The following is a 144,179-nucleotide window of genomic DNA, read 5'->3' on the forward strand; positions in this document are numbered from 1 at the left end:
CAATATGGGAGAAATCTGCTCTCTCTTTCTAGTCCCTGTCAGTACTCTAGCTGCAGCATTTTGGATCAGCTGAAGGCTTTTCAGGGAGCTTTTAGGACAGACTGATTAATTACAACAATCCAGCCTAGAAGTAGTAAATGCATAAATTAGCTTTTCAGCATCACTCTGAGACAGGATGTTTCTAATTTTAGAAAAATTGCGCAAATGCAAAGAAGCAGTCATACATTTGTTTAATATGTACATTGAAGGACGTATCCTGGTCAAAAATGACTCCAAGATTTCTCACAGTGTTACTGGACTTGACCAAGATTTGATGGGCTGATCACAAGAACCTCAGTTTTATCTTTATTTAGAAGAAGGAAATTAGAGGTCATCCAGGCCTTTTATGTCTTTAATAAATTCCTGCAGTTTAAGTGATGTGTGTCATCTGGCTTCATGGATAGATAAAGCTGGGTATCATCTGCATAACAATGAAAATGTATGCAATGCTTTTTAATAATACTGCCTAAGGGAAGCATGCATAGTGTAAATAAAATTAGTTCTAGCACAGAACCCTGTGGAACTCCATAATTCACCTTAGTGTGTGACAAGATAATTTACTTCACTGGGAGCAGAGTTTAGCTACTCTGTATGTAGCTCTGAATGTAGCTACTCTGCTACTGTTGGCACACAGCACTGAAAAGCATAATAATGAAGGAATTATATCCTTAAACTTAGATACAGCGCTTTCAGAAAGACTTCTACTGTAATAATATGTATTCCCCACAGCTGTGTAATCCATTAAAGTAAATGTTATTAAGAAATAATCAGACAGGAGGGGGCTTTCAGGGAATACTGTTAAGTTTTCAGTTTCTATGCCATATGTCAGTACTAGAAAAATGAAAATCCTTCTAAACAAATCACACTCAAATGTAATCAGACATACACTCACTGGTCACTTTATTAGGGACACCTTGTTAGCTCAGTTTGCTGTTTCTGGCTGACAGGAGTCAGTTGGTGTGGTCTTTTGCAGCTGTAGCCCATCTGCTTCAAGGTTTGACACGTTGTGCCTTCAGAGATGCTCCTGGGTTGTAACGAGTGGTTATTTTGAGTTCATGTTAACTTCCTATCAACTTGAAGCAGCCTGACCATTCACCTCTGATTTCTGGTATCAACAAAACATTTTTACCCAGAGAACTGCCGCTCACTGGATATTTTCCTCTTTTTCAGACTGTTCTCTGTAAACTCTAGAGATGGGTGTGTGGAGAAATCCCGGGAGATCAGCAGTTTCTGAAACACTCAGACCAGCCGGTTTGGCACCTACAGCCATGCCACTTTCAAAGTCACCTAAATCACCTTTCTTCCCCATTCTGATGCTCAGTTTGAACTTCAGCAGGTCGCCTTGATCATGTTTACATCCCCTTGCCTAAATGCGTTGAGTTGCTGCCATGTGATTGGCTGATCACATATTTGTGTTAACGAGCAGTTGAACAGGTGTACCCAATAAAGTGAGAGCTGAATGTGTTAGATGGGTTGTACACTTGTCATATTTTTGCCTACTTTTGAAGATATTTGTACTTAAATATTTTATATATTATCTAGCTTAGAAATAATTATCACTTGCTGCCTCAATGTGAACTCCAAACCTGTTTGACTGAACTTTTCAGCAAACTGACTGAGGTTAATGAGTGCCACATCTTATCCATCTAGCTTTAAAACATCAACTGCAAAGTGGGAAAAACAACCCCTTTCATACGGTGGCACAAAGTCATAAGGAAACTGCTCTTTCAAGTGGTTCATTTGACGCCGCTCTGACTTGGCTCAGGTGTGCCCTGCTATTGTTGTGGAGTGTCTCAAGATCAGTTAGCTGTTGCCAAAGAAAATATTAACTGCCGATAACATAATTAATCTGTGGTTTAATTTCAACTTGAACTTTTCATTCTTCTCGACTTTGTTTGAGCCAAACTAAACAGATAAAAACAACTTCATTTTAATGTCAACTTTAAGTTTCCTAAATGGTTTATAGAAGATAATTTCTCGGTGTAAAAATGTTTTATCTATTACATCAGCTTTAAGGAGATGCGATATGCGACATTGTCTCTGGCTTTGTGTTTGAGATAAAATTGTCTACCTTCGAAATCATGCTCTTTATCCTTCACGGGTTTTCCTTATGTACTTTCCCCTTTGTGTTTGCATGCACTTGCATTGATATGTTTGTTTACTCATGTCTGTGTGTGAGGCTGCTTTAATGCAGAGTGCGTTAGCGTTGGCTGGGTGTTTCATGTGGTGCATAATGAGATAAAGCCCACTCCGTGCAGTCTGCTGTCTGGCCTTTTATCTGAGCTACAGATTAGCGCAGGTGATTTCATTCCTGTGGAGGTTCAGCGGGGGTTGGCTCTGAGCACTAACACGACATCGTGACGATCAGAGTTGGAGAGACGGGCCAAGACTGACCAGAAAAAGAGCAAAAATTCTCCTTCTTGGAAATGTCAAGCTCCTTTTGACACCTGTAGATTTCTCAGATTATTTTTAAGCTGTGTAGTTTGTGTTGTTTTTTTTCCTTTCAACTTTAAAAAAATGAGGGTAAAATCTGTGCTCAACACCTGTGTTGTGTACTGCTGGAAAATGCTGCACCCACATTGCTTCCACAGTAAAATGACTGGAGCAATGTGGTCACACAGCACTGTGCACTGTTAAAATTACATTTAGCTCCGATTTTCACCCATGACTGTTCAACAAGGCTGAGAGATGAATCTGTGTCTCTCAACATAACCAAACACACTACATGGCACATGTCTATGTGTTTGTGTGTCTGCACATAGAGGGATTTTTCTTGACCACTTCATGTGCGTTTTTGTCATTAAAGTGGATTAGGATGTAGTTACCACGCGTTGCATAAGACCCATCTAACCCTTGAGCTACTTACCGTAGCTTCACTCTCTCAGGACGAATGGCGGCATCCGCCACAGGACTGATTGGTTTTATCACTTTGATTGATTATTGGTATTGTTTTAAACACATTATATTGTACAAAAATTTACAATATAAAGCAAAGTTATTTTACATTTCTTGCAAGATCTCTTATATAGTGTCGTGCTACACATCTACAGTTGTGGTCAGAAGTTTGCATCCACTCATCATGGGCATGAATGTCATGGTAATTTGGGCTTTTAATGATTTCTTTGAACTGTTCTTTATCCAGGGTGGAATGACTGCATGTATCTTTAATGACTTTTAAAAACAAGAATTGGGTGCACAAGTCTGAATTTCATTAGGATTTTCTCTAATCCACATAGGGTCAAAAGTATACATATAGGCTCAAATATATACATACACCTCCACTAATATTTGTCCCTTAGCAAGTTGAACCTTGACCAGAGGCTTTTGGTAGCCATCAACAGGCTTCTGGCATAATTCCAGTTGGATATTTGATCACTCTTCTCTGCAGAATTGGTAGAGTTCATTTAAATTGACTGGTTTCCTGGCACAGATCCAGCTTTTAAGTGTACTCCACAAATTTTCAATGTGGTTTAGGTCAGGGCTTTGGGGAGGTCATTGCAGAAGCTTAATGTTAGTCTGCTTGATCCATTCTAAAAACCACTTCTGATGTGTGTTTAGGATTATTGTCCTGTTGGAATGTCCAGTTGTGTCCAAGTTCCAACTATCTGGCTGGTGAGCTGAGGTGAAGTAGAAAAATTTGGAGATATTTCTCCTTCTTCATTATTCCATCAACTTTGTGCAAAACAAACAAAACAGCCCCAGAGCATGATGCTACCACCACCATGCTTGACAGTTGGTGCAGTGTTCTTAGGTTTGAAAGCCTCACCTTTACTCAACAAACAGACCTCTTGTCATTGTGGCCAAATAGCTCAGTCTTTGTCTCATCTGACCATGAAAGCATTTGGCTCGTCCATGTGGACAACTGCATATTTCAGTTGAGCTCGAAGGTGTTGATTTGAAGCAGGGGTTTCTGTCTTGGTTGGCACCCTCTCAGTCCATTGCGATATAAATCACGCTTCACTGTGGACAATGACACTGATGTTCCAGCAGTTTCTAATTCATGGCAGGCTTGAGCCTTGGTGGTTCCTGGGTTGTTCCTGAACATCGTAACCAATTTCCTCTCATCTGAGGGTGACAGTTTGGGCCTTCTTCCAGACTTTGGCAAAGTGTCAACACACCCAAATAACTTGTACTTACATACGATTGTTTAACTTGATGATCGTGGAATCTGCAGTTGTTTAGAAATGGGTCTAAGAGACCTTCCCAACTTGTGATAATCTACAAGTCTCCTTTTTAGATCTTTACTGATTTTCTGGGACTGTCTCATTATTCTGAGTTTTGGTCAAGCAAATCCTTTTAAAGCTGGCAAAGAGAAACTACCAGTTGTAGTCCATCATCATCAGCAACGGGAAGTTTATAGGCCTTGGTCTTGTTAAGTTAAACTTGTGTACCCAATTCTTGTTATCTGTATGCTGTACAATGGCTCCACCCTGGAAAAAGAACAGCTCTGACAACAACTGTACATGATCAGAGCACTGATGTTAAATGTTTTACTGTATTAATGTGGTGTGTTTTCTTGTGTGTGTGTGTGTGTGTGTGTGTGTGTGTGTGTGTGTGTGTGTGTGTGTGTGTGTGTGTGTGTGTGTGTGTGTGTGTGTGTGTGTGTGCTGGACAACTTCTTACTTATCTTGTATGCACATGTGCTTTGTGAGTGAAAGACATGAGCCATAGCTCATTAGAACAGCAGTAAGTCAGTTAAGGTCGAGGTAGAAATCGTGCATACGTGTCTCTGCGTGTGGATGTTTGTGTATTGCACTGCCTGTTTTTAGTGATGAAGACACACACACACACACACACACACACACACACACACACACACACACACACACGGCAAGTTTTTCCTTAAACTTGCAAATTAGACATAGTCTCTCTGATAAGCTGATTTAGTATAAAGTAGTAATATAACAGTAAATAATAACTATTTGGGATACTTGTTACATATTTGGATTTTTTCTCACAACTAAAACATGTTAGTCATCTCCTCCTCATATCCATCGGCCCCAGTAGCCCCGCGTCTCATTGGCTTAGAGGCCAGCCAATCAGCTGCAAGTTCAACCTTCTGGGGGATGGCCATTCAAATTGTGTGGCTGGGTGTTCTTGAGGGCCGGCTTTTACTTGGAGACCCTTGTCACACACATCTACCAGTCACAACAGTCAGGACTTCAAAGGCAGCAAGAGGCTGTTGGTGAGAAGTGTGAGTGACAGGAATACAGAGGCAGGGGACAATGAGGGGAGCTGAGAGTGTGATACAGCAGAGGAAAGGGCAGTAGATAGAGACAAAGTTTGAAGCCAAATAAAGAGAAAGTGACAAACAGTGCAGTGACAGATACAGACCACAAAAGCTGTTGAGCAGAAGGACAGGACAGATCAAGAGAGGGAGGAGGAGGCAGAAAGGAGCAGACGTCCCTGGGAAGAACATTTTCTCCTCTTCGGAGCATGGTGACAGAGTGCACATGGATTTAGTCGACCTCTACCTCCCAGAGTGTTTCACCTACCACTCTGACACAGAGTAAGTACTGCCTCCTGCCAGAATGACTCCACAGAACCCAAAGGGTGTCCTCTCAAATTGTACAAGTGCAGATGAAGCCAACATTGTCTTCATGTCGCACTGACTGACAGCTTCTTCATCATACTGACTGAGCAGGACATGACGGGACATTATTTCTGTGTATTTGAAATATTACTCAAATAATTGTTGCATAATAGAAGTGGTCTGTGACAGTCTGTATTGCAGAGGGTGACAGGAAACAATAGGGCTTGCTGTGGTGCAGCATCACCACTGTTTACTCCACCTTTAATGAAAAGGAAGTTGCTTGTGTTGCTACAGTATTTGCTCATCTTGTCGTGCCAATTTACATTGTTCTTTTCAGAGGAATACACATGAGCGCACACACACACAAAGCCTTATCCTTGCCAGCTTATCTTCTTTTGACATGATGTCGTGTAAATATTTGAGTTTAACTACATGTTAATTGTGGCCTGGAGTACTTTTCAGCTCTTGCTGTTCAGCAGTTTAAACAGTTTCATTTACGTTTATGTGGCTTGGTTACGTTCAGATCAAACTTTCGTGAGTGCGAAGGTTTGTTTGCAATGATCACAGTAGTCATTGTTCTCTCTGTGTTTGTTGATAGTGACGGTAAGCAGGTAAGGCCAGGTTAGAGGTAAATAGTGCCGGTGTGGGAGAATGGCCTGTGTCATCCGAGGCTGGTGAAAATCCTCCACAGCAGGCATGCTGATGAGAACAATGTAAATGAATATCTGGGGAAAGAGTGGACAAAGCAGCTGTTTGATTGTGTTTGCTTTTTTTTTTTTTTTTTTTTTTTTCTGATTGCCTATTGTTGCTGTAATCATAAAAAAAAAATGTTCATTATCATCATGGCTGTGGCGTAATCGACCTGGTGTTTTGGAGATTTATAGTAAGATTCCTCAAGAGAGAGAGTGAGAAGACGGGCAGACGTGAGCGGACAGTTTGCCTGATTGTTTGTGACACAAGCAACAGGATAAAGAACAGGAGAAAAGGTGATGGAGGTCAAAGAGGATCCCCATGTATGGCACGCTATCCATGTTTTCTGCAGGCCCAAGCTCCAGCCACAGGCACCGCATCTCTGTGCTTCATCCAAAGCCTGACTAAGGCTCTTACGGCTGCTTGGGGTGCCTCTGATCCCTGCTCATCTCTGGCTCATTAGTAATAAAAACAGTACTGAGACCCCACTGACCTCAATTGCTCTTCCTAAGTATTGGAGCTAAAAGGTTGGTCAACAGGCCCTTGAAGTTTTTTTTTTGTGTGATATTAAACTGAGACTTCCTTTCCTCCAAGGCTTTGAAATTTGTCTGTTTTTGCTCCATTTTCTTAGTGTATTGTGGTCAGTTTTCTAGATTTTCTTCCCTCCCTATTTTCCTCTTACTCTCCCTACCTCCATCATCCAGTGGGTCATTGTCTGCATTATGACTCTGCTCCTTTTGAAAGAAAGTGCCCCCCCCTCCCCTTTCCTTTCCTTTTGACACCCCCTCAGGTTAATGAGCCTCGGGACTGCCCCTTTCTCTCCGTCCCGCTCCGCTTTTTCACACTCCCTCTATCTGTCTGCCTCCCTTGTAATTTCCTCCTGCCTCTTGTCGCCTTCTCTGGCTTTTTGTCTTCTTGTTTGTTGTTGCCAAGATGCAGTTAGAGTTGTTTTGGATACTGGTATGATGACTTTGAATACCCCCACCCCCCCACCCCGCATATACACGCACTGATTTATCCCTGCTGCACTGGACTGTAGAAGCTGCACCAACCGTCTTTTGATGGGCTTTTATGTGGAGTTGTAGATTAGTAATCTGTCAGAGTGAATATCACATCACATCTGATCACCCTGCTCTAATGCAATTTCATTATGAAAGCAAAATGCCTACAACCCCCCCTTTCCCCCCTCCTCCCTGTGATGCATTATAATGGGAGAGCGCAAAGTATATCTCACTCTGTACCTGTCAGAGACTCGACACAGCAATATGGACACCTGTGATGGATAGCCATTGAGACTACCAGTGAGTCATTTTAAAAGGAAACTGAAATCTATTCACCGTGCTGCTATTATAGTCTTTGAAGTGGAGTGGAGAGGGTGGAGCTGTAGTGGTGGGGAGTATAGGAGCAAAATGGTATCACAGGGACAAAATGAAACATTTAAGGCACCTCAGTCAACATTATTTTGTTGTTTAAAAAAAAAAAAAAGCACTTTTCACTGTGTGCACTGTGGAAAGTAGTGCAGTGAAAATTCTTCGACTCTGCAACACTGTGCGACATCGTTTCCATCTGTAGATGGCTGTGCAAAAGCACCAGCAACCAGAGCTCAGAGGAGACTAAATATTAGATTTATATCTGCTAGAAGACGTGAGAAACAGGATCTCAAATGAATGGTAATGTTACTCGGATATGTAAATAGGCAAAAGTTGCCATGCCGCAAGAGTATTTGTGTAAGTTGCCAAAAAATTATTAATCGATCCAAAAAAAAAAAAAATTCTAAAGAGAAGGCAACCTAGTTTAAAAACTCAGCCTCAGTTTTTGGTGCTTGAAAGTTTATGATACTGCTGCTTTCGATGTGTTCCATCCGTACCAAAGACGTTCTGAGCTTTAATAGCCAACCAGTCGCTGTGATAACACTGCTACAGTTGTTTGGTTTTCCTGTAGAGACCTCGGCTCTCTTGCTGTTCGTATCCGTGTATGTCTTTGTGGGCTTGTAGAGGGGTCAGTAGCGCGTGGCCATGGTTTACTCAGTGGGTGGTTAAAAGCAGCCAGTCTTTTTGCCTATCAAATAAGTTGTGATTGGGAAACTGCTGATTTACATGGCAGGAAACAGGCTGACTTGGACAGCAGCCTCAACAGGCCATGAGAAGAGTGGGAGAGACGTATGGATGGTGTGTTTCTCTGCATGTGGAAAGAAATACAGCAGTTTTTTTTTTTTTTTTTTTTAAGTTGGGCCTGGCGACAAAGTGCTGCATGTGAGTATGTGTTGGGGTGTTTATGAAAACACATGCTTTGAAAATGTGTCTATAAGTATGTGTGCCAGGAGGTTTAGTGTGTTCCCGATCGCAGGAATCTGAAGTGTATGCAGAGAAGACTGTCTAAGCTTTTTTTTTTTACATCCATGCATGAAAGTCTGACACCACAATGTAAGCGGGCATGTGTGTGAGTGCGGATCACATGCCTGTGAGCCTACTGTACACCTCAGCTGGTTTCAGATGTTTTTTTCTCCTTGGCTTGGTGACAGAGAGTCTGTTGTGGTCACATCCTAATCCAGTAATAGAGCCATGATACACACTTTAACATTCAGGCCTAGGAGATGATTTATTTCAAGCTTTTATTATATAAGTAATAATGGAAAGTTTTTTTTTTTCTAAATAACTTTATTTTACATTTACCTAATGATTGGTTTCTAACAAAAACTGTACCCCCCACCCCACTCACCAGAGGGAAAGTTGAGCATATTTGAATTGAACTTTTGGATTGATGGTGTGGATGATTGCTGGTTTGGCTATTTTCCTAGGTTTGCTTACGCAAGCTCTTCTTTGAAAACAAAGCAGTGTAATGGACAGCAGCTTTGCATATGGGGGAAATCACAAACGGCTGGTTTCGCTAACACTCAGTCGGCTAGATGGATGGATGGATGGACGGATGGATAGCTGTGGAAACTGGGATGTGGAGGTTGTTGAAGCGTTGTGGATTTGTGGAATTAAAAAAAGAATATATTCAGCAGAAATTGTGGCCTTTCCAGTCCTTGTTTTTTAAACCTCTTAGCCGACAACTACACACCTGTGTTTGTGAAGAGATGTGAACCCATAAATTAGTGGTCTGGAGCATATTCATTACATGATTACTATCTGTGTAGATGATGCCTGAACTAATAAAACTAATATAAAAGTAATCAAAGCCCACAGACCTGAAGGTCAACTACATATATTAATATTAATAGCAATACCAGTGTGACTCATTAAATAAAGATGACCTCAAATTCTCCATCATAAATATGCATTAAAATAAGATGCATGCACACCCATCTTATGTATTAAATTTCCTCTTCTCTCTTTTTTTTTTTTCCAGGCATCTGGACAGGATGTCAGTGAGGGGCTTGGACCCCACCTGCCCCTCCTCTATAAAGCGTGAACCTTCCAGCCCTAGCCCCAGCTCTCAGGGTGATGTCAGCCCAGCTCAGCCCAGTCCTGGAAGCTCTTCCTCAGACACAAACTCCAGCTATGGTCCTCTCACCAAAGGCCACAATCACAGTAATGGACAGGACTCACCAGGCCTCTTTGGTCACACAACAGGGTTGGCCAATAATGGAGGAATAAATAGGTTGGTATATGTGTCATATTGTCCTTTATTTTATCTGTTTTACTCTGTTCCTATATGGGTACATTCCCTTTATTTTTCCTCTTCCTTTCTCTCTCTGCCACCTCTTTCCAGGAGGTTTGGTGACGAAGAAGGCCAAGTCAAGTGCGAATTCATGCTGGGCTCAGTAGCCAAACGGCTGTGTCTGGTGTGTGGTGACGTAGCCTCCGGCTACCACTATGGCGTGGCCTCTTGTGAAGCTTGCAAGGCCTTCTTCAAGAGGACCATCCAGGGTGAGAAAGACACTGTATATAAAACACATTCACAAACATGCTCGGTTTCAGCAACCGAGTTTGTTGAGATTAGCATGGCTGATAATGCCTCCCTGCATCATGTAAACTTGTTTTAGGAGCAACAAGGTGTAGATGGTCCCTGAGCATTTGTTTTGGTAAAAACAAGCCCTGATCAGTTAACTCATAGCTTCCGCCTTCAAAACTGCAGAAAGGCTTTAAATAAAGATCTGTTTGCAAGCAGCTGATGTGCGGTTATACTTAGATCACTGTGTGTATAGTCAACATGTCTGAGTTTGGGTTTAAAGCTTGAGGTGTGTGTGCAATTGCTTCAGCCCTGAAGGAAGTTAGCAAGGAGAGCCCGCAGCACGCAGTGTGTGTGTGTTTTAAAGGGATTGTCCTGGAGCTTGTCGCCTCCTGGCCTGAGTCAGGAACCTGGCAGGTTTAGGCCTCTGGAAGTTGGCCACTGTAGATGGGTTCAAAGGTCAAGCTTCAGTGGCTATCGCATCAGACAAGGAGATCTGGCTTATCAGATACTTCCTATCTCTGATCAAGGGTGGCAGCTGAAAGCACCCGCAACTGGCAGAAAGCCATCAGGCTTAACATACACCTCTGACTGCCAGTTAGTGTGGGGAACATGCATGGGCTGTTTTTTTCTTTTGTTTTGTTTTTGGTGGGGTGGGGGTGGGGGGTTATATCTTAATGCATGTACTGTGAGAGAAACTGCCACAAACTGATTGAAATCAGGGTCAGTTATCAGGGTAATCGGGGTCAGTTAGAGGCTGAGACCACAAATACAGTCTAAAGAGAGACTCAGCTGCATTGCTGCAAACGTAGAATGTGGTGTATTGTAGACTGAATACTAAAACCTTAAAGTCAGGATATCTCAGGTTTGAACATTTCTTTTTAAACTCTGTTTCTCACAAGTCCCTCAGTTTAGACCCTTAACAGATGTCTGTGAGGTTTGCTGTGTGATCTCAACATTTTCTCAAACATAACATTCGAGGAGGTGACAATGAGTAATACTGGATTGCTGCTTCATTGTCTGCAAAGCAATTACTAAGATTTTTTTCCACCTTCTCCCTCGTTCTCCTCCAGGTAACATCGAATACAGCTGCCCTGCATCCAATGAATGTGAAATCACCAAGAGAAGAAGGAAGTCTTGCCAGGCTTGTCGATTTGTGAAATGCCTGGCAGTGGGCATGTTGAGAGAAGGTCAGCTATACACTAAAAAAAAATCCCTTTCCGACTTGTGTCAAAACCTTACTTGAGCTGCCTTTTTTCTGGGATCGATCAGACGGTGGACTTGGCAGAAGTTCAAATCTCATTTTTCAGACAGTTGAGAGGGAGTGTGAAAGCTAACACAAGCCTGACTACGGTTACTTTGTAGTACATACCTCTAAACAATAACCAGGTAAACCTTTGACAGTATGCATTATAATTGTGTAAACCCAAGTGAAACCTAAAACTTCTGACAGTTAAACCTCAAGTGCTCTGTTCCTGCTGTGATGTGCGTGCATGTAGGTAATTTGTATGTGTGGTAAACACAAGTTTGAACAATGCAGAGCTGTGTCTTTGAGAGGGAGGAGAAAGCTAATAACTGCTCATCTGTGTCAGCCTTTGCTTCACAACTCTTCCTCCAAACTAGTCCACACAAGCCACGCCTATACAAACTGGACATGTGCCAGTGTGTATAGGTGTGTGAGCAGTGCTGCAGCAGCTGTTAAGATAACAGAGAGCGCTGTGAGCTGAATCAAAAGTGAAATGGAAGAGAGTTTAAGGGCAAATTAAACTGGAATGGGATAAGTTACCTACTAAACTAAGCCGGCTGTTTTGTAATTGTCAATAAAGTTTTGCCACTTTCTGCATCAGAATCATAGGCTCTGTGCTCCCTGATCCTGAGCACTTTAAAGTGTATTTGTACTTAAGGTCAAATAAATACTACATACACCAAATAGATTTAGCTTTCATATTCCTAGATTTTCTATAGCTATGATCCACGTTGCAAAATTTCATCACAAATACTCAGAAAATTGAGATGACAGTGGTGAATACATTCCAGAGATAATCTGTGACAGTGGTCAGGTGTTCCTTTAGTGTGACTGTGTGCCTGTGTGGTGACATATTATCCAGATTTAGAAGTGACTCAAAGAGGAAAACATTAGCGACCTCCTACTGTACTTGCCACTTGCTGCCTTCTGCGTACGTCCACGAGAAGATAGTGAAGAGAGGGGAGAGGTGATAAAACGCGTGAGTGGGTGGGTGGCTGCTGAAATCTGACTCACGAGGGAGAGTAAATAGAATTATTAAGCATTTAATTTTACATTGCAACATCTTGACTGATCCCCAGAAAACTCATTCTATGGATTTGACCACCCAGGCTCTAACAAAAAAACAAAAACAAAAAAACTCACCATGCTGCTATATGAGCTACACAACATGCCGTTAGGAAGCCTCATAGCAAATCTATTACCTTTTGTTTTTTTCTTTAGTAAAGGTTTTGCTACTTCTGAAACAGCACTGCAGAAGTTCTGGTTTGAGTGCATCTCTATATTGATTTTACCACATTGTTTTTTGTTTTTATTTATTTAAAATGTATTTTTTTCTTCCTTAAGAGCGATTTAACAGACAAGCACATTTAAGGGATGCATTATTGAACATGTCACAAATGTAGGTTAAGAAAATAAAAAAGGGAAACGTAACTGGCTGTTAAATAGGGCAGGAAAAAAAAAAAAACAAACATGTCTGATACTGGTAATAGAGACAATAGAATTGAATAGTAACTTTCTCTGTTTGCACAAAAATCCCAAATTTAGTGAGTGTGGGTGGGTAGTGGTCGGTCATTTCATGTTAAGAGTGATTAGCCATCTACCATTCAGAGATGCTCTCAGTGGAGTTTGATCCAGAGGGAGCTGAGCACCTTTAACAGCGATTTGAACGTATCTCTCTATTAGCCCATAGTGCAGTGGTTAACACATTCGCCTAACAAGTTTGAGGCCGTGAGAAAACACAAAATCCCTCGGAGGGTTGTGATAGGAAGGGCATCCTGCATTAAAAATCTGTGCCAAATGTGTGGCTCCATCTGCTGTGAATGAGGGAGTACCTGAAAGGAGCTTCTTCTGTCCTGTAACTAACTTACAGCATCTCACAAATTTTAAGACCCAAACTGTCCATCATATACATTCTTTAAGCACCTATAACGCAGACATTGTAGCCCGTGTGCTGACAGATTATCATAATTTTAGGTAGCCTCTCTTTTGGTTTCTCTTCCAAGCAAAGTCTGACTGTCAGATTTGTCAACTTCTCAGATGTCTCCAGTTACTTTTGTAGGTCTAATGCTACCAAGACCAATGGAAACAATGGTTAAAAATCATGAAAATATGACCCAGGTTGCAATAAAGGGGAATGACCCTTTAATGCCACCTATTCGTCTCTAAGCACACAGCAGCATCTGCTCACTGCAGGTGTGCCTGTAAGTTATGGATACGCAGAATAATAGCATCTTTACACGTGTTTGTGTTTAAACATGTCAGTCAGCAGCCACATTTATGCTCACGCCACTGTGTGTTCTCGTGAGCCAGAGTGTGTCTGCCCTTCTTCTAAATTAGCTGCTTTTAATAGGCTGGGGTGGACGGGTGGTGGTGGTGGGGCATCGACAGCATCCCAGTCTGCCGCTCAGCCCCCTCCTCTTTGCTTTCCCTCCTCCCTCGTAAATTCCTCCAGATGCCTTGTGGGACTCCTGGACCTCCGTGAAATGCGAACTGCCCCTCATAACTCTCGTCGTAAGCGCCCTCGTAATGCGCTTCATCGTGTATCGTAATGCCGCTCTTCCCTGGGGAGGCCGTAGTAAAGCCACAGACGGAGGAGCTGTGAGGTTTAATGGGGGAGAGTCAGAGCCATATTAAAAACACAGCTAAAAGACATATAGACCTCAGGCAGGATTTGATTAAGCCCTGTTTAGTGCCCATTTCCACAGTCGCTGGGGCTTCTTAGAGCACTTAAAAATGTGTATGTTTGAAAAAAAAATGTGAACAATATTTCAAACATGCACTTCATAATGCAGAAATTCTGTGTTTTTATGGTTTAACAGTTTATGAGTCTAAGAAATATGGGCAGTGGGGCAACAATTCCCTGACTAGCTCCCTCTTTTTTTGGTTTGTCTTCCTGTGTAATCTCCACTTCCTGCCGGTTGGAGTTACCTTTTCTTAGGGGTGTTAATCATGCAGTATTAATCAGCGTTCTGAGAAAAGCATCGGGACAGAGGAAAGGTAATGCCACAGTGGTGTTAGGAGCTGTCATGTATACGTTTGTGGCAATATCTGAGGAGTGTGGATTTGTTTATACTAAATACTAGACCACGCTAACCTGGATCAGTCTGGATCAGAGGCTGGATTTCTCTGTTCTGCAACCACCTGTATGCAGGCAGCATTTTAGGAACCTGTAAAGCCTCTTATGTGGAAGTCCATATGCCTTCAGATGAAGATGGTGTGATGAAAGAGGCAAAAAATAAATATGACTGTGTGTGTGTTTATCAAACTGAGATGGGCTGTTCAGAGGAACAGGAAGGAGGTGTGCGTGTATATCTGTTTTGTTATCCACCAAAGCTATTCTTGGCCTTCTGGTTGTCAGCACATTCCACTGTGAAAAGTTACACTCAGCTCCGGTGTGTGTTGTAGCTGTCGCATACGAGTGCAAACAAATATGCCTGCGGGAAGCCTGCTTTTCTGACATATCAAGCCACCAAAAAGTGTTCGAGTTGATTGGATGTTTGCCAACAGTGTTAAATCTAATGAGAACGCGCAGTAAAGCACCCACATCCTCTTCCAGCTAATCCATACTTGCCTCTTATGACATCATCAGCAGGTCAGGGGGCATTAGGTTTAAACTGCCAATCTCTCCTTTAATACCCTGCTCGTCTTCTCTAGCTGTACCTCCATCAGTCTTCACTCATCTTGAATGTTAGCAGACGTGTGATCTAAAATCTACTGTCATAATTGTTCTGCATTCATCTTGATACGATGTTTCCTTTCTGCGCTTGTCAAGAACAATCAAAGTATAACCATAGACTCTACAGTACCAGTCAAAAGTTTGGATGTAGCTACCTAGTGTCCCCTTGATTACCACATTTGGTTTCACATGCTAAGCTGGTGATGGCTATAGGCTCAGCTCAGGTGATATCACAGTGGCTACGTCCATCTTTTATATACAGTCTGCAAGTATGACTACTAGATTCTGGACTTGATTGATTGAATCCAGTTGGATGCCATTTTTGTCGCACCTACAAGTTATTTACATATTACAACTGTTTTAGATCAGTTGATGCTGCAAATTTAGACTTCTTTGTAGTACTTAAAGAGCTTTTGCACAAATCGCTTGACAATGAAGAGCGACAAAATGCAACAAGACAGTCCATTTAACGTGATAATGTAGATAACTGGATATGGATACATTGGTTCAAACGGTCGAGCTAAAGCCCTTCAAAATGCTTAGATCACAAGGACTTTTCCATGAAGCTATATATTTTTCCAAATAAGCAACAATTAAACAAACACACCCTTGGCTATTGTTTAACAATTGTTAAAAACAGTTTTAAAAAAATAAAGCACTTCAGCAGGACTGTCTGGGTGTGTCTGGATTAGATTTGATTGACAGCAGCTTGTTAAAGGAAAAAGGCTGGGAACCCAACACCAACTTTTGATTTTAATGCAAATATTATTGAATTCTGATTGGTCCCAAAGCAGTGAGCAAAACTCAGATGCACAAATGGCTTCTTTGAAATATCTATAACTAATATGTTTGCTGAGAATATTATATACAAATAAAGGTTTGTGACTCATGTAATGAGGCTGACTGATTAATAGGTGCTGTGTAATATAGAGTGTTATAATGTGATCTCTTAGGTGATGAGTACATATTGATTTTGTGTCTGTGTCAAATGACTCCACTTTTATTAAATATAGAAATAAACACATGCGGTATGATAATTGTTAATATCCTGTTGGCTACAGCGAAGGTTACAGGGCGGACTGTTATGCACGATCCTCTCCTCCATCTCACCTTCATCTCTCTTCACGCTACATTAACTTATAAAGTAGAATTTCTATAAATTATATGGAATTATATGTTAAAGTAAATCACACCTATAAAATAGCTCTACAAACCATTGATATGGAACTGATAAAACCCCAAAACACATCTTGCATGTCTGACTAAGAAAATCTTATTTGATGTTCTTAATGTTGATGTAAGCGCTCCATAAATATCTGCATAAGTAAGAGTAAGTACAGCCGGCTGCAGGCTCAAAGGCGTGGGGTATTACTGTGAGGTGTCAAGTGGGCAAATACCCTTGGTGTGTCTCTTACTGATGCCAGTACCATTATGTATCTATTCAGGGCCACTATGGCTATTTACACCATGTAGACCGAGTAACCCAACACCACTACTGAAGTGTTCCTGAGTCACGTTCACCTCACTGGATGCATGCATCGTCTTCGCACAGGCACATGAGTGTGAATCCAATCAGCTTCCCCTCGTCAAACTGCCCCCTTTGGACACACACACACACACACACACACACACACACACACACACACACACACACACACACACACACACACACACACACACACACACAAATGCACACTTAAATCCCCATCGTCATGGTGACGGGGTTATTGCCACAGTGCTTGTTAAGATGAGCAGTTGTCACCAGCTGCTCTAAAGTTGTTGAGTGTCATGTTACAGGATGCATGCTGCGGTGCCAGCATTAGACTTACCCACTCCATTCTCCTTGAGATGTCAGTATATTCTGCTCGGTGATTGGCCAACTTCCTGATGGTTTACTGGGTTTGACATAAGTCTTTTCCTGATAACCCAACTTTATTTATTTAGTCATTGGGAAAACCTTTTATTTGTTGTCATATATCATCCACTGGTTTCTGAGCTGCTGGTTTAAAGTCTGAAATTTCAGCACTGATGCTGTTGCAAATCTGTTTTCTTTTTGGAACCAAAATTATCAATAACTTGGAGAAGAGGGTCAACAAATGTTAGCAAGTTTGATAAGTAAGGTGCATTGCAGACATATACTTGACAATTAGTGCTAAGTAACATACAGTTGTGGTCAGAGGTTTACATCCACTCATCACGGGCACAAATGTCATGGTAATTTTGAGTTTTTAATGATTTCTTTGAACAGTTCCTTTTCCAGGGTGGAATGATTGTACAGTGTGTATCTTTAATGACTTTAAAAAACAAGAATTGGGTGCACAAGTCTGAATTTATTTTGCATTTTCTCTGATCCACACAGAGCCAAATGTATACATGCACCCACACTAATATTTGGTTAAATGTCCCTTAGCAAGTTGCATCTCAACCAGATGCTTTTGGTAGCCATCAACAGGCTTCTGGCATAATTCTGGCTGGCTAGTTGACCACTCTTCTTGGCAGAATTGGTAGAGTTCATTCAAATTGGTTGGTTTCCTGTCATGAACCGAGCTTTGAAGCATAGTCCACAAATTTTGAATAGGCTTGAGAGTTTTACATCAACATGGATTGAGAGGGTGTTGCTTCAAAATCAACACCTTCAAGCTCAACTGAAATTTGGAGCTGCCCACACAGGCACACAAATGCCTTCTAGAGAAAGGTTTCATGGTCGGATGAGACAAAGATTAAGCTATTTGGCCACAATGACAAGGGGTATGTTAGGCCTTCAAACCTAAGAGCACTGTACCAGCAGCCAAGCACAGTGGTGGTAGCATCATGCTCTGGGGTTGATTTACTGCCTGTGGCACTGCTACATTGCACAAAGTGGATGGAATAATGAAGGAGGAAGATGACCTTCAAATTTTTCAGCTTCACCTCAGCTCAACAGCCAGACGGTTGAAACTTGGAAACAACCAATCTGCCAAGAAGAGTGGTCAAATATTTAGCCAGAATTATGCTAAGTATAAAACTGTCTGGTCCAGGTGCAGCTTTCTAAGGTAGATTTAACCAAATATTAGTCAAGGTATGTGTTTTTTAAAGACATTAAAGATGTATGCTGTACAATCATTCCACTCTGGAAAAAAACAGTTCAAAGAAATCATTAAAAGCCCCAAATTACCATGACATTCCTGCCCATGATGAGTGGATGTAAACGTCCAACCACAATTGTGCAGATGAAATTCTTGAATGATCTGTTCAAATAACTGACTACACAACAAAACATATCATTTGTCAGCTAACTAAACACAGTTGTGCCTCCACTTAGCTGAGCTGAAGCCTAGCAGATACTTAGCAGCTATCTGTGTCATCTACATGCCTTCAAAACATTAATTCAAATGAGGATTTTTTTCAAACACGATTAATGTGAGTCAAAATGAAAGGAAATTTTCCACGAGTGTGCATTAGCATAATTAAAGTATGCTTCTATATTTAAAAGGACTCGTCTATATTTACAGTGTAACTCTCAGTTTTTCTGAGCATTGAATTGGCCAAGATTTTACGCCGGATGCCCTTTGTGATGCAACCCTCCCTATTTATCCGGGCTTGTGACTGGTACTGGCTTGTGGCTATGCTAAACATTAATATCCTGTGTTTGTGTTGATGTAGGTGTGCGTCTGGACCGGGTCCGAGGTGGCAGACAAAAGTACAAGAGGAGAATAGATGCGGAGAACAGCCCATATCTGCACCCTCAGAACACCTTGCCACAGAAGAAATCATGTAAGTGTACAAATAAAACTTTATAATAACTGATCCTGTGTTAACGGAGTCATTTCTTACAGATATGAAAGAGCCAAAACAGTCAACTGCAGCATATTCATGGATAGTGACTTGCAAATACATAACAATGACAGCACAGAGTACAAGTTTTACAATTTTACTGCTGTTTGTGTGCACTGCCGTCATCTTGAGTTGTTAAGTTGCTGCAGTGGGGCTGCTCTGACTTCCTGAGTTGGAAGTCTGATTTGGGGGTGGGGTGGGGGTATTGGCAAAAACAGTCAATATAAATGTGAGCAGCCCAAATGTATGTCTGAAAACTAAAGAAAACTACACCACCTTTAACTTCAAAAGTACATTTTTTTTTATCCAATATTAATAAACTTCAACTCATTTTAGTCTCTGTAGGTGGTGTGGTGGAGAACAAGGTTGTATCTCTGCTGCTGGTCGCCGAGCCAGAGGCCATCTTCGCCATGCCGGATCCCACAGTACCCGAGAGCGACATCAAGGCTCTGACCACTCTGTGTGACCTGGCTGACAGAGAATTGGTGGTCAACATTGGCTGGGCCAAGCACATCCCAGGTATGATTCCGGCAGGTCCCACCTGCCTCACTCGCTCTCCTCGCACAAGCCACCGCACACATTAGCTCCATTAAGTCTCTAATCAGATCAGTGGAGGGATTGTTCTGACTTGTAGCGGCCAAGACACTCACGGGAAGCCCAGAGGAGGGAGGTAATGTTGGCTCGGCTGTGTGTTATCTGTCCATCATCCTCCTGTGTGTGTGTGTGTGTGTGTGCGCGTGCCGTGCCCTTGCTGACCAAAGTGCGCTCCTAATATATCAGCCAGATGAGCCACGGCCACCTGGAAGTTTTAATTCATTTCCTGGGCCGCAGGCGTTTCCCTGTGCAGTCTGAATTATGGAAATCCTCCTGGCACTTGGAGCACACTTAGCTTCTCCTCTGACAGAGGAACAGCAGAAGGATGTCCGGAGCTTTTTTTTTCTTTGAATAAAAAGGTGGAGAGCAGAGGGGAAGTGCATTCTGACAGCTTAGTGGGATTAATACAGCTTTGTTGATGGTTGTAATCATGTGCAGCAGAGGTATGCAGAGTGGATCTGCTTTTGATATTACAGGTTTAGACCCAGGAATGATAAAAGCACCGTGATTCACAAGCACTTTACACCCTTTGGGTGGTTGTTTTGGGCAACCCTCAGATATAAGATGCTCCAAACTGGTGAAATGAATTCTCTTAATGCTGCAGTGTCTTCAAGACTGGGATACTTTTATTAACAGAGTGTGTGCACACAGGCTTAGATTGGTGCTGAAGTAAAAATGGAATAACTGTGGAAAACAGGAATGGCATTTTAGGCTTTATTTTCATTACTGACTCATTTATCTGTTAATTTCTGTTTAATCATTTAGTCATTCAATTCATGTATCAGACATTAAAGCTGATATCTTCAAAATTCAATCACCAGTCCAAAATACAAAGATGTTCCATTTGCGATCAAACAGAGAAAGTGGCAGTCGCTTAAATAGCATTTTGCTTGTAAAAATTGCTGCCTGTTATATTTTGGTATTGACTGATTAACAACTGTTTAGAAAGTACTGGATGGCTGCCATTCATTAGAAATCCATGCGCTGCAGTGAAAACACATTTAAACTTTACTATAAATTATAGTGGTGATCCTAACATTTGTGTGTGTGTGTGTGTGGGGGGGGGGGGGGGGGGGGGGGGGGTCAAAGTGTCAAAGTCAGTGATGAAGTGTGTGAAGTTTGATGGGTCTACTTTGAACAGTCTGCATCTACGGTGTGAATTTGAACATCCCAGGTCACATCGTTCTCGAGTTATTGCTTCACAAGATTTTCAGAAAATGTAACCTCTGACCTTTACCTTCAGGTCAAGGTCAGTGAGACTCAAACTCATCGCAGATTTCTAGTAGATGCATCTATGGTGTGAATTTGAACATCTTAGGTCACATTTTTCCCAAGTTATGGCTAACATTAAAGTTTTTGTGGAACCGCCGCAGACACTGACGTCGCCGACGCCAAAGCGGTGACGATATCTTGAACTTTTCTTCGAAACAGCTGAGCTAAAAAGGAAAACTGCAGGGTATCTGAATCATTATTTACATCAGCTCCAGCAGGATAGAGGTCTTATCATCTGTCTTGATTCCACTTCCATCCAGTCTTCTCATCATTTCTTTTCGTTCTTTCGCTGCTTTATCCACACTCAAAACATCACCAGGGAAACACCTGGCCTTTTTTTTGTTGATGCCTCGTCTCTGAAATGCTTACAAAACAAACAAAGCGGGTGCACGTGCACCTCTCTCACCTACGTTCGCCTCCATATTTGCGCCTACATAGTGAACATGAAGCAACCATTTGAGTCAGTGTTGGTGTTTGGTGTCCATCATCAGCGTTTCCATTGCCCCCCCCCCCCCCCCCCCCCCCCCCCCACACACACACCACACTTCTCACCTCCCAGGGCTGCTACTGTCTGCTTTTCTCCCATTGTCATTGGCTCTTTATTGTCAAGACAGATGGGAGTCTGAGTGATGGGTGTATTTGTAGCCCTTTGCCAGTGGAAGGTTTAGTGGGAGAGTGGAGCAGCGGTGCACACGCAGCAGATACCCACCTGGGGGGCGGGGGAGCTTTGATTTCAATCAAATGTCAAGCACATTTTATTCAAACTTCTGAAATGTCACAAAAAAAATGCAATAAAATTATTTAAACACCCATAGCGTCAGATGACATTCAATATATATTTTTTAACATTTCATATCAAATACGTGAGATACAGGGGTGCAGTATTCATTATTAACATTTCACTGAATTCAGACTCATCATACCAGCAATGAGACCTGTTAGCCTGGCTCAGTCACAACATCATTTAGAATTTCTAAGTGAGAATAAAATAAGTTACTGCTTGAGTCCCTAACTGGACACCATGGTGTTATCAAAAAAAAACATTGTCCCTTTAGTGATCAGCCTTCTCAATTTAACAAAAATATAATAGACAGACAGTGGTGGAAAAATAAGAGTGAGAAAGAGGATGAAGATAAAGATGAGATTTGCCAGAGAGGACATGACAGACATCTCAAGATAAAAACAAACACAAAAAGAAGAGACAGGACAACAATATCTAAGGAATAAGTTGAGGAGGTAAAAGCTAGAAAGACAGCTCAGCCTACAAGAAAGAAAGAGAAAATGTACACTGAAGAGTCACATGCACTGAGAATATGGGTATTTAAAAAAAGACTGGCCTTTCCTGGCAGCGTAATGGCCGTGTCACATCAGCTCTGGGTGAGTGGCAGGACACACAGCCCCCACTGTTGAGAGAATCGGGGTCCTGGGCAAAGTGGCCCGGGCCATCTGAGTTCTTTGCCCAGGGGGAGGTGAGTGTGATGTGGCTACTGTCCTGGCTGCTCTCCCCTCCTCCGTGTCTGCTCTTATCAGGCAGATTGACAGTGATGCAATCTGAAGTCTGAGAGCCGGACCGGCAGATGAGCTGGCTAAAGACCAACTGCCCTCTTTGTTTTTGGCCTTTTTGAGTCCATAATGCAAGTTGGCTGTCAAACAAATGTGCTTTAAGGGTGACTGTGGTGTGACTATCCATGTGCTGTTGTTGATATGATCCAAACACTCGCAAGATTTTTCTCCTCCTTGTTGCCCTCAGTAAACCTTCGCCTGGTCCATTTAATGCATGATCTTTTCTTTTTATTGATGGTTTAACTTTACCTCAAAATCTATCAATATTTTGCTCAAGATTTCATCATACAAGCTCAAACACAAACTCACGCAGGTCTCTCTTCCTGATCGATGATCCTGCGCCGGCATACTGTTCCCTATCGGCCTATAAAATTGTGCACAGACAGCTTTTCCAATCAATCAGGGAGCGATAGAGGGGGAAATGGGTGCCACTGACATCCCTGCGGTGATTGTAAAGAGCAGTGGATCCTGATAACAATCACCAATGGTGTCAAAAATACAAACACCACCCCCTCCTCGCCTTGGTCTGTAAAGTCATTCGTTTAATTACAGTAAATGTGCGCAAGTGTGTGTGTGTGTGCATGTAGGTTTATGCGGGGGCTGGGAGTGGGTTTAATCATACTCCTGTGGGGTGTAATTGTCAATCAAAGCAGGTATGTCCTGCAGAGAGTAATTAGATTCACTACCTATTCACTCCCTCTGTCCTTTGCAGTGCCCTTTCCTGTGTGGCCTTCCCGTGTGTAAAATAATTCTGCTACATGCAAATTCTCTATTATCACTTGCATTAATATGCATGGATAACCACATTTATGCTAAGCTAAGCTTTACAGCAAGTCAGTCCAGAATGCGAGCAAGCGAGAGAATTTTTCACGAGAAAGCTAAATGAGGTATTAGCTTTGTCAAAGTATAACAATGTGTCATCAGCATACAACAATATATAATAAACATGGCACTCTAATGATGTGGGCAAGAGAATGATAAGGTGACATTGGTATAATGCCATTGGTGTTAATCATTGCAGGCTTATTATGTAATAATTGAATTATTTTAATGAAATTGGAACCCACTTGAAAACGTCGCAAGAACTCTCATAAGAAGCCTAATCCCACTGTAGCCTATTAAAGTGTTTTTGTGCATCAAGGGTCAACACGGCACAGCACAGGGAAGCATTTTCTTTGACAGTAACAACAGGGAGTAGATGGTGAACGTTACGTTAAACGGATGCCTGCAGTGCTTTTTTAGCTCTTATTTACCACTCCAAAGAGCTTTATAGTACAAGCCACATTCACCATTTTCACACACGCATTCATACAGTGATGTATTCTGTGCATGCAGGTCTTTATTTAACACACGCACATACACACTCACAGACTGTTGATGCATCAGCAATTTGGTGTTTAAGATTATTCCCATCACGAGGACTGGTGGAGCTGGAGATTCAACCAGTGACTTGCTTTACCCTCCAAGCGAAAGCAACAGTCAGTGTTATCAGATACAAGTCATTGTTTTCATGAAACTGGTCTAATTTTGTAATGGCCAAGATCTGTCCATTCAGGACAGATAATGATCTGTAATTGCTGCATTTAGTGATGGGATTTAAGTTATATTTGAGTTGAGGAATCTATCACATTTTCAAAGTCATGTGGAAAGTCCGAATTTAAATTGTGGTTAAAGATCAGCATGGATAATAAAAGGAAATCGTGACCTAAATGATCCAAGGGAGTACTTCGGTGGCTGCCTTCCCAAAAAAAAACTGGGGGACCAGGCAGGACAAAAGTGTAAAAACTGGGGATCCTGTATGTGCCACCTAATAGCATCTATTAGACACTTTCTGCCTGTCAGTTTATGAAGCTGGTTTATTCATGAAATATTTCTATTATAAGTCTCAAGCACCATCCAATGAGGTTATTTAAGCAGACTTTTGAAAGTTCCCTTTATTGTATGGGCCTTGTAAGACTGTAAACTGACATCTTGGGAATCTTTCTGTATTCATTTTTTTCTTTCAGGCTTCCCTTCACTCTCTCTGGCAGACCAGATGAGTCTGCTGCAGAGCGGCTGGATGGAGATTTTGATTCTTCGAGTGGTGTTCCGCTCGCTGGCCTTGGAGGACAAATTGGTGTATGCTGAGGATTACATCATGGATGAGGAGCAGTCGAAGTTAGCTGGGCTGCTTGACCTCAACAATGCCATCCTGCAGCTGGTGAAGAAATACAAAACCATGGGGCTAGAGAAGGAAGAGTTTGTCGTACTCAAAGCTATTGCACTTGCTAACTCAGGTATGAACCTTGTTATTACAAAGATTTGTAATGTATTTGTACATTTGTTGTATTTCTTTTCACTCCCTGCACTTTGTTTTCGCAATAAAACCATTCAATTTCTTATTCTTCAAATATCACTTTGGTCTCTCCTTATAGACTCCATGCATATTGAAGACTCAGAGGCAGTTCAGAGGCTCCAGGACGTCCTTCACGGAGCCCTGCAGGACTATGAAACCACCCACCACCCAGAGGATCCTCGGCGAGCGGGCAAAATGATCATGACCCTCCCTCTTCTCCGTCAGACAGCTGCTCGTGCCATCCAGCACTTCTGCAGCATCAAACAGGACGGCCGTGTGCCTATGCACAAACTCTTCCTCGAACTTCTGGAGGCTAAAGCCTGACCTGAACACAGACAGCCATTAGCTTCGTCCTGCAGGGGTTAGCATGTGAGGAAGTGAAGGATAACAGGTGATCATAGGGGTTTCACGCCATGTTTTTGTCCATATCAGCTCGCATTTGACAGTAAAGTCTCGAATTTGCAAGTGGCGGGAACATTTTTAAAGCCACACTCCTCCTCCTACCAATGACAGATTAAATGAAAGCGGAAAAGAAAGCTGTAAAAGTGGCATTCTGTGTCGCAGTGACAAGGCTGTTGTCGTCTTCGCTATTTGTAACACCGAGTTAAACGTGCTGACCTGCTTCAAAGGATGAAGACAGATGGACAGGTGGCGTTAAAAGCAGAAGAGTCGCCTTCTAGAGATATCTACAGTTACATGCCAAACTTAGAGCTTCTTTTCTCAACAGACCACATGATACTTGAAAATCCTCGTGGATTACTTTATTCATCATGAAGCCTGTAAAATCTGCATTCTTGTGCATTTAGAGAACCTGTTATGATTTGGGTTTGTTTGCCCTTTTTTGTATGAAAATGGTATATGTGTCCTAAGAGGTACTAGAGTAAGTCTTGCCAAAGAGTAGAGACTCATATTATTGAATAATACCAGCAAATATCCACAATAATAGGATGTGGCCTATAAGGCATTCACGTAAACCTTCATCCCTGCTCTGTGGTTTATTGCAAAAATATCTTATATATATTCACTACTTTCATACATCAGTGACTAAACGGAAGCGATTAAACGATCAGCACCTAATACAACAGGAACTGGCATCTGGAGTTTAGTAGAACTTTTCAGGGAAAGAGTATATCATGATGCAACTGAAGTGATATTTATTTAAAAAGTGGATCTGCTCTTTTGTTTTTCTTTTACTAAATATGGCATTAATGAGCAATTGCAGTGAATAATATTTTTTTTTTTAAGATTTTTAAATGATATCATTGTAATATAATTTTTTTACCAGCTTCTCTGCTACAGCACTGATATCTATACCATATCATTAAAAATGAAAGACAACATGATTAACAGTGGAGTCTGTACTTGAAGATCATAATGTTGTAGAGCTGTGTAGACCCGTAGATATAACTATGTAAAAAAAAAAAAAAAAATGGCTGCCATACTGTATAATCTGGAATAGGGAGGCGCTCGATGTCTTTTCTATGATAGACGTCTGTGTAGGATAAAATTTGTGCACTACTTTTCCTTTTAGCCATAAAGTTTGGGGAAACTGGTGATGGCACTCTGCTAATCTGTTAGTGTGTTTCGTGTGAAGAGTAGTTTTTCTGTCTTTTTCTGCACATGTTTAAATGAAGGGATTAAACTAGGGAAGGAATCTCAGTACATGAAATACAACATCCAAGTCCTTGTTTAACTCAAGGTACTGTGACACTAATAATGTGTATGTTTTTTTTTGTTGTTGTTTTTTTTGTGGTGAGAAAAAAAACAGATGTAGCAGCAAAATGACAGTTTAAATGTATGTCATGTATGACTTGCTGTATGTACATCATGTCTTACGCCAACAGATAATGTCTAAAGATGCAATTAAGCTTTGTTTGGATGAGCTGTGCTGTGCTATTTCATTCTCAGGTGGATTTTTTTGGGCAATAAAGATGATCCCCTTAATGCAAAAGCTCATATTATCCAAGTGTTCCCTTCTTCCTCAATAAAGCGAAGAGGGGTTTGAAACAAATTCATTAAGAGCTGGTAAGTGGGTGCATTCTATTCCACGCAGTCTGACAATGGACTGTCATTTTCAAGCTAGGCCCATTATGGCACATTTAGGCCATCTGAGCCCAGTTGGATAGAGATTTATAATTAACAGCCATAATGTAATGAAGTCTAACAGTGGCCCCGGAGAGTGCTGGTCATCAGCTGCCTGTTGAGACTGACAGAAGCAGAGGCATTCGACTCATTGCTTCATCATACTGTGATCTTTAGAAAAACAACCTCCCTCGCAATGAAGGTTTTTTTTTTTTTTAATTTTGCAATACAGTTTCCATTATTTAGTATTTAATGCAGCAGAAAAATGTTTTGCTAAATTTACATTGTAGTGTATTATATTCTCCTCGCAAAGTATCTTTGCTAGTTGTGTGATGGGCAAATCCACAGCTACACAAATGAAATACACTCACTGCCTATTAACACAAATATCTAGTTAGCTACATGGCAGCAACTCAGTGGCTTTAGGTATGCTGACTTAATCAAGATGATTAAATGATCAGCACCTAATTAATTCACACAAGCATCAGAATCAGGAAGAAAGGTGATTTAAAGGTACAGTCAGCTTTTGTGTGTGTGTGTGTGTGTGTGTGTGTGTGTGTGTGTGTGTGTGTGTGTGTGTGTGTGTGTGTGTGTGTGTGTGTGTGTGTGTGTGTGTGTGTGTGTGTGTAATTACATCTGATGCTTTATTATGAACTTAGAATTAATCCATTAAAAATAAATAGGAGCGGGCCCACTATCTTAAATATAGTGGCTGAGACTGTGTTTTATGAATGTAACTAGATATATGTAGATATATGTAATATGCTAAAGGTGGAGGAGAAGAGAACTTGTAGGCATTCCCATGCCATGGAGGCAAATTCTCATTTATGTTTGCACCTTCAGACTCAAGATATGAAGGATCATATGTTTTATCATCTAAGAAGGGGTCCACCAACGCCACAAATATCTCAATAAAACCTCATCCTCTTCCTCCTCACCTCAAGCCTCATCTTCTGAACGGAAGTCAGTCTAACACATGAAAACGTGCATAAACATGCTTTTTTTATTTCCAGTATTGTTGCAGTTACTTATTGTCAGCAGATTAGACGTGTGACCCGCCCGTCCCCGGACAGCTGACAACAAAGCCAGCTAAAAAAAACAACAACAGCTGGTAATAAGCTAACATTGTGTCAGCTAATGTTAGGTTCGAGTGTCCTAAAAATCCCACTTTCCCTCTGATAAAGAGTTTGATTACATTCTCACATCATATGAGAATGTTAGAGCCACGCCACAGACAGTTTCACTAACAGCAGCAAAAGCAGCCGTGCTTACTGAGAGAAAAGTTCCGGATATCCTTAACAGCTGACCTCAGTATCACTGTTATTGAACAAAAGTGGGTTTCAATGACTCACTGACCTGCAACGGACTTCTGTCACAAAGTTTTACAGGGTCCTCCAGAGTGAATAGATGTGGATGCCCGGCATATTGACAGCTGAGGTAAACAGCAGACTGACAGCCAACGCTCACTACAGATGAACAGCGGCCAGAGCTGTTTGTTCATCATAGCGAGGCTTGTGCACTTGAATTTGGAGGGGTGAGAAATTAGAACTCAGGTGAATCCAATCTGCTATCTACTGACATCTAGTGGTGAGATTTTACACACTGTACCTTTAAGTGATTTTGAATGTGACACAGTTTTTGATGCCAGACTGGCTGGTATGTATATTTCACAAATTGCTGATCTGATGCAATTTTCCCACACAACATAATCCCATCAGAGGTTAGAGGAGAATGGCTAGACTGCTTTGAGTTGATAGGAAAGCAACAGCAACGTGAATAACCACCCGTTACGACCAAGGTATGCAGAAGTGCATCTCTAAACACACAACACACCGAACCCTGAAGCAGTGCTCCAGCAGCAGAAGACCACTCTGGGTGCCACTGTTGTCAGCGAAAAACAGGAAACTGAGGTTACAGTTAGCACTGGCTCACCAAAATTGGACAGTAGACAACTGGAGAAATGTTGCCTGGTCAGATGAGTCTCAATTTCTGTTGTGACTTTTGGATGGTAGGCTCAGAATTTGATGTAAACAACACCAACGCACTGATCCATCCAGTCTTTCATCAGCAGTTCAGGCCACTGCTGGTGGTGCAGTGGTGTGGGGGGATATGTTCTTGGACTTTTCTTGGACTCTTCTGACAGCTGCTTCCAGCAGGATAACATGGCATGTCACAAGTTCAAATCATCTCAAACTGGTTTCTTGAACATGACAATGAGTTCACTGTACTCAAATGGCCTCCACAGTCACCAGATCTCAATCCAATAGAGCACCTTTGAGATGCGGTAGAACGGGAGATTTGCATCAAGGATATGCTACCTATAAATCTGCAGCGGCTCTGTGATGCTATAGTGCGAATATGGACCAAAATCACCGAGGAGTATTTCTAGCACTTTGTTGAATTTACGTCCTGAAGAAGTTCTGAAGGCAAAAGGGGGTCCAACACAGTACTAGTAAGGTCTACCTAATAAGGTGTCCAGTGAGTGTAAAGATTACATCAGAATGAGGAGAGGAGAGGAAAGGAGAGGAGAGGAGAGGAGAGGAGAGGAGAGGAGAGGAGAGGAGAGGAGAGGAGAGGAGAGGAGAGGAGAGGAGAGGAGAGGAGAGGAGAGGAGAGGAGAGGAGAGGAGAGGAGAGGAGAGGAGAGGAGAGGAGAGGAGAGGAGAGGAGAGGAGAGGAGAGGAGGAAACAAAGGGAAATGTGTGAGGAGGAGGCAATGCTAAAACTGAAGAATAAAGATGGATGAACTGAAAGACAAATCAGAATCCAAGTGAACCCATTTGTCCTTTCCCCCTCCCTGTCTGTCAGCAGAAGCCAAATAATCTCCTCATTTATGTGGGGTTAAAACCTACAGAGCACACAGAGGGATTTGCAACAAGCTGGAGATTTTTCACCACATCAGCCGTCAGTAAGTGAGTTAGTGATCTTGAGTGATATATCCCTGTATGTCCCTCTTCTTAAATGAGTTAGTATGTGTCTAGTGGTCGTGTCGCCCAGACATGCTGATGATGGATGAGGCCCTAAGGAGATGGGCTGTAAAAAAGGGCTGATTCTGGCACTCAAGGGTGAGATCACTTCCTCAATAAAAAAGCATTGTCCCGAATCATCACAGCAAGTTATGAATGCTGATTAGGGTATTAGACGAAAGAGAGCTCCTCTGTAAAAATAAATCAAATGAGCTGCGAGTTAATGCAGAGGCCCCTCTGATACAGAGCTATGATGTCTACAACTGGGGGCCAGTGGCTACAGATTCAAAGACGGCGATAAATAAGGAATAATTATTCTAAGTCCCTCATTGTTGGATTACAGGCAATGTCTTGCACTCAACTAACCCTGCAAAAGTTCCCCTTAATAGGTGCTCTGTAATGGCCACAGGGAGGCATAATTTTTAAGGCGTTATTGTCTTTAAAAAGAAAAATATTCACAGAGCGTAATCATCATGGTTTCTTAACAACAAGCTAAAGATAAAACGAGTTTCTGTGCCCTCATAAAAATGATAGAATTATCCAAAGGTCATTCAAAGAGCTTTATTTTTTTAATGGATGTTGAAACTTTTTATAGGATAGACAGTCGTGACAAGGACGCTGAGATATCTGAGGTACGACTGATGTAAAATGCAAATGTTTCACGATACACCTGTTACACACTAGGAAACGTGGCAGTGAGTTTTTCTGCAAACCCTCTTATTGTGAAAAAAATATTCTTTAAAGATTGTTAAAACATATTTTGCAATCTATAGAATGCTTGTTTTAAAAGGCGGGAAATTATATTTCTACAAATACGTGTGACTTGAAGATCTTTAAAATTATTACCTGTAAATTTCGCAGGCTTCCATCAGACTTCACCACCTCCACATCTGCTCCACCACAGCAGATGAACAACTCAAAAGTTAAAGGTCACTTGAAGACTTTGTACAGCAGGGCTTTCAGCCTATTGTCTATAAGTAAATGGGAGCGTTTAGTTGAACTTTAAATGTATTATTATTATTGAGCAAACATCTATGTGAGGAGATGTACAGCTGTTTCAAAGCTCACCATGACTGCAGTGCACTAAAAAACAAAAACTGTGACTTGGAGCACTGCAGAGGTGCTTGCAAAGTAGGTTCCCTCGCTGCCACTGTTCACTCAGTAAAGGACAAAGCCAGCAGCAGCTGCCTTGCGCCATCATGTGGTCACACAGCGTATTGCAAAAGACGCTACTGACTGAACGTCCCAGTTCTTAGAAAAATTGGAACTTATATTTCTGTATTTTCCCTGTATTTGCCCTCAAAAATGTTTTGGCTCAACAAAACTGTAATAAATGCATCCGTCCATCTTCTTCCACTCATCCAATCACGGGTTGCACATGGGATGAAGCCTATCCCAGCTGTCACGGGTGAGAGGCAGGGTGCAAGGACAGGTCGCCTATCTGTCACAAGGCTAGCACAAAGATGCAATCATTCACACTTCAGCCAATTTAGATTCACTAATTAGCCAAACACGCATCTCTTTGGACTGTGCCAGCAATAACATGATTATGCATGAAATTCAGTTAAGCTATATAACACAGACTCATTGGTTTAACTAGATGCTGACCAATCACGCACCAAAGGCCCCTTATGAGCCAGGAAGTCCATGTTATCATTTAAATCCCTCACCAGCAAAACAGCAACAACAAAAGCTACTTTCTTCTGTGTAATCTAAGTAGAATTATTGGAGTAAAGCGCATACAGTGAAAACTGGAGCAGCAATATTACAGCTTTATTTTTAGATGTGTCTTTTTTGGTCGCTAAATATGGCTTAAGATATTTGGCCATTTGCAGGAAAACCTTTAACAATAAAGAAAAAGAGAATTTTCTCCCAGAAAGTTTTAACTTGAAGCGCTTCGCTGCAGTGGGTAACGTGGCACAACATTCATTTAGACTTGGAGTGGCTTTGAAATAAAATAGCACAGTAACTTGCAAGAACACTCGTGACAAATGTTCTCTCTGGTGTCCCAGCTTCATCCTCTGCAAATTTGTTACACTGTAATCTGTAGTGTTCATCCTGCATAGTTGCACAATAGTTCCTCAGTTGGAACTAGTCAGGTTTTTGTTTATTATTACAAAGATAACTTTTCAAAGTGTGACAGTTTATCAGCTAATAGATTGCATGTGAGATTTACAGGTGAGATCTATAAGAAAGACAGTACACTGGAGGATCAGAGGGGTGATATGCTAATATGCCTCTTCAGGTGAGCTGAAACCAGACACCTGACTGTTACCATGGCACTGCTGAAGAAAAGCAAAGGTTGATGGGAGTTGGAGAGGGACAGGCATGCAGTTTTTTTTCCCCAAGGCTTCTTGATCTCTGATATGAGATGTTCTTTCTTCCTTCTGTTGTCTAGGAATGATTTGAAAGACATGGATGTAATATTAAGTCCCGAGTCCTGAAGGGAGCCAGTCAGCAAGTAAAAGTATCAGATGTAAAATATTGATGGGTCGACAGTGGTGATCCTAAACGCCTGGCAGGTCTTTGCCCTTCTGATCGATGCATCGCACAGCGAGGGGCTGTCAGCACCCCCGCCACAGGCCGAACAACGGACATCAGCACTGGTGAGTCCCACTTCTCCCACACAGCAACTTTTTCCACCAACACCTTCATCCTTTTTCACCTGCTGTCAGTTTGCAGTATGAATGTCTGCAGCATCTCGGACAGAAACCGGCTGCTACTGAATGTTGGAACATGATGGAAAATAGCATCAACTAGAAGAAATATTATAGTCATTGTACAGCCCCTGTTTGCCTTCAGGGGCCTACCTACAGTGTAGACTGTATAATCCACCAATATCCACTCACAGTCACGGACTCTATTAAAGTATAAATGGAATGAAAGTGTGGCGTGTGGCGCTTTCTCTGAAGGTTAGAAACTAGGCCACGAAAGCAAGTATGTCTCCAGTTACAGTGTTATCTCTTCCTTGGTAGGCCTCTGATCATCTTTCTTTCTCTTAGTGTTGATTTTTGGCATGCATGCCTCAGATCTAAACCCTACAAAGCTACAACTGTGCACGCTATAGAAACCAATAGCATCAGTTATAAGAACAGGGGGAAAAAAAGGACTCTGTCTGCAAATTATTATGTAAATCATACTAGAAAATGCCTTAAATTGATATTTTTACAGTAGAACCTTTCACTTTATCATCATTCTTGTTTGTATATTTGGACCAAATCTAAATAAATAAATAAATAAAAACTCCCAGAAAGGCAGACCTCATGCAACTACGTATGATCACATCCTACCAGGGCTAACAGACTGACGAAACAGAACAGCTCTGTGGGATATTAATACATACATGTAATTATTCTAGATTCACCAAGCCCCACTCCTCTTGGAGGAGGAGGAGGAGGAGGAGGAGGTGAGAGGGCAGAGGGAGGCCAAGAGGAGAAGCCAGTTGTCCGGGAACTGTGGTTCATTGTGGTGATGGCAGGCATCGCCCTGCTGCTGCTGGCCTTCGTGTTAACTTTTGTGCTTCATAAGGTAAGAGGCAGCACTTGTGTTACTGCATGGTAGCAGACCTGTGACGATGAGTTCACTAACTGCTCTTTAGCAATAAAACAAAAGTGTATATTGGAACAGCAGCAAACGGGTTACACTTGGTTAAATTGGCATACACGGTAGTTGAGTGGGATGATCATTTCAACCACAAGATAGCAGCAAAAACAAGACTAACTGTGAAAAAAATTCCCCTTCCCTCTCTTCATCCTCGCCCAGGCCCTGAACAAACCTCCATTCAGCAGAGAGAGACCTCCACTGGTGGCCCTACCCATGCAGAAGAGGAGCCCAATGGCTGTCTACCCACCCAGCAACTCCGTTTTGGTGAAGGGAGATTTACTCTGCTTTCTTATTTCACTATTCAGTATTTTACTTACATTTTACTTGCACAGCAATAAAAAGCATAGAGGTATCAATAACACTGACACTGGCAAAGTTGTACTTAAGTGTCCCAGTAACCCATGACTACTGATTGCAGCTACTTAACTACTTTCTGCTGATCTCGCATTCGCAAGGGGTCTCCACAGCATGACACTCATCACATAGCCTATTTACATATTATCCAATATGGTCATATATACTATACTATACCACTGTTATGTCCCGTGGGTCTAACAATACAGCACACAGCCATAACACCATACAATATCTATACAATGAGATACGGTCCTAAACAATATAATACAATATAATACAGTACTACTGTCCTACTATACACACACACACACACACACACACACACAACTACTACTACTACAACTACTATCTACTATACTCACACTACTATATACGTCCTTTTGCTTCCCCCTAATTAGTAAGTATGTGTCTGTATGCATGTTGAACTGTTATGTATGAATGTTAAACATGATGCATCTTTTTAAGTACTGGGTACAAAAATGGTTTTACAATATAATTTATCATGAAAGCCTGCTTAATACAATGAAAACTGGCACAGCACCCTTTTACAGCATTTTTAGCCTCCCTACTGAGTAAATTCTCATTCTCACCTCATTTACATACATGGTACAAGTTCATTTTAAATATAGAGAAAACTGAATTTGTGGCAGCATAAACCTTGGTTAACTGTAAGAATGCCATTTTATCTGAGTTATTACCAACCTACACCGGTCAAGTTTAGTTGATGGGTAACTGAAGATTTTTCTTAGCATTTCTTTTTAGAAGTTTGGCTGCATAAATCTTTTATTACTAGTTTATTAAATGTGGTTATTGTGTTATAAGTTACAATGTATCTAACAGATGACTTAGAAAGCAAGGAAGGATTACTAGTGTTTATTTGTAGCCCATAAAATACATTTATTACATTACTCCCTAAAGTCTCACCCACTTTTTTTTTTTTTAGTTTGACACCGTGCCTGACACAACAGGCTTCTCCAACAGTGTAACACTCAAGGGCTTCACCATGAAGATGGAGGTAAAAGCAAACGTCTAATCTACATATACACATTCTTTTTATTGTACATGTGAGTAATATTTAGCTGTTTTTGTGTCTTTCCAGGAAGTGCTGGAAGCCAAATGCGAGCCCATTGATGAGGACCCTCCACAGGGGGAACTGGGCATCCTCAGCGTGAACTCCCTGAGGCGCAGCGCCAGCCAGGTGATGGATGGGAAGTCGCTCACTGGAGACGACGAAGCGTGGGACCCAAACATTTCAGGCCATGACAGTGGGATGGTGAGAGATCCCAAAAACGTATGCTGAACCTGTTTAAACTGAAAAGCACTTAAAGCCTTTCAATAGAGTCACATTACAGAGATTTACAACAGGATATGCGGCTAATTTGGCCTTAACCTATGAGCTTGTTTCTCACTTTGGTTTTTTTTTTTACATTTGTCCACTGAACTGGAGGCATTTAAAAACTCACAGTAGAGACAGGCTTACTTAATAAAGAAAAAAACACGTCGAAATTTGAGATCTTTCATTTAATCACCTCTATTCTCCCTTACAGTTTATGGATGATGAAGAATTTGTTGAGACCATCAAAGGCTTCAGCACTGTGAGGAAGGAGCACACCATGTTCACTGACACTAACCTGTGAGCCAACGACAGGGACAGCAGCCCTGCGGGTTTTAACATCCTGAACAACCACCTTTTTTTAAGAACAAGAACACTGGAAAAACTCTGTGATGGGAGGGGAAGGGAAGCGTAATGTTTCTGACATTTAAACATAAGTGGACATTATTAGAGTGGAAGGAGGAAGCAGCTGCTCGTGTGGAGGAAAAATGAAATGTTTCAAAGGACAATTTTCCCTCTAGAGATCACTTGTTTTCTGCAAGATGTAACCTTTTCGTTTTCTGAGGCACAAACGTTTCCCAACCACTGTAAAACTACTGAATTCATGTTCGTGTGTATTGGATGCTCTGTCCGCAAATCTGTTATGAGCTTGCACAGCTGACTGGGAACAACCAACATCTTTTGCCAAAATCCATGCCGGATTTCCTTCTTGAATGAATTGTTTAATTCTTTTCATTGTTTCATCTGACGGCTCTCTTGTTGGGCACACCCTTCCTTTCGGTCAGCCGGGTGCAGCAGCTTGTTAAGGTTTGCAGAAAGTTGCAAATTTAGGTTTGTACAAGTATTTGTTTTGGAAATGCAAATTACAAAGTTATTCCACATGTTTTTCCTGTTCTTGATATGTAAAAAAGAATTAAATATGTCTGAGGTACGTTTTATGAAGCCACAATGTTTCGCTATTAAACAGTGGCATATGTGATTTGTTTGTTGCAAAGTATTAATAACATAATAATTATGTGACCTTGACTTTTGACCTTGACCTTCAGGAGTTGATAATGTCTTGATATGGACAGTAATCATGTTTCATCTAAATCCTTCAAATCATTTCTGAGATCTGAAGTGGGCATAAAAAAAACTTAAAAAACAAAGATTTAACCATATGACTTTGACCCCAGTGACCCCATACACAATCTCAACCTCGCTTTGGTTGTAAGCCATCAACCCATGAAGTTTGCTAAATGCAGGCAGAATGGTTCTTAAGTTATTGTGTGGACGCTTCAATGGACGCCGCCCGGACATACATTTGGTCCAAATATTCTCTGAAACTTAAACTAATCTGAGCTTGGTGGTCAGAGGTCACTTATAAGCCCAGAATTTATACACTAGTCCTGATGAAATTTCACATACATGTTTAACGACATAAAATGGCGAAACGATGACACTTTATACCTCACAGGCCAAGCCTGGAAACACATAGAAGTAACCTGCAGCCTCACTGCTTGGTGGCACAGGGAAAACAAACGTGAAGAGGTAATTCTAGTTTTTATTTTAAATGAGTTTCAATGCAATGTGGGCACAAAACACTTGTACCATTACAGTCAATAATATGGTTACAAAACAAACATTTACATAATAAATTAATATATTGCAGTACCACGTGAGACAGTAAACATAAAACCCCAAACCGGGGAGTTATATTGCATTAAAAGTAAAAGAGGAGTTTGTTAAATGTACAAAGATTTTCAGGAATTTACAAAGGCAGCCTCTTATTTCATTGCTTCTTGTACATGTATAAATATAAATCTCTAAATTGTAGTTAAACTGATATGTCTGCTAAGAAAGCCAGATGAGGGGCTCTGGCCTGAGACGAGATCCTTTAGTGACCCCTGTGCTGACTGCCATTTCATTATAAATCAGTGTTTTATTTACACAAATACCATTACAAACTAGTTTAATTTAATCAGATTATGATAAAATCGATGGATGTTTTAAGTATTTTACTCCCTCTGATATTTCTGATTTCTAATAGTTAAACTCTTCACAGGTTTTGTCTGCATTTTCTTGCTTGTCCCTTTAGTCTAATATCCATACGCTCCTAAAAAATTCTTAATCATAAGAAATGTGTTTGCAACAGTAAAGTGCATGCAGCACATGCTAGGTTGCAAATGGTTTTGTAGCTGGCTAAATTAGAAACAAGTTACATGTAAATAGTATAATACAGCACTAAAAGCGCTACTACAAGCGTTTGACTTCCTTTAAAAAATAAATGGACCCCTTATGTTTAAGCAACCGTTTGTGCAATCTTCCCCAACATTCATCATCTTCATCACTCCCCGTTTCGAGAGCGAGGCTTTCGATTCTTACCCAGTAATAGTAAAGTCCTTTCTCAAGAGCATCTCCTCACCAGACGTTAACCACAGCTATGCTATCGTCAGAAGACCCCCTACAAAAAGCAGATGCTACTGCAGCCTCTACGGATGTCTTTACTGCGCTACACCTACTGCTATGACTACAGAGCGTACTATATGATTCTGAGCATATTTAGTCAAGTGGCTACTATAAACATGAGAACATGTCTGAAAGACAGAAGTCCAGCCAAGCTGAAAGTCTAGCTGCTAAAAACCACTCAGGAATGTCAGTAACTTTCGGAAGAAGATTTTAAACTACTAACACCGATGATCGTACCTGAGAGCTAGGCTACACCTGATCTGACAGTGCGTGGGTGCACCCGTAGCAGCTGGTGTTTCGAACGTTAGCGTGCCAACTTGCTGGAGAAATGGTTGGTTTTAGAGGGGCACTCCTGCGATTACGTAGTGCACTTCTGTAAAGACTTGCAAGAGATGCCCCGACTTTTAGTCCTAGTATAGCTTCGACCCCCCGCCGCCGCCCCCGCCCCCACCTGCAGATTTTCCCAAGCCCGGGACGAGATACCCTTGATGACATTGTGTTAAAGCTTCTCCAGAGCTGCTGATAACACATCACGCAACAGTTTTGCTGGTTGATTCATGATGCACAAACTGATGGCAATGTAAACTCAGTGGAGTGCCCGTTAAAGGTGGTTTCAATTTTCACACTCACAGTGACTAACGTGGGAAATCAATACATAACTGCATGATAACACCTCCTGTTAACAGCTTTGTTCACCTCAGCTGTTTTCTAAGCTTCGCCTTGCACTAATCTACTGAGGCCTACTCTGCGGTGCATCACCACATGATCGGCTCACTGACAGAGTAAAAGTGCTAGCACTAAAATTTAACTGCTAAAGATGTAAGATACAGATAAAAACCTACAACTACTTATAGACGCGTAACGACACAATTACCAAATCTGACTTAATGTGAACTACAACATCTAGCTAACACACAATCAGACAGACTGGTTTGCACTAATGCTTAACGTTAACACACGATGTATCTGCTGACTCATGAAATGGGGGAAGTGATGCCATTGTTGGGGATGGGGGGGGTGGGTCACCACTCGAGGGCTCAGAGGTCAATAGACAGCATTTACAAAATTATTACAAAGTCCTTAATCTCACTAAAAAACATCCCCTTATCCAAAAATATGCTTTACATGTTTGATCATCCAGCTACGACTTTCCACTTTTTCGTCCTTTAAAAAAAAAAAAAAGTTCCCCAAGCTGTGCAATTTCTCTAATCATATACAAAATATTTCCTCTTAACATTCAGTTAACAGCTAATATCGAGCATGAACCCCAAACCAACATGCAACAACATAAGCACTTACAGGTTTGCATTTTTAAATTAAAGGGTTTGCTCCTTGATCCTCAGCAAGCAGTTTTCAACCTTAAGACGTCATGTGCAACCATCAACAGATGCCATTAATGCAATGGATTCCTTACAGGAACAAAACAAAAACAAACAAACAAACAAACAAACAGGACCTTATCACATGACTTGCCTGGCACTTTGAGATTCACAGATTCTGCCCAGATTTGTTTTTCCTGTCAGGCATGAACTACACAGAAACACGAATTTACAAAAAAAACCAGATTGGACTGCATTTCCCCCTCACACAGGCCTGATGACGGTGCCCACAGGCTACACCTTGTCAGAAATCCCCCTGGCAAATCAGGAAGTGGGGTGTTCAGACTAATACTGATTACTGGCATCTATAGACAAGTTATCATGCAGTCAGAATATGCAGGGATGTAGTACTCAAGCATTAAAAAGTTAAAAGGTTACAATGAAATATACAAGTCAAGGAGAGTTAAAATCTAAGGGACACCAGAGTTTAAAAAAAAAAGAAAAAAGTACCACAAGGAAAGAAAGTCTATGATAGGAAACTGGGGCCACTGTGTGGGTACCAGAACCCTCTTCTGATGGCCCAGTGGAAGGTTCTGGAAACGGGCGTCTCGCCTTTGACTTTACGTGGGGCAGAGAACTGTGGAGACAAGAGCAGAAAAGCTGGTGATAGATGTCGCTTTGAGATTTACACATTACACATAACATTATTATAAGAGCAACTACAACACGGATGCGGTGAGAGAAGAGGAAACACTGATTACAGGTGAGAAGCACATATGTGAGCATGGAGCTACCACTATAAGCTCTCAGTAAAGACAAATTATGGGTACGCTTGTGTGTTTCAGGGGAAGTGTAGTGCAGCCCCACAAGCACTACACAGCAGGATAGGCACTGTAGCCAAGAGGGAGTGAGGGGAAGGCTGCTGCTCTTCTGGGTAAAAGTAAGGTTACTGCGCACACAGAGAGGGGAAGAAAGAGCGTTTGGCAAGGCTAAGAAGAAAAACGCTGAAGGTGAATAATCTGTGGTAACCTCACAAACCTCAGTTTCCACTGCTCTCATACCAGAGCTACCCCAAAGGACAATGCAGCACAGGTGAAAGACAAAGGAGGTACAGGTCAACAGTCAAGGGTGGCAAGACAAGCATTTCTCTCCTCCTTTAGTTAACCTTTGCACAACTGTTTACTTTTTTGCAGGCTCAGCTTCCCTAAAAACAAAGAAGGGAACTGTGTGCTTCCCCCTTTCAAGCGACAGAGTGAGGATGTCTGAATGTCAAGCAGAACCTGCACAATAAAGTCACTTGACTGTGAGAAATATATAAAAATATCACTTTTTTTTTTTTTTTTTGCTCAGCTTTTCAGTCACTAAGAATCAGAAATAAAGTCTTAGAGCTTACCTTTGAGAATGTAATCTGTTAGAAGCGCAGGTACCTTCTCACTGTCATCCCTCATGGCATGGAGGACTACAATATAGGCAGCAGGTTGTTACATTTTTGAAAACAACACAAAACTGACGGGTCGGCCACAATCAAGCGGTAAAAGAAAACTTTACACCCCGTTTCACAAGATGATAAAGTTGTGGAAACAATCATTAAAAACTAGCATATGACAGACTTAATATTCTGCCAGTAATGCACAGCTTTTGGCTCTTTGACTGCGGCTGACCCCGTAACAAACCTAGGCCGATAATTGTTTCGTCACCGAGGCTCAGTTCAAGCACGAGTCTCTGTGTGGACACTCACTCTTTGTGAGGATCTGGAGATCTTCTACAGACGGGGGGCCCGTTTTCTTCTCATAAGGGATCACCGTGGTCAGGTACTGGAAAGAAAATAAATCATGTCAGATACAAAAACAACTACAGGAACACTGTTATCCTTTTAATGTTTAAATGGGGGCCAAAAAATAAATAAGAAAAATTAATTATGACATCTGTGAGTGCCATGCAGATAACATAAACTAAGGTAAATGTTTGTCTGCTGGTTCCAGTCTTGCAGCAGCCTGTCAGGGAAAATGTTTACTGCTGTGGAGTTAAAAAAAAAAAAAAAAAAAAAAAAGAAGAGGTACAGGAAACAACAAAAGCTGCGAGATAAAAATGAACGATGACTGAGACATGCACTGCTGAAAAAAATTCAAAAGAGAAAAGTAAGAATGATGTAAGTGAAGGAAAAAAGAATAAAAAAAAAAACAACAGCAAGAAGCCAAATTAAAATGAACAGCAATGTTGGTAGCTGCAGAAAAGGAAACAAATATGCTCGTGGAATAAAAGGGGGGCAGTGAATTTTATCTGCAGTGGAAAGAAAGAGCGGGGGCACCTGTTTGTCCCCTCCTGTGTTGCCAAAAGTTTGACGGAGGCCATTTTGAATGACATTGGAGAGTCCCTCCAGAGTGAGGAGCTACAAGAAGCGAGAGGAAGACAGAAGCAGCGATAAGAAGCGATAAGAAGGATTTTGCATCAACGCAGAGAGAAGAAGAGAGCTTGACAGAACCCTCGGTGCTGTTATGATAGATTCTCAGACATGCAAACTTGTCTGTCAGGTCATGCACCCCTCCTCATAATCTGAACACGCATATAACTCCTACCAAAATCATGCATACAAGGTATGTGGTTTGTTTTTTCCACGCCATGTGATCACACGACTCACCGTGCCAGGTATGTGCGTGCTGACCGTCCTCTGGCCGTTGGGCCCCGTCGTAGTTGTGCTTCGGATTTTCTTCTTCTTTCGCAGCAGCTCGCGGTGCTCCTTCTGTCTGTTCTGCACGTCAATGAGCAGCGAGATGAAGCTGTTCTTCACCTGTGTGCATGCAGAGAAAAAAATCAGATTTATTATGATCACATTACCCTTTACTTTTCTCGTAACAGAAATCCTGCATGCTTTAAGAAAAGAAATGTGACAGGATCATGACGGTGATAAGTCACGCTAAAAATAAAGCTGCCACATGTAACTGTTCTTTAATATTAGGCTTCTTTATCTCAAAAAGCACTACTGTGCTATTCTGACAGTTTGTCATTGTTGAGCTTAAATGTCATTGCCTTGCTGTGGTGGAAATCAAAGTACCTCCTTTTCGTAGTCCAGCTCATCTCGCAGAGCCAGAGCCTGGATCAGCTCCTCGCTGTAGCGACGAATGGCCGCCTCCACTTCCTCCAGAGTCTCAGTCAGCTCTGACACAGACATCTGACGCAGCCCTGAGGACCATGTGAAGATATGAGCGAGGAGGAGAGCAAAGATAATGTACAGAAGTTTGTGTGAAACTTGGTGGAGCTGACGGGTGTTCACAGTGAACATAAGTTAACAAAATCTTTAAATTTTAACTGTTAATGACTTCAGTGCTATTATAAGATGAACATCACATGACCCAACAGCTGTGTAAAAATTAGATTACAAGTATCTACTGTACAAGTGGACACCTTCTTTAAAATGAGACAAAAGGTCATTGTCCCATTAAAGGTGTAATATGCAGCAGTGTTCGAGCATGCTGCGAGAACAAACCAGCTCTCACTAAAGAGAACTGAGAAGTTAGATGTTATTTTGGCATTGTTTTGACAAAGGTTAAGTTATAAATCCCAAAATAAACACAGACACACCTCCACACAAATATGAGACCAGGTGCCACAATGTGTGTGTGTGAATGCAACCGAAGCACATGCTCCAACCTGCCCACTGTGGCCTCGCTGCACTTGGTCAAACAGAAACACGGGGTGCTTTTCATTATGCTAACTTACGCGTCTTCACACTTTTTTATTTTTAAAGATGCAGCCTCAAGAAGACGAGACGCGAGGGTGCTTCTGGAGGTGCTGATGGCAAGATACTGTACATAAATGCGACACTTCTAGATGTGATCACATGTGGCGCAGTTTGACACCACTCACGACTGATGCCGTGGAGCCAATTATTTCTCATTTAGAAGATTTGCCTCCTCCGTTTTTGTGTCTCTTCCTTGAATGTCTCGCTCATCCTCGCCGGGAAAAGCCGAGACCCGAGGAGGAGATCCAAATAGGGAAGTCAGCTTAAGGAAAAGAACCGTCAGATGCAGCTTTTTATACTTCCACGACACAGAGAGCAGAGAGTGACACAGCGACGGTGATGTAACCGGGTTGCAACATTCTTATAGACTCCTGCCCACATGCTGATTTTAGCTGAGGGCTACACACCCCAAAGCTTTGAGCCCGAAAGATCCTGAAAGCCATGAAATATCACACCTCCACATAGTTCTAGTGGGTCATAAGTGGTTACAGATTATAATTTGCTGTTTTTGAGTTAATATACTGTTTGTTTGGGAAAACACGGTCATTTCACATTTATGTTTATGCTTTTAATCACACATAATTTCAACCTACACAAAATCTTTTAAATCTTAAGCACATTTAATGCAAAGAAAGGAGAAATGCAACATCTCATGTAGCTTTACTTATTTTTATCCCTTCAAATTACAGAAAATGTTTAAATATTGCAGACATACATTGTGACACTCATTAGTCGTAGTTTCCAATGTGTAAAAACAAAATAAAATAAACATTCTGCAGGTAGCGTATGCAAATACCTGAAACTAAATGATTTTCTGTGTACATTCTACCCCAGTGCAGCCACAGAACTGTGCTCAGGCCAGATAGATGCTTGTAATTACATAACATTTTGGGGCAACACATTTGCTGTCTGTCTGCATTTGTTACACATTACGTAAGAATGTTATCACACGAGTGCATGTGCACCGCCATTTCTTCACGCCCTGGACACCAACATCAAACTGTTCTGTATTTAAAGCTTTATGTCGTCACGCGTTATGTTCACGCAGTGATACTCACGGTCCTCGTAGCTGGTGTTGGAGCCGGAGCGTTTCATGGTGTGAAGGTCTTGAGAGAGCATAGACAGGTCGGACTGTGAAGGACTCTCATCGTCCTCGGGGTCTGGAGACTCCTGCATCATCTCCTCTATCTCCTCAATCACCTGCACAAAAAGCAGACATCGTTTTCCTGTAAAATCATCTAAAACTTAGTGCTGGCAAGGCACTGACTCAAACGCCAGGGTTAATGTAATCATCTGAGTCGTCATGTCTAATAAGACGGGAGCTGCAGTGTATTTATGTGAGGCACAATAAAACTACAAGCAGGCGCAGGAATTAAAAGTCTGCTGGAAGCTGCTACACCATTAAACCCTCAGAGATAGAATACTTTCAAATACTTCATCTACAATATAAGAAACAGTTATTTGTTTTAACAACGTTCCCACAACATTTGTGTACATTTATCCCCCAAACCACAACTAATGTTATGCTAAAGGCTTCACACATTTTCATACAGAAAACATTAAGGTCATGATTATTCATCATGATTTCAGTGACAAAAATGCTTTTACCGTACTGTCATGTAAACACAATACTGCTTTCACATCCATGCTGTGCTACATTCCTGTTGATGTACAATTATTTGCAGCAAAATAAAACTGCTCCTCCTTATTCCCATAAACTCTGTGTATCGTAGTAGAAAAACATTAGAAAAATAACTGCGCGAGGTGCAGTGTGTTGATCATTTCCCCAAATCCATTGTTACTCAACATCTACTGAGCACTCATCTTTAGCCAAATGCAACTGTGTTGGTGATTTGAGTGCGTATTTGTGAGTTGGATGGCTGTGTCGACCCCTGCACTGCGTTTCTTTGCCTTCATGTAGTAACTATACTGCAGGTACTGGTGTGTTTTCAGGTGGTTGAATAAGTTAGTTGTTGCATATGATTTGCTCTGGGTTAACATCACTTGAGCTAAATCCAAACTATTTCCAAACAATAGGTGATGATCCGCTTCTAGAAACAAGCTCCTCGCCTTCTGCTGTGCCAGACATTTGATTTCTGATTCAACAGTCTGTTATCTGTCATATGTCCATATTTTAACTTGTGTTACTCATTCAGACTGCATCCAGGCGCGGTGCAGGGAACAGCCGTGACCGGCACATACAGGTTTGACATCCGGCAGCGAGTTAGGGAGCGCTTGACTTGCTTTTGCTTTGTGTTCTACAGGCGGAGAACACTTTTTCAGTATCTGTTGATCGTGTTCGTTTAAGTGTAGGAAACCAAAATTGTAATTGAGATTCAAATTTGATTAACTGTGCAGCTCTAGTGTAAATATGTAAAAAGCTTATCTAACGTGTTACAGTCTTCTCAGGTATAGAACACAAAGTTCAACATGGTAAGAAATCATGACAAAAGATGACACAAGGTCAAAACAGGATAAGATGCAAACGATGCGAGTGAAGTATCACTCCTGGTGGAGTACTACAATATTCAACAACAAAAAAGAAAAAAGAAAAATCAAAGTGAGATCAGAGTTTCATTAAATTGTCAAAACAAAACACTGATTGGGTTACCTGCTCAGCGGTGAAAAGTGGCTCGTCGTTGATGCAGGAGACGATGATCGAGTGCATGTCCATCTGTTCCCTCAGCTCCTCGTCGTCTGACAGATCTAATGACTGGTTATCCAACTTCTGTCCCCACAGGGAAGGAAGCAAGGGCAGAGATTGAGAGACAGAGAGGAAACTTGGATGAAACAACAAACAGGTGGTTAAGTAGATTGAAGGCAGAGGTTCAAACTGATTACCGATCTGAGGCTCCGCTTTTATACAGGCACCATTTCCAAAATGGGTTTTTGGAAATGTGTATTTACTGTGTGCTTTAGACACTGGACAACATCACATATTATTGGACTGTGTGTGCCTTTGCAGTACCTCGTGTTCAGTGAGGTTGAGGGTCGGCAGGTGTAAGGAGCGAGTGTGAGATGTCTTCCAGTCCACCGGCATCACATTGCCATAGTTATCTGTCAGAGCGTTCCAAACCCTGGAGCAAAGACACAAGCATCCACGGCACAGTTAGGACTGGATATTATGAGAAATAAAGTAAAGCTGCAAGCAAAAGACAGAAGATGGATGAAAAGCAGTTTTATGTGTAGAAAGGACCGACAGGCCTTCTTCTCTTTTTCCTGTGACACAGCATTACTCGGCATGTCTTGTGTCCTGTTCTCTGACCACCCCCTCACCACTTCACCACGTTCCTGCTGCTGAATCACTCTCACTGAAGCCACTGATAAATTCAGCAGCTCTGTAATAAACATGTCATTTGCCCAGAGTTTGCAGAAATGTGACGCCAACAGTGTAACCATAAAGGTCTATGAACTTTCTCACAATCGTCTCCAACTAATTTCGGATTTTTATTTATTTTTTAATCATGAGAGCTCTTTCTGAGTTTGTGAATAATACCGGGTGATTTGGAAAGAGCGTTACAGTGACACCACCAGACTGTTTACAATACTGTGCAGCACGCAAGTTGGCAGACAACTTAGCAGAGACGAACAGATGGTGGTGCAGAGTCTGTTCAACATAAGTTACTGTTAAACACAAACCCAAAATTGTGTGTAAAAACATATTTGTTGACAGACTGATAACAGACTTCATGGATCTTGTGGAATGGAATAAAGGTTAGATTCAATTAGATAAACATTACAGGAAACTACTTTCATCTGGTCCCACAGGCCTTTTGCACGTTTTTGAAACTCTATGACAGAAAATCGAATCAGTTCAGGATTTAAAACTCCAGTGTGCGTGCAGGAGGACCGGTTTTTTTTTTCCCTTCTCCCGGCTCTGACTGCGCAATCAGAGAGAGGATGGATGCTGTGAACCCATGTGTCAGAGTGGCTCTGCATTGTCATACCCTCTTGCTCACCCTCAAAAACACACACACACACAAATAAATGTTTATATAACATGCACATTTCTCCCTGAAGTGCTCATGCACAGCTTGGGAAGCGTGGGGCTGTTGGGTTGTTCTAAATAGGGCAAAGGCTGGCAAGGAACTATTTTTTGTGCCTCAAGCACCGACACTGTCTCTGCCACGTGAGCGCTTGCCAAAATGCACCATGAGCTTCAGTTTCAGCCAGTGCATTTGCATTTAAAAACAAGCCTGGTCGCTTTTTCTATTTAAATTTCGGATTCAATCCTGTGCCAATTTGTCTGGATTACTTCATGAATATATGTATGCACGTGTATGCATGGGTGCACATATAATCCACAAAGCCTTTTTTTTAAAACACATAATTTGATTTCTCTCTGCCCACTCTATTTCAAGCACATACACATTTACTCTCTGCCATCCCGTAGTTCGTCTTAGGTATGATATCGCTGGAGAACTCGTTAAGCGTCTGGGCACGTCCTGCAAAAGTGCAGCCATCCAGAAAAGACTCTCACTGAGTCTGGCACTGCTCTTTAGGCTTCACTAGGCTGACGTCCAATTATTATGTTCCCTGCTTCCTGTTTCTTTACCTATAACTATAAACGTTTTACTTCTCTCTGTCAGGCCAACATCCCTACAGTATTTCATCGATCATTAAGTGAGACAGACCGCTACTTCTTTTTGCGGCGACAAGCTCTCTGATATGCATTACTGTCTCTGTGTTGCATTGAAGTTTTTTGTTTGTTTTTTTTAAAAGAAAAAAGTAAAAATAATCCTATGAAAGTTACTCCCTAGCCGGCATTGGGCTGGTAATCATATCTCTCCAGGACAATGTGTGATGGTCGCTCTTCCCCTCAGCCCTCTCTGTGATTTGGGAAGCTGGATCTGGTGTACCACGGCCGCTCTATGAACTTCCATCACTATCAGCGAACTGTTTTGGCTAGGAGCTGGCATCTGGCTCCACAATGCCCTGACCCTCTCGTCTCCATCTGCATCCCCTCCTGCCCCCCCCCCCCCCCCCCCCCCCCCCCCCCAACCATATTGCTATCCTGGCTTTAAATGTGCAAATATGCTTTGCTAAGGTGTTTTTTTGGACCCTGGTATGGTGCTCATCTTGAGCACCGTACCAGATGACTTTTTTTTAAACCTAACTACCCCATGATGTGTGTTTGTTTCCTTTTTCTGGGGACTGATTGTAGCGACGGCGCCAGTGAAAAACGGCAGCGGCTGCGGACACCCATCTCCCCTATGTTAGTCTTGTCTGTTCTTCTCTGGATGGCTGTTCCGAACGCAATTTCGTTATATTATGATGGAATATCGTTATATAGCTTATTGTATAATGATTAATTTTGTTGTATGTATAATGACAATAAAGTTCTATTCTATTCTATTCTCTGAATGAGGCATAGTTCACACACCCACCATTCTTTCCCGAGAACAGCAGACATCATTCGTCTTTATTTATAAGGAGGAGGATCTGTGCAATCTGCACTTCCAAGATACCCTCCTTAGTTTTTACATGTAATGTCAATAACTTTTGGATAAGTTGTTCGCAGGGGTTCACTAACTTTTCCAGCCTGAACTGTGTGCCATTACTCTGTGTGTCTGATGAAGACAGGTGAAGTACACCTGTATGTATGTTACCAGTTTAGTCTGACTCTAAGATAAGATAAGGATAACTGTAAAGTATGCATGGATAACTTCTGTTCTGATTAGCCATCAAAAGCTTTCGAACATTGTGTGCTTGCATCTTACAGCGCCACAATGTTGAAATATTAGTTACAAAAAGGGAGAAGAAGAGTGACTCATGCAGCCAAGACAGCTTAGTAGTTAAAGCGACAACAGCACTAGCTGCAGGGTTGACGTGACTTGCTGCTTTGAATTAATAGCTTGTTTTAATGTAAATGTTGCCTGTGAGGTACAACATAAACTTAGGACTTCCGTGTGAGATAAAAATAAATAAATAAAAAAGAACCGGTGACCATGAGATCACCCACTGGTTTCTGGGCACCCATTTTGAATCCTTAAGTTTGATATTCTGGAACCATTTAGGGGAAATCTGAGGACATTATACACATCCAAAAGCAACTTGTCAAACACAAGACAGCCAAAGGCATCGATTTCAATCTGAGCAGAACCCCAATTTACAAAAATGCACACGATCCAGTACAAAATTAGACTTCTAACAAGCAAGTGAGGCATAAACTCATTTGGAAAGTGTTTACTCTGCTACTAAATCAGGTCATTAGCAGGTTGGTTTTCCTGTCTTACTTTTTGTGCTGCTGCCCATCAGAAAGAATACAGGTTTAAGGCAGGCGTTCACCAGCTTGACTTTTCAACCTGGCTATATACAGTCCACGGTAAGACCAGACGCTGAAGGAGTAAACTTTAAGTTTCAATTACTGGGGATGCATTTGAGAAATTCTGGCTTGATACCCAATTGTGAGCACTTCCACCAGCAAATCCTGATAAGCGATGATCAGTGAAGAAAGCTGACATCAGGGCTGCTCTAAAAATGTATGAATACATGTTTCTGTAAGCATTAAGGGGAAACATCACGAGATGCAAAAGTAGAAACTCTCGTTTCGTGAGCAAAGTGATTTGAAAACAGGAGGAGACAGAGCCTTTGCACAAGGGTCAACAACCGTTCACTTACTCCCAATGTAGGATCAGTGGTTTTATAGCCAATATCAAGCAGTCTAGCATTAAGTCCAACACTGTTAACGTGGCATGTGCACGTCCTCCACACACACGAAATCTCGATTCCTTCCTTCGACACCCCAAAATAAGTTTATATATTGTATTTATCGTTTGTAAAATGTTATTCTTTCGTGAATACTAATTTAACGAGTCAAACGCTGACAGATAACAGGTGCAGCACGTTTAGTTACGCGTATTCGTACGTGTATTCTGGTTAAACATTGCATAGCACTGATTGAAGCTAGCTAACATTCCCTTAGTGCTTAATGTCAGTGTAAGGTTAGCCCCGAGAAGCTAAAGTGGCTAGCTAGCTGGGAGATGAAAAGTTAGAGCTAAGAATAAAAACCCGCATAAAAATCACACTCACTCGTCGTCTTTCAAGTAATTATCCTCTGTGATAGGTTTAATGGGAGCTATGTTTTCCGTCGTAGTGTTGTAGTTTCGGAAACACACTGTCAGCTTCTCGTCGAAGTCGTGGACAAGGTCCTCCATCGACTTGAAGCTGCAGATCTCCCCAGAGAAACTGTTGTCCAGATCCGAGAAATCGTCTAGGCCCGACGAATCGCCCACGTTTGAGTTCAGCTTGTCCAGCGGGTCGACCGAGTCCGAGGACGGCTTGAATTCGTTAAAGTCCTGCCAGTCCTCATCGAAATGGGCTAACGGCGCCGCCATGACTGCCGTGAATTCTCGGTTCAGACAGAACCGTCGATGCTCTACTTTCGGCTTCGACGCTCGACCAGACTAGAAAGACAACCAGAGGAGACCCAGAGGAGAGGCGGAGGGGGTGGGCCGAGCGGGGTGACGTCTGTCTGGACGCTCCTCCCTTTTCTGTTGGAGCAAAACAAAGAGCCGGAGGGAGCCCTTGCTGTGGCTCCTCCGGCTACATAAAATCGTTAGTGACCCCATAATCTTTCATCCCATGTGCAATAAAATCAAAAGCAATCCTAATTTTACGAAATTTCTCAACGTGGAAAAAATAAGCACGTTTTTAATTCATATATGTATATTTTAGAAGCCCCTTTTCTTTCTTTATTTTTTTTAAAGTTCTGAGTTAAACAGTGACTATGCACGTACTTGAAAATTTCAGTGCTATATTAAATATACCTGCAGGTGGCGAAAGGGCCCAATGCTGCAGACTTTTGAGGGTCCAAACTGTAAATATTCAAGTATCATGTGTGGAAGCATACTTAAGCCACTGTGGTGGAAATAAGTTTCCACAATTATGAAAGGATTGTTTCAATATAGACCTGATATTCCAATTTCAAATTCAAAAGTGCTTTATTGACATGACAGTCTCTAAAACAATATTGCCAAAGCATCAAAATACAATTCAGTGAAGTATCACAATTTATTTAATGAAAAATGAGTTTATTTATTAATGAAAGTCATCTTTTTCATAATTGCAGCTTATTGTTGGAAATTTTTTAATGATTCTTTTTTTAATCAGAGCTTGTCAAGAATGCCTAACAGGTAAGAGCCTGTCTGCATTTCAGCGGCTATGGTGATAGTAATTTCCAGAAATAATAATTTTTATTTGCAGTTAAATGCTGATGCATTGCATTGTACATAAAATATTCTTGTATGAATCCATTGACTGTGTACTTAGTACTACTAACCAAAATAGTAAGCTTTGTATTGAAGTGTATGGCTAACAACAAGGCAGAGTTAAAATAACTTGTTTTTTCTTTTGGCAATTATTCTAAGCTCTCCTAATGCTGACATCAAAGGCAGCCTCGCCCCAGAAAGTCTGACCCTAAAAACTGCTTTCAAGACATTTCGAAATCACTGAAGGCAAATAAAACGAAACCCTGTTTCTAAAAAGTTGGAATGCCTTGCAAAATGTAACTACATTAAAAAAAAAATGGTTGCAATGATTGGAACAGCACTGAATTGCTAGATTTCACTGAAAATAGTACAAAGAAAACAAATATTAAAATATTCAAAAATAAACATTTTAATGGATGCTCATTTTAAATTTGATAGCAAAATTTATTGGGGGAGGGGGCTCATGATTAATAAGGTTAATAAGCAAGGGGTCAGTAACATGACTGGTCTAAAAAGAGGAAGGAGGCCATCCAGTTTATTAGTGCACAGTTCAAAAGCCAGCAACTGCCTTGATGTATGAGGGTGTAAAAAGAAGAGAGGCTGCATTAGTGCACATGGCATGGGAAGCTGCATGCTCCTGAAGACAGCATTGATACTTACTGATATATACACATATTTGGAGAAATACGCTGCCATCCCGGCTGTGTTTTATTTTATGTTTTTATAGAAGGGCTTGATTATTTCAGCAGGACACCGGCACATATTGCCCTGAACTGTTCAGCAGATGAAAACCTTTAACATTTAATGTTGTCTTTGCACTATCAAATTATTTGCAAATCCTTGCGTTCTGTTTATTTTGACAGTGTATGCAGCATGCCAACTCTTTTGGAAACAGAGTTTTATAATTCTGACAAAAACCATCAACCTTTGCAAATCCTTTGCCACATGAGTGATTTTGGGGTTGGGTTTTCTGGGTATCCCACACAGGTGCCTGAAACTTGGGCCCACAGTTTCCTGCCCCACCAAACTCTGATGGACCATTCTTTTTGTTTTTTTCAAAACCCTGAATGCTTTATTGAAAATATGCATACATAACACTTTCCCTACACAACAATACAAAACAGTACAATCACTTTTGTAAATAACACATCGAACGCAAATCCACACATTTCCCCTTCCCGCCCTAGCCCAAGGAACTTAGAGATGCTACTGTAAGCCCTTAGTATACCCCACCCACCAACGCCATACCTCTGAGAAATAAGACATAGTTAAATCAGAAACAAGTCCCTTGGTAAACTCAGACAAAAGAACAGAGTAGACACCAGGTTGCATACAGACATAGCGTTTGCCACCAGCAGGTGAATGATGGGCTTTACTGAAACTCTTATTTGGGTTCTTGGTGTGTATCGTTTGTCTCAAGTCTTCTGAAACGATGCAGGGCGTGGAAGAGGAGTCCATTCTGTGGTCTAGGAGTCAAGAAAGAAGTTTCCAATGTGCGCATATCAGATCAACACATACACATACCTACAGAAAACACCACTGTGCGCCTCAAGTAATTTGGCTTTGATACGGGTCAGAGAAGTAGCAACTGCCAATCTACAATGGCACACCAAGAGAGATAATCGGTCAGTTACACAGACATGCGATAAAATAGATTTTCACATGAAGGAAACTCTTTAAAGGCGAGGGGTGGATAGTTCAAACCTGATTTGATTGTTGGTAACACTTCCTAAGACTCTTCCCACTCCTAGTGGCATGAGTGTTACTGTGCATATTTTTATTATTATTTTTTTTTTTGTGATAATAGTGGTAGATAAAATGCAACTGAATACAAATGAACAAAAGATATATTTAAAACATAGGAGGGGGTTATAAAGATTACAAAAAGAAAAATGAGGACTCCAAATGTCTGGTTATACTTTAATATCATACAGAGAAAGATCAACCAAAAAAATGATATATGAACCAAAAAAAAAAAAAAAATTAAGTAACAAAAAAGTTCAATAAAAACAGACAGAAAAGCACTGTTCTGAAACATTTCACTGTCTATCAGTCTGTAGCAAATAGTCATTACATACCCTTAAAACGGGAGGAGGAAAGCTTTGAATGGCGCACTGACCACTGAATAACTTGGCTGGAGAGCGGGGGGAAGGGGGGTTTAATACCCTCAAGATGAGGCTGCTACGCCTTTTGAAAGTGAGGGATAGTTTTCAAAGTCTAAAAGATAAGTCACTGCTTTTGGATGCATAGAGGCATGTAAGGGCTCAATTCCTTTAGCAATCTCCTATTAGATTTTAAGTCTTCACCAATGTAACGTTTTACGCCATTTGACTAGCAAATGTGGCAACCATAAGGTTAGGAACTTCATGGATTTATGCCATTGCTCTATGTGCAAGAGAGCAGAAAGACTACTCAAAGTGCAGCAGGGGTGCCATACATAGTGAAGGTTTCTGTGCAACTGTATAGACAGGAAGGCAGTTCGTGTGTGTTTTCAGGATTGCAACGACACTCCCTAAACTGTGCGCTCGAAGCGTGGATCTGGTTATTGGTGCCTCTCCTCTCTAGGGCTGTCCTAACTACACGTCCAATAATTACAATCATCAACTTCTCATAAGAAATGACTGTTTGCTAATAACACTTTACAGCTTGAGAAACATGCCTCTCTCAAATTGCTTGTGAATTTTAATTTCCCTCCCCCACCCCACCAACAGAAAGCAGATGCCACTAGTTCAGTGTTGTTTAAATGCCATGTGGTAAGGAGGGGGGGAAAAATTCTATATGTAAAAATTAAAGCCCCAGATTAAAAGAAAAAAACAAAACAACTTTCTTTTACAAAATGGCTCTAAAGTATTCTTTGTTCCACAGATAGAGGTCCCTATGGGGCTTTGGATAACGCAGAATTGGTTTTAAAATCCTCTTTACAATTTTACCGTGGGATTAGGAGAATAGAAGAGGGGGCGAGAATTGTCTGCTGGTGCGAATTGAACACACATACCAAAAAAAAAAAAAAAAACAACAAAAAAAAAAAAAACGCGCCAATTAACTCTGCACCCAGTAACGTCAGCTCTCATACTAATGTGTGCATGCATAATCGCTCGCTCGCTCGCTCACCCACGCTCACACGCACGCACTCTCACACACGGGAACACACACACACAGAGGAGGAACAGCAGTCACTGACGTGCATGTAAAGTTGCACTTTTCACATCTGAAAGCATGTCTCTTCAGAAAGGTCAAAGTGTACGTCTTGATAGTGGAAACGCCACCATATCGACAATGAATGACCCCCTTGCAGCTGATATGTGACCTGTGAAATCCTCTGTCCTCCTCTTAGGCAGATGTAATGGAGTTGTGCGGTAGCTAGCTCGACAAAGGATGGCGGGTGGGGGTGGTGGACTGTCAGCTGGAAACATAAGAGCAACTGTCCTTTAGCAGTTAAATTAAGGAATAAAAAGGTTTTATTTTTCCTAATGTTGAGAAACAAAAAGTTGAATCTTCACGCTAAAGCTTTCCAAGGGCACTACTCGCTAAGATTCACCTCTTAAATGAGAATAAACCCTATGACTATCATAAAAAACTCCAACATTTAGCATAGCCTTTTTTGTGTCAGCTGGTCGGTCAATGTTTTCATGGGGGATTTTCAGCCTTTGTCCAAAAGATTGAACGTTAAGAATATAGCAAGAAAGAAGGGGAGAGGAAAACATACATACAGAATAATTGCTATATCCCCCCTATGCACCATCCTCCCCCAGCAAGACCCCACCCCAAGTCCATGGAGACATTATACATGTAATGTGAAAGACAGACAGGCACACAGATGTAGTCCAGTGAGTAGACGGCTGATCTGCCGTGTCTGTCTGGAGGCATCACAGGGACTCGATGTGCTCCAAGCTCCAGGTGGAGGTGGGTTTCCTGGGAAACTTGTGAGGACCTGGCATGGCTGGTGACCACGTTAGAGAAATGGAGGAAGAAGGGTTTGCTTGGAAGAGGAGAACAGCCATTACAGCTCTCCAGTGGAGTATCCCGCTGGGTGCTGACTCGCTTATCAGGCCTCTAGGTCAGAATCGGATTTTGGATGAAGACCGGTTTTTGGTCTTCAACACCCGCTATTTTTTCTAGGCCAGTCAGGAGACACAATTTTCTCTTCTGTTTTCTCTTTTTTGTTGGTTATTCTTCTCTTGCAATATGTGGATGCTGGGTTTTCTTCGCCCATGAACATTTTGTTTTACTGTGGGTTTCTTGGTTTGTTGTTAGACACATATCTTCTGCTCCATTAGTGACCATCAACTGTCCATGTGACTGGAGTTTTCTGAGTAGGGGGGGAAAAAAAATAAATACAGTAGTTGAAAGTAGTGATCTGAGGGGAATCAAGATGTATTTAAGTACAAATCAACAAGAGACAAAAACTGAAACTATTTTTTCTGTTGTCATTTTACAATCAACAGTTACAACTACCGTTGAGTCCGTCTGCCTCTTGTGATTCGAGGAAGGGTGCAGGACCCCAGATGCGTACTGTGCCATCATCTGAGGCAGAAGCCATGAGGCTTGGGATGGCTGGGTTCCAGCTCACACAGTTAACGGTGCGTGTGTGGCCTGTGAGCTCAGCAATAGGAAGTTCACCACGCCGATGCCAGATGTATACTTTGTGGTCTGTGGAGATGGATGAAGAAGGCAACAAAACAGGTGGAAGAAACAGGTTTAGAATTTGAGGGAAAATACTGGGGATTTAGAAAGTTTAGAGAAACTGTGTGAAAGGAAATAACATTTCACAAAATATACAAGAAAATATAAGTTAAAGGAGCAGGGGAAAGATAATCAGCAAAGGATTTGGGTGGCTGGGAATTGGCTGCTCAGGGTTTTAAGCCCATAGTGGATGCCATCCTAACAAGTCGTTCATGTTAATTTGTTCAAATTAGTCAGTACCCCAATGGTGATCAGCAGCAATGCTGTGCTATACAAATTAAGGAAAGAAATGGCTCTGCATCAGAACACACTACCCTGAAAGAAGACTCATACTGGAGGATCCTCTACTGTATATGTCCTACTAAATGCAGTCAAAACATGGCCAGCACAGAAAGACTGATGACTTCCAGGCAGTTCACGGAACAAGTTTAAAAATACAGTATATTAGGCGCCAGGGTGGCTCAGTGGATGAGCAGGTGACCATGTATGTCGCGTGGTGGTGCAGGCGACCCAGGTTTATGGTCCAGCCTGTGGCCATTTACTGCGTATCTTCACCCATCTCTCTCTCCACTGTACACTATCGAATAAAGCCACAAAAGGTCCAAAAAACAAAACAATACAAAAAAACCCCCAAAACACTATATTGCCTAAAGCAGTGAATGTCAACTGGTGGCCCATAGGCCACATCTGGCCCACCAGAGCTTTCCATCCGGCCCCCTGAATAGTAGTGCCACAGGTACTATGTGCCAATCAATCACGTCGTGTCATAACCTGTTAAATACCCTTCTCTGACTAGTCTGAATTATCAAAAGCCTCCAACCGCCACTTTCCATTGCCCATAAAAGCCTCCGTGTCCCTAGAACCAATCAGAATGCAAGATAGGACCATGTGACTTCAAGTATTTTCAGCACTGCGCTGCACTGAGGAGCCAGCTTTTGTTGGTGGTGATCATATCGTAAACACAGTTGAAGGTGAGTCTAGCGTTGTTTTGAGTCGAAAAAATGTTTGGTGATCAAACTTGTCTAACTAAAGGAAGGAAATGTGATTTCTGTTGGTGAACCTGCGGAAGGTTTGTTACTGGCTGCTGAGCTTACTCCCTGGCCTGCACGGGGAGTAAGGTATTGAAATTTCCTCACTACTAAATATTCCACAGTCAACTGTATAATGACAGAGTGGGGTCAGCGGATGCTGAGGCACATAGTTCGCAAAAGTTGCCAACTTTCTGCAGAATCAATCGCTACAGACCTCCAAACTTAAATGCGCACACACTAGTGCACAAAACAAGGTCCATAAAGACATGGATGAGCAAGTTTGTTATGGAAGAACTTGACTAGCCTCAACCTCAACCTGATAGAACACCTTTGGGATGAATTACAGCGGAGACTGCGAGCCAGGCCTTCTTGTCCAATATCATTCCCATAAACACACTCCTAAACCTTGTGGAAAGCCTTCCCAGAAGAGTTGAAGCTGTTAAAGCTGCAAAGGGTGGGCCAACATCCTATTAAACTCTATGGATTAAGAATGGGATGGCACTCAAGTTCATGTATGTGTGTGAAGGCAGACGAGCGAATACTTTTGACAATATAGTGTATGTATTAGCACTACAGTTTGCTACAGAGAACAGTGATGCATTTATTCCTGCTAACATTCTGCAGCATTCTGACTGTACCTTCACTACCACTGGCAATGAAGTCTTCGTTGTGTCCTCCAAAGCAGGAGTGGATTGTGTAGAAGCCTTGGGTAACACCTTGGTACTTCCTTACCAGCACCCGGTCCTGAAGGTCCCACAGGTGCACTCCCTACAAAAAGTTATAGACAAGGAGCCTGTAATTACTGAAGCACCCTGTATACTGTTTATCAAAACAAAGCAGCCATGCATTTTACATGGACATAAACTGATGCTGCTAAGAGCCGGGACTGGTCAGAGGCTTACCTGAGTTGCTACATTTAACAAAGCTAATCTTCCATTCTTTGAAACTGTAAAAGACATGATAGGGTGGTCCTCCTGAACTCTGTAAAGGACATGCGAACAAGACACAACCCATCAAGGCACTGTGATGTATAAAGCAGCTGATAACATGATAATCTTGAGCAAATACAAAATACAGCTCTAGAGTTCCTAAAATTCAGGAAGAATCTGTTGTTGTATTCAGCTGTTTTAAAGTGAAACTATAGCTATAACAGGAGCTCTGTTCAGCATCAGAAAAGATCAACTCCAACATGTACCAACATTAGATTTATTTCATCTGGCTTAACCCCTCGAGATGTAACATATTTTTTGAGTGGTCAACTGCTCATATTAATGACAAAAATGAATATAGATATACAACAGCACTGACACATACATGTTTCTGTCCGTAAGGTCCTCAAAGTTGTACCCCCGGATACGCTGGTGGGTGTCTGAGGCCAGCACTGTCCTGCCATCATTCAGGCACCACAGGCACTGCACTCTCACGCCCTCCCAGGAGTCTAACAAGTTGCCATCCAGGTCCTGACAACACAAACAGCAGGTAAGTGAAAACACTGGAAGAGCACAGCATGACAACTTTAGATAACAGAACCTTTTGGATGCTCTTTCAACAATTTATCATCCACCTGCTTAGTCACAAAACACACACAGGCATAAACAGATACAGACCAGCTGTAAAACACACATTCTTATGGGTTCACCAGTTTGGCTAGGGAAAAAAAAAAAAAAATCACCACACTGAAAGAGTCCATGATGACTTGGTCATCCCAGTCATCAATAGCTACTACACACCCACTTCCCTTTTCTTTTTCCCTCTTCCTCTGCAAACCATTATTGAACATATGCCAGGAATTCATTACTGATTAAAAGAAGCAACATCAAGATAAGACATGCTTTATTTATCACAAAATTAATTTGTTACAGCAGTCAAAAATTATGCTAAACATAAATAAGTCTTTACAGCTATTTTGTTATATTTTTCTAAGTCTTTATTTATTATAACTGTGCATTAAAGATGGTGTGTGTGTGTGTGTCAATCAACTTACACACTGATAAAATTGTCCCCTTTGTCCTCCAGTGACAAAGCGTTTACCGTCAGGGTTCCAGGCCACACTGGTCAGACTGTCTTCATGGGACTGGGACATTTTGGTCCGCAGCTCCCCCGTCTGGTGAAGAAGGGGGATTGACAGACAGAGTGGAAATCAAGAGTAGAGAAAATGGGGGAAGGGAGACAGCAAGAATAAATATTAAGCAAGAGTGGGGGAGGGATGAGTAACAGGAAAGGAAACAGAAGGAGTCAGTGAAGCGCAGCGGTCACTGAGTACACAGAGCGCACTACAGTGTATCCGAGGAAAGTTACCTCTCTCTCAATCACATTTCCTCATTTTGAGTAAGATTTTGAGATTCACCTATATATGCTTTTCTACACAGTTTTACAATCATGTTCTCTGCTGTTTGAAGAGGTAATATAGCATTAAAGTCAAGAACTGAGGAGTCTGAAGTCGTTGTGCACCAACCTTACCTGAACATTCCAGAGCCAGAGCTCAGAGCAGTCATCTGGTCCACAGGCGATCAGGTAGGTGTCATCGGGACTCCATGCTAGGTATGAAACTCCATATGCATGACCCTCCAGGGTTCGCAGTAGCTTCAGCTGGTGGCTCTCCTATACAAAGACAAAATGAGTATAAAGAAAAACAGACACATTACGGATTGGACACTCATTTGTTGCAATAAAAAAAAAAAAAAAAAAGTCAAAAAGGTTTTTAAGACTGAGCCAAATTAAAAAAAACCTGGAAGAAAATACATTTCTGTGAATGAAGTGACTTGTGGTGCTGTGACGTCCCTTATACTTCTAGAAAGGTATGCTGACCTAGCAAATAAAAAGGTCACAACCACCGCAGGGAAAATTTAGCTGTGGATCAAATCGTAAAAATAAGATAAGTGTATGATATTCATATTTTTAAACACTCACCGGGTCCACTTGCCAAATTATGACAGTAGTGTCTTTGGAGCCAGTGGCCAGCTTGGTGCCATCATTTGAAAATTTGCAGAACCACACCTCATTACAATGCTCAGTGAGAATCTGTTGAGTGTAACATGGGAACTGCTTCCTGTAACACAAACACACAAAAAAGATTGAACGTTAAAATCTTAATTCATTCATCCATAACATTTTATGTTTATCCAGATCCAGGTGGCAGGGGCAGATGTCTAAGCCTTAATCACCCCAGTTGACTCCTTTCAGTGCAGAGAATTAGTAGCTCTACTCTGACCCTCAGGCATGACTGAGCTCCCACCATCTCTAAATCCCACCTATATAAAACATTTGACTTGTTGCCCATCGCTTTGCAGCTAACAGGTGGCTGCTAGAACATAATGCTAATACTTACACTTGAAAGGTCACCTTTTGGAGGAGGCTCGTTTCTGTTCCTTATTCTTTATCTTTCAGTTGCTACCCACAGCCGGTGGCCACTGGTGAGGGTAGGAACATGCATCTATCAGAAAACTGTCAGCTTTGGGCCAAGCCCTCCTCACCACAACAGACCGTCACAGTGCCTGCATCACTGCAGATGCTGGTGGATCTGTCTGTATATCCCACTCCGCCCTTCCCATACTCATGAACAAGTCTGTAGAGTTGTTCAACACCTCCACTAAATGCAACAATTCCAGAAGGATGCAGTGATGTCTTTTCCAAGTCCATAAGATAGATGCAGATTTGTGGGGAAAACTACACATCCTGTAGTATCTCTTGAGGTAGACAGCTGGGTCAGTTTCCATATTTTTCTTTCTGAATCGCAGTTTGAACTAATGCTTAGACTCGCCTCACTAGCACTACGGCACTGAAGTGTGATCCTCTTTGAAGATGTGGCACACCCGCCTCCCTTCTTAACAAAGTCAGGCCTCAATCTGCCAATCCCGCGATACTGTTCCTGACATCTGTGCCTTGTTTCAAGCGTGTGTTACCCAAGAGAACACAACAACACCCAGAGCCTTAAAGAACTTCATCTTCCCTTCATCATGTCAGATAAAATCATCAGTCTTAGATCATCCACAACAGTGAAACCACTGATGGGTTAAACCGAACAATACTGATTATCTGCTGGAAAAGCCTGGATCCTGGCATTCATGTGGATATTGCTTTGACACGTACCATCTACTTAAACACTGCTGCACAACAAACATCCCACAGCCCAAGCTGTGAACTTCACAGAACCCAGTCCAAGTGAGCATATATAGGATGTGCCAGACTCAGCCCAATCCACAAAGGCTCCATCTCACAATACACAAGACCCAAAGGATCCTTTGCCAATATCACTGTTCCAGATACCACAGGACAATCCCAGAGGTCCCATATCCATTCCCTGATGGGATACTGGTGTTTTGGGTGCTTTTATAAAACACAGCAAAAGTATAAGAAGGAGAAAACTCAGCAGGTTAAAATGTATAAAGCAGCAAGATTAAAAAAAAAAGAAAAGAAAAGAAGTGGCAGAGACACAGTAGTGGACTAAATCACTATGGGCTATGACACTATGACATTAAAAAGAGAAAACTAGTTAAGATTTCCAGTAAAGGAAACAAAATTAAGAATCATAAAGAAGGGCCCCAGCATTTTAGTTTCATAACAAGAGTGTAAGTAAATATTATAGTAGTAGTATACAGTATATTACAAAGTCCCTGGAGTCATGAAGAGAGAGCAACATGCTAGCTATGCAGTACAAACCTGCTGCAGACGTGATCAAGGAGAAGAGAGACTGAGTCCAGGTTATTGTCCAGCTTGGTGTTGTGATAAAGACATCGGTCCCTCTGCAGCTCCACTGCTTGCCGGAGAAGAGTGTGCAGTCGACGAGGGGGCAGCATCACAGAAGGAGGCAGGTAGGCTACAATCAGGGGGGAAAAAAAGCACCACACAAGTTCACAGCTGCACATGGAATATGCAAAAACAAGTACTGAAATCAGACAATAGCTGCTAGCTGTACAGGGTCAATATATGGAAATATCTCCTCACTTTGTAGTTTATCCAGCAGCCGGCAGCGTGAAGCAGTGCCCTTGCCCTCCCACTCTGCCTTGGCCCTAAGATCCTCAGCATGGCTACACATTAGGTACCTGAAAGAACACACAAAAACACAGTTCAAGCAAAAACACACACTGAGAGGAAACCACAAGAAAACTACAATAAAAACAAACAAAAACAAAAAGCTATACATGCAGAAATCTTATCACCAGGAAGTAAACAGGAGCTTGAAATAGTGATTAGTATGGTGGTAAACTGCAACCACAGACAACACAATACAGATGGGAACTCAGACTAAATTTAGTGCAAAAGAGAAAAACTGTTCATAACTTTTCGATGTTGTAAATACAGGCATTCTCAGGCCCTGAAATGAGCGTGTTAATTTCAGGTTTCATCTTAAAAATTACAACTGAAATAATTTACCATAAAAAAAAAAAAAAAAGATTTCCAGTGAATTTGGCAGTGTGAACTGTTGTGTTAATACATCATTAAATCTAAATCAGCCAATCATTATAAAGCATGGCAATTTAATATTCCCTTAATTATCAGTAAACAATATTTATACAGGGGTGAATTTTGGTACAATTAAATCACAAAACAGGTGTATCATTAGCCTCAACAGGACTCTCCAATAGCTACTATTTGGACTGTTTGTAGGTGTGTATCTGTGCAGACAGCGTGAACATCCTGATGAATGCTATGAGCCAGTTGTAATATTAAACAGTACCCGCTGAGTACGTGGATGCGATCTGTGTTGTACTTGAGTGGCGTCAGCTCTCCCCGGAGGACCTGCAAAGCTTCCAAGACTTTTCCGTCCTCCAGGTACTCAAGGTACTTTTGCTGCAGCAGCAGGAACTTCATACGCTGAGTAGAAAGAAGAGAAGCGTAGGTTTAGAGAAAGTTACCTATAAACATTAAAGAGAGTAAAGGAGGAAGAATTAAAGGAGAGCAGCAACGCCACTCAATTCTAAATGTTACGTGCACCAAGTGTCACATCACTGCAAATGTCAAAAACAAAAGCTGGCAGTGGCCAATTTAAAAAAAAAAAAAAAAACATCCTAATTTTAAGAGGTTTAAACACCAAACATTAAAGAGAATACATAACTGCAGACTAGGATGTATCAATAAATGAATTTCCCAGCAAGCAAATCCTTCTCATGAAGAAAACATGACTCCCAAAGACAGAAACCCCACCCAGTTTTCATTATTGAAACTAAGTTAGAGATCAAAAATTATTAAACTATCTATAATGATAAATTAATAAAGCTTCACATGAGAGTGTTCTAAACTATCCTAATATGTGTTCTATGTCAGTTACTAACTGGATTGCTCATAATGGGGACATACTATATAGTATTTAAAAGGAAGAGAATTAAGAATTATATAACACCATTAGCCCAAGAGGACTGAGGTCTTCAAGAAAGCATTCAAGAATATAAAAATGGGTTCTAAAACGATAACAGCAGCCTCAAAGCGCTTTTTAGGAAGCTTTGGGAAGCTCATATAGCTAGAGCCACTGGCCTGGGGTGAAGGTCATTAATCAATCAAGAGTAGATCCATCCAAATTCTTACATTCTTTGATTCATTCACATGAATGGGTGAGTGTGTCTGCTTTTGACTTGTACTGTATTTAAAAAGAAAAAAAATTATATATTTTAAATATCAGAAAAATACAGCTACAAAAATATAGTAGGAAAACATTTGCTTAAAAATAAGTTTTAAGACAATGTCAACCAAGTAGAATAAATTCAAGTAAACTCAATATAACATTGTACATCCAATGTCAAAAATGAATGACAGGGATATATGTATCTGCACAACAAAAATATGGAATACAAATAGAACAGTAATCCCACAACAAACAGTAATAACATTAAAAGAAAAAGCCCAACAGATCTCTGTTCAAACCTTCTGGGCTCAAGTTGTAACATATGACATATGCTTCCCTCTGTAACAGAAATCTATGTGTGTCTACACCTTCTAACAGGAAGTAACATTTCTATATCTTGAAATATTTGGTAACACGTTTTACCGGATGCTCTTTCTACCTGAAGAATTAAAAAAAAAAAAAAAGGCCTTCTGTTTGCGTCATCCTATCACACAATTATGCATTCTTTTAACAGAGTAATGTTTAAACACCACCTGGTTATCATTTATTGTTGTTCTGAATTATGTGAATGCCTTCAAGCTGAAACTTGGGTTTTATACCACAACAAAGAAACAATTTATCAGTGCGTGCTGACATTCTGTTTGTGAGGAGAAAATAAAAGAATCATGACTAAGCTTAAACTACCGCTTCGACTCTGACAGGAAATGATTTTAACCACCTATTTAATGACAACTGGTCTGTATAACTATCACAGAATGATACAGCAGCACATTTTAAGGAAACAAACAAACAAAAAAACCCCATAAAAAAAAAAAATAACATTCCCATTTAGGATATATATTGTTACAATAAAACTCAAACTGGTGGCAGAATATTAAAAAAATCAATCCATGTTATTACTAGAATTTATTAACAAATATGCACAAGACATATGATAATATTAACATCACCAATTGATCTCTTTTATATGGATGCTATCAGTAAGTGTTTACGCATTGCTGCAGTTCAGCAGTGTCATTTGCAGTGTTAAGCGTCTCTGCCCTATCTCAGGTATGCAGTGCAGCAAGCACAGCCATATCTACTACACAAAAGCCACCCACACAAGTCTACAAATAAAGAGTGCAGAAACACACTTCTCAGAGCTCTCCCCCTTAGGCCTGTGACATGAGTAAACTGCATCGCAGGATTGCTGTGAATATCACGTTGACTATGACAACGCTAACCCTCAACTCAGGAACTAAAATGGCTACTCTCATTGGAATAACATAGAAAAATTTTTTTTTTTTTTTAAATCATCAGCTACATCCATTTTCACAATAACTCAACAGGGAACGGCTGTTAGAAACCTTATGACACAGTGCAGCAGGCACTTGACTCTGGAGTATTTTTGGAGCTCATCTTATTGTTAATTAGCATGCTAGCTAGGGATAATTAGTCTGAGCTGAGTCCCATTACCAAACTAATACTGTAAAGTATTTACTCTCATACTAATCTTCACAGGAATAAATGTGAGTACATCCAATATATTAAGGGTCCTGTTAGAACAACTGATATGAAAAAACAAAGCTGCGGTAGCAGGAATCAAATCAGTAAAAACAAAACAATAACTTCATAATGAATGTAAGAACTAAAAAACAGCATCCAGCACAGTAAACTAAATCTAATGTGAATCTCCTTTCTGCCACTGTCCTTGTTATAACCTGCGTTATAACTGTGTCATTCTGGAACGTCCAGCTGTGCCTGCTAACTGACTGACTGTCATTCAACCCAGTTCAGGTTTGTGCAAAGGGAGCTTACCACAATAGCATTGGGAGAATGCATCAATGCTCTCAGCTCATTGAGATCATTCTCAGCCTGGACCAAAACAAAGGGAGGGTGATGGAGGGGAGAGACAGAAGAGAGAGAAATAGTTAGCTCAGCACTTTCCATGCATGCATAGGGAAAAAAAATGATATGAACAGTAATACAGATCTTATGGTCAGCTAGTATTCAAGACTTTGACAACAGAACAAATGCAAGTGTGCTGCGATCAAAAGTTAAAATCACAGCGTTAATTTTAAAATATTGGTTACTTTCACTGGTTTGCACATCTTTTTTTTTTGGACTGAAAACAAGTGGCTTATTTTTTATTAGTCTGTTTATGACCACAGGCCTTCAATACTGATGTAGATTCATTTCACCAAAGAGATTCAATTGTAGTAACATTAACACTTTTATAGGTTTGTGGTACAGTGCTGGATCTAGAACAGGGTAACACAGCCAGTTACATAAAGACACCTTAATAAGCATTTTACTTCACTTTGAAATTTCTGTTCATTCTACTCAACCACAGAAGGCTGTCCCCCTGAGCTTCAATATTAAAAGTCAAACATGTTCATGCTTCTGGATTTGTATAACTAATCCCCGTAGACAGACTACTTTTTGAACTTGCCTATGTCCCCATGTGCTGCTTTCTGGAACTTTGCTTTAGTTGATAATTAATGAGACAAAATTGATCTGCACAAACATGCCGTATGTTTTCTCTATTTTTTTTCTAGCTCTACATTTTAAAGTACAATGAGGACATCAGATCTCAAGGTCACAAATTCCACGTTGACCAGAATATTTGCTATTATGCAGTCATGGTAAACCAAGACCAACCTTGTCCCACTCCCCCTCCATGACATGGTTGCGGAACTTTGTAGCTGAGGGGTGTTCCAGTCTGCAGCCTGATTCCTGCATCAGCAGGTCCACCGTCTGACTGCAGAGACACAGGAGAAGAGTGGAAGAGAGGCAGGCAAAGTTATCCCGATATATAAGGGTGAGACATATGAAAGGAGAATCAAGCACAAATGTGGCTTTTCAGTTATTAACTTTCACTCAGTACTTGAAAATATGAGCCCAGTCAGCATGATGCTGACAAGCTAGCGCATCATTATGTTAGGTGGCATTTTTAGGCAGGTTATTGACCTTTTTCTTCATTTATGGCATTATGCCAATACTTTACAGTGATAGCAAACAGTGTACTGGGTGACAAGGTAAACTACATTTAGCAAAAGACAATATTAATGTTTGTAGCTGACAGTGGGGAGGAGACAATTCAACGGCTAACAATAACTGGGTGAAGCCAGTTGCGGAGCACTTGTGTCACCTGAGCATTATTTGTGGACACTAATATGAATCGAGCTTCCACTGCGGTTGACATCAGTCCTGTCAACCATGAACCACAACCATCTGTGCAAACACCATCCCCTCTGCTAAACACACTCCACTCCCATAAAAGCCCCTGCAGAGATGTGTGTGCAAGATAATGCAAGTGAAATGGGAATGGGGGGGTGGCTGACACCTTCAGCATGATGACATCATTCTCAGGTATCAATGGAGTGGCGCAGCAGCTCTGTGTTGGGCCTGATTTCTCTTGCATTTCCCTGGCTGAAATGTAGGGGCTCTGTTTCATATCAGGCAATGCCATGTACCCCCACCACCACCACAAATAACCCACCCTCATTGTAAACACAGCAATGTCTTTATATAATGCCTTGAAATGGCTGCTATACTTTCTGAGCTGAACACCAGGGATCAAAGGACTGCTAGCTACCCAACAGTGAAACCACTGGCAGTTTGAAGATCACTATGCATACATTTCTTGAAGGAAGAAGAAAAAAAAAAAAACGTTCGTTGCTATAATTAGATTCAAACCAACGTTTCTATATGAAACAGCTGGCAAAAAAGCGCATTCCTCAGCCGCCATGAAGCCATCCGATTCTGCTCAGTTCAGGAACAAATGTCGCCCACAGTATTGACTGCTGCCTTGGAATAAATGCATGCTCCAATACATGCACGTCACTGTTTGTGACTGTTGACACATTGCTCTGACACAGTAACAAAGACGGAAAAATTAAGCCAGGAGGGAAGTTCTAATGTTCATGAGATAGCTGTATAAAATGGAGCCTGATTTGATGAAACAAATAGTTCAAATGACCTATCAAGAAATGCAAAGAGTGAACTAGGAATACTAAAATAACCGGGTCATATTTCATACCCACACTCGTTATGACAGTGTCTTTCAGCATTAGAGACTTTAGCACGGCTTTGCAACAAAAACGTGCTGATTTTGCAGACGTGCTGTAAAATGAAGAAAGCCACATAATCACCCGAGTAAAAAGCCGACGCTGAAAACCACCATGCGCTAACCCAACATTTTCTCCGCAATTTCTTTTTGCGCAATAAGCCCCAGAAACGCAAAACGCCGCAAACTCGATAATTCTGCTTTAAGTACTTAATTAAGTAACCAGACCAAATGTCTCCATTTTACGTGGCTTCAAACAACAACAAACCAGCGGTTCTTGTTTTGTGTGAATAAACGTTACTATCGTTAGATGATGTAATGCCTTTTATTCACTGCGAAACCTATAGCGTTTATTAATAGATCATGGCGTAACTGGCATTAAAAGCGTCCTACGACTTATCATGGACTTATGAAACAACCCTGTGCTCAACTATGTTTTATGTTTCCGTGAAGATTTAATATCGGGACAAAACACCTCAGCGGAGGCTACTGCTGTTAGCTATTAGGCTAGCTGTTATTGTGCAAGATGGACCCCTTCTTTCTACCAACTGCCGAGCTCACAGGCTAACTACCTACCCCATCCCCCCATGTTTGTGTCTGTCAAGCGCACTAACAGCGCTTTTACCAGCTGCTATTTCGCAGTTTCACACAAAACCGTAGTTATGCAGATTGTACTTCGTATGTTCAGTGTCGACGTTAATTGCCTTCATGAGTTTTTCCTCGACTGACACGCTGAATAAACTTACTTCAGTCCTAGTCCGTGGAGATGTTGCCCTATTAATCGTATGACATCTTCCTCCGCCTGCGATAGCCGTTTCTTCTTTTTCAGCGAGCCAACCTCCGAGCTCGAGGCCGTAGAGGCAGCCGAAGTCCCCGTACAGGACCCTACTGAAGAGCCGTTACTGGTACCGACGTTATTACCATTATCTGTGCTGGAGAGAAGCCCATTTGAGTGAGTTCCACCGACCGAGGATGACTCCCCGTTTTGTGCGCTGTTTAAGCAGGAGAGCTCCGAGGATTCTTGTCCCTGTCCGGCCCCGTTTGCCTGCATACTGCTGCTGAGGTTGTTGACAGCACTTCGGTTAAAGTGGATGGCAGAGGTGGCTTGAGAGTGTGCACTGCGTCCTAGGACAACTCCGGACAGGCCTGTCACAACTGCTGAAGCCCCGGGCTCTCCTGCTCCCTCCGCCGCCGAGGCTCGGTGCTTCTTCCGCGGGGGCGGCGACGCTCCGCCGGTGTCCGAGTCGGAGGAGGAGGAAGCGGAGGCCAGAGTTTCCTCACCGAGAGCGGCCGTGGTTAGAAGCCGGCGGAGCTCCGGGTGGGAAATGAAGGTTAAGTTTCCAGGTTTGAGGCCTCGTTGTCAGGCTTACAGCGTACTGTCACTGTAGAGGATCTATGAGTTAGCCCGTTTTGTTGTTGTTTCTCTCAAAACAGCTGCAGCTCTAATGGAGTCCTGACGCTCTGACGTAACCGGAAATTCCTACACTACCAGGCTTCCGGGTAGAATTATAATCCATGGGTGGTGCATAAGAACCTAGTTAGCATAGTAATTATCCAACAACAGTAACACCTCATATTAAAATTCATTTGAATGTCTTGACGTTTAATATATCCAGAATGTTAAATGAGCATAATGGATGAGTAAACCTTGTGTAGCTAGTTCACGGATTACTAGCGTTAAGACAGTAAAAATAAATAAATAATTATGTGACCCCAATATTTACTTATTCAAGGCCTAAGTAAATGGAATAAAAGTTGATTTTATCACTAAAATGTTACATGTAATCATGTTAAAAATTAAAATAAATTAAAATCAGTATTCCCCACTAAGGTCTATCCATTCATCATCCAAAAAGACTGGGTGCATATTTGCATTGCAGTGCTTCTGAATCAACTGCCATCCGTTGTTTGTACTGTGATAGCTAATCTTTTCTTTACAATTTGTATAACAACATATAATCAGTCAATTCATTTAAACCTTAGATGAAAACTTGTTGACACAGGCTGATTAAGGGGTTTTCTTTCTACCATCTGCATAAATAAATGAATTAATCAATAACTGAATGAATACACAAGTATTCAGGGCCAAATAAACATTATTCGTAATTGGATCAGAGCAAACTTTTTTTTTTTTTTGGCTGCTCCCTTTAGGGGGTCACCACAGCAGATTATCGACCTCTGTCACACCAACCCTCTGCATGTCCTTCTTCGCTACATCCATGAATCTTCTCTGTGGTCTTCCTGCTTTCCGCCTGGCAACTCCATCTTCAACATCCTTTGTCCAATACAGCCACTGTCCTTCCTGTGCACATGTCCAAACATTTCAGCCTTGTCTCTTTAACTTTGTCTTCAAACAGCTTAACCTGAGCTGTCCTTCTGCAAAGTTTAATATGATTGTACACTTATTTATATTTAATTCAAGTACTGTTTTGGCAAGCAGACCAGCATCCCAAAGTCAATGCCACAAGGCAAAATAATCTAAACGTTTATTGCAAAAATGTTTTAGTAACATACTATAATTGCAATGTGATTACCTTACATTGTGTACAAAAGAAACTCCAGTGCAAGGTAAATTTTTTAAAAAAGGAAAGGAAAAGCAAAGTAATTTATATATTTATTCAAAGTTTGTAATTCACATGATGTGTCTGGATAGGCAACCACTGGACCTTTTTTGAAACAGTGCATACAGATAAAGACACTGAATGCCAGAAAATGAGCTCTTCCAGTCAAAAAACTTCTGGCATCAGAAGCTAGTTCCTGATCTTGTAGGTGTGTTGCACAATCGTCCACCAGTCCCTGACGCGCCCCCCCAGAAATTTCAGTGGGATTCACTTCTAGGTTTTGCCTAACCCTCTGTTTATTCTTTGTGAGCTGTTTTCTTGGTGGATTTACTAACCCAAACTTTCAGGCTGATGGCCTCACTTTACCTTCGTGTGCTCTTTGATGTGAATTCCTATTTGAATTGATCATTCTAAGCTGTGCACTCCCTGAGGCAGTGGCGTAACCCCAAACCAGAACATTTTCCACCACAGATTGTATGAGATTCTTTTTCCAAAAAATTGTCTTTGATCTAAAGCAAAAATATTTACTGTTAGTGTAAGCAATGAACTCTATCTTTGATTTGTCTGTGCAGAGAATTTTATTCCAAAAGGCAATGCCTTTGCCTCTGTGTTCACTGGCAAACTGTACGTTTTACTTTAAAATAATTTTAGCCAAATCCAACCTCCCATGCAGCTTGAATTTACGCAATCTCTTCCTGATTGCAGAAACATACATCATGACACCTACAGTTGCATGGAAATGCTGCTATAAATTTTTAGAGCTTCTTAGAAACTCTTTTTAACATGAAACAGCTTTCTAACATGAAACAGCCTACACTTTGGCATAATTTGATGGAGCAGCCAATCTGGCACAAACTGATAGTTCTTTGACAGCTACACACTTGGTATTATATAATACTACTTATTGTGATATTATTTATTCCAAAGTAATTTGAAGATCTTTTTAAAATCCACTGCTAGACATGAAGGCGTACAGAACCATCTCTCTAAAGGCCATAGAAAGCTCTTTAGCTTTCTTTATGACAAAACCACACACCATACATAAAACACCTGACCCTAGATGTCAGAGGTCATACTCTAATTTGTGACAAATGTAGGGATGCATTTAATTTTTATGCAATTTTTGGCATTTAAATGATTAAAATGATCAAACAAGTGTCCTTTGTGTACGTTAGCTTTTAGCCTTAATTCATAGGCAGTTTCAAAGAGGATGAAGTGTTGGCTTTTTGAAATATGTTGAAAAATTGATGCACTCCTGTTTTTCACATGACTCTATGAATCAAGTGCAGCAATCTTTGATGCAGGAACTCTCTGAGACATACTTACAAAATAAGCTTCTTCTCTTAAATATGATTCCACTGCTATAAAATTAATGATAACTGTACATTCATATTTTGTTGTGTTGGTCTACTTTTTTATTCTTCTACATAGTGTACCAAAAAAGATCTTGGAAAATAAACGCTCAGGCCTGTGAGTGGGCTTATGCCGTTTCATCAGATAAAAAAAGTCACTGACGGTCCCCAACTTGGTGTGGAAGGGTGGTAGTTACCGCACCATCTTTGGTATTGGGTTTGTCTTTGCCTTTCATAAAAAAGGTTAGCAGCTCCCCTTTCCCTTTGACATATATGGGCCCTCTTCGGATAAAACGAAAGCTGTACTCCTTCAGGATGTCATAGCAGTCCTCCACCACCTGGGGGCAAAGCAGAACACATAGTTTAGAAGCGATGGATGCAATAAAAAAGATGCTTAAATTTGTTCTATCTCTGGTTTTGGGAGTGCTTGTGTGTGCTACCTGGATGTTTCCCATTACCCCGGTTGACTCCATCCTGCTTGCCACATTGACTGTGTTGCCCCAGATGTCATAGTGAGGTTTACGAGCTCCAATCACTCCAGCCAGAACTGCTCCTTTATTTAGACCTTAAGGGATCAACAAGAAGACATGAACACACACGCACATTTGCAGACATACATACAAACATTCTCAGGTACACACTGACCGATTCGTAGCATAAAGTTGTTGAAGGACTGCTTGTTGAGGTTGTTGAGGGTGACTTTCATGGCCAAGGCAAAGTCTGCCAGGTCAGCGAGGTGCTGCCAGTGCTGAATCAGTGACCGGTCCTCTGGCTGTGGACAACCAGTAAATAACTTTCACAATTATTATAATCACCAGTTTAGATGAAAGGCTACAGCAGATTGGTACAGGCACAAAATGCTGTTAGAAGATCACACCTTGTGGTTGCTGTATCCATTTGTGTTGCTTTCCGGCGTGAGGCCTGACGCAGCCATGTAGGTGCTTCCTATGGTCTTGATTTTAGTAATACACCTGAACTCGTCCCTGTCTAATAACTGGTGGGGAAAGTGGACACTGATTAGTTTTACTTCCTGGTGTTGCAGTCATGCTGTTAGGTCACATGAGAGCTACACCTTTAATATGAAAGACTGCCAGAACTCACACTGTCAAAGTCTGAGATGATCTCATTGAGAATCCTTAGACACTCAATGCCCCCGTTATTGATGCTCTCTTCAGTGTAGAAATCAGAAAAATTGGGGATAGATGCAAACATCACCCCTATTTCATCATATGACTGGCTGTACAGCTCCTACACAAAACAAATGGCTTTAATGTTAATAAAAAATTTTTTGAAGCTAATTACCACTAATATGTAATTATGAGATAGGCCACAAGATGGCACAGTGCAGCATCACTTGTGGTACTGTCAATCCTTCAAGCTGCATTTGAACAACTATTTCTGCTGCCCAGAGACGGTGTGAGCTGAAATGGCTTTAAATAGCAAAATGCTGTTTGATACTCCTTCTCCTCCTTTCTCACTCATCTTGTTTTTCACTTAAGTGCCACTTGCACCCAGACTCCTATGGTAACAAACTTGGCATATATACCTCGTCTCTCTTTTTAGTGCCCAGAAAGTGTTTGGCCACATGCTCCGGCAGCATGTTGGTGACCAACGCTTCATTCCAGCGTCTCATTTCAAAGACTCTCTCTTTCTGATCGTGCACGCCAATCTTCCACAGAAACAGTTTCCTGGACTGACGCTCCAGCTGCACACAAACACGCAACACAGGCAGAGTTAGTGAGATACTTTGAGAAAAATGTGTTATGGGAAAAATTGAATTCTGTTGGACAAGCCCACAGGTAGGTTCTAACCATCAAGGGTTTAGCTGAACCCGTGGGTTAAAATAAATGTGACACTTACGTGGCGTGCAAAGAAGTAAAAGCCTACCATCATGACAATTATCATCATTGTCATGAGGTACCTGGATGGCACTATGGATGTTCTGAAAACAGAAAAGAAGGATACCATTAGAGAGAATACCAAACATATAGATGTAACACCAAATCCTGCCTAAAGCAAAACACCAAGAATAACCTAAAAAGGCATCTATCAATAATTAGTCATTTCTCACCTGTAGGAGGCAAACCGCATGTAGTCATACAGATCATAGAGGTCCCGCCAGCTGTAGATATTAACAGCTCCAGTTGCTGTGACGACCAGCACCATGAGGCCTAGTTTAATCAGGTGGCTCACTTGCACCAACATGGTTGTTGCGATTAGCGACATCACAGCCATGAAGCTGTAGTGCTTCGGATTCTCTGCACAGCCTCGGTCACCGAGCGACTCCAACACCGGACCGGAGGTGCTGTTGAAGATCCGAAGGGACGGAGGCACACAACTTAACTGCAACACAATGAAAAAAAGAAAGTCCACTCATTCCACCCTGTGGAGAAATTAGAATCTCTGGTGGCACTAGCAACTTCCCATTTTGAGCTAAAATTTGTGATAAAAGAGCAGCAGTATTAAAACATGCTCCATTACTTTTTCCCCCCAGCATGTTCTTCAAAGTGTGACTGTCACTTCTACATGACAGCGTGGCAGAGAAATGAATGCTCTCTTTAGCATCTTCTATTCTTGTCAGGCCACAAAGGCAGCAGTGTGTGTAGCAAGCTGCTCCTATGGGGCTGTGACAAATGAGCCAGCAGGCAGCAAGACAGATAGCTAATAGACCCCACTGGGATCGTATAGTCAGACACATAAAAGGCAGTGATAGTTTGATGAGGACAAAGTGAAAACACACTTATGGAAAGTTGCACACACACACTCGGACTGGGAGATATGATGTTATACATTAATCCCAACTGGAATTTCCTGGAAACTGATTGCATGTAGTTTCCTGTTGTGACAAAAAAGTTTATCCATATTGCCACCATTAACATACACCCACACAGTTTTTTCAAGTTTCCTGAAGTCGTACCATGTCAGCGATCACAGCCATAGTTAAAACAAATATGCCTGCCATGGCCCACGTGTTTCTCGCCCACCGGGTGTGATCAATCCACACTGAGAAAGACACCAGCCTCTTGGAGAACATCTGTGATAAGCAAACATTAAACAGTTAGCAACTGACAAAATGGTTTATTCATTGGTCATGTTTACCGTAGTTTACTCTACATGACAATAAAATCAGTACAGCTTTGAGAACAATTTCTTGTCAATTATAAATAAGTAAAATCACTGAAAATGGAAAATCACAGTTACAGTCCTGTGAGAAAAAAAGCTTTTTTACAGGACTGTATTCAGCCGTCTGTAAAACTAAGTACACCCTTACTGCTTCTATAAGACTTAAGAGGATATGTATTTAGGTGCTGCTAATCAAATACATTTGATCATCAGCAAGTGTGAGCACCTCAATAAAAGCAGAAGTTTTAGTAGTTTTCTGATCTAGACCATTCATCTGTGTGTGAACACAGGGCTACAATCTTCCCAGGAGTGGACGTTCCAGCAAATTCATCCAATGGTTACACCGTGCAATGCTCAGAGATACTGCAAAAACCCAAGAGCTACATCTCAGACTCTCCAGGCCTCAGTTAGCATGTTACATGTTAAAAGTTGATTACAGTGCAATTAGAAAGGGATTCAATAAGTATGGGTTGTTTGGAAGGGTTGCCAGCAGAAAGCCTCTTCTCGCTAAAAAGAATATGGCAGCATAGCTTAGGTTTACAAAGTTGCATCTGCACAAAATACAAGATTTCTGGAACAATGATCTTAGGACAGAAAAAAATCTAATTGGAGCTGTTTGGCTATAATGCACAGCACCACACTTGGCAAAAACCAAACACAGCATATCAGCACAAACACCTCACACCAAGGGTCAACCACAGTGATGGAGGGGTGATGACTTAGGCTTGTTTTGCAGCCACAGGTCCTGGGCACCTTGCAGCCACTGAATCGACCATGAACTCTGTATACCATAATATTCTAGAGTCAAATGTGACATCTGTCTGACAGCTGAAGCTTGGCCTATATTGGTTCATACAGCAGGACCATGATCCCAAGAATAGCATCAAATCTACAGCAAAAAGTATGGAAAAAGAAAAGAATCAAGGTGCAGCAATGGCCCAAAGTTCAGACCTTAACCTGATTGAAATGCTGTGGTGGGACCTTACGAGAGCTGTGCATAAACAGATCCCCACAACCCTCAATGAATTGAAGCAACATTGTAATAAAGAGTGGGGCAATTACACCGATGTAAGAGACTGCTGAAGTCATGATATTGCTGCTAAAGGTGGTTCTACGAGCTGCTGAATCATGGGGTGTACTTAGTTTTTCATGACTGCAGTTCTTAGGCTCCGCATTATTGTTAGAGAGGTTTGAACACACTAATCAAAGGCACTTAGCAATGAATTTAGTTTTCGTTCTCCACATTTTATTTATGCTTTTTGTTTTTTGCTTTCTCACCCTGGGGAAGATGGCGGCCAAGGAACATACAGTGAGGATGAACAGCAATACCTGTCCTACTGCGAGAGTCACATAGTTCACAAACAACCTAGAAGGAAAACACACCTCTTCAGACAATGTGGTACAATTTCTAATAAATTATCATTCACTGTCACTACAAACTGATACGTAAATAAACTCATACATATCCACACACTCTCACATTCCTTCAGTATCAGCAGTTAACCTAACATGCACTTGTTTGGACTGTGGGAGGAAACCCGCACAGGCGCGCAGAGAACATGCAAACTCCAAACAGAAAGTTCTGCCGGGAGGCGACGGTGCAAACCACTGCGCTACTGTGCCACCCACATGATAAAATGGCATACATAAACTCACAGTGGGTCTATGAAAACCTCCATTGCTGTGATGAAAAGGAGTACAATCATGCAGCAGGAGAAGGCCGCTCCGCTCCTCTTCTCCTTCTCTGAGGAGTAGTGTTCCTCCAACTTTCCATCCACAAAACGCAGAGAAATGGGGTTGATTTCGTGATCCTTCATTCTGTCCAAAATGCAGTGAGATGTGGCAGGAAGAAAAGGACATTATTAAGGACATAGATACCAAAAGGGGTATGGGACACTGAGTGAGGACATGCATGTGGATTACTTCATTACTGAGTTTGCTTCTTTTCAATTCCTAGAATGCCTCAGCCTCAGCTTTTAATGCTCTCTTTTCATTTATTTTCTTGTTTCTCTTTTCTTACATTTGTTGAGTCTCTCTCTCCAGGAGCTCCTGCTGGAGTCGTCTGTTGACAGCTTGCTCCTCGCCCCTCTGATTCCTCTGAGGTTATCAGCAATGCACAGAGAAACACATCAGATACAGACAGCATTAGCAAGTGAACCTTTGTCTTTTATGCAGGACCATGTGTGTCTTTTTTGTGTATACATGAGTAACAACACTCTTAGCTATGTGTACTGAAATGAGGACCTGCAGCTATAATTCACCTCGTTTTTAGACTGAGCAGATGTGGACTGTTGTGAGACTGCGTTCCCATTGGTTACTGTGGTGTTGATCAACTGCTTTGAATTTCTGCTGGTCAGTGTACCAGGTTTCTGACAAAGTAGATAAGACACCCGTTAATCTTACAGTAATAAATCTTTAGTTTAAAAAAATTTGAAATAAGGATATCTTTTCATTTAATTGATTTGGTTTATTTTATATTGCATAAAGATACAAACCACTCACATTTCCAGTGAGTCCATTGGCTTTCTGTTTAGGTACTAGAACCAAGTAAGTATCAATGCCTTTCTCCAGCAGGTACTCACACCTCTCTCCACCATTCCCTGGCTCCAGTTCAAATTCCCCAGTCCGCAGACTGTCTTTGGTGGTCTGGGAAATATGCACTCTCCTAGGTAGCATACAAATAGCTTGAAATTAAAAGAAAAAAGTTCTGCTCTCAGACAGACTCCACCCAGACACTAAGGAACTGCAAAATTTTCCTACCCAGGAATCCCTCCAGATTCCATCTTATTGGCCACAGTGACATCTGTGGACCAAACATCAAACTGCCAGCGTTTCTGCCCGAGTACTCCTCCGAGCACAGTGCCCGTGTGAACGCCCACGCGCATGTCCACCTCCGTTTTTGTCTTTTCTCGCACGTACCTAAGCCGGGAGAGAAAGCAGTGCATCACTGTAAATTCACTTGGTGAAAAAAAAACTCCTCAGTTTATTCTCGTCTGTATTATTGTTGCTGATAACGTTATGGAGCTTTAAAGTCATCATTGACTCTTTCCTGTCATCACCTCAGGTTATTGCTTATTCTTGGTTTGTTCAACTTTTTTTTCTCTGCAGTAACGTCCTTTCTTTGTTTATCTTGTGTAACGTTTTTATGAATTTCTAATGTTTTAATACTCAGCTGGTACAAATAAAACATGGTCTTTTTCACTGTGATTGTTTTTGGGTGATCTACTTACGAGATGGCTTCTACCATCGCCAGCCCCATCTTTATGGAGCATATGGCATGATCCTCCCTGAAGTCAGGAAGACCACAGATGCAATAGTAACAGTCTCCAAGAATCTTAATCCTCAGCTGGTGATGTTCCTGTAACATGAGATCAGGTATGAATGTTTAAGTCAATTGCAGCAAAACAAACAATTTATTAAAAATACCAAGATGTAGTTACTACAACTTAGAATTTAGGTGTTAAACTGGTATAAATTAAACAACAGTGTAATTATTTAGTCTGACAAACACTTTTTGTAGCACATAATTCAGAAAAAAAAGATCTTTGTAGACATTGTGAAAGGGTGTCATCTCATTTTAACTCATTCTAACTTTGTTCAGCAGAGTTGCTCCAACTCCAATATTATAATATTCTCAGCAAGGTGTGCAGATAAAGTACAACTTTTTGTAAGTAAAGGATGCTACACCATTTGACAGAAATGAAAACGATGAACCTACAAAGGGCTGAAAATCAAAGTGGAACAAAGATGTGGCAGGCTAGTCTATTTTCCTGAAATTTAATTGCAGCTGTTTAAAATGGTACTTAGTAGTTTTTATGGCCCCACGTGTCTGTATGCATGCCTGACAATGTCGGGGCATCACTGAGCTCCTGGACAGTCTGAGGTGCATCCTGGCAGCTTTGGATGGACCTAATCATAATGTCCCACAGGTGTTCTATTGGATTTAGGCAAGCATGGGGGTATCAATTCCTTCATCCTCCAGGAACTGCCTGCATACTCTCACCACATGCAGCTGGGTATTGTCATGCACCAGGAGGAACCCAGGACCCACTGCACCAGCGTAGGGTCCGACAGTGGGTCCAAGGATTTCAACCCCCCTCTGCTATTTACCTGACCTGATCAATATCTCAGATGCTATACTCTGATTAAAAAGGGTTCCTTTAATTTTTTGTGCAGTGAATGACTCACAGAGAGAAAGTGGTGAACACTCTGATACTCACTGCTGCCAGTTTATCAAAGCGAGCAAACAGTTCATTAAGCAGCTTTACGAGCTCCTGGGCACTGCAGGCTGAGGACAACTGGGTGAAGCCCACAATGTCTGCAAAGAGGATACTGCAACAAAAGTGTTGATTAAAAACAATGTCATTATTTCTTGTTGCAATAAATATTGTGACACAGAAGTTTGAAAACTCATTAGAAACAAATCTGGTTTAGTGATCCTGACCTGACGTTTTCATGGCGGTACATGTACATGGTGTTGAACTGCTGTTGCTGCCGGCCTTCGTTCTGATTTGCCTGGTTCTTCATGCCCTGCAGCATCTCATCAGCGATGTGTTTGGGCAGGATGGACAGCAATAATTCCTCCTACATAGAGTAAGATTTGAAAGAAGGTGCGAGTTAGGCTATGTTCAGATGTGAAAAACAGGAAAAGAAAAGGCATCCCTTTTTTCTGTATGTGCACAGAAAATGCACAAAGTTACATTTTTTTCTTTAAACCTTTATTTAACCAGGCAAACAGATTAAGAACAATTTCTTTTAGCTCTCAGGAATCCTCTCATCTGGTCAGATGTGTTCTAGCTGGCTGTTTTTTTCCATCTTTAATCAAGATCCCCCACTGAGAAGGCACGGTGGGAATACTATCTCTCCTCTGTCTCTTTTTTTGTCTTTTTGTCTCCCCATCCGTATCCAGACATCCCTCGCTTTTCCACCCCTTTTCAAACAACTCTCATGAGTCTGCTGTCTTTGTTTTGCAAATAGTCACAGTCAAGCGTGACAGTGGCTTAAATAGAAGAATTAAATGTAAAAAAAAGAAAAAAATCAAGCTTAGTGAGAACAACTTTAGTAAACTTAAGATGCAAATTTACATCATCTTTCAAACTGTGATGAAAAACTGAGCAATTTCCAATTTACTCAAAATTTGTGATCGCAGTGAGATGAGTTACAGCTGTTTCTTTAATTTAACAGCTCTTCCATCCCCAGCCTAGATAAGCCTTCAGAACAGATGAATGTTAATGCCGCAGAAAGTAAAGCATAGCAAAGTGGCTGTACAAGGAACACAAAAGAGCAGTCCTGAAGGATTTACAGCAAAATGGTAACCTGTACTCAGCATGAGGTTAGATTAAAATAATAAAAAAAAAAAAAAACAATAAACAGGCCAACAACATACAACAGAGTTAAAATGCATTTTTTTGTTTTAAAAGCATCACAGGGAAACATCCTATTTCTCAGTATTGCATCTGTTGGCTGGCAAAGCGCTAAGGGGACTTTACTGTACGAAGTCCCTGACGGTGGCTGCGCAGGTGAAAACAAACTGTCTCTCTAACAACCCATCAGCCCCGAGCTGAGCAAAACATCCTATAATTAATCAGTGTGTTCCACCTCAGTGTGTTTGTGCATTTGTGTGTTTGTTTGCCCAAAATAAGAAAAGGTGTTCACTCACCAAAGGAATATGTGTACATGCGCATGGGTAATATACCTGCTGGGTACTTTGTTCCTCCAGAGTCAATTTGACCTCTAGCGATTGACGAGCTTCCAAAAATGCTGTCCTGTACTTCCTGTCTGCCATGTAGTATGACATCACACCCACTATGGTGGCACACAGGTACAGCATCACGTTGGCTAGCAACTGAAAAGAGGAGAAAAGTGCCTGTGTGTCACTTTCTAAGCCTTGTAGCTATACGTACCTGCGCGTCCACATCGACAACAGGCTGAAATGGAAGACCAACACAGAAACTTTACAGAAACAGGATGAGCAAGACTAGATTTCCTGTGGAAGGTGAGATCCTTCAGCATGTGCAGCAAAATGATGGAGATTTTCTATCAGTTTTGGAGAGCACGGTGTGCTTTGCTGTGGTCTTCTAGGGGAGCAGCATCAGAGCTGGTGACACCAACAGACTGGAAGACCGGCTCTCTGACTCCCTGCAACCCGGACACTTATGAAGTTTTGGAGGAGAAGAGGTCACTTAACAAACTGTTATCCATCAAGAATAATCCTGCACCACTTACTCAACAGGCAGTGCAGCAGCATCTCTAACAGACTGACTCCGCTCTGCTTCCAAAAGGACAGATACAGGAATCTTTCATACCACATGCAATAACTCTTTATAATACAATATATATATCTGCCAGAGAGTCACCTGCCAGATAATAATAATATACAGCATATTGTTATTTCATTATTTCAACTGCCATAACAAATAAATGTCCCAAATATGCGATACATATTTATCTTATTTTATATATGAAGCTCAGTGTGTGGAAACAGACCTGTAACAATGTGGAACGTTCAGGTGTAATTTAGTTACAGAATTAATCAAATTGATTCAAAATGCATTATATGGCATGATTTTATATCACGTAGTGTATTCATATGCATGGTTTTAACTTTGGGGCTCTAAACCATAGCTGAAGAGTGACAAAATGGCAAGAATGTGAATGCAAGGAAATTAGTTTGCATTAACAAAACACATTGTGCACAAAAGTCAAAGAACCATTTTTTTTTAAGGCAGTGGATTCTGAATTTACTGAAAGTCCAGCATAAGCCAGGTGCCTATCACTCACCTCTCCACTGGGTATTAGACCCTAAAACAGTGGCTCCAGACCTTAAAACTTGCATTGTTTACAGGATAATGTTCTTACTGTGCAGTTCATGCTCCTGGATGGAAACCCCTACCCTAGATTTAATTGTGGACACATCTTCTCCTCTGACACTCCCCCCAGGGTTTCATTTGGGACCATTTTGTTTCTTTTAGGTTTAATAAATGTTTCAAAGTTCCAGTTGTTTATTGTTTGTGAGTTTATCGAAGGCTACATTTACCTGTCTGGCCAGCATCGGGCCCTGCGCGTTATCGTTAATCTTCCGAGCCACTGTGATCCCCTGAACCAGCGTGTGAATCCCACATGAGAGGGTAGCAAGGAGGAGCAGGGCCCACAGGTTCAGCGGCAAAGTCAGAAAGCTGGAGAAAAGGAAGAAGGCCTGCCAGCCCACCGAGTCACTAGCTTGGGGGAAGCGTTCGTAGTTTATTCCCATGTAACATAAAACATGCACGGTAACCATCAGCCACAGTATATAGGGCACTGCTCTGCGGCATGCAGGTGATGCAGGGAGCTTCTGCAACCAGAACAACACGTAGAGAACAACGTCCGCAGCCAGCCCCACAGCTGCGACCACCACCATCGGCACTTTGTCCTCAGTGTACACTACCGCACACATGATGATGATGAAGCTGTTGAAAAGAGCGGCAAAGATCACCAACACCAACAGGTTCTCTTCCCTCTGCCGACGGAAGTAGCTCTGATAGAGCTGTTCCAGTGACTCGGGCGTAAAGGTGAGGCGCACTGCGCGCGGCAGGCAGCGGCAGCAGCTGGACTGGAGCACGGTCACTTCACGCCTCCGACCCGCGTCACGGCCCGGATCACTGGAAACCTGGGCTGAATACTCCACAGAGTACTCTGCAGACTGCTCCGTGTCTATCGTACTGACCCGGTTCAAAGACATGCTTCTTCATTAAAGGTAATCCTCGTGGTTAATGTAATACTGTATTACAACACTAACGTAAAAATCCATGGAAAAGTTGCAGTTTGTCCCATTATTGTGCCACTTCTGCAGCCGACCACATGATCAAAACTTTATTAACTTTAAAAAAGGTCCTTCCAGACAAGACAAAAACGTTTCACAGCAGAAAATATCTCCATTCAGTTCCACCATGAAAAAAGTGCCTTTTAATTTATAATCAGTGTCCAAATAATTATAGTACCCCAAACCCCACTTTTAAGATAAAGATTCTTAGAGCCTCTTGTCCCCAGGCTGCCTGAGCGAAAACAAATCCTCTTGCAGGTGAAGTCCTGTTTGTCATCATGGCAGATGTATTAAATTAAAAATTTCAAGGTAAAAATATAATCTCTTCAGAGAAATACAACTCTGTATAACATGAGCTTTACTCTTGTTACTTTTATCTGCCTATACAAATCAGCTCTAAGATGCGCTTCTGTGGTCTGATCATTTTCTGCATCTCTCTCCTCTCTTACTCCCACCTCCCTTCTTTAAGCACCACTGTTACTGTTGCTAAGATGAAACCAAAGAAACTGCCAGCTTGGAGTCATGTCTTGGGAAATGTGGCAGTGATGCTGTGAAGAGCTGAGAAAAAAAAAAGGATCATTAAAGCTACTGAAAGAGAAAGAAAAAAAAGGTTTCTGATGTTTTTATTTAACACTGGTATTCACAATAACACATTCAAACATAAGCATTTTATCTGTATAACAGATACCATCTCCTGTGACACTACTGTTTGTGCTCCGAACTTTTACTTGCAAAAATGCAGTGCAAGAACATAAATGACTATAGCAGGCATTTAACACAGGCATCAATCAGTCTCTGTGAGTGTTTGTAGTTGCTGGTGCTTTTCCTATCATGCCACTTAGAGCACTCCCCAAAGCCAATGCTATAGCCACTAGGACTCCCACAGTCCCCAGTCTCCCCAGAGCCGCGGTGCCCAGCGCTGCAGCCCCAAGTGCTCCGGCTCCAATGGGTGCAGCTGCTGCGGTGACGGTTTCCATGCCGATTTCTTTCATTAGCACAGTCCCTGTGAGGAGGCCCTTTTGCAGATTCACCTGAGTGTGGAATGGGCTTTTTGGTGCACCCAGAACAAATGCCCCTACTGCAACAAGGGTGACTGTTACAAGTTCTGATGCGGTGAACAGAGCTGCTTTTAGTACTTGGCATTCTGCTGCCGCAACTGCACCGACAACGACCGAACCTAAAACTGCTAAAGTTGAATTCCTTGACTCAAATGCCCGTTTTGCTGCAACACTTGCAGCTCCAAGTGAGACCCCTGCAGCTGTAGCTGCCCCCAGTGTTCCTGCTGTGCTGCCTCGGGCCCCAAGAGAAGAGCTCCACTGCAGAATGGCTCTCAAAGCCACTGATGTCATTATAGCAACTCCCAAAGAAACCTTTCCCGCTGCCTCTGGACCCAGTCCGACCATGGCCACTGTTCCCAGGCCAGCTCCAAGCAGTGCTGCAGACAGATATGCAACCCAGAGGACTGACTGCAGCATCAAAACAACCTCTTCTTTTGACCCTTCTCCTACTTCACCCGCCCCTAAACCTACAAAAAATCCCAGAATCCCCACAAAAACAGAGTAGAAGAATATTCTCTCCAGCAGTACGCACCCAGTTTTTGATCTAGGTCTTCGAGTGACACGGCCTGTTAGTAGCCTTCGAAAGACAAAGAGGACAATGATGGTCAGTATCATGCTGATGAGTCCAAATAGGGCTCCCATCTGTCCATATACTACACTCAGGTATAGTGTGGTGAAGATGATTAACAGAGCTGTGGTCATGTCGTTAATACTGGAGTATGAGTAGACGAAAAGGACCAGAGCACCTTGAGCCACAAGGTATATCCACGGTGGAATGACGCCTGTTAAGACTCCAGTAGCAACAGCGCCCACCACAACAGAGGCTCCTGTTGTAGCCTCTGCTAACCAGGGCAGCCTCACTCCAACTTTATTCAACAGCGTCGTCACCATGGCAGCAAGGAGGAAACCACTTCCGAGACACAAGAGCACGGAGGTGAACACGAGGCATGCCATCACTACTGCAACACCTGTGGAACCAGCCCGTCCAGCAGCCAGAGTTGCAGCTTTTAGCAGGAGGCCATCTTCAGTCAGAGTGGATTCCACTGCAAACAACGCAGCTTCTCCGAACACAAAACCTGCCGCTCCACTTCCAAGGAAGGCCGACACCACACCAAGAACACCTGAAATACAAAAGCATTTAAGTCAAGTATTGTCTAGTATTCACCACTTGAAAGTAAATACAAGTACAGTAGTTTTAGTTATACACATTCTGTTCGTCTTATTCCAAATGACAGAAGTAAGATTATCTTGACTTGGGGTTGTACACAAAACAAGTGTTTTTAATCCCACAAAAATTTATTTTAGTTTATGAAACATAAGCTTGTATGTATATAAGAAAAATGTTATGTGGTGCATTGGAAGTTAAAAGTGGATTTCTGTGTTGTGCTTCATTACATTTAATCTCCGTTACATTTCAGGTGAAAACAAGTTTGATTTTATTTTGGATTGTCTCTAATCCGCACAGGGTCAAACATATACACACAGGCTCAAATATATACATAAACTCACTTACACCTTTTAATAAGTGGTACTGAAGGTCTATTAATGTCTCGTTAGTGATCACGACTGACTACAAATGGTAGTTTCCCTTTGCCAGCATTAAAAGGATTTGTTTGACAGCACTCATTGGACTCACTGAGAGGACAATGGGAAGGCCCAAGGAGCTCAGTGAAGATCTAAGGAGAATTATAGATTTACACAAGGTGGGAAGGCCTCTTGGAGCCATTTTTAAACTGCAGATTCCAAGATCATCTGTTCAAACAATTGCACGTAAGTACAGGTTTTTCAAATGTGACACCACTTTGCTAACCCCAAACCCAAACTGTGACCCTCAGATGAGAGGAAATTGGTTAGGATGTTCAGGAACAACCCAGGAACCACCAAGGCTCAAGCCTGTTATGAATTTGAAATTGCTGGAACAGCAGTGTCACTCATGCCCATGATGAGTGGGCGATCACAAATGTAGGGTTGACTTCACTTGTTTATCTGAACGCTACAGTTCCACTTATTTCTGCTGCCCCCTTATTTGAAAGAAGTCATTATGGATGGATTTGTGAATCTGATTTGGCACAGATGTTGACAGTTGATCTCCTTCCTGATTTATGTCTCCTCCACCACTACACTAGGAAGCCAGTGATCGGTACAGTTTCACATTTGTTTATTAATACTTATCAAGCAAAGTATTTATTATTTCCTTGCTATCAAACAGTCTGCGGCCATTAACTACATATCTATCAGCTACATTAACTGACAAATATATGTAATGTATAGATAATTAATCAATAATAGATATAGTAATACAGCATAAAATTCTAAAAGAGGTAATCTAGCTTTAGGAGTATTGTTGAGTTTCAGCAGTTCTTTGTGTGTACTATGCTACCTTTATGCTGTGATAATCATGGAAGTTTCTGAACACTTCCATGACTTGTATTAACAGACAGCATCTACTCCTGTCGCTTTAAAGGGAAATTAAAACGGGTGGAAGCCTCCATGCTGAAACATAAAACCAGGAAGTCTGTCTAAATCACAAAAGAACAACAAACAATTTAACAGACCAGCTGCCCATCACAAAACCTGTGTCAGCAGAAACTATTCTCTCCAAATGGTAGATATTAAACCTGCGGCTTCCATCTTTTTCATTTGGTTATCGTCACAGCAGCTCTGCAGCACGACTGCAGCTTTTAGATCCATGTCATACAACACTTCGGTCCATCACATGAAAGCAGCTTCGTGTATATTTAACGTACTGCTAAAAATCCCAGATTTATCGTTTCCTGTAACCGCTTTTTTTTTTTTTTTCTTTCAGTTTATTATTTACGCGCCCTTACCCATTCTCGTGTCTGCCATGTTTCCGTGTAGCAGCTCATAAGCTCCACCTTTTCCTGTTTGATGACACACAGCAGTCTAAGCCAATCAAAAACAAAAACGTCAGCGCCTCGGCCAAGTTCCGGGGTCATATATAGACATTGCACATGAAGTATATCGATTTTGACTGCTTTAACAGTAAACTGTTAAATAGATAATAAAATAAAATAAAAAAAAAATTAATAAATTAATTCTTATACATTTTTGTGCACATCTCTCATTTATTTACATTTTGCTTCAAAAAGTCAGACTTTGTGGTCATTTTTTAAAGTGAGCAATAGATGTTCAGATTTTCTGAAGCTCTTTCAATGTTTTGCTTTCGACACTGGCTGCTTTATCACTCATTTTCAGTCCAGTCCTTGTACCTGACCATTTTTAGAGAATTGTTTTTTCTTTTTTTGTTTGCTTGTTAAGGCACTTAACACTGACCTCTGAATCATTCAAGCATATACAAGTGGTGCCAGGAACAACAATCCCTGCCCCTGGCAGACATTTTAGCTGATTTCACGTTGTCCATAGCACAAACTTGTCACTCTCCAAACACTGAATCACTGAGATAACACATGGGTCCTATTGTGCATGCCCATAGTTTTCCTTTGACCTTTACTTTGAGGTAAAGGTCACTGAGATTCAAACTCATCCATGATTTTTAGTAGCTGTCCCTATGGTAGGAATTTGAACATCCTATCTCACATCGTTCTCGAGTTATTGCATTCAGAAGATTTTCAGAAAAACTTGACCTCTGACCTTGACCCAATTGTGGCAAAAATTTTAACCCGGTGATCTATGGGTCACTGGCCATTTTCCGGCCATTTTTCATGCAAATTTGATATGAATCAGAATGGTAGTTTTGCTGTAATATTGTTAACAAACAGACAAACATACCAAAAACAATACCCTGTTCTCACCCTCTTGGAGTAGGGAAAAAAGGCACCTAATTCAAGGGATGAACCAGTGTTGTGTCTACACATAACAGACAACTTAGCAATGGACTAGTTTTAAACTGTGTCTTTAGGCACTTTGTTTAGTGGCGGAGCTAGACTTTTTTTCAAGGGGTGGCCAAAGGGTGAGCAAGGCTTTATCAGAGGGGTCCATATACAAATGATGAACGAAAGGAAACAAATATTTTCTCACACACACTCAAATTAAAATGGTATATTTAAACCTCCCCAGAGTCTGACTCTGCATCTATATCACCCTCATCTTTCTCTGGAACTTAATTGTGAAATGCATAAACAGACACAATAAAAAACACAAAAAGCATCATGCTAACCTTTAGAATTAGGCTTATTGGATTTTACTACTTAATAACTCTCTATCACAGCCTCTAACCTGCTGGTGATACACTTGGGCCTGGTGTCTCCTGGCTGGCTTCTCCAGGTTGGTCACTGCTGCAGGGTTCTGTCTGGTCCTGGTTTTTGCCTCTTTAAGAAGAAATGGGAGATATTCCCTTTTCTCTTCATTTGGGCTCTACACAAAATAAGACAGCCTGGTATTTAGACTCCATGACTGTTTGGCAGAGACAACACTATTTTAACTATTATTTAAACTGTAGTTTTTAGTTTTCTGTAGCTAACTAAAATAATACTAAATTAAAAACAGATTAATTAAATTGATTAATATAACTAGTTAGGTTATAATTCAAAGCTTTCATATGACATAGCCTACTTACATTTCAGTCATTATAAAACTTAACAACAATGGTTTTTCACATATACTTACCACACACATTTCAAGCAAGAGCTGGGAGATACAGCCTTGCTAAATGAATAAAATATTACAGGGCAGCATGTGAACTAAAACATATGTTAAAAGAATCTGTCTAAAACACGATCTATCAGCACTAGCATGGCTAATTTAAATAATAAACGAGGCACTACGGAGCGGTCTACAACCTTTTTTTTTTTTCTTTTTAGAAATGTATGACAAGTGGCGCCTCTCATTAGGAAGGTATTACCGCGGTAAAATGTTGTAAATACCTGCAAAACTCCTCAACGGTGTACTCTAAAGCCGCGGGTGTGTTTTGGATCAAGCAGGAACCACATGTCAGCTTAACCAATGAACAGCGTCAGTGAGCAGCACGTAGGCTGCTACTGCGTCGGGATGCCTTCAGGGACAGTCGGAAATTACAATTTTCCTGGCAAATCTTTGCCGATCTCATAAGTATTATATTTTAAAATTACCATTTCCAGTGGGGTGGCAGTAGGGGTGGCAAGGGCTCTGTTGGGGGTGGCAAATGCCACCCCTGCCACCCCTCTGGCTCCGCCACTGACTTTATTACTAGCAGCCTGTCACAAAAACACATACTTTGTTCCCATTTGTTTAGTCGAATCTATGAAAAATTTCAGGGATACCACAGTTTAACAGGCATTACATTTTTGCACCAATAAGGTGATTTCCAAAGAGATATCAGCTGAAAACTTGCCATATCTCAGCATGTTGTGCAGTGTGTCCATACAAAATTGGAGGAAACTGGATAAGTGGAGGATAAAAGATGAAGTGGCAGGCCTAAAAAAAAACTGTCTGCGGTAGACGAACAGCATCTGAAAGTCATGTGCTTAAGAAACAGGAAAAATAAATCCTGACACTGAACCTCAGGTGGATCAGGGAGTGTCTACAGACATGTATAAAAAACAGTGGAGGCTCAGTCATGGTTTGGGGTGCATTTCAGCCAGTGGTGTTGGGGATTTTGTCAGAATTGAAAGAATTATGAATGCAGAGAAGGACTATCAGATTTTGATTCACCATGGAATACCATCCCAAAAAGAATCGGATTGGGAAGCACACACTACAACACTATCAGTCGTGGACTGACCTCCCCAGAACGCAGACCTCCACATCATTGAAGCAGTGTGGGATCATGTTGCCAGAGAACAGAACAAAAGGCAGCAAACATCCAAAGAAGAGCTTTGAATGTCCTTCAAGAAGCCCGGAGAACTATTCCTGAAGGCTGCTTAAAGTCATATTGTAATTCATGATTTCAGTTTTTCTCTCAACAGACTGGTGACGTGTCCAGGGTGTACCCTGCCTCTCGCCTTATGGCATCTGGGAAAGACCCTGAACTGGATAAGTGGAAGAAAATGAATGGATGGATTTGAGTTTTTCCAAACATTAAAGCTGAATTCAGTTAAATCACAAATAGGATTAATGCATTTGCAATGTTTCTAAATTTTAGAGCCCAAGTGCACCTCCTGCTGGATGTGAGTTCTGCTAAGTAAAGCTTGCTCACGAGTCCTGTATGAAGTAAGTGCCAACTGAAATCCCCTGAGGGATTATCTACCAACAGGCCACCACTGAGCAACAGGATTTGAACCCTATTTGAAATAAATGATTTATATCATTATAGTAGCCGTTTAATTCATCGCATTGTGTTTTAGGAATCAAACCCAAATGCCTAACAAGCTTACAAAGCTATAGCTGTGAGACAAACAACTTTTTAAAAATGATTTACAAACATTTAACTTCAATACGTCTCACTAACACAGGCCGATACCGAAGCAGGATTTTCTACAACACTGTGAATGATAAATTACTAATAAAGTTGTACCATAGTCTGTATGAGATATGCAGTTATTTCTGTCTCTCTCTCTATATATATATCTATATGTATTATACTCTATATTTTTTAATAAAACTGTAGCCATTATTCTTGTATTTCCAGATAAAAATTTGTGACAAAACGGAAAAAAATAAAGCGTAATAAAACCACAGTCAGGTTTTCGTCCCCTCTTACTTCCTGTTATACTGTCAGCTGATAGGTGCTTTGTCACGTGGCTGCTACTTCCGTGTCATATGTCTTTTGTGTATTTATTTAAAGTACATCCGAGCGTGTTTGTTATCACAGTATTTACTGAGAAGAGTGGAGAGGAGACTGGGAGTCAAAAGCCGAAAGTGGGACCGGAGGAGGCTGAAATCTTGGTCTTATTTCCTCTTTCTAGCTTCTCAATTTCCAAGAGACGTGATCGGACTTCAGTAAGTTCATCTTTTCATTTTCTACATCAGCAAACCTCAACTTTCAAACCATTTAAACATCCATTACCCCCCCCCCCCCACACACACACACACACACACGCTTTTAATTGCTAAAATAATTGTCATCTATGCCAAATGAGTAATAAGTTATCGCCGAATTGCTTTCTGTTTCCAACACAAAAGCTCATTTGGCACCGAGGTTTGTGTATTTGCATGAGCGAGATGGCGATCATGTTGTTTTTATCTGCAGTTTTTATAGCCTGACTTTTATTTAGTAAGAGTATCTTTGAGCTTAGCACTGGATTTCTATTTGGTCAGCTGAGTCAGCCAGTGTGATAAACTGTAATCTAACCGAACAGGTTGCGGCTGCGTTCACACCCCTACCATGTGATAAAAGGCCCTTTTCTCTTTAGCCTCCTGGATGTAATATTGCGACTCCTATATGACATAGTGCGCGGACATCTGATCCAGCTTGTAACTTTGTTTTTGCAGGAATGCATTTTGCTGTGCTCGCTTTTGCCTTCGCGCTCCCTGTGACCACTTGGGCCCTTGACAATGGCCTGATGAGGACCCCTCCCATGGGCTGGCTGGCATGGGAACGATTCCGATGTGACATCGATTGTGAAAACGACCCCAAGAATTGTATCAGGTGAGTCAGTATTTTGTATGTATACAAACAGGGATAATCACATTAAAATTTCTCTGAATAGGTAATAAAATGTATGTAGGTATTATAACAATAATGTTCTATTCTGGGTTTCAGAGAGATAATAATTATTTACACTAATAAGTAATAAGATACTATACAAAGTAAAAGCAGCCATCTTAAACTGAACCTCTAACAGATATGGTAAAGCTCTTTATGCACTTATCTTCAAATGCAGGATCAGTTTAGATAAAAATGTTATTGAGACCACTGACCACCTGTGTCCTTCTCCTAGTGAGAATCTATTCATCGACATGGCGGACAGACTCTCAGAGGACGGCTGGAGGGAACTTGGCTACGTCTACGTGAACATAGATGACTGCTGGTCTTCCAAGGAAAGAGACAGTCAGGGACGGCTGCAGGCCGATCCTAAGAGGTACAGTATTTGCTGTTTGAGAACACACACACACACACACACACACACACACACACACACACACACACACACACACACACACACACACACACACACAAAAACGCTGTTCCATGTTGTAAACATGTATCTGTTATATGACCTAAAGTCAGTAAATCAGTGTGACAATCATGTGACCAACCAAACGCAGTAGTCAGCAGAATCATTGCAGGTATATTATAGTGTGAGTGCAAATGTGACCTGTGACCTCCCTGAAAAGTGAAAAAGGACATTGGGTTACATGAGAAAAAAAAAATCAAGCTGTGGTTAATATAATAAAAATAAAAATTGCATTTTTTTTTTTTTGATTGTCTGTGTGTTCGATGTTGTTCTTTCAGGTTTCCAGGAGGAATCCGTAAGCTGGCACGCTACTTGCACGACAGAGGCCTTAAACTGGGCATCTACGGGGACATGGGCACATACACGTGCGGTGGCTACCCTGGCACCCCACTGGATAAGATCGAAATAGACGCTCAGACATTCGCAGACTGGGAGGTGGATATGTTTAAATATGACGGATGTTACTCTAATGCCACGGAGCAAGAACAGGGTAAGAACAGGAGAAGGAACTTTTCCACTGCGGTTATTAAGACGCTGATTGGATCTCATTTGATTCCTGTCATTGCCTTGAACAGGTTACCCTCTCATGTCAAAGGCTTTGAATGCTACAGGGCGTCCCATTGGCTACTCCTGCAGCTGGCCTGCCTACCAGGGTGGTTTGCCACCTAAGGTACAATTAGCTTTAAATTTGTCTTATAAAATCCAAAATACTTTTGTTGTGTGAATCATGTTCTAATAGGTAAGACATTTTCACCATTTCACCTTTTCAGGTAAATTACACTCAGCTGGGCGAAATCTGCAACCTGTGGCGTAACTATGGTGACATCCAGGACTCTTGGGACAGTGTAATGAAAATCACTGACTGGTTCTTTGAAAACCAGGATGTCCTGACACCCGCAGCAGGACCTGGAAGGTGGAACGACCCCGATATGGTTTGTTTAACTGAAATTTGTTCCAAATATTATCATATTTACTGCTCTGTTTATTACATGGTTTGGTTAAACCTTTTTACCCTAGAAAGAAGTTGTTCTCTACATACGTATTCTGCACAAATCATTCAGCTACATCTCATATTGAGAGATAGACAAACTAACTTCCAATATCAAATATTAAAATGAGGTATGTGTACTGGAGGCCACATTAAGCTTAAACCATTTTAATTCTTTGGTGTGGAAATTCTTGATCTTCACAGCTGATTATTGGTAACTTTGGCCTCAGCATGGACCAGTCTCGTTCCCAGATGGCTCTGTGGGCGATCATGGCTGCTCCCCTTTTCATGTCCAATGACCTGCGCACCATCAGCAGCGGTGCCCAGAGCATCCTGCAGAACAAACTGGCCATCAGCATCAACCAGGACCCCCTGGGCATCCAGGGAAGATGCATTTTGAAGGTGAAGCATTTCTGCAAACAAATAGTAGATACAATAAAGAAAAGACTTTTTTTGACTTTCTGCCTTTTTTTTTTGCCTTATTCACATTTTCTCATCCTTTTCTTTCTCCCCAGGAGAAAAGTCACATTGAGGTATACTGGCGCCCCCTGTCAAACAATGCCAGCGCTTTAGTGTTCTTCAGCCGTCGTACAGACATGCCATATCGCTACAAGACTTCCCTCAGCAAACTCAACTACACCGCAGGCAGCTACAAGGTATGTGTTTATAGACTTAGGAGGGACATGTATCGTGTTTAGATCTGGCTGACCTAAAATTACCTCCTTTATCCCTGGCTGACCAGGGATAAAGGAGGTAATTTTAGCAAGCAGGTGGACATGGTTGAAGCACGCTTCCCTATTTTTAAAGTTTCAAAGTTGGCAATGTAAAACAGCACAGGTTAAAAAAAACAAACAAACAAAAAACTGGACACTTCAAGAAACAAACAAAAGACAGACGTCTAAATAGATGTGACAGAATCTTACACGATGTCATCTTTGATTAGGATTAAAATAATAAAATGAAATCATGTATTACCTTAACCTACCAAAGTTAAAGGATGGGTTACCTCATCCACACTAAGCAACTCCTAATGTGTGGTCAGCTGTGGTGGTGTGAAATGTAGAAACTAACACCTCTGGCCCAGTCTCCAGGGTGTGGTGAGTATCTCACACTACAACAAGGAAATAAGTTACACAGCAATAAAGTGTCATATACAACCTCAGCTCGACATACACAAGGACGGGTCATTGGGGCAGGCTGATTACATAAAATCAGGCTACATTTTTATGGCAGATGTAGTTCTCATGATTGGAGCACTGGAAGTCAGGCAGTCATTCAGTGACTCATGCTGGAAGACAACGCAAAGGAGGAGCTGTCAGTAAGTGCAGGCACCGGTTCTTATGAGGGCCTTACACATACTAAGCATAGAAAAATGACACAGTCAGTCACACTAGTGGTGAAAGAGCTGTAACAGGTCAGGGCTGTTGTGTGAGGTTGACTGGTGTTAGTGCAACAGATGTGCTGTAGGCTTTTTAGGATATCATTCTTCTGAATGACCAGAAGAAAAAAAAAAAAAAAAAAAAATCATATAGATGTAGTTACACTAATAGTAGCCTTGAGCCTTCACATACACTATATGGACAAAGGTTTGGGCCACACCTCCTAATCTTTGAATTCAGGTTTTTTCAGTCCTGCTGTCACAGGTGTATGAGCTCAATGTAGTCTGCCTTTACAAACATTTGTGAAATAATCATGTGATCTAAAGAGCTTAAGAGTGTGAGGGTGGTGCTATAATAGGATGCCACCAGCAAGCCAGTTTGTGAAATTTCTCCCCTCCTAGATACTACACATAACTACACATAACAAATATTATGTGTAGTTCTGTTTTAATTTCATGCGTCTGAAAGAAAAAAAATATATCGGCAGATATATCGGACTATTGGATTTTTAAATATAAGTATCAGATATTTCACCAAAGTTTAGTATCGGTATCAGTCTTAAAACTCCTGTATTGTCCAGGCTGTAGTATGTAGAGCCTGTGCCATGCTGTTCCTGTCAAATCAGCATGTAAATGGACTTTTAATTGCCCTGAAGCTAGACTGAGGCTTTTATTGTCACATTTTTATGTCTCTTCAAAATGTATTTCTTAATTCTTGCAGCTGTAGCTCTCTTCTCTTCAATCGCAACGACTGATTCCAATCTCAGCAACTTCTGTTATTGTGTTACACTGCTTTGCTGCTCTAACTTACTGTTAATCCACTGCACACACACTTCATTAATAACGTCTGTCTTTGTGTTTGCCAGTGAAATTCATTTCATGTTTTCTGGCTTCTCTTCAGATCTTCAATGTGTTCACTGATGAGACCGCAATGCTCAAAGACTCCACTGACTTTGTAGTGTCAGTGAACCCCACAGGTGTGGTTATGTGGTATGTCTCTGCACCTGCCAAATCAAGCCTCCATCGGTTCTACAAAGGAGGCCGAATCCACGGACGTGTCTCTGATGATCATGAGGAAAATGCCATTCCGTCGGTTTTCCTCTGACCACTTGCAGATTCCACTTTTTAATCTCATAGTTTTTTTGTGTCTTCCTCAGTGGCGACGCCTTTGTGATTGAAGGACTCTAAGTACAGGTGCTTAGCTCTGAATAGCTTTTTTTGAAGTGCCTCTTCTGAGTAAGAATATTACTTGAAGCTCAGGGACATCCGCTTTCCATCTGTATTTGTCACTAATGTGTTATTGTTTATGTGATCTCCATCTGTAAAATCACGTTTCTGTACTCAACAGTGAATGAAGGCTGACGATTTTACTATTTTATCTGAGATAGCCAATCACAGATTTTAGATCAGCACTAGGACTCCACTGCTCTTAAATTTTGTTTTAATAAAGTCACTCTTTGTCAAACTTGCACACTGAGCTCAGAGAGGTTAAAGTGAAAAAAGTTTTATAAGAACTCAGTTATGATTTATATCTTTTTATTTTGTCTTCACTTAGGTAAATCATCAAAAACTAAATAAATGCACACGCAGTGCATTATGTGATGCTACAGTTTCCCTTGCAGTGATTACATGCTACATTAGCACTCCTACATTGGACAGATACATGCTTTCTTGCAGTGGCTTTAACCCAAAAACCTCGCAAAAAAAAGGAATAATCCTGTTGAGTCTACTTTAGAGCCTGCTGAACCACACAGAAGTCATGCAAACAGGATACTTCAGTTTATTAGCATGTGACTCATATGGTTCCTTCTGTGCCTACAAACTTCTTATGTTTTTCAGTGATAAAGGGAAGTTTTTCACTTTTAGCTTTCACTTCCCAGGTCTTTGCTGACATACGTGTCCCAAAGTGACATCTCTTAAGGTCAGATTAGTTCCAGTTCTGTTTTCCATAAAGGTATTTTCGTTGTGTTTTTTAATACCACAACCCCTAATAATAATTGTAATTAGTAATTACTTTTTCAGTAATAATTTAATAATACATTTGTAAATAAATTTGTAACAAAACTCAAGCAGCCCAATAAACATGCATGGTCCTGTAGACATGCAAGAAAAATTTCTATAGTAAATAGTGACTTTTTTGTTATTTACTGGTATGCACCGAACATTGAAAATAACTCCTTAATTGCTGTAATTTAATGGTCTTTTTACTTACTTGTTAGCATGCTAGGCAAATGGTGATATCTTTGCAGTAAGAAGGCTGTAAAAATAGCAAAAATCGATGCAGTTAAATGTTTAAATTTATGTCCACCTTCTTTGAATTTTCTACATTGGACCCTTTTGTGGGCTGGTTCTGTTTGACACCCCTTATTTAAAGCAATACTGCAGATCATTGGAGACTAAACAGCTTTAATCTACATTCATGTTTTTTCTTAGCCTGTGGTAACGTGACGCCTCTTTTACTGTGTATCAATCTATATTTTAATTCAATGACCCCTTGTGGTTTTGCACCACAGCCTGTACAGAAATGTAACTCACAGATTTGCTTGACAAAGGCACCGACCCTACAAAGAAAAACCCACAATTTCAGGGCAAAACCTATATGCAGCCAGCAGAGGTCAGCACTGCTCTTCAGTCTGTCTGGGCCTTTCAGCTACTGCCAAAAAGTGCACCTGCTTAGCAGTGCAAGGACAAGCAGCCCATTCTTTGTCCTTTATCTCTCGATTATGTTTTGCTCTCTGACGTCACCTTCAACAATTTGGACACTTTTATTACAATGTATTAACTTATGTTATACTTTATTTTGTCCTTGAATTCTTCCAGTGAGCATCATCCTTTAATTCCTTCATTGTATTCATTCTGTCTCCTCATCTTCGCTCCTCCCTTCTCTCCTCCTCCTCCCACTTGCCTCATTCAGCTCAATCTTGCGCATATCACCTCTGACCTTGGCCCTAAAGCCAGTGTTTGCCCACCGATTCAAGATACTGAAGTAGTCACATGACTGTGGGCATTGGCATGCACGCCGCTGCGTGTGCATTGAAATGAATGACACACACACACAGCCACACACACCTCCCCTTTAGGTCAATTCAGGCTAGATTGGCTTTGTGTACGTCTGCGCTGTTGCATCCGTGTGGGAAAGAGGATCATTGTCTTCTGTTCTTCCCCATTCAGTCGTCTCAGATATCCTTTGGCTGGCAGAGCACGACATCTCTCACTGTCCAGGTCCCTGCAGTTTTGCTATCAAAGAAGGGAGTTGGATGATAGAATAAGAGAACAGAGCAAGAAGGATTTGGGCACAGGCAGAAGGGGGGCCTCTCAAAAGTCTATTTGAAAGTGCAAATGAACAGAGGAGGGGGCAAATGGGAGAGATGTGAGAGAGAGAGGGAATGAGTGAGGGAGGGGGCAGAGATGAGGAGAGCGTTCCTGCTGATGCTCACGTAGGCCACAGCTGCAGAGGCGCAGTTACCACGCTCATCTTTGTGCCCCCGCAACACCAACAGTCCTGATTCAATTCTCTTGCCCCCCCCCCCTTCCTCCACCATCACGCTCATCTCTGTCACGCTGCTAGTCACACTCTCTGCTTGGCGCCTCTAAAATCCAGTTCAGATGAAGGGATATTTGTGACCGCGCTGGGATGAATGGGATGCAGATGGGACTTTGGATATAGGTCAGAATACATAGATGGTCTCAAAGGGGGGCACGCGCTCAAAACATAGGTGCTGCTACAAAAAAAAGAAAAAGTGATCACGCTGTGCTGCTTTTGTGTCTGCCCTGTTACCTAACACATTCCTGCCTGCGCACTGACAAAAAAACCTGCAGTTTTTCTAGAAAAGCATGGTCTGTGAGTACAATTTGTGTGCACAGAGAAAGAAACACTGCCACCGTGCATCTCAGATTAGCCTGGTTGACATCATCACCCCCCTCTCATGCTGCCCGTCTGCTTGGCTGGTTGCTGACTCCTGACATCACTATACTGTCGTCCGATCCAATTCAGAAAAGGTGCTATACATTGTTGCCTCCTCCCTCTCCATTCACCATGCTGCTACGCATTCTGGCTCCTGCAGCCATTCAAAAGACAATATGCCCCTGTTATTCTCCGTAACTACCAGGCATGTAAAGAATACTGTCACAATAGAACAGTATGATGGAGTTATGAAAGGAAGGTTGACAGCCAAACACATATAATGGATCTAAAACCGTAATTTCGTGCATAAAAGGCTGACTATTATCATTGTCATTGTCTGCATATAAAACAGCTAAACAACTTGACTCACATTTGGATAAAAAAGGGCACAGGGAAAACACATTTTCTTGCCTTCAGCTTTCTTTCTCATCTGCTATTGAGGTAGTTAAATAAGCTGAATATAATAGCTGAATGTATTAAAATGTGATTAAGCTGCAAAATGTATTTCTTTATGTTACAGACAACAAAAAAGTCTGCAAATGTGCTGCCTCACAATCCAGTCTCAAACCCAGAGAATAGTCACAGCAGGTCATTAGTGCAGACTAAACCGCATACACAATACCCTTATGCATTGCTGCTTGGAAGTGAGTTTATGGTTACAGTGGCCATTCATTCGTCATTTCCTGTCAGTGGACATCTCCTGCAGTCCAGACTGGACACACCAGTTTTATTTTAGGCAATCATGGAAAGTCTGCAAGGGTATTACTTAACAGATCTGTTGAAATCCCACTCTTGCTTCTCTTGGTGCAGCTTTGACGTCTTGTTCCTCCTACTTTTACTTGCTCATGCATTACTCAAAGACCAGATACCTCCAGCTCTGGTCCCAGTGGCTTACATTACATACTTGTGTTGGTCTCTGTGTGCCCTATAAAGAATAGCACAGTGTGCTTGCCGCAGGAAAGCACTTTGATCTGTCTCCACCTCTAGAGTAGTGAACCATTAAATTAGTATGGGTTTGGATTCCTGGTGGAGATTATACTGTCCTGTTCTCGTCTTTATGGCTTTTATAGCAGAGGATGTCCTGCTGACCATGGAGACACTGTTATTTCAGCTGGAGCCAGAGTGTGCGCATATATGTGCTGGTATATTTTCAAGAAATGTATAGCCAATATGTGCAGGAAGTGAGTATGTGCATAATGGCATCACCTGTTATGTCTGAAATTGTTATGAGCCAGACAACTGATTCATCTATGCCTCATCAAACTGTAGATTTCCATACTTCTACATGGAATCACTAGACTGCATGTGCAACACCTATGTAGTCATAATTTTTTATGAATGAATGTCTGGATTTGTCCACCAGTGGCTGCTGTTGACTCAGTAACAGACGCGCCTGGTAACAGTTTCTGTGTACGAGGCAGGCTGCACGTTGCCGAGGCTCCGGGTGCGCATGCCAACTGGCCAGACTGTCAGCTGCTTTCTCACTGGCAGTCTGTGTAGGTCAAAGTCAGACTGTGGCCAATACTGCTCACTCTCCTTCTCTCTTACACACACACACACACACACACACACACACACACACACACACACACACACACACACACACACACACACACACTGTCATGATCTCATTCTTTCCCTTTAACTCTATATCTTTCCTTCTTGACTTTGAACTCACATTCACACACTGAACCTCTAATTTTCTCCCACTTGCTTCTCTTTGCTGTGCACACAAATCATCTACTGTATATCCTGGATCACATTTACATCTATAAAGGTGTGTGTGTGTGTGTGTGGTCATTCCAGTCCCTCAGTGTCTACCCTTTCTGAGGTTTCAGATTCTGATGCCTTTCTGAGCAGCAGAACAAAATTCAGTTAGCGTGGCTGTCTGGAGCTGAGCACAGTCTCACAGCAGCTGGGTTTAGCCCAAACCAGCTTCAAGTAGAATGGATGGAAAAGACTGGAAAGAGCAAGTGGAGTTCTTGTGAGTTTGCATTGTGTGTATGTGGCAAGGGTCACTTTAAAAGAGGTCTGTGAGATTTGCAGCTGATATTTGATAAGCATTCGCACAGCAACAATTTGTTAGGTAACGTGATGCTATTTGAGCCACTGCTGATAATGCGTCTATTTCGGAGACAAGCCCTGTAATAAAACACAGCATGATGCTGTAGAAACTTTGACCAGATTAGTTTGCAAAAAGTCATGTGCGCGCGTGTGTGTTTCTCGGGGGCGGTGGAAATAAAAATAGAGACGTGATCGGTCAACAATGCTTCTCATAACCTTCAGTCTGGGTTGTGAATATCCATGTGCATGATTTTCTGTGCTATTTTTGTTTGTGTCTGTCAGCATTTAAACTTTCTCTTTTTTTTTTTTACCATTGGATTCTTCGGCTGATTGGCCTTCGTGATTGTCATCTCTTCTCTTCCACCTTGTTGGGCTGTCTGTTACCAGGACCATTGTTGCTTGGTGACCTGTCAATCTGCCATTTATTTGCACAGTAGCAATGCTATTAACGATCTCTTTTCCAAGTAAAGGTGTCCTGATGAGGTCGTGAGAAGGTTGTAGCTTGTCACTCAAAATTTAAGTTGAACCAATGATATCCCAGCAGTTTGCTATCTACCCCTGTCAGCAATATAAGATGCTAAAGGACAATGGCCATCACCGATCAACAGTTATGCTATCATGAAAAATGAAAGTTCAGATCCTGACGCCTAATATTTGTGTTGTTTCCATGCTTTCTTGTATAAAGGCAAAAAATGTCATGGTCCTGGGTCTTTGACTCGACGTTTTCTGTGTTGGACTTTCAGATTCTGCTTTGTCACTGTTTGAGTCATAGTTTTGGCAGTTTTGTACCTCTTGTAGATTTCCTGTTGGGTTTCTTTATTTGTATCTTCAGGCCTTCTTAGTTTAGTCTTTCAGAGTAATGTTCTTGATTATACTTCATTTATCTTCAAATCTCTTGATCCCCCGTGTTCTCCGTGTCACTCCGCATTTCTGTGTTCCATGTGTCTGGTTTTTGTTTCCATCTCTGTGTCTGATTCCCTTAATTATTTTGTCTTCCCATTCGGGTTCTCTGTGCTTTGATGTTGCCTTCCTCAGTGTGTCGGCCCTCCCTGTTATATTCATTCCTGTGTACTGGGTTATTATATTCCCTCAGTGTGCTTTTTTTCTCTGTGTCATCATGTCCGCGTTTCTGTCTCCATGTTTACTCGCTTCCTGTTTTACTTTGCAAGTCCCGTGCACCGCGTGCCTTGTACTCTTTTTTGCTTCCCTTGTCTCGTTAGTGTGTCTCTGTTCACCTGCCCTCCCCGACTGTTTCCACTCTCCTCTTGTTACCCCTCACGCATATATTGTCTGTGTCTTCCTCTGTTTTTTGTAGTGTCGGCAGCAGATTCCTCCTTTGCTGTGTGTTTCGTCCTGGTTCTGTCTACTCCTCTTTAGTCTGAGTACTCCCAGAGTATTTAGATCCTGGCCTGCTCTGTATTTGTTTATTCAGTGAGTTACCAGCAATAAAACTGTGAGTTTTGAGTTGAAGCTTAGTCTCTGGAGTCCTGCATTAGGGTCCAATCCATGTCTGACACACAACCAGGCACAATTGATTGGTCAATTCCTGATTGTGTAGGAGAACTTGGCAGCCAAAGAAACACACATGCACGTGTGCGTACACACACACACACACACACACACACACACACACACACACACACACACACACACACACACACACACACACACACATATTTCATGTATTATAAGATTATCAACTAATTAGCAGTTAGCCTAGTCATTACTGTACTTCCATGTGGTACTTCCAGCATCTTAGCTAGCGCTACTGAAGAGGAGCGAAAATAAAGGGAGTAATGTGCTGCAGGTAATTTTAAATGCAACGTTTCTAAATGCTCAGTAAATATCAGCAAACACACAAAGTGTCTGCAGTTTCTCACACAGTGTGTCTGCTAGCTAAAAGAACAGCTGCTGTATTTCCAGGGAGAGAAAAGAATGAGCAATAACTTTACTCAGAGATGGAGAAAGATGCAAGAAAGAGGAGAGGCTATATTTAAAGATAAGGACTGCAAAACAAACTGAGGTATACTAATATTGTGTAATTCAAAGATTGTATAAGATTGCAGTTTAGTTAAGGATAAACAGGTCAGCTTGGTGTTCTGTATTTACAGTAACGCTCTGTGTTGGACTGGTGCACAGTGGCTGTGTTCATGGTCAGAGTTAGTTACACGAAGTGTAGCAGAGATGAGTTTGAATCAAAGCTGTTGGTGCAAAGAGAGACTGCTGAGCAGGGCCCATTGCAGGGCCCATCAGTGGTGACTGGGACTCTGGCTGCACTCTCTTGGAACACTCAGGATACTTATGATTGGGTCTGCTCAGCAGGGCTTGCAGTCTCCTCTGGAGGGTGGGGCTGCTCAGCAGGGAATGCAGCTGCCTCTGAAGACTGGTGCTGCTCAGCAGGGCATGCAATTGTCTCTGAAGGAGCAGTCTGAAGTCTTTGAGCTGGCCAGGGCAGAAGCAGGTATAAGGAGCTTGGCGTCAGCATACGCAGGTGGAGAAGCAGTCTTTGCGCTGGCCAGGACGGGGAAACAGTCTCTGGCTGGGACCCAACATTAATAGACATGGGGGCAGGGAGCCTGGCTGAAGCTGAACAGGATTCTCAGGCTGGGGCTGTGTGGGGCTCACAGCTGACTCAGTAGAAGAGACCCCACAGGATGACATGTGGAAGACAGACAAGGAACAAACAGTATGACACCACAAAACCAAAGGCAAACTAAGGGCTTAAGATGTAGGGAGAGGGAACCACAAGGAAGGGGAACACAGCTGGGAAACAAGGCACAGTTGAACTTAATCAACTAGCAAGACAAGGGGAAGTAAAACTAAATATAAGACACAAGGAACCATGACTATAAAAACACAGGAAGTAACATAACACAGGAACACCTAAGACAGAGACAAAGACTTAACAGAGAACACAGGGAAGGGATGGATAAACTGATGTAAGGAATACAATACTAATAACTATGACTATAAACAGAAACTAGATAGCAAAACTAGTAGAACTCAAAATGCAGGATTACTATAAACACAAACTCAACCTACAAAAGAGATACAACAATAGCTCTGAAATAATACATGAAATCCAAACTCAAGAATCAAACTGATGCTATTTAATAAAAAGCTCAAAAAAAAAAAAAAAAAACACACAACACTGGGTAACAGACCAGGGACCATGACAAAATACATATAAAAATTCATTGCAACGACTGTGTATTCTGCAAAAAAAAAAAAAAAAAAAAGCCATAAGACATGCGCATAATGTTGGATTTTGTGAACACTAATTCTCTCTTCTTACAGTAAAAATCTGTAAAAGATGTTGATCTTGTATTCAAAACAGCACAAACAATGTATAAAGTGAGGAACAATCTCTTGCCAGTAGGTATTCAGATATTTTTCTGTGGGGGGATGCAATTTAAAGGGGCACAATAAATTTAAAGATGCACAGTATTTGGACAACTAGGAGACGTTTTTGTATATTCATATATGGAGTAAAATTGTGGAGTACACTAAGCATGGATTTAAGGCAATGTGCAAACATAAAACAGCTTAAAAGCAAATATAAAGATATTATTTTTATGATGCATAGGCACATAGAGGGGTGCTAATCTCAGGGTGTGCAGTTGGTTTGTGAATTGTGCATATTGTATGTATGTGTGTATAAATATAGACTTACATGTTTATGTATGGATATATGTGTATATATGTATACACATATAGATATTGAGTTGATATTTATCAAATAGCATCAAAAGGGGCAGGATTAAATAAGTTTATACTCTGTTCTCTTTCTTTTCGAGCATGTAAAATGAGCAGTTTAGTGTTGTCTTTTGTCTTTGCTTACCTGTTTATTATCCAGAGTTTTTACTTATTTTTACTGCATTTTATTTACATGTTCTCAGTCAATCATTCATTCAATTAATCAACCAAGAAAAATAATGTTTATATAAAGTTCCTCAGCTAATGCTATTTTGATAATAACAATAGAAGTAATACATTTTACAAAGGTGAAGACACCCAGGAAGAGCGCAGCAAGCTGCAGAAGTCTATCAGCATAAGAATAAAAGACAGACGTAATATCATGTAAGAACAATTCAATGTGATTATAGCACTGCACTGCAGTGGTTAGCACTGTTGCCTCACAGTTAGAATAACATCTGAAAGGTCTGGGTTCGATTCCATCTTGGCCCAGGCCTCTCCCTCTCCCTGTGCAGAGTTTGCATGTTCTCCCCGTGCTTGCGTGGGTTTCCTCCGGGATCTCCGGTTTCCTCCCACATTCCAAAGACATGCACTTACTGGGGTTAGGTTATTTGGCTACTCTAAATTGCCCATAGGTGTGGATGAGAGCGTGAATGTGAGTGTGAAAGGTTGTCTGTCTCTCTGTGTTGGCCCTGCGACAGGCTGGCGACCTGTTCAGGGTGTACCCTGCCTCTCGCCCTATGACAGTTGGGATAGGCTCCAGCACCCCCGCAACCCTGAACAGGATGAGCGGAAGCGAATGGATGGATGGATATAGCACTGCAATACTTTAGAGCATGGTACACTGGTAAACATTGTACCTGCATCAGTGTATTAACTTACACGATATAGCGACGTAACCTCCCTGGTCAAAACTGGTTGTGATATGATAGTAATAGCTGTAGATGGGTGGATGTTGACATTGTTTCCATGTACAATTGAGGGCTAGTCAGACAAATCAAGAAATATTGATCAGATGATTGCAATTAAGCAATTAAATGCTTAATGCTTAAGTCATTTTTTTTGTCATGATCCTTTAAATTGTTTAATATAATTTGTTTTTTTTCTATATTCTAGTGTTTGAAGTTTTCATTCCTCTGTTTTGAAGTTTGGGTTCTTGTGTTTTGTCCCCGCAGTGGTTATATTTTTCTTGTAATGCTATTCAGTTTTGTAATATTATTAGGCATACCTTTTGGTTTTGTATTTAGGTTGTTATCATTTCTGCCTCCCTTGTGTTTCATTGTTCAGTGTAAGTTTTCTTTTCTCTGTGCTCAATAAGGTTCTGTGTCATTTCTCTGATTTACTTTGAAAGTTAGTTGTCACTTGTGTCATGCTTTGAGTTTTACTTCCTCCCCTGTAATTGTTTTAAATGTCCGCAGCAGCTGTCTCCACTTCTCTAATCAACCCTATGTGTATAAATAGTCTTGCCCTTCCTCTTAGTCTTTGTTTCTTTTTTTCCTGGCTCTCTATGAAGAGTTCTGGATTTCTGTTTCTTTCTGTTTTGGACACGAACTGTGTCCAACTATATATATACATATATATATATATATATATATATATATATATATATATATATATATATATATATATATATATATATATATATATATATATATATATATATATCTATATATATATATATATATATATATATATATATATATATCTATATATATATCTATATATATATCTATATATACTCTATATATATATATCTATATATATATATATATATATATATCTATATAAGATATATATATATATATATATATATATATATATATATAATATATATATAAATATATCTATATCTATATACTATATAACTATTACTATATATATATCTATATCTATATCTATCTATATATCAGTGACGTGCGGTGAGGGTCGTGACTGGTGAGGCACTGACGTCACTCACATCCAGCTTTACCAAAATCTAGCTTATTCACCCTTTGATTGGCCAACAGTTGTTTTGTTTTAACATTAACATAGTCTGAAGCAACCCTTTTAGCTCCGGTGTTGGTCTTCCTTTAATTATTATCTTCTGCTTCGATTGAAGTCCAGTTTAGAAAATTCTTTCAGTTGAGTTATGTAATCTTCCATGTTGAACATAAGGCCAAGCAACAGAAAAACTAACTGGCCTTGCTAACTGTTTATGGTAGCTTGCCGCCGAGGAGTGTCGTAGAGTCCCTGGGATCACCAGCGCCCCCTACCATGAGGCACGAGAACTGCGTGCCTCACCTAGTGTCTCTTCGCAGCAGTTTCATGATCGCTCAACACAAGAATGCATTACACACACATACAGTTGTTAATGAAAAAAAAAAAAAAAAAAACTGTGCATTATATACACCAGCTAAAATATAGAAATTTAGTTCATATAGTAAAAGTGTTAGAACATTTTAATAGCCACATGCAAAGGGAAAGTAATCCGGTCTCACTGCATAGCATGCCAGCACACTTAGTAGTCATTGGCAATGACTATACTGAGCCGCACCACGGATTGCGCAATCCGTGGTGCGGCTCGCCGGGCTGGTGCCTCACCGTTCGTCTCTTAGAATTTGACCGGCAAATGCGAAAATTCAGCGATTTTGAAAAAACTAATCTAAAAATGGTGTAGTTAAATGGAAAAGAACTTTAAAATACAAATCACTGAATGAATATAACCATTTAATTTATTTTTTAATTTTATATTTCCACGATGACAGGTGAGGCCGTGCCTCACCTGCCTCCCCTGACTGCACGTCACTGATATATATATATATATATATATATATATATATATATATATATATATATATATATATATATATAATATATATATATATATATAATATATATATATATATATAATAATATATATAATATATATATATATGTATATATAATATATATATATATATATATATTAGGGGTGGGACTCGATTAAAAAAATTAATCGAATTAATTACAAGCTTTGTAATTAATTAATCGAAATTAATCGCATTTTAATCGCATTTCAATATTTGACATGAGAAATATTAATTTAAGTTTAGTTGATGAATGAATCAATATACATAAGCTTAAACTTCAAAATTTTGTTTATTTTCCCACCAGTCTACTACACAGACCAACGAAGGGTGGAAGTGCTCCTGTGATAAGCAAACTCCTGAAATTAAATTTAAGCATCATAACTGGATAGTTTTATTCAACATTAATGTCTCACTTAATATAGTTGGAAATTAATCATTAGCTCAGCTGTATTCCTTGATGTTGAAATGTGTCATGCTTGTTTTAACAGCTTATTTTGAATTAAAGACTTAAAATTAAACCACAAAAAGGAGAAAAAGTTCGTTCTCCGTTTAACCAGCTGCTTTTACACAGCTGTGCTTCGCACTCACGGTTGCTAGGCGACATGAGCTACGCAGAGGTGACGGCAGCTGATATGAAGGCCAGCCGCTCACTTCCGGCCTTTGTGGTGTTCGTGGGCTGCGAAAGACGTGGGCCGGGTCCTTCGCAGGATGCGGCCCCTAATTTGGACATTATGCGTCGATATAATCTGTATGCCGGGAACTCGCGCACTGAGAAACGTTCCATGGTGCAAAGTGCGATTAAAATGCGTTAAAATTTTTAACGCGTTAATTTCCCCATAATTAATTAATCGAAATTAACGCGTTACAGTCCCACCCCTAATATATATATATATATATATATATATATATATATAGCTTATTCTTCACAGCTGCTCACATGCCAGTAGACCTATTCACCAGTGGCAGACTGTCAGGGCAAGCAAAGAAAACATTGCTTGCCCAGTGAAATCTAAAATGATAGATCAAATAAAACCAAAGTGAAAGTGATATCTCTCCTTTCCTTTCATCTCAGACAGTGTTATGCAGTATTAATTTTGATTTAGTTTTAGTCATAGTCTTTTGACGAAAATGTTTAGTTTTAGTCGATTAATTAGCATAAGAATATAGTCAACTAAATCTACAGTCGATTCAGTCGACTAAAGGGTGTAAAATGCAAATGCTTTTTCTTCAGTTCCCTTGAATTAGTCATTATACACACTTACACGAAATTAAACATTTATTAAAAGTTATGGAATATTATTAATGCTTGAAAGACCAATACACACACAAACATATTGGACAAACAACATCTTTATTTACCTGACCTTGTTTATTGAGCATAACAATAAAATATTGATGAGCAGGCCTGCTCTGCCTGAAAAATTCACAGGCTAGTGTGGCCTTCCCAGGTTTAGATCAAACTTGTGCAACTATGCGTTTGATTGGATGGTTTCCTAACTAGTCCCGCCCTGTTACAAAATTAAATCAGTTCTGATTGGATGTTTTCCTAACTTGTACCTGCTGTTCACAAAATTAAATAAGTTCTGATTGGATGTAGTTTTTATCTAGTTATCATCTCATTTTCATTATGAAAAAAGGGTGATGAAAATAGTTCGTTAAAGAATTTAACACTGGTGTTATGTCATAAAGCTTCTCTCATTGCCTGTTTGAACCATCCTTTCAATTACTGCCATCTTGTGGTCACAGTTGGCTATTGTCTCTGGAAGCAGGCTTAACTCTGCCTGACTTCAGAGATTCCTCTACAGATTCCATTTAAGTGTATGTAGTGTATATAGATTTCATGGCAGTGTCTGTGTCACGTTAATGAAAGCTTGAGCTGGGCAAGCTCAAAGGCCAGGGCCATTTTTTTTGTGGATAAACCTGGTGACTGATGGTGGGAGACTAGCGTGCTAGATGAGCTACTCCTGGCTCATGTTTTCTCTGCATTGAGTCAATTACGATCTGCATGTTTGTGGAAACAGAGCTAGCATTAGCAAATAAACAGGCTTCTGTGATTTATCATTGTAACACATATGTTTTTTCTTACTAATCACCTTGGCCAATGAGTGATGTATAGGAGGTAGAGTACAGTGTGAAATTTTAGTAAAAGAAAGTCTTAATTATGGAAGAGGGGACATCAGCACCTCCGCAGTTTTCTACAGAATAAGTAGCTACTTTAACTTTGATGCTTTATGTGCAATTTGCCAGTAATACAGTTTTATATGTATTAAGGTGTTTTGATTGTGTGGTATTATTACTTTTCCTAAAAGAATGGTTTGACAAAATTCCTCCAGTATTCATTATTGTAAGGTAATGGTAATTATTTAACTACAGAATGAATATTTTTTTGCAATTCTTCAGTCATAAAAATGTTCCAGACCTGTTTTATATTCTGCATCAGAGAGTATGCTAGGACCTGACTGTCATGGTCCTGGGCAGGTGGCCCAGTGTTTTGTGTTTTCTTGGTTTTGTTTCAGTTATTTCTCTGATTATGTTTATTAATTTTCTTTTGTATTCCTCAGTTTATTCTAGTCTCTTGTGTTTCCCTGTGTCAGGTTTGCATCTCTGTCCAGTGTCTGTGTGCCAGTTCCCCGTGGTAAATCTGCGTGTTCCTTGTTTAGTCACTTCCTGTATTATTTTGACAGTCTTGTGTTCCCTGTGCTTTGTGTTTAGTTTTGCTTCCCTTGTTATTAGTTTCATTTGCTTCACCTGTTGTGCCCTGCTGTTTCCTCTTGCCCTAATTACCTGCTGTGTATTTAAGCCCTCCGTTTTCATCTGCTCATTGTTGCGTCATTGTCGGTGTTTCTCCTTCCTGCTGTGTGTTTCCCAGTTTACGTATTACCTAGTTCTCCCAGGCTTGTTTTTGTGGTTAGACCTTGGTTGAGAGTTTGTTTTGTTTATTTTCTCCTGTGAGCCTCAGCGTAATAAAGCTGTCAAAGTTTAGCTCTGTGTCACGCGTCCTGCATTTGGGTCCTACCCTTCCGCCACACAGCCAAACCATGACACTACCTGCTTGAGTCTAAGTGACCTAAATTTCATCATCAGGTGCTGCACCAGGCTTCTTGTGGATGTCTGCATGTCTGTCAAGTTTTTGTGACTATACAGACTTATCTGCGGGGAGACTACACAACAGTGCACCAGCAACCCTTAACACTAACTTCAGCTGGAGTTCAAAGCACTATAATATGACTGAATATTCATCTTTGGTGTCTGCAGCTGTCTGTACCAACATTCTTGCTGCAGTTATACCATCTTTACTGACAATGTATCCTCCTCTTAACCATAGACAGTATAAAAGATTGATGGAGCTTCAAAGTCTAAAAAGTGAAGCCAACACACAAGTACCTTAAACCTGCATTTTTTCTGAAGGACAATAGGGGGCGACTCCTTTGGTTGAAATCTAAGGGAAATTAGCCCTCTGGTCCATTGCTCTGTGATATCAGTATTTATTTTTCTGATGACTTTATGACCTCAATTTCAGGTCATATGAAACAGAACTTGTCTGTTTTGTAAACTATGGTTGTTTTAAGAATCAGGACAGTTATATTCTTAAAGCTGGAACACTCATGTAAATTTGAATTGGACCGAGCCGATACCTTGACTTTGTTATAGTTTTTTTTGAGCACAGCTATTAATATAAATATCTTTAAAAAATACATTCTCTGTCAACATCTGTCTTCATACCATTTGGATTGCTGGTGCAAAAAGATCACACAACAGAAACTCTTCAAAGAGCCACCCGACCACCACCCACCCCACCCCCAGTCTTTAAATCCATGTCATTTGGCTCACTGTTGACTTAAAAAGATCACACATGTGAAGCTGACCTTCAGCCTAGCTCCCCCACTGCCTGCTGTGTATGTCTCTGCAGGACTAGTGCGTCTAAACATTAACTTTGAGGACGAGGCACAGTTTAGTCTAATGGAGCTGCTGTGAATGTTTGTGCAGTGTGTGCTTGCTTATGTGTCTATATGAGTGATCTTACTTTTTTTTTTAAAACAAGACCTTGTGAGAGGTCTAAAGTAGAAATGCCATTAAATATTTATAATTTCCAGGCTAGAAGCAGGCGAGTGAAGTATCATCTGTATGCGTTATTAATTAACACCCTCAATGGCAGAGAAAGAAGAAGATGCTTCACTTACGAGTACAGAACGCACCTGCTGTACTGGCACAGATCATTGGATTGCTTCTGGCACTGCAGGGGCTGATGTGCACCTGCTGATGTGCACCAGGGAACCCACCTGTGCTGTGTAGCCCACATGCCCACTGGGGGCCTAACTACCACCTGCACTACAGGGTCTTTTTCACCAGGCAGCATGGTTCCCAGTCTTGGAGCTGACATGTGAGCAGCTGTTCTTTCACTCCATTATGAGTACAATTGGGGCTTTGTGTACGGTGAAGAAAAGAACTACTTGTCAAAACTGTGACGTAAAAGTCCCCTACTCTGTGTCACAGAGAGATTTTTTGGGTCAAGTCATAGTTATGTGTGAACATTGTCACGTACAACACTATAAATGACTCACACATTGTAGCACTATGTCAAACAGGGAGGTAATCCAATTTGCTTTATCTTGAGCTTCTCATGTTCTTTGACTGCGGCCTGCCTGAAGAAGTGAAAGCACACCAATGAATTATTTGCAAGATAATAACACATTATCAACTTTGTTGCACTCTAGTTTAACATGTTCTGGTATAATTATTTCCTCACCTTGCTTGCAACCTTGTATCAGAGCAATGAGGAAAGGCAATCTTAAGAATACAAAGAACCTTCAAGTGTCAATTTGATGAGTTACACAATTTATTGACACTTAAATTGTTTTTGTAAATAGTTTCTTTTATCCTATTTTATCCTTCCATTTAACTGGGCCAGTGCCTTAATGTCACCCCCAAGGTCATTTGCAATTGCCCCATAGCCACTGGGGGGCGGTAGGGTATAAAGTGACCAATGACGGGGGAAATAATCTCAAATAACTCAGGTGGTTTCCTCCAGAACTCAGAGAGCCACATGAATGACTGCTATTTGGGGTCATGTCAGTTTTAGCTATGACCTTGTCTCCAGTGTCCTGTAGCTGCGCTTGTGAATCACATTGCAAATGCAATGCTTTTTGCTAACGCTTTACAACAGTAGAGCAATTTTTTTTAGATTGTTTGTCTTCTTTTTTTCTTCTGCCAAGAACATGAAAGATCATAACTGTATGGTGGCATGTGAAAGGATTGTTTCGGGGAAAGTTACGCTCTCCTGTAATTTGGCCTTTTCGGTCAAAGGGTACATATTGTCAGACACAAACACAAAAGTGAAGACTGGGAAAGGACAGAAATGAAAGGCATGGATTGACCACAGGATACCATGTACCGACCATAGTCTTCATTCCAAGGCTCCATAAATCACCTGTGCCTGACCTTCTGACTATGTTGCAACAGATGATCTCTTTCAATTGCACCCTAATCTGTCACCTTGGTACTTTATACTGTTTCCCCCGCCCTTAGGACTTTGAAGTCCTGAAAAGCAGCCACTGTTTATTCAGAGCAGAACCAAAAAAAGAGGAGGAGATGATAGAAATCTGCTGATCTGCCACTCATCTAAATGATCTGGGAAAATCTGGGACATGGGAATTTGAGTTTGAGAATGCCATAACAAGGAATAATAGCTGTGGAAATGTGTGATTTTGATGGTGTGGATTTGCAAGGGCATCAATGGAAATATTGTTGTGGGAGGATTTATTGTGCCTGTGTGTGGGAATTTGAAAACCAGTACCAGAGAAAGAGATTTGAGAGAATAAGATTGAGTGGGGTCTGTTTTTATCTACCGTCTGGTTTGCTGCCATTTCTGTCCACTTACAGTATGCATATACTTTTCATATGTGCAGTTTGAGACCATTTAGCCAGAGAGAACAAAAGCCTTGTTTTCAACACCTATGGAAAATATGACTGCGCAAAGTCACAAGACTGCCTTTGTAATTAGCCAGTGTCAAATATTTGACTTTGTCATTACAGCCACCTGTCTCTCACTCCCTATCCCCGTCACACACACACACACACACACACACGCACGCACACCCGAGCGCGCACACACATGCAGAACTTGTTTTTATCACACAGGAGGACACTGTGTAATTTGCATTATTTCCCTGGACACAGGTTTTTCTAGTTTCTTTTGGGTTTTGGTTTCTTGACAAAAGCTGTATGATACATTCATAGAAATGTAGCATATCAGACTTTGTCAAGGACAAAACAACAAGGTCCTGGGCTTATTTCTACAACTGTTAATAATTCCCCAGTTTTCACGAGGCATTCAATTTTTGACATGATCAAATATTAGAAAGTAAGAGCAACAAAACAAAAATTACATATGAGTAATTTTATAAGTCAGTATCTTCTATGCTCCAAGGTCTTGGAACATCTTACCACGTCATATTAAAAATATGCTTCAACGCTGTTTTTCAAAACGAAATGGAAAACATTCCTATTAGCTGTCTTTCTGATTTTCCTAGTCTCAGTTAATATATTATTTCATTTCTGCTTCTTTTATTCATTTTAATGTACTAGTAGTGGTTAACACATTTGCCTAACGTGCAAAAGATACCCAGTTCAAGACTGGGAGGAAATACAAATTCCCACGAGTATTGTATAAGGAAGGGCATCTGGCAAAAAAAAAAGATCTGTGCCAAATCAAATATTCGGTTCCATCTGCTGCGGCGACCCCTTGTGAATAAGGGAGCAGCTGAAAGAAGCTTTCTTGCTACAGTATTGTTTGATCTGCTCCTGCTGTTGGCAAACTGATGTTCTTAATCCAATAAAGTAAAGTAAAAAAAAATAGGGAGAGGTCTTGTTTATGTAGAGAAGTGTAAGATAAATATGGGACTGACTGTATGTTTATATACAGCAAAATGTATTTACATTGGTGTATGATTAGGGAACATGTCTACCATCCATTGTCCAAAAAATGAGTTATGCTTCTGCAAGGTGTTAATGCGCATAAATGTTATGAATAAATCCTTTTAGCCTGTTGGTAGGTGTTTGTTAGGCAACATGATGATAATATCATAATATCTGATAGCAATAAGAACCTTCAGGGAGCCAAGATGTACCTGTGTGCCAATTCTGGTTGCTCAACTCATCATGTAGAAGGAGTTCACAGACAAACAGACAGAGATTTGATGTATTCTAATCTTATCATTTTTATTATTTTTTCTATTGAACTTTATTCTATTCTGTTTCTACCTACCTTTTTTTTAACATATGGATTATATATGTTTTTCGTCTGTTGGTCTAATTAGTTTTTAAAAATTTAATCCTATTTTTATGCTTGTTTTTTAAAGGGTTTGAGTCACATATCCCATTCAGTTTAGATGATTACAGTTCTCAACTCTTATTTTCTTAATGTTTTTAACTGAGAGTTGTTCATGTTTTAAAAACTGTTTTAAACATACTTAAGTATAATCTTTTTTATGGCACATTCTGGTTCCACTTAAACAAAGAACTGCTTGCTTACAAGATAAATTGTTATTCTAAAACTTTTTCTTTTTTAATCATAGTAGGCAAAAGCTGTAGCAATATCTAAGATCCAGCTATCCATAAAGTGGAGAGTTGAAAGATTATTAAGATATCCACATTATATAAAGAAAAGCAATATAGCAGCTTTTGTAGAGCTTGTCCCTGCAGGCATGACTCCTTCAATAACTGAGTAGGCTATCTTGGGATAACTAAGGATTTAGGTTTGGTAAACATGCTCTGGTGGTGTGACTGTGAACTTCAATCATCATTTGGAATGGATGGAAAAGGAGTTAATAGTTAATAATGAAAGTAGGTCTGGAATAAAAAAAAAATCGGTTAAGTCAAGCAAGAACAGAAGACTTTAGAAAACATGAAAATGATCTGAAATAATGTTGTGTGCTGTGAACCATGAATAAAGCATTGTTTTATAATGGTTGTGTTACAACCCAGCTCACAGGCTGCAACAAAACAGAGGGAGACTAGATGAGGTAGTAACCAGTAAGTTTATTCTTAAGGAACATAATTAAGGAGAACATGTTTATCAGTGAGTAATGCGAAACGTGCATGGATGTGTAGCAGTGTGTGTAGAAAGCAAAAAAAAAAAAAAAAATTACACATGCTGTAGCTAAGTTGATCTAATTCAGGAAGCTGGTATCTGAGTCAGGATTAAGCACAATGGAGTGACAGCTGCAGAAAGGACGGAGCTTTGAAAACCAAGCTCACTGGGCCCAGGTGTAGCTCACGCAGCCAATTACTTCTCCAATCAGCTCCTGAGGAACAAAGCACAGCACAAACCACAACACAAAAACCAAAGCAGAGACACCTCACAGACAGCTCTGTGAACCATTCTTTAGACAAGTGCCCAAGCAAAGCTTCCAAATTACAAAGGGTATCCGAGTTTTTCAACCTCCCTCTCAGCAGGCTTTCTCTGGGTGGGTTTACCCATCATCATCATGTGCAGGGAAACCAGTGGAAGAGGGCCTTCTCATTGTTTCTACCATTGAAGCAGGCTTAACACTGTGCTGTGGTAAACCTTCCACAGTTTCACAGGACTGCGACACCCTGGTGTAAGAGGGTTTAAGCAGATTAATATGACAAAACTGAGTTTTCCTTTTATGCTTCGGTGTTGCCAACACATAGTTCTGATTGGAAACTGGACTTGATGCAGAATGGTGAAGAGACTGTGAAATTTTGCCTGAAATGGAGTGCAAACAAGTGGCAGCAGGGCCAAAACCTGAACACCAGGACTGAAATGGTGCACCTCAGCAATTTTTCCATCTGAAGAAACCAACTGTTTTTGGGCCCTCTTCCCAGTCACATACAACTGACTGGAAAACATTAAAATAGTTGATCAGGTTCTGAGGAGGTTCAGGCCATGCCATGGAATTCCAGAAGTCACACTGTGCAAGGATCCCTAACACCAGCTCAGTCAGACTAAACCAGGGGAGGGCAACTCCAGGCCTCGAGGGCCGGTGTCCTGCAAATTTTAGATGTGTTCCTGAGCCAACACACCTGAATCAGATATAGAAGTCATTAGCAGGACTCTGGAGAACTTGACTGCATACTGAGGAGGTAATTCAGCCATTTGATTCAGGTGTGTTGGATAAGGGACACATCTAAAACCTGCAGGACACCAGCCCTCGAGGCCTGGAATTGCCCACCCCTGGACTAAACCCAGAACTTTCTTGAATAACCTCCCTGGCAGACAGCAACAATCATGGCAGGCCCTTTTCCCAATCCTGGGCTACCTCACAGTATCCAAGCAACAGAGACTTCAGGGTTTGATGGAGCCTTTCAAGTGCTCCTTGGCTTTGAGGGTTGTATGCAGAAGCCTGATTATGCCCTAACCGGAGCTGTTTCAAAACTTGAGCAAACTGATGTGATGAGAAGTTTGCACCCTGATCACTTTGCATCACCTTTGGAATCCCAAAGATAAATAAATAAACTTTTTAACATTTAAAGAGACTTTACAGTTATAATCTGCAAGGCATATGTGGCCGGATATCTAGTAGCTAGACACATCACTGTTAGCAAATAATTGCTACCAGAATGTGGTAGGGGACCAATGCAATGACGAGGCGCTCACATTTCTCAGGAATCACTGGGATTAGATATTGATGGTCTGGTTGGGCTAACCAGTCAGTCGACATGTATGGCACGTTCTAATATAATTAGCTGTCCTTAGCACCTTGTTTATTTGGCACAACAGCCTGTAACATTAAGCTACCAACAAAATGCTCCCCATGTGGAACCAATTTCTTCACCAGCAAGTTGTCAAGAATCAGATAACCTTTTGCAGCACTCCTACTGTCTGCAACAGAAAGGACACAATCAGCAATGAATCAGCCCATTATTTGGCTGCTAATTCTCTGCAGGGAATGATCACTGAGAAACAACATCCTTCTTTCCCTCTTCCCTTCCAGCCATTTTATAATTTTTTCAAGTTGAGGCAAATCTGAAAACCAACTGAAACTAAACGAAAAAAATGTATTTATTATTTTTAACTAGATTTATTTAGATGGATGGATGGATGGATGGATTCATCAACTGGTGGCTTCCAGCTTGCACTAGTGCAGTCCGCAGCTGAGTGTGAAGCAGTGGGCATGAAAATCAACACCTCTAAGTCTAAGGCCATGATTCTCAGCTGGGAAAAGGTGGACTGCACTCTCCCTTAGGCGCCGTTTACATGAGAATATTTTCAGATGAAAAGTAGCTACATTTTGATGCACTTGGGCCTCCCGTTTACACAAGTACGGAGTGAAAACAATACTTTTTGAAAACAGGCTCCAGAGTGGAGTAGTATCCTCCTGGAGAAGCTGGATGAAACGGCCAGGAAGAGGGAGGTCTGGGCTTCTCTGCTGAGGCTGCTGCCCCTGTGAATCGGACCCAGATAAGCAGTAAAAGATGCATGGATGGATGCATAATATTAAAAATAAAAGGTATAATAACTCTGTTGGGCGCTCCCTGTTAAATAAATAAATAACAAAAAAAACAATACCCGTTTGAAAATGACAAGTTCAGCCATTGATGCAGTTACTCTGTGAAAACTACACAATCCAGTTTGCCTGAAATCATATTGTTTTTTTGCTGCTTCATGTTTCTGTTCACTGGTGAGGACCATGAAAGCAGGAGGTACCGTTTTTTTTAAAACTTTCAAGCTAGTCCTGGGATTAACCTTGCCAATTACTTATCTTAAACTTAAGCTTAATCACTACATGCCAAACCCCCCAACTCTTATCCTTTATATTAATGAAACACCAGGTTCCAATCCCCAAATTTAATATGTTTTCCCTGTGGGAAACAGCCATTTGTCTGAATGAGGGAGGTAATGCTTTCTTGACTTGTAACGCCACTAAGTGTTTTGTGGATTGTTCTTATAGGAATTTGCACTTACCACACACAACCTGTCATTACTGTAGACAAAAGCTTGAGGTAAATGTATAAAACACAAGCAAATGTTATGCAATCAAGAGCATCATAGGCATGACATAATTTAATATTGACTTCTAATATTCTCCAACTGATGCAGTAATGCCTCACAGAAGGTGCTCGTTAAAGAGGTCACGATGGCCAGTGAAACTTTACAGCTTGAGCCAACTCCATTACCGAGAACCTGGTGGATATTTTAGACAGCAGCTCTCACCACTGCAGAATGTAGATAAACACATACCATTTAAGTTCCCTGTCATAATCCTACAGTCAACAAACGTTCCTTGGCAACATTGCCCTGCCAGTTTACAATGCTAAGTCACAATTACAGTACCTCTAATTACTGGGTTACCGCTTTGTATGTATGAATGTCAGTGCATGTGTGTGAGAGTTTGCATATCTGTGTTTTTGCCTGGCTACGCCAGTGTCTGCAGGAGAAAGAGGTTTTAGGGATGTGGTTGGAAGGCAGATGGAATCCCTTAAATACATCGCTGCCTGGTTTTTCCTGAAGCTTTAAAATTTATTTTAATCAGATTACCCCCGCATAACACATAGACAAAAAGAAATGGAGACACATTCTTAGAGCGGGATTTAAAAAAAAAAAAAAAATCAATATATGATGGAGAAATGCCAAAAGAAACTAGGAAGGTTTGAAGATTCCACTGTAGCAGTCTTTCTAAGAAATACCTTTCTTGTACTTGCTCCATTTTCACTGCCACAACTCAAGGGCTATATTTGGCCTCTGCTGCTCTGCTCAGCCTTTCTTTGTAGCTGGCCTTTTGCTTCTCCCTCACCAAGAGAAGCTGAGAGAAATAAGAGTATGAACGCTACACGTGACACTCTCTAGGGGTGCATTTAAAAACACTTGCGATTTAAGATAAACCAATAATTGTAAATACTGTTTACTGGATATTACGCCATCTTAGGTCAATGCCTCTGAGGTTTATTTAATAATAATATTCGACAAAGTAACAAGTTTGACCTGATGATGGCACTAGATGTTAATGCTTCAGTAAAGTTTTCTGCCCCTGCACACCGTGAATGTGTATACAACATTTAATGGTAATCAGTAAAATAACTGAGTCATTTAAATCAAAACCCCACGTGACGACCTCATGACGCTTACAGCCAGAGGGTCACCGCAATCGTTGGAATCCACAATCTGTGAGCAATCTGCAAAAACATTCCCAAATGTTGTGCCAGTTCACCAATTTAAACTGTGGGAGTGAGTGGAATAAGTGAAAACCCCAGTGGCGGTAGATGAAAAGTCAAGGGATGACACAAGAGCTCATTACGCATTATGACAGTCAGTATACAAACATTCAGAGTGCTGGACCACCCAACATTGAGGACTGACCTAAGTCACGATATAAGGAGAAAGTCACTCAAGAGTGGCCTCAAGTGTGTAACTTAACAATGATGTCACATCATTTCATCACCAAGAATGACGTGAGAACAAGCTGTGAAGGAGGAAGAGTAGACGTGAGTAAACACAAAGGGGACGGATGTCGAAACTGAGGTATTGCTCAATGAGTAAAGTCGGTTAGAGGTAGTATGTGATAAATAAAATGATTAAGAAAAGGAAAACCTAAATCAAAACAAAAGGAGACAGTCAATGAATCTGCCTAACAGAGGAGACCTCACAGGCAGGAAGTGTGTTAAAGGTTAAAAATAAAATAAGATTTGGAGTACCAGTGGGACTTAAAATAAAGAATTAAATTCCCTGCCTTTATAAAATTTTCATAGACTTACAAGTTTTTCCAATCTGCATCAAGATTTGTACAGAGGATCTCCGGGATAAGCCTCACTGAAGTTACTGGATGGAATTTAGATTTTTAAAATTGTCTTTGTTAAAGTCAGTAAGACTCAGAGCTGGGGAAATGTTTAATGTGTTAATCAAATGGAACTCTCTTGGGTTGAAAAGGGAAGCTGAAGTGCCAAAAAAACTCAGCGGCTGCATTTACCAGGTGATAATTTTTTAATTTTTATAACTCACCCCCATAGTGTCTGCTAGGCCTCACCTCCTCTAATGTGAGCTGCTGAACTGGAGCCCTCAGGTGTTAAAATATGGTGAATTCTGACCCCCCCAAACATGGGGGCAGGCGAAACACTAATGTTGATGCTTTAAAATTGGAATTCCACACACCAGTGGGTGACGTCACCGTGGTTACATCCATGTTTTACATAAATCTCTAGTATTGACTCTTTGCTCTGTGTATTGACTTGGCACTCTTTTGTGTGCTTCTCTGAAGAAAAAAAAGGTCATTTTAGCACACACAAAAAGCAAACACATGTTTGTTTTTTAAGATCACTGCAGCCACACTTGTAACATGAGGCGATGGAGTTTACATGCGGACTGCGCCCTGCTGAACTGCTTGGCCTCCCATATTTTAAAATGATCCGGCTCTTGTCTCTGTGTTCACCTTGAACTTTTAATATCCCCTCTTGTTGTTGCCATCTCCAATGACATGCTGTTCTACACACCCATAAAACCAAAGCTTTTTTTTCTTCTTCCCCCTTTTCTAATTGTAAAAAATGCTTCCGGTAAGCTTACATGCTTAAATGCACAGTAGGTGTGCATGCACATGCTCGTAAACCCATCTTAACCCCGTGTGTGGCAAGCATAGAGGCTCCTGGCGGTTCCAGCAGAGTCAAAGCTATCGTCACTGCCAAGAAACTTCTGGCTCTGCCTGTGGCATATTCTCCTGAAATCTGAGATGTAACATTGACATTATCTCAGTACACAAGCAGTGGAAAGAAATAGTAGGGGGGTTTGTGGAAAAAGCAAAGCTGTAATGTAAAGGTTTAAATGAACCACTGTGCACTTGTTTGATATGGTACCCTTGACATACTGATTGCTTCTCATTCTGTCATAAACTGCCTCTCGGTGCACCTTAGCTACAACATTTCTAGCACGATGGGACCGATAAACTGCAAGCTGTGACCTATAGCGTTGCCCTACAAAAAGTTTGTAGTTGTGTGGTCGATGTGCGTTAAGCTGCCAAATGGGAACACATACCATTCCTGAGAACTCCACAGGACTGGAGGATCTGGTGACAGTGGCTCTTGGCTTAATGATAGTCAATGCTAAAATGAGATACACTTTGTGGGGGGTGTGGTAGGAGCATGAGGTATGAGAGCAAGAGGGAAAATTGGAAATAGTGGGCAGAGGTAAGTGAGAAGTGTAATGTGGGGTTCGAATGATCGGATGATCACGTGTCAATGAGTTCATATTTATCCCTCCTTGCTTCACTCCAGAGAGAAGCAAGGAGGGGCCCTGCGCTCATGAATCCACTGCATGTTTTCATTTCTGTTTTATCCCATTCGTATGGAAAGAGTTAAATTTTGGCAACTGGCTTTCATGTGCACTTCGCTTACATTATTTATACAATCTGTGTGTACACTGTACAAAGTAAAATCCCACCAGGACTCGTCAGATTGGTGATAGGTTGTTTACTTCCACACTATACCTGGCACACATTCTTAATGAGACCTTCAAACTTAAAATTCCTTGTGATGTTCCTATAGGTACACCTCACTCTACCAGCATACTGTATATGATATGCATTCACATAGGCTGAAATAAAAAGGATATGACACATTTGATAGAGAACATTCTCTTTGATGAATTCTCCAGAGAGCACACTCTTCCACTCGTCAATGCTTCATTTCTAATATTATTGAGTGTGTGGATATATGCTCTGTGTGTGTGTGTGTGTGTGTGTGTGTGTGTGTGTGTGTGTGTGTGTGTGTGTGTGTGTGTGTGTGTGTGTGTGTGTGTGTTCTCTTATCTGCCTGTCCTTGAGCTTGAGACTGCCAGACAAGCCTCGGTAACCCTGACAGTCAGAAACAGCATAGATGCAGTCATCCTTCAATCGTCTGTATTTCTTGGATATTTCTCCCACTGCTGTCCAGACCAAATTGCAGGGCTGAGATGTTCCATTGTGCTACACAGTGTAACAAGTTTTCACCATAAGAGGCCACACTGACTGTATTGCATTTTTTTTTTTTTTTTAGTAGCAGCCTTTCTTCCAAAACACGAATAAAAAACACAAGTTACATTTTTTATTTGAAGAGAAATACGTTGTGTTCTTCCTGCATCTCTCCTGGTACTCTTGACTTCCTCCCACAGGCCAAAGACATGGAAGTTAGTGCTATAGTGGGATAATCATTCTTTCCCTGTTTTCAGGTTAGTATCATATCCATATTAGAAACTAAAAGGAGTGATGCTTGATACATTGTCAGGAAGGGGGCAAATACTTTTCACACAACTGTAGATATGGTTTTTTAGGTTTATAATCTAAATCACAAATAACAAAACTAATTGACTTTTTGATTTCTGTTTTCTTTTTCTTATCGCAAGTATGTTATTACTCTTATTTCTTGCAACATTAATTCTTTTGTTCTTGCATTTTCTGTATTTAAGTAAGGAGTCTTAGTTAATCTTCCAGGTGTTCTTGATTGTGCCTCCTTCTGTGCTCCCTGTGTACGACTTAGATCTGTTTGGGTTAGTTTTTCTGTTTTACTTTGAAGGTTAATTTGCTGTTGCGTCCGGTGTTAGTTCTGCTTCCTGCCTGTTTAGTTAATTACTTTCACCTGTGTCTTCTTCCTAACCTGTTTGCCATCCCTAATCAGTTCTCAGTTCTGTCTTTACATTGTCCTTGATATGTTCTTGTTTGTTCCCTGGAGTTTCTCGATTTACAGTTTGTTTACTGCTGTTTGTGGATTTTTGCTTACAAACTAAGGGTTAGTTTCTTTTTTAGTGATCGGCAAAACGAGGCTTTGTGAAAGAGTGAAAGATTCGAAGCAATTGTGCTGGAATTGTGTCTCCACAGTGACACCTACTGGCTACTTTTGCTATGGCCACATCTTGATAATGCTATTCTGTGAAGCAAAGACAGACAAGAGTTGCACAATTCTAAACAAAGCTACACATTGTACCAGACTATCAATAATTGTGTCTTGGAGAATTCCCCTGTACAACAAAGCATGAAAAACATTGAGATTATTAAAGATAGCAAGTTGTGACTGTAATGAACAGTGGGTTTCAGCAAATACTATTCCTCCCTGTTGTGTTATGTGAGGCTGTTTGAGTTGCTTAATAATTCAGTGCATTGAGCAACAAACAAATTTATAAAATCTATTGAAAAAAGGCTGCTATGTTTCTAGTGGTAACCACATAGGTTTTGTGGGTTTGATTATTGCCTACACTATTGGTAGACTGTGTAGCCCAATAATCTTTGTGGAAGATGTTTTGTCTGTGGTGGAATGAAATGCAAATGAATTGGTGATTGCTTACATAATGTAGCATGACATCCCAGTGTACTTCAGACCCAGACACACTCTAAGACAAAAACTGGTTCACCCCAAGGACAAAACTCCCCCAAACAAGCTAAGCAGCATAGTGTATTCTGTGCAGTGCAGTGAGGAGTGCTCGGATCTCTACATCGGAGAAACCAAACAGCCACTCAACAAACATGGAACAACAAGGAAGAGCCAACTCGACAGGGCAAGACTCAGCTGTAGGTCTGCATCTAAAGGATAAAGGTCACTCTTTCGAGGATGCCAGTGTTCACATTTTGGACCAGGATGACAGATGGTTTGAAAGAGGAGTAAAAGAAGCCATCTATGTCCACTGTGAACGACCATCGTTGAACAGAGGTGGTGGCTTACGACACCAGCTGTCAGCCACCTACAATGCAGTCTTGAGATCCCTTCCCAGGCGCCTCAACCCCCACTCACAGCTTACTTCGGGTGACCGCAATAGGTCACGCGATAGGGTGGGGCAGGGGACTCACAGTGGTTTCACCCAAAACGCCTTTTTTTCACACCTTGGCTCATGTGATGACGCCCGTGATTAATAGTGGGTCAATGACCACCTCCAAAGGGGACAACCCCCGCTAGGGTTTAAATACCTGAAACTCTCCACCTTTGGAGAGTTCCAGGTTGGCAAAGTCCAGTTGCATTTTTTTTTCAAGCTCTTGAGACTGTCCGGTAACTTTCTAAAAACAAAAAGAACAAAAAAGAAAAAAGAAAGCTCTAGGCCAGTAATAGTTATATTTACTGAGCTCATATATGATGAAATTTGCTCAACTAATGTTAAAATAAAGTGCATTTAACCCTTTATAGGGCACTCATTGAAATACTTTGAAATTCAGCATTCAAGGGTTTGGAGGACATAACAAGACTTAATTATTTTTGTGGCATTTTTCAAAATGTTTAATTTTTCATGTAGGTCAATGAAGTTACTATATTTGCTTCCTGTACAAGAAACACATGTACATGGTGGAAGGAACATGGAATTTAGAGCATTACAACAGATTCATTACAACATCACTTTTTCGAACATTACAAGATATACTTCATAACTTTAAAAAACATTAGGCCATGTCTTCAACATCACATGCTTCTTAAAACTCACTGAGGCGCGGGATAGGCGTCATATATAAAATGTGTGGAAATTACTTAAAGGGTTAAGTAAAAATTAGGTACTCATATAGGTCTGCTCAAGAGCTGCACATTTACGCATTTATTGAGGCAATGAATTTCCACAATCATTTTTAGGCAATGTATGTAAATTTAGTGTGACCCTGTTTGTAAATGGGATGTATTTAGTGCTCATAGTTTCCAAACAACACATTTCCTGTACATACTCAAGCACACACACCAATGATACACTCGGGGTTCATTGTTAGTGTTCAGTATCTTCTCTTACAAATTGCATGCAGACCAGGTAAACTGGGTTACTAACTAGTTGGAGGACGACCCATGCTACCTCCTAAACAGTCGCTGCCCTACAGAACTGGGCAGTCTAAAATGACTCCCTATTAAAATGTTGTATTTACTGTTGTATATTTGTGTTATATATATATATGTCTTTTTTATATATATATATAAAATGTATTTTTTAAAAAGTGTATCCAGAATGTAGTGTTCTCAAAATGATGCTTAATGAAAAAAGGGGCATATAAACCACTTTCTGCTAACAGCGCAATTCCCCAAATTTTATAGGTGAAAAAATGACAGTTATGAAACTCAGCAGCTGGCAATAATAACACAAATGACTCTGAATCTCAGAAATTTCAGTTCAACTGGGTTGAGTCATGAAAAAGAACAAGCAATGCAACAGTTTTACGTTATACCACAGTTTCCTCTTTGCATGCTGTGTGTTAGGCAGCCTGATGGGGAGCAGCACTTTATACTGTGATGCAGCAGAGGGCCTTCTGAGGCTGAAGCGATTTTAAAAAGCTAGCAGAACTTTGCTTGATTGTTTGCTAGATTTCTTGATCCCAGTTGTTAGTAGCTATCAATCCACGTACATGAAAATCCTCGAATATGGCACAGTAAGCAGATTACATCTAATACACGTAGGGTTTTAGATTATTTTATAGGCTATTCATTCTATGAACACAGTGTGAGGCATAATGCAACAAGATCATATATTATGTAAATTTAATATATAAGATAAGATGTGCCTGTGAACATCACACTTGTAATGGCTTCTTACCACATAAGATGTATCAGCTGTGGTGTGAGGTCTGTCATATATTCACGCAGATAGGCTTTAGATTAGTCCAGAGAGTCACACTAAAATAGAGATCTGGATTGGCTCTTATATCTATTAATGATAATACCATTATTCTTTTCAGACAATGCAACAACTTCTAGCTGAAGCATCACCATTTCCTTTCCCCCTCTCACTTGCCGTTTGATTGGCAAGCCTAACAAAACGAAAGTAATCACATGGTAATGATTTAAGTGGTCAGAAATAGGCCGATTTCACAGAGAACATGCTGAGAATGTCTAAATCTCACCTTACACTGGCCCCTCTAAATGCTAATCTCTGAAATATCTGCTGCTCTAGGACACTGTGTTTCTGGGCGACGTGTTACCTACAATTAGGCACGGCTAATTAACGGCACCACCAGCCAGCGTGTACAATAAAGCAATGAGGCATGGCCCAGTAGCTCGGCTTCTAGCTGTTAAACACAGCCTACTGTCTCACATTTTAAAAAGCAGACGTTAATCACGGTTAATTAATGTACCTGCGGATCATGTGTCTGAAAATGGAAAATTACTGTATTTTTCATCAAGTTGCAAATGCCTTTAAGGGTGAGTAGGTGTGTTACACCACATCTGTGTTATAACTGGATATCCCCTTGGTTCCCATTCTTTTATGTCTGACATACAAATAACTCTGTGAGATGATCTCGACTGATTGTGTTCAGTGTTTGAAGAGAATGTTATTTGACTCTGTAAGTTAAAATGGATATTTTCTTCATCTATATTTCATCCATTCATCTCCATATTGCCAACTGAATACTGGGTTTTAAATCACTGTTGCCCAGTGAGAGTAGAATGAGGGACAGGAGTTTGGTTCAGTGTGGGAAAAGTCAGGGAGACACTGCACAGCATGTTTATTGTCTTGGGCAGCTGATACCAATGAAATGTTCTGGTCAAAGTTTGTTGTGGTCATCTGGGGGACGAAAATTGTCCAGCGTCTGCCCCAAGGGAGGGAGATGAGAAATGAGTCATAGAGAAGAAAGAATGAGGCGAAACAAGCATAAAAGGAGGGTAAGGCTTACAAAGATGAGCAAATAACTTAGACTGAATGACTGGTACACAGCACCCGTGATGTGGCAGTTTCAAAACCAGGGATTTGAATACAACACAAATAGCTGCAAAATCACATAACTCTTAATATAGAGGATGGCAGATGAATAGAAACATACAGTAGCTTTCCGTGTTTCTGTAAAGTACCTTATGAATGTGTTGTCATAAAGGTTAAATGTTATGGATGCTAGAAATGAGATTAACAGTGGAAGAAAGACTGATTCTACAATATAAGGCTGATACGCATCACTGCAACAAATATACCTACTTTACAAGGCACACACCTAGTAAGTAAAAAAATAGTAGGTACTAAAGACGTGAAGGGTCAGTCCTATTTAAGTATAGAGCCCTAATTAAATCTGTGAGGTCAGAAATCCTTGGTTATTTGCAGACACGTGACCACTAACCATATGATGTTAACTCGTCTGCAGTTTTAGATGTGTGACAATCATGGTGACAACGTAGGACCAGGTGAATAAGGCTCCATTCACACAGGCCTAGAGAGTGGTCTGCAACCATCTGGCAACCACCTGTTGCAAGGGAAAAATGAGTATGCCCCAAATGGTTGTGAAGGGTTACTGGAGGTTCTTGGCAGTTGCTGGGAAAATGATTGCTACAGCCCCAGACACAAAGGCCTACAAACTGGTGAGTGACTCCTTGGCAACTGGCTGTCACTAGGAAAACTGTGTATTTCTCATATGGAGGCAAAAACCTCCTTTTGATTGTCTCGGTTGCTAGGCTATTGCTATGGTGGTAGTTTCAAGTGACAAACTTCTCAACAAACACTGCCTGGCTACTCTCTGAGCCGTAGTGAAACTGGGAAAATTGTGACACAAATTGGAAAGATCGTTCGCCTCCAAAGTAAAAGTTGTGCCTTTTGAAACGTGTTGGCTACAGCGCTGAGGCACAGCTTTTACTTTGAAGGCAAACGTCATCGTACTTTTTCAAGTTGTACTACCACTCGGCTATTAGTTGGCAAGTGTTTATAGACAAATGTGAAAACCTACAGGCAACTGTTGCAGTCTGCTAATAGCCATGACAATCACTAGGAGGTTTTTTGGTGCACCACCTTCTTTGTAAGAGCCAGCAACCTCCAGTAACCACAGCCAACCCGTTGGGGAATATGCACATTTTTCTCTAGCAACTGGTGATTGTATCATATCCAATGTGGTGGATAACTAGAGCAATGTGCACATGAGAAATCTCAATCCTTTGCTGCACACAGACAGCTGAGATGCCCCATCCAAGTAGTATTAAATTAAGGTAAAGTAGTAAGGTTAATCTGGTTAGTAAAAGGGAATATTTCATGATGAAATGAGTGTTGTGAAGTAGGTCTTTTGTACAATACTGTATCTTCTTTGTGAATGCAGTTGGACACTGTAAATGCTGATACCTTTTTCAACAAGGGGATTGTTTGTGAATTGTTGTTGCTGCCACACGGGCTGCTAATGAGTGATCACCAAAAAGACCAGAAATGTTGGTATGTATGTAGGGCACCTTGTGGCACTTTTGAGTATCAAATATTAACAGGAAGCTACTGTACATTACAGTATTTTTTTTCAAGTGGTAAGTCTCATGGGAATGTAAATGTTTAAGTTCAAATCAATAATTTAGATGTCCTGTTGTTATCAGTACATTTACACTGTGTTTAGACTTTGATTGCTGTGAATGTGTGATGTGGTTTCTAGTGTCAGTGTGGCTGAGAACAGTGTTAAAGTTTAGCTAGCAATGTGACCAAGACTCCTGTAGTGATCAATCAGGTCCAGCCAATATTCCCCTGCAGTAAAGTTGCTAAAAATATTGAGTACAGCAGTATTTCTTTACCGTGTGGTTCTCCATGGTAAAGGATTTGCAGCAAAACCGATATCTTGTAATGGTTCAAGAAAGAAAAGAAAAGAAACTGAATACAGGGTACATATGTGGGGTATACAGTTATTTATTTATTTATTACACTGATAAATTGTAATAAACATTACAGTACACTCACTGGCCTCTTCTTAGATACACTTTTCTAGCACCAGGCTGGACTGCCCTTTGCCTTTAGACCTGCCTTAATTCTTTGTGGCACAGGTTCAACTATAAACTTTCCTCAGAGATTTTGGTTCCCATTGACATGATAGCATCACACAGTCACTGCAGATTTGTCTGCTGCACAGCCATGATGTAAACTCAGAAAATATCCCCTACATCAATACACTACCACCAGCAGTCTGAACCATTGATACAGGGGAGGATGGATCAGTGATTTCATGTTGTTTACCACAAATTCTGATCTTACCATCAGAATACTGCAGTAGAAATTGAGACTCATACCAGGCAGCGGTTTTTTCCGGTCTTCTGCTGTCCAGTTTTGGTGAGCCGTGTATTCTCAGTTTCCTGTTCTTAGCTGACAGGAGTGGCACCCAGTGCGGTCTTCCGCTGCTTTAGCCCAACTGCTTCAAGGTTTGATGTGTCAGAGATGCTCTTCTGCACACACTGGTTGTAACAAGGGTTTGAATTACTGCTGCCTTCCTATCAGCTCGAAGCATTCTGGCCAGCATCCTCTGACCTCTGACATCAGTGAAGCATTTCATCCCACAGAACTGCCACTCACTGGATATTTTCTTTGCCAGACCATTCTCTGTAAACCCTAGAGATAGTTGTGTGGGAAAATCCCAGCAGATCATCAATTTCTGAAATACTCAGAAATACCAACTCATTTGACACCAACAACCATGCCATGTTCAAAGTCACTTACATCACCTTTCTTCCCCATTCTGATGCTCAGTTTGAAATTCAGCAGGTCAGCTTGACCATCTATACTGAAATGCATGGAGATGCTGCCATGTGATTGGCTGATTCAATAATTGCGATAAGCGGTTGAAGAGGCATACCTAACAAAGTGGCGGGTGAGTAGTAGCCATTGCAGACTAAAAAGCTTGATGATAATTCAGCTGGAGACACACAAATACAAAATGTTGCCTTTCATGAAATAGATTTTTAAAGGCCCCCTGCAATGTAATGAATAAAAACTGTTAGATAAGAAGTCAGACAACATGCAAGTTTGCACTTGCACAGAGATGAATACAAAACTTCTTTTTGGACTTTGGGATTATCAGAGTCAAGTTTCACTAGAGAGCCTCCTTTTTATCCACGTTCACCATAATCTTGCTGGTGTCGCTGATGATTTAATAACTGATTTTCTTTTGGGCGAATGAGGGAGTAAATTAGTGTTGTTCTCTGTTGTAATCCTAAAATTTCATCCCTTCTAAAGTCGGCTTCCTCTACTGTTTTCTGAGTGATTTGTGGTTGATCAGGAGATGGCTGGTTTGCCAAGTTTTAACACTGAGCCCTTGTGGATTCTCTAACAAGGCCAGGCCTGTCTAATACAAAACACTATACAAATCGAGCTCCTTTCTGCCTGATCTGCAGTAATTCCCCCAGCTCACATCACTTCCTCACTTGCAGATCTCGTAGATATACAGCACACACTGTAATGCCAGTAAATTACTTTTCAAAACTGCCAAACTGCTGATTAGATAGCTTTGGTGCTACGTGCTGGGTCAGTGACCCTCTGGCCTTCAGAAGTGCTCTTAAACTAGACACAGAATCCCTGATTGTTCCTGAACTCGATCGCAGGGGTAAAGTTAAAAGAATGTTTCTATAAGATCAACATAATAGTTTGAGGCTGATCGCGTATTGATTTAGGTGTTTCACAAAAATAGGTTAAAGAGTTGTCCCCAAAATATCACACTAAGGAAGAAAGAAGAGGTAAGAATCTTTTTTATCTTTTATTTCAATTTCCTCTTTGCAATGCAAAGTAGATATTGAAAATAGGGCACAGAATAAGAGACAAACACAGAAAAATTTTTTGTAAATGAAAATAAATAAATGTGTGCACGCTATTGCAAGCACAGTCTTGGATATTTCTGATGAATGGTAATGTTATTATAATGAGGGCAAGCTGGACTACACCCATGTGAGAGTTGAGTGGGTGCACTGGAGCCAGGCTGGCAAAACCACAATTGACCAGTCTGCCCAGTTGAGTATACACTTCATAAATGTAACGCAATGATGTCAGATGTTTAAAACTGCAACCTTCACCCTGTTCAGCTCTACAGGCCCCTTTTCTCCATGAGGGAGTTATGAGTGGGTATATCACATTCAGTGACCTCAGTTTCTCTTGTTCTTTTACATTCAAACACACTTACAGATGCTCCCCCTACACAGCAATGCACCTCTCTCTCCCTTCTTTCACCTTATCCCTTCTCACACCTGCTCTCCTCCATTCCATCCTTATCCTCTTTTCTTCTCCCTCTTCAGCTCAATTAGTCTCCTTTCCACGCTGCTGTAGTGATCCCTCTTTAAACTGATTTTAGTCTTACTCTCATTTACTCCCTCCTTCCCTCTCCGGTTCTCTGCCTCATGACTCATGAAGGATTTTTTTTTTTTTTTTTACTGTGACAGTCAGTTAGAAATGGGGATAAATATAGATCAGAAGCCTTAAAGACAACGTACGTGTAAGTGAGCACATATCAGGCATAAACGCTGCAGACACGCCTCAGGGAGGGGTTTTTGTCAAGTCATGATTTCTCTCAGTCAGCAGCGTGGTCTGATTTACCTGCGTGTGAGCACGTCTCCTGTTTCAGGTCCTCAGGTTTGCAGGACTTTAATCCCACCTGCTTTCCTTGTCCTGCATTTTCATTCCGTCGAAACATGATCTCATCCTGACTCATTTTCAGATTCATCATAATGTCATTATATTTTCAGATAAAGAGACAATGCTTTCATTTATTTTATGTCTGTATTTGAAAACTGCACGAGGAAAAAAGTCATCAATTGTGCATTGTTACTTTTGTCCCTTTTATTTATTAAGAAATGGTTACAGAAAATACTTGAATGACTCTCTGTGGAAATAACAGGCTACCTCGAAAACACAATTTCTGGTCATTTTTGAAAAATTTACAGTTACTTCAATAAATATTTTAAGAACAACTTGAATGTCTGTGTGTAGTGAAAGATGTCACCTGCAGTGGCAGCACCATAGAAATGATCTACCAGCAGTGTAGGTCTTTTAGTTCCATCAAACTGTTCTCATCATGGTTCTTTCTCACCACAAGAGGAAGCTATTTTCAGGTAAAAGGTTTAAAACCTTACTATATTCTTTTCACATCTAACAGGTGAACCCAGTGGAACATTTTGCTGCTACATATGAATATTTATGCTATATTTCTAAAGCTTTTTTCCCCAAACCAGGTAGCTCCATTTAGTCTTTCTTGAAAAATCCACCTAACAGACCCAAAAGAACCAAAGGCCAAAACTATTTATCGAGGACTCCCTGGTAATTCAGCCCAAGAATTTGTTTGAGCCAAAGAAGTGCATGTGTCTAGAATCAGAGAGAGATTGCACAAATCTGATTTGCAGGGTGGTCCAGTGATTAGCATTTTGCCTCACAGCAAGAAAGGTCTAAGTTCAAACCTATAGTGGGTTAACCCTAACCCCTAATGTCCAAATATTCCCCAAAAAGCCATGGGATGGAGGGTTCCAAGCTGATCTGATAATCTGTTGCATTCTTCTGTGTCTTTGACTTGGATATTAATCACACTGCTCAAAAAAATGCTTAGCACAAAACTATCCATGTTGATCGTGTCATGTTTGACCAGTTAATGTAAATAAAAGGAAAAATCTGACTAATGAAGCAGTGAGCATCACGGCAGTCTGTGGTTCAGTGGGATGTTTTTCTTTTAGTCCGCAATGATTTGATTTGATTGCATCATCGGTCGATGTTTAACTGTGGATCACATTCAACTGTTTTTACTCACAGTCGTTCCAGTTAAGGTTCTCCATTCTGATTTACTGTGTTTCCTTTTTTGAGAAAAAAAAGGAAGTGTGGTGTGTGTTTTCTAACCCTCCCAACCCAAGGGATGAATCAGTGTTGTATCTAACAAAACAAAACTGCATCTTTAGGCACTCTGTTACTAGCAGCCTGTTGCAAAAACACATAATTTGTTCCCATGTCTTTAAATGAATCTAAGAAATACAAAATATATCATCTAGCATAAAAAAGTATTTTTGTACCAACAAGGTGATTTCCAAGAGGTATTAGATAAAAATGTGGCATGTCTCAGCACGGTGTGCAGAGTAACCTTGAAACTAGAGAAGGGAAGGACAAAAGGAGAAGTGGAGAAGGTCAGATGGACAGTATCTGAAAGTCATGCCAATAAGAAAACAATACGGCAAGGAAACCTCCAGGATCTGAGAGATGCATCTGACCCTTCAGCCACTCCATCTGCTGTTCACTGGAGCCTCATCAGAAATGTTCTCAGTGGAAGGGTGGCTGTCAAGAAGCCATTCTTAAAGAGAGGAAACAGGGAGAAAAGGCTGAGATATGCCAAATTACACTGAAGATCAGTGGAAACAGGTCTTATGGAGTGATTTATCCAAATTTAAAATTTTTTTATTCAAATCATCATCAATGTATATGGAGGTGGTCAGAAAAGAGGTGTAGCTTTAGCCATCTGTAAAACATGGTGGAGGCGCTGTCATGGAGGGTTGCATTTCAGCTGGTGGTTTTCGGGATCTTGTCAAAATTGATGGAATTATGAATACAGAAAATTACCGATAGAGTTTGATCCACCATGCAATACCATCTGGAAAGAGTCTCATTGGTCAGCATGACAGTGATCCCAAACATCCAGCATACCTGGATAGAAAAGCACATAATGGAACACTATCAGTCGTCGATTGGCCTCCCCAGAGCCGGAACCTCAACATTATTAAAGCAGTGTGGGATCATCTTGATGGAGAACAGAACAAAAGGCAGCCAGCATTCAAAGAAGAGCTTTGAATGTCCTGGAGAACTATTCCTGAGAACTATTCCTCAATAAATAAATAAATAAATAAATAAATAAATAAAGCCGCCTAAAGGCCATATTGAAGAATAAAGGTGATCATACCAAATATTGACGTTCAAGCTTGTTTTTGCCTTATGTACTGTATTTCCATGTACATTAGCATGTTTCCATAAATTGCTGCACCCATTTCCCATTTTCCTAGCAAAATATAAAGAAATGAAGTGTGACTATGTCATCTATATCTTATCTATTTGCTGGTGAGCTCAGACTTAAAAATGAGAAGTTCCCCTTTGAGGCTTTTTATACATCACGTAGACATAAACTGTTCAAATCAATGTTAATTCATCTAGACAACCTAGACAGGCAGCTAGCTTGCTTGCTTCTTTATGGGTTCATGTCAAATCACAGATTAAATGGTTTATAGCATTCTTGAAGGAGTTTTACCCAGTGAAGGAGGCCCACAATTTACAGGGATTATATGGTGTGCTTTATATCTCGGTATGCACCTAAAGAGCATGAACCAGGGAGAGCAGAGCTTTTGCATGGCTGCATTAGCACCATGCAGGAGCTAATCCAACAAGCAGCAAGCAATGGGGCTAAGTGGGACAGAGTTTTAAAACAAACATGTCCAACCAGCCAAAAACTGCCACTTAATCTACATTCATAAGGGTTAGATTTGGTCCTAGAGATCAGCTGCTGCTGAAGGTTCACTGACTAATACATGCTCTTGTAACTAAACCTGCTCTTTGTCCTCCCTTTTGTATTTAAGAGGGGAAAAATTATTTGGAAGAGTTGAGCAAAAAAAAAAACGTGGCCTGTTTTTACTAGGAGGCTGCAGATATCAAGTTTGCTGTAAAGTACATGAACAAAGTGTCAGAATACATGCCACAAGCCCAAAAGTTCAAATTAAAAGGGAAGTGGGGAAAAGGGTCTACAGAGGTAACTCATTTCATGGGAGTTTAGTTCTTGGTAATGTATTTTAGTTCCTAAAAAGGTCCTTCCAAGGAAAGTTCCAGTGGTGGAAAGGGGCCAGGTGGAAAGGTAGCCTGATGATGCAGGTAAACAAGACGTTTTATTCCATTCAATTTAACAAGTGGCAGCCAGTGATGTTGACGCAAGCAGATATCAGTATAGCTGAATGTAGCAGTGTAACCTGCAGCACATCCCACCAATGAAAAGACAGCATGAGATAATGATTGACTCCTTGTTTTGGAAGTATTCACTGTCGTCATTCAGGATTTGTTTGTTAATGCTTCACAGTTGCAAAGAGCTGAGTAGAAGGGATGCAGTGTTGCTTTAGATCAATGAAACATTATCCAGGGAGGCCGGTTTACGTAATAGATTCATGAGTTTGAAGGTTCATCAGATGCCAAAGCACTGCACAGTGTAATAAAACACCATTAGGAAGGATTTTACACTTTGACTTGAAAGCGATTATGGCAACAATCATTATACAGCAACCATAAAGCCCACTGCGTCAGCACATCTGCTGCATCAATACAGCGATTTCAGCCCGCTCTATGAGTTGGCTGCTTTTATCAGTGGTTCAAATGTTGATGTAGTGAAATGAATGCAATACAATCTGACTGCTCCATGACAACACCTATAAAACAGTAAAGTAAAAGTAAAAACCAGACCTGATTTGAGTTTGGCCAGACTGAACCTCTGATGGTCTCAAGCATGGCTGCTATTTTTAGATCTTTCCATGGAACTCTATTTTTAAACTTGCAAGTGAGCATTTGCGTGTACCTCCAACTTGTGCAGATAGCAAACATCAACCTAGTGTCATCTGACTTTCACATTGTGGATGACAGCTCGGTGTCTGGCTCTGACCTAAAAACCAAACAGCAGTATCCAGCAACAGAGCTTGCAGTGAGAAGTGTGACCACGAGCATATCTGTCCTTTTTTGTACAACGAATATCTCCCAGGGACAAATTCATCCATTATCATGTTAGCCTCCTTTAATCCAGCAGGAAGGCCGGTCAGTTGTGAATCCTACTTTTATATCCCGAGTTGTCTGAGAGAGAATGTTTGGTGCAATAAACTGAACTGTGGGGATGTGCCACTGTTCTGCTGTATACCGACACTCTGTAGATTTTGGTCACTACCTGCTCTACTCACCAGATTTAGCTTGCAATGACTCAATATGTTCTTTTCCCCCCATCTGAAATTCAAATAAAGGGTCATTGTTTTGACACACTTATGCTAATCCAGAACACACCCACAGGTGTGCAAGTGCAAGCAGCCAGAACAGACTTCCACTGAGTGATCTAAAATCAGCAGGAAAGCATAAAATGGTCCAGTGGTGCACCAAGAGACAATCTTGAGGGGGTGTGTGGCCAAATTTAAATAAGGTATCCTTTCTGATCACACCAACTTCTGCAAAGTGAGTATGCAGCATGGACAGAATTCCATATTTTTAATAAAATTATTGACAGAGATGGTTGTGATGATCTTCATACTCTAACCAGACTAAACCAATATTAAACACAAAAGATAAAAAGCAGTTTAAAACCTTATTTCCTGCAGGAAAAAAAGTTTTCATGCTACTTTTATCTTTCCCTTACTATTTATTAATCACACCAATCAACACAAATTAACTGTTTTCTTCTGCGCTCTTCAGCAGTGGGGGAAATAATTATTTGATCCCCTGCTGAATTTGTAAGTTTGCTCATTGTTGAAGAAATGAGCAGTCTCTAATTTTATGGTAGTTTCATATTAATGGAGACAGACAGAATTTCAACCAAAAATCCAGAAAATGATTATTTTACTCAGTTTTTTTTACTCAAACACTTGATTCCCCTAAAACCCAGCCAGAATTCTGACTCACACAGATAAATCTGTGTGCCATATGGGCACACAGCCATGAACAATCAATTACAGATACTCCTGATCTCAACTCATTATGTGTATAAAGCACACCTGTCCACAGAATCAGTTTCCTCCATTCCAACCTCTCCACCGCCATAGGGAAAACCAAAGAGCTGCCAAAGGACATCAGGGAAAAGATTGTAGACCAACAAGAGGCTTGGTGACAAATTATGGTTTGGTATGGATTATTCAGAAATAGAAGAAATATAAAGTGATTCGTCAGTCACCCTCAGTCTGGAGCTCCAAGCAAGATCTTGCCTCGTGAGATGTGGATCAGCCCAAAACTACTCAGGAGGGGCTTGTTAATGATCTGAAAGCAGTTGGGCCCACAGTCACCAAGAACACCATTGGTAACACGCTACACCATAATGGAGTGAAATCTTGCCCACAATGTCCCCCTGTTCAAGAAGGCACATGTACAGGTTCATCCTAAATTTGCCAGTGAACACCTTAATGATTCAAAGAAGGTTCTGGAGAAAATGCTGTGGTCAGGTGGAACCAAAACTGAGCTGTTTGGCATCATTTCGATCCACTGTGTTTGGAGGAAAACAAATGTTGAGTATGACCCACAGAATACCATCCCGACAGTTAAGCATGGAGGTAGAAACATTATGCTTTAGAGTTGTTTTTCTGCTAAGGGTACAAGATGACTTCGCTGCACTGAAGGGCCAATAAAATGGGCCATGTACTGTAAAGTCTTGGATGAGAACCTCCTTCCCTCAGCCAGAACACTGTAGATGGGCCATGGATGGGTCTTCCAGCATAACAGTAACAAAGGAGTGGCTAAAAAGAAGCACATTAAGATCATGGAGTAGCCTAGCCAGTCTCCAGACCTCAATCCCATTAAAAAAAAAAATCTGTGGCAGGAGCTGAAGCTTTGACTTGCCAAACGGCAGCCAAGAAACTTGTGCTGTGCTTGTCAACAAGGGTTTTCCCACCAACTACTAAGTCATGTTTTGCTTGGGGATCAAATAGTTATTTCACTCAGTGACAAAAGTGCAAGACAGTTTATAACTTTTATGTAATGTTTTTTCTAGATTTTTGGTTAATATTCTGTTGCTCTCCATTGAAATAAAAGCACCGTAAAAATATGAGACTGTTCATTTCTGGGTAAGTGAGCAAACAAACAAATTCAGTAGGGGATCGAATACTTATTTTCGAATACTTATTTTCCCCACTGCAGTTCTCTATAATGCAATTTAACAGATGAAAATATTGCATAGTGCTTTAAAGGTGCCATTTTATTCATTGGGCTGAATATTTGTCTTTCATAAAAATGTGTGCAGGAATTTTGTTATTCCTCTTTTCGGCTTTATCCCAGTTACTGTCAGATGTGCGAGCGTCACCTTGCTGCACAAAAACAGGAGTACACTGTTGCGTAATTAAAGCTCCGAAAAACACAGCATCCACAACACAGCAACCTTTTGGTTATTTTATATAAAACAATACGATTTGAAAATAAATATCCTTTACTGTTTACACAGACACAGAAAACACGTTAATAGTGAGGAAGACACAAAGAGAACTAATAATTAGGGCTCTAAGACTGATGACAGAAGTATGCAAATTGTTATCCAGATTTAAAATGGTGGTGGTGGTGTTGTAGTATTGAGCTGCAAGCAGTAGTTTATTTATATTTGCCTCTTGGACAACGGACAAAACACACATCCGCTAATTACTTAAATACTAACTTTACACAGATGTGTTGCATTCATCCATGCAGACAAACTCACACTCGCACACAAGTTTAACATATGTTAAAATTCTACACAGCACCCACACCCTTAGATGAGAGGGGTTGAAAAGGAGGTGGTGTTATCAGTACAAATGATTCATTTAGGGAATGTTAAATACATTTGTGTTTTTTTTTGTTGTTGCATTTTTGTTTTGTAGAAATGAGAGTAGCCATCAGTGACCTTACACATGGGGAGATAGGACAGCCACAGATACATAACACTGCATACATAAATAGACCAAATTAAATATGTGTAGTATGAATACTGAAAAATAATCTATAACATAAATTATCTAGAATGAACTATGGCATAAAGGGTTATTAATTATGTACAAGTTTAGAGAAGCTGTATAATCAATGGATTCTGTATTGAGTTCAACATCTAAGAAAACTACTTTGAAAATTGACAGACTCCTGAAAAAATGCAAACAAAATAATAATTTAAAAAGCAGTACTTTTTCGTGAGGCACAGTTTTCAAATGGAATCAATCATACAGTGGTTTTCTCGCAGGACACAGCAATACATTAAAACTCTATATTGATGAGCAGTATCCCTTTAGAAGTATATGGCACCTCAGAGTCTCCTCTGATCAGAGAAGTGAACCTGTGTAAAGTTCAGTCAGTCCTGCAATGTCCTCAGAAGAAGGAAGTGACACCACGAGGAGACAGATTCAAGATTTCTCTTCAGCTGTCCCGCTTGTCCTGCTGTTTTACTCCAAAAGGCAAAACATCGTCAGAGAAAAAAGTCCATCCATCACTTTAGAAAAGAGATCACGCCCACATCATCTTCAGTCTCACCCACGGTTTTAGCAGTTAAATACATCTTAGATTGAGAGGTTTTGCATGTTATAATTGACACACAACCACAGTAGACTCATATCCAGTGAAGTAATTGTATACATTGAACTCACAAATAAGACTACACCTGCACTGCAAGCCTGTTAGAAATGTAAAACCAACTATTTTTGCTTTTTTGACAAATGATGGGCTTAATTATTACAGTAGCAGCAACAATTCTGTATATTCTTTTTTTTTTCTTTTTCTTTTAATGTGGTCTATGTACACACCGATATACAGTGGGAGGAAATTTCAGTTCAGTCTTTTTGTTCTGTTTCACTCCAAGGGGAATGATTTCCACTGAAAAGAAGAGCTTACGGTTCAAAGGTCGCAAAGTGCTGTGCTGTGAAGTATCGCTAATATATTCCTTCATCTTGTACATCTGGTGCGCCCACTCCTCTCATCTTCTTGGCTTGTCACATCTAAGGAACAAGAAAGAAAAAGAAAAGAATCGTAAGAGCAAGAAACATTTGTAGCAAACAGGAAAAAAAAAAAATCAACCTATTTATAATTCTTTTGTCTTACTCACACAAATGTAGGCATGGTGGCATTTATTTAGCTCCTACTGTTCTCCAACAGCTTTTGCACTGATATAACCAGGCGCTATAAATATTACACAGACAACCTGTTTGGCCATTTAGAGCAGCAGCAGTGCCTTTCTTTAGCTGCTAATGTCTCTGCCTAGTCACCAGTTGAGTCATTCTGCAGTTTGGTACTGCTTAGAATAATCATTGATGAAAACATCAGGTCGTAAACAGTGCTGATAGTATTGTGAGTGGAAAAAAAAAAGCTGAAAGACAGTGAAATGGGTTTAGGAGAACTGCTAGAGTTTGATACTTCAGCATGCATTTATCCAGAAACTGCAGTTCCTCAAATGGCCACTTGGGACTGGCTCCAAACATTGAGTCAGTCCCATAGGCTCCAATGATAAAATGCTCAATTTAACAGCAGAAATTAAGTTTTTTACAGCTTGGTACAAATAACATTTTTAGTCTATGGGGCTAATGACAGTTCATGACAGCTGTAGGCGGATTAATTTTTAAGCTTAAATCTATGCATTATTAGGAGCCTTGATACTTTTGAGTGACAGGTGGGAGCTCGTTCTTGTTGGAAAGCAGTCCGTTTGGTCATACTACAAGACACACTCACACACATTTTGCTTCAAGCCTGTTTTTGTTTTTTTGTTCGTGAAACTTCAAAATAGAATTATAAGGTTCTGACATTTTTGATTAAATTAACTTATTGTCATATTCTTATTCGATGACCACTAATCAAGAATATGTAAGAGATTTTTTTTCAGTTATATACAACTTTGGCCATTTTATTCACAAAACAAAATGGTTTTGTCTGCAAAATCAAGCTTTAACCCTTTTACTACCACAGGGATCACCGGTGATCCCTGTGGTAGTAAAAAGGTTATTGGTATTATAAGGTTCTATTATTTAATATCTCAAAACTGGTCAGAATGCAGATAGAACCTTATAATTCTAAGGGGACGACTTTATGACAGTACTCGTGAGAGAACCTGCAAAAGCTTCCATTGGAGTCTATGGACAGAATCCTGGCTGCTACCAAGTTAAACTACAGTTGGATCTTTAGTCGGTTGTGTTATTTCAAATACTAGATAGGTTTTTCCATTGAGTCCAGCAAATGGGTAGTCCACTTTGAGACTTCCTCTATCGGTTTTACTTACTTGCAGGTCCTCTCGTTGAGCTCGAGCTGGCGTTCTTTACAGTATTCGTCCGTGTGTTTGCACGAGCACCGGCAGGTTGCAGGATCCTGTACAAACAAACGCTTTCGCCGCTCTGAGCACTGATCGCAACACGGCTCACAAACACTGGACAGAGAGAGATGGGGAGGAAGAAGGAGAGGCAGATTATCACACTGTACCATTATCACCCTTAAGAAAGGTCACCCTCAGGTCAACCCTTCCAGTTTTTCCTCCAAGCCACTGCCAACTTGTTCTGCATGTGACAGTTGTCTAGTATTGCTCACAGGGTCCCACAGAGCAGGCAGAAAGTCAAGCAGTAGAATTGACCCCCCTGGCCCCATCCCATCCTTGCCTAGTTGATTCGGTCTCTCCTTAATGAACAATATGTGTTAGACATGCAGTTAGCAAAGCTTGAGACCAGTTCATGCATCACAAAGCAACATATGGCTTTAAAGTGCGGGTCAGTGACAGCGCACTTCTCACTCTCACTCTAAACTCTTAAAGAAGACTCAAGGGTCTGTTTGATGCACTGTTAGGAAAGATTTGTTTTTATTGAAGGAAAACCGAGGACTATGTTTCCCCACAGACAGACATGAAATCAAAACAAAAGCCTGAAAGTCATTACAATTCTCCGCAGGTGAAGGCCCAGATACTTCATTGACATCTCAATGTACAAATTACAAATGAACATACAGACAGGAGTCTATTCACATTGTGAACACTGAAGAAACATGATCTCGTTATATTATTTTTGAATAAAATATTAGTTTTTTTATGGTTTCAGAGACAAAGGCAGGCAAACAAAGAAATAAAAAACAGTCCTTGCTAAACAATTTGCTGAAAAAAAAAAAAGAAAACAAGCAATAGATAGCAATCACTCATATCTTCACATTACATAAAAAGTACCAGCATTAAGCACAGGATAGCAAAAAACAGTTTGTAAAGATGAAAAGAACAAAGTGGGGAAAGGAGACAGGCACGAGACACAGCAAAGCAGCACAGACTCAACACTGAAGACATGACTATGATTACAACCCCGGTGATCCCAGCACAGATACCAGAACAGTACGAGCCAGTTGGCAAAGCCATGCTGGTTGATCTGTGATCAGTTTAAGTAGGTAGGAGGTTCATGTTACAAGCTAACAGCTGATCTAAGATCCGCGTATTCCGGCTCCTTTAAACATGTCGATTATAAATAATGAAAAGAGCTATCTGACAAGAAGTCACAGCCAATTCGAACCCCAGGTTTTTGCTGTTCTAAATGACACAATGCTGTATCTCGTCCCAAACATCAGGCAAACATTGCCGTGGTCATGTTACGAGGAGATTAGATGGAGATTTTGAGGTTTTGATATGAGTTAATGTTTATTTCTTGCAAGGTGGTATGTGGTCAAGTCTGCATTACCCCTAGTAATGTCTCTCATATAAAATTTTACTGAAGCTACCTTCGCAAAACACAAATGGGACAGCTCAGACTCTAATATTCTAAACTGCATATAAAAGGTGGACACAGCCAATATGACATTATCCATTCATTAGCAAAGACTTTTTTTTTTTTTGGGTCATTCTGGTTTATTAAAACGAGTGAAGAACAAATCTGACTATGAAGCTGGACAGCTAAAAGCTCCCTGCTGGCCATTTTAGAAAGAATACAGGTTTGAAGAATTTCCACAGTGGAAGATCTTCAAACCCGAAAACTGTGTACATCTTTTATATACAGTCTAGGATTCTGAATATTTAGGACATGGCTGATGAGACAACGTTAGGACACCACACCGAAGAAACATGCTAATTGATGGGGCTGATGAGCAAATTAAAATGGTACAAATTAAAAGGGGCAAAATAACTCCTCCCAGATTAGCTTAATTATGAGAAGCGCAACACTCAGGTGCAGGTAGGTGGAGAAGGCAGAGCTGACATACGCATCATGAATTGTTTTTTCAGGGGTTTTCTTTCGTTTTCTCTTTTGGCCTTTACCCCTGCCTGTCCGGGATTTTCTGCAAGAGAGACAGGACAACAAGGCAGAGAGATGCCTGAGAGACTGATGAGAGTCATGTGCTTAAAAATCTCAAAATGATGACTGCTAAGGTCAACATTAATTGATAGCAATCATTTTTATGTGTATCAATTCAAGAGTATTAGTTATTTAAAAACAGTTTTATTATTGTTACTGATTGACTTATATGGGATTCTAACGTCTGTGGACCATATCCCAATTACTTCAGTGAGGAATGATGTGAATTGAATGAGTGTGCTGAGAACTTAACACCATCATGAGTTAAATGATCTACAAATGGTGCTTTTAGAAGATGAAACAACCACTCATATGCCCGCTGATTTCTCAAGAAACACCCAGAGTAAAGCAGCCTACTGTATGTTTCCGCACATCTTGCAGTTTGTAAATATAATCACCTATTCCTAGACAAAATCCCTTCATTGCACAAACTGGCTTCAAAAGATATGTATATGTGTTTAAATAATAGATACAATGACTCTGCAGAGAGTGAAAGAGTATGCTGGTTTGAAAGCTGCGGAGGGTGGAAACTTCCCAGATGAATTGAGGACAAAAGAAACTGGACTTCACCAAAACTGCATCTTTCAGTCTATCTGGGTCAACTCTTAATTGCTGACTCAACTTACAGGCCAGCATGTGCTTACAAAGCATGCACCTGGAGTATAGGTTGGTTTTCATATGCATTATTAACAAGCCGAGTCAGATTTAATTTTGCAGCCTAAAGTTTATTTAGATATGCTGACAACTTTTATTTGCTTAAACACAACAGTAACGATGAAGATTACTAGTGTCTATTGAAATTCATGGCTAGTGTATATAAAGTACACTGATTCTATTGTCTAAGTGAGAAAAAAATACAAAATAGTTTAAATATTAAGAAGAATCTATAAATAAATAAAAACGTTGCAATTGTATAATGTTTTTCACATGATACACTTGCAGGGTCAGGCTTACAGTCATGTGAAAATGAAAGTTTTTAACAGGACTGCATAAAGTCCTGTGAAAACTAAGTGCACCCCATGATTCAAGAACCATCTTTAGCAGCAATATCTTGAAGCAGTCATTATCAGTCCCTCACATTGTGAAGGAATTTTGGTCCACTCTTCTTTACTACCATGCTTCAGTTCATTAAGATTTGAGGGCATTTGTTTACGCACAGCTCTCTTAAGTTCCTGGCACATCATTTCAATCAGGCTGAGATCTGGACTTCGTCATTGCAGCCCTGATTCTTTTATTTTTCAGCCATTCTGCTGGAGATTTGGTGGAGCGCTTGAGATCATTGTCCTGTTTCATGACCCATTTTGGGCCAAGCTTTAGCTGTCAAATGGATGGCCTCGTCTTTGACTCTAGAATACTTTGGTATACAGAGGACTTCATGGTCGACTCAATGACTGCAAGGTGCCCAGGTCCCGTGGCTGCAAAGCCCCTCCACCACATGCCTGCCAGTTGGTATGAGGCGTTTCTGCTGATATGCTGTTTTTGGTTTTCTCCAAATGTGGTGCTGTGTATTATGGCCAAACATCTCCACTCTGGCCTCGTCCGTCCAAAGGACATTGTTCCAGAAGTCTTGTGGTTTGTTCAGATGCAACTCTTCACACCCAAGCTGTGCTGCCATGTTCTTTTCAGAGAGAACAAGGCAGAGACAAGCTAACTGAGGCCTGTAGAATCTGCAGTTTCTCTGAGCATTGCAGACTCTGAGCTTGGGTTGAGCTGACTGGGACGTCCACTCCTAGGAAGATTGTGGCATTGTGTTAACACATAGCTGAATGTTCCAGACCAGAAAACTGCCAAAACTTCTGCTTTTAAAAAGGTGCTCACACGCTAATTATCAATTAATTTTCAATTAACTAATAATCAACAAATGTGGCTGATTAACTCTTTATCAATGACTTTACTACATTTCAGTATCAGCACTTGGCTGCTACTTACTCTCTTAATTCATGTGGCAGGGTGTACTTAGTTTGTCATACGACTGCATACAGTCCTGTAAAACTTCCTTTTTAACATAACTTTATAGTTTTTTTTCCCCCCTCACTTGTTGCACTTTGGCAGATAATTTTAAAAATAAAGTTTCTGCTTTTTTGTTTGACAAATGCTTTTCTTGAAGGAACTTTTTTTTTAATTTTAAAGCTTTAATTCTGCCCCACATCAGTAGGTTTTGCTGTTGAGTCTACAAAAGCTGGTAGTGCAGTGAAAATATTGGATTTTCAGTGTTGGTTTATTATTTGACTGAATCTTTCGCTATTTTACAGCTGTCTTTCCACCTGTAAGTTCTGCACTTGACGCCAAGCTACCTTATGGATGGGCAAAGCAAATTTCAGTGTATCAGGGCCATAAGAGGTTGCAGCCATGCTAACAGCTCTGTGAGGTTTAACTTCAGCACAGCAGTGCTTTGCAAGCATCAGCATGGTAACTTGCTCACAATGACAATGCTAACATGTTGATGTGTAGCTAGGAAAATGGCTATTTAACCTTAGTTTAGTGTGTTAGCATGCTAACATTAGCTAATTAGCAGTATGTCCAGGCTGGTGGATGTATTGTTAGTTATGGAAATATTTATTCATAATACAAAGCAAGTGATATTGATGGTGCTATATGAATGATTGGGGGAGAATCAAATGATTTTCTGCAGACTATCACCAGACAATGGATGTGTATAAAATTTTATGACTATCTACCATTTGCTGTTTTTCTCCCAATCCAACCATAAATGTGAAACTCAGTGTGAGAGAAAAAGTCAGAGGACCAACAAAGTCAGAATTAATCCTCAACGGATCATAGGTTTCTGTAAAAAAAAAATGCAAT

The 144,179-nt window shown here is 40.8% G+C and overlaps 8 protein-coding genes across 12 annotated transcripts in view; 3 read left to right on the forward strand and 5 right to left on the reverse strand.

Annotated features, from left to right (window-relative positions):
- Positions 1-5,174: 5,174 nt before the first annotated feature.
- Positions 5,175-26,591, forward strand: LOC115774757 (estrogen-related receptor gamma-like). Its single transcript, XM_030722157.1, has 8 exons — positions 5,175-5,548; positions 9,614-9,865; positions 9,977-10,134; positions 11,230-11,346; positions 18,721-18,831; positions 19,228-19,410; positions 24,327-24,596; positions 24,735-26,591. The coding sequence occupies exons 1-8, from the start codon at positions 5,493-5,495 to the stop codon at positions 24,977-24,979; spliced, it is 1,392 nt and encodes a 463-aa protein (XP_030578017.1). The 5' UTR covers positions 5,175-5,492; the 3' UTR covers positions 24,980-26,591.
- A 6,535-nt stretch (positions 26,592-33,126) lies between these two features.
- On the forward strand, positions 33,127-35,887 carry LOC115774724 (usherin). The gene is made up of 5 exons (XM_030722113.1): positions 33,127-33,230; positions 33,465-33,569; positions 34,606-34,677; positions 34,762-34,935; positions 35,210-35,887. The coding sequence occupies exons 1-5, from the start codon at positions 33,174-33,176 to the stop codon at positions 35,297-35,299; spliced, it is 498 nt and encodes a 165-aa protein (XP_030577973.1). The 5' UTR covers positions 33,127-33,173; the 3' UTR covers positions 35,300-35,887.
- A 631-nt stretch (positions 35,888-36,518) lies between these two features.
- Positions 36,519-49,934, reverse strand: fez2b (fasciculation and elongation protein zeta 2b). Of its 3 annotated transcripts, XM_030721112.1 has the most exons (11): positions 49,534-49,934; positions 45,470-45,578; positions 45,113-45,229; positions 43,560-43,701; positions 41,815-41,942; positions 41,401-41,550; positions 41,071-41,151; positions 40,501-40,576; positions 40,156-40,221; positions 39,801-39,828; positions 36,519-39,399 (listed from the first exon to the last, which is right to left on the reverse strand). In XM_030721112.1, the coding sequence occupies exons 1-10, from the start codon at positions 49,836-49,838 to the stop codon at positions 39,818-39,820; spliced, it is 1,185 nt and encodes a 394-aa protein (XP_030576972.1). In that variant the 5' UTR covers positions 49,839-49,934; the 3' UTR covers positions 36,519-39,399; positions 39,801-39,817. The 3 variants fall into 3 exon arrangements, with proteins under 3 accessions (XP_030576972.1, XP_030576971.1, XP_030576973.1); XM_030721111.1 differs by lacking the exon at positions 39,801-39,828 and having other exon boundaries at positions 49,534-49,932; XM_030721113.1 differs by lacking the exons at positions 39,801-39,828; positions 41,071-41,151 and having other exon boundaries at positions 49,534-49,930.
- A 1,852-nt stretch (positions 49,935-51,786) lies between these two features.
- Positions 51,787-68,515, reverse strand: wdr26b (WD repeat domain 26b). The gene is made up of 14 exons (XM_030721317.1): positions 67,779-68,515; positions 65,625-65,724; positions 64,782-64,838; positions 62,103-62,239; positions 61,370-61,467; positions 61,085-61,241; positions 59,336-59,474; positions 58,886-59,026; positions 58,410-58,529; positions 57,740-57,885; positions 57,328-57,406; positions 57,064-57,193; positions 55,167-55,361; positions 51,787-55,020 (listed from the first exon to the last, which is right to left on the reverse strand). The coding sequence occupies exons 1-14, from the start codon at positions 68,081-68,083 to the stop codon at positions 54,995-54,997; spliced, it is 1,830 nt and encodes a 609-aa protein (XP_030577177.1). The 5' UTR covers positions 68,084-68,515; the 3' UTR covers positions 51,787-54,994.
- Positions 68,516-71,100: 2,585 nt separating this feature from the next.
- Positions 71,101-81,785, reverse strand: adcy3b (adenylate cyclase 3b). Its single transcript, XM_030721985.1, has 20 exons — positions 81,105-81,785; positions 79,764-79,913; positions 78,513-78,652; positions 78,289-78,400; positions 77,299-77,426; positions 76,829-76,987; positions 76,571-76,733; positions 76,330-76,437; positions 76,089-76,165; positions 75,725-75,886; positions 75,347-75,434; positions 73,863-73,979; positions 73,017-73,288; positions 72,806-72,887; positions 72,492-72,650; positions 72,047-72,193; positions 71,823-71,939; positions 71,591-71,717; positions 71,386-71,510; positions 71,101-71,283 (listed from the first exon to the last, which is right to left on the reverse strand). The coding sequence occupies exons 1-20, from the start codon at positions 81,783-81,785 to the stop codon at positions 71,101-71,103; spliced, it is 3,297 nt and encodes a 1,098-aa protein (XP_030577845.1).
- Positions 81,786-82,487: 702 nt separating this feature from the next.
- LOC115774094 (uncharacterized) lies at positions 82,488-87,871 on the reverse strand. The gene is made up of 4 exons (XM_030721163.1): positions 87,769-87,871; positions 87,122-87,259; positions 85,753-85,828; positions 82,488-84,045 (listed from the first exon to the last, which is right to left on the reverse strand). The coding sequence occupies exons 3-4, from the start codon at positions 85,769-85,771 to the stop codon at positions 82,655-82,657; spliced, it is 1,410 nt and encodes a 469-aa protein (XP_030577023.1). The 5' UTR covers positions 85,772-85,828; positions 87,122-87,259; positions 87,769-87,871; the 3' UTR covers positions 82,488-82,654.
- Positions 87,872-89,561: 1,690 nt separating this feature from the next.
- naga (N-acetylgalactosaminidase, alpha) lies at positions 89,562-94,774 on the forward strand. Its single transcript, XM_030721165.1, has 9 exons — positions 89,562-89,761; positions 90,254-90,410; positions 90,703-90,843; positions 91,218-91,429; positions 91,515-91,609; positions 91,710-91,871; positions 92,132-92,329; positions 92,443-92,583; positions 94,207-94,774. Exons 2-9 carry the CDS (start codon positions 90,256-90,258, stop codon positions 94,408-94,410), a joined length of 1,308 nt encoding a protein of 435 aa, XP_030577025.1. The 5' UTR covers positions 89,562-89,761; positions 90,254-90,255; the 3' UTR covers positions 94,411-94,774.
- A 41,601-nt stretch (positions 94,775-136,375) lies between these two features.
- vegfab (vascular endothelial growth factor Ab) overlaps positions 136,376-144,179 on the reverse strand; it is a 16,677-nt gene continuing 8,873 nt past the window's right edge. Inside the window, exons 6-8 of one of the 3 annotated variants that reach the window (XM_030721263.1) lie at positions 141,283-141,357; positions 139,343-139,486; positions 136,376-138,071 (exon numbers count right to left, since the gene is read on the reverse strand). In XM_030721263.1, the coding sequence (XP_030577123.1) occupies positions 138,050-138,071; positions 139,343-139,486; positions 141,283-141,357 (241 nt within the window). In that variant the 3' untranslated portion in view covers positions 136,376-138,049. Of the gene's footprint in view, positions 138,072-139,342; positions 139,487-141,228; positions 143,104-144,179 lie in introns of those variants that run through there. The other 2 variants (XM_030721264.1, XM_030721265.1) reach the window with 2 other exon arrangements.

Source organism: Archocentrus centrarchus, chromosome 24, assembly GCF_007364275.1.
Source record: "Archocentrus centrarchus isolate MPI-CPG fArcCen1 chromosome 24, fArcCen1, whole genome shotgun sequence".
Lineage (NCBI taxonomy): Eukaryota > Metazoa > Chordata > Actinopteri > Cichliformes > Cichlidae > Archocentrus > Archocentrus centrarchus.

Coding starts and splice junctions, on each gene's coding strand:
- LOC115774724 (XM_030722113.1), top strand. CDS start 33,174: ATGGCAGGCATCGCCCTGCTGCTGCTGGCCTTCGTGTTAACTTTTGTG. Junction 33,231..33,464: donor TAACTTTTGTGCTTCATAAG/GTAAGAGGCAGC, acceptor ATCCTCGCCCAG/GCCCTGAACAAACCTCCATT. Junction 33,570..34,605: donor CACCCAGCAACTCCGTTTTG/GTGAAGGGAGAT, acceptor TTTTTTTTTTAG/TTTGACACCGTGCCTGACAC.
- LOC115774757 (XM_030722157.1), top strand. CDS start 5,493: ATGGATTTAGTCGACCTCTACCTCCCAGAGTGTTTCACCTACCACTCT. Junction 9,866..9,976: donor AATAATGGAGGAATAAATAG/GTTGGTATATGT, acceptor ACCTCTTTCCAG/GAGGTTTGGTGACGAAGAAG. Junction 11,347..18,720: donor AGTGGGCATGTTGAGAGAAG/GTCAGCTATACA, acceptor GTGTTGATGTAG/GTGTGCGTCTGGACCGGGTC.
- wdr26b (XM_030721317.1), bottom strand. CDS start 68,083: ATGCAGGCAAACGGGGCCGGACAGGGACAAGAATCCTCGGAGCTCTCC. Junction 57,886..58,409: donor GGGGACAATTTTATCAGTGT/GTAAGTTGATTG, acceptor TTGTGTTGTCAG/GACCTGGATGGCAACTTGTT. Junction 57,407..57,739: donor GACCTTACGGACAGAAACAT/GTATGTGTCAGT, acceptor TGTCCTTTACAG/AGTTCAGGAGGACCACCCTA.
- fez2b (XM_030721111.1), bottom strand. CDS start 49,838: ATGGCGGCGCCGTTAGCCCATTTCGATGAGGACTGGCAGGACTTTAAC. Junction 45,579..49,533: donor AATTACTTGAAAGACGACGA/GTGAGTGTGATT, acceptor TCTTTGCTCCAG/GGTTTGGAACGCTCTGACAG. Junction 40,577..41,070: donor ACACAGGAGGGGACAAACAG/GTGCCCCCGCTC, acceptor TTTTCTTTCCAG/TACCTGACCACGGTGATCCC.
- naga (XM_030721165.1), top strand. CDS start 90,256: ATGCATTTTGCTGTGCTCGCTTTTGCCTTCGCGCTCCCTGTGACCACT. Junction 92,330..92,442: donor AGGGAAGATGCATTTTGAAG/GTGAAGCATTTC, acceptor CTTTCTCCCCAG/GAGAAAAGTCACATTGAGGT. Junction 92,584..94,206: donor ACACCGCAGGCAGCTACAAG/GTATGTGTTTAT, acceptor GCTTCTCTTCAG/ATCTTCAATGTGTTCACTGA.
- adcy3b (XM_030721985.1), bottom strand. CDS start 81,785: ATGTCTTTGAACCGGGTCAGTACGATAGACACGGAGCAGTCTGCAGAG. Junction 75,435..75,724: donor GAGGTTTTCATAGACCCACT/GTGAGTTTATGT, acceptor TTTTCCTTCTAG/GTTGTTTGTGAACTATGTGA. Junction 72,194..72,491: donor GCACTAAAAAGAGAGACGAG/GTATATATGCCA, acceptor TGTTTTGTGTAG/GAGCTGTACAGCCAGTCATA.